Source organism: Jatropha curcas, chromosome 5, assembly GCF_041381405.1.
Source record: "Jatropha curcas cultivar XTBG-Jc1 chromosome 5, XTBG_Jcur_1.0, whole genome shotgun sequence".
NCBI classification, from domain to species: Eukaryota; Viridiplantae; Streptophyta; class Magnoliopsida; order Malpighiales; family Euphorbiaceae; genus Jatropha; species Jatropha curcas.
The window spans coordinates 339577-477945 of NC_143155.1; the positions used below are offsets into that span (position 1 = coordinate 339577).

The window sequence follows — 138369 nt, forward strand, 5'->3', positions numbered from 1 at the left end:
TTATTTTTGGAGAGGGCAAGGCCTCCACACCCACATCCCACATCAAGTGTTAAAAATGCATTAATCAAATATCTTTATCAAACACATGGTGTGCAATGCAATGTGTATTACTATTAATAATATTATGGGTCATTGTCTTCAAAATTGGATTAGGCCAAACCATAAAATGAAATTTTTTCACGTGAAGAGTTGGTGAGGTTAAGCTATACTCCCATGTCTTCTTCATTTACCACATCCCTTTCCCATACCCGCCCAATTGCTTCTACCTCTTACGTGCAAATACTCAAAGACACTTGCAATTAAATAAAGATTGTGTTTGAGATTTTTAATTATCAACGGCCCCACTCGAATTATTTTATGCGCCTTCGATTTCAAAATATAAGTTATTTTTTGAATGATTATTTTATTTGAAATTATAAGTCGTTTCAAGTATTGCAAAAAATAATAAATGATGTTCTTTTAATTCTATTTTTATTTTCATTAGATACAATAATCATCTTCACATGTTATTATTGGTTTTGAGATAAAGAGTAATTTTATCAAATTGCCCTTGGTTTTAGTATAATTTAGGAGAACTAATTGTTTTCATAATCAACTTGCAAAAAATCTTAAATGACTTATATTTTACTCTCTCTATAATTTGAGGGAGTAATTTGATGAAAATCAATATGTATTATCAAATTAGTCCCTCTGTCTCAAAATATAAATTATTTTTGAATGATTATTTGTTCAAAAATATAAGTCGTTTTGAGTATTTTAAAGAGTAATAAATTATTTTCAATATTACACTTATTTACATTAGATACAATAAATATTTTTTCAAGTAACTAGTAGTTTTGATATAAAGATAATTTAATTAATTTACCATTGGATTTGTTATAATCTAGGAAAATTAATTGTTTCCTTAATCATTGTACAAAAACCTTAAACGACTTATATTTTGAAACAGATGGTAATTAATTAATTAATTAAAATTTGAAAATAAAATTAGATAAGAGTTAAGAGGTATGGTAGCTATTACTTTATTTATTGATACATACATTTATATGTATTTCATATAATATCTTTTAGAATAGTTATTTTTTAAAATTATTTGATAATCTTAAGAAATTAAGGGAGCGACGCTTAATCTTTTTCAAATTTATTATTTTATGCATTAAGACCTTTGAAATTATTACAATAAATTTCCATGAGTGTTGATTTTGATTCAAGAAGGCGGATATGCTTTTGAAATGACAACTGTGAAGGACTCTTAGATGGGCTTTCTTATTTTCAGTCATAGATGGGCTCAGCTCTTAGATGGGCTTTCTTATTTTGAGTCATAGATGGGCTGAGCCTACAGAGTGGAATTACAAAAGCCTATAAAGTTTTGAGTATTTAATATATTAGGCCATACAATGGGTAATTAATTCTTTTTTTTATTACATAATTTAATGGTCAAATTTTAAATATTAAAATTTATTGGCTACAAATAATTATTAATATTAGTTTCATAGTCTTATTCTGCTAATTAATTAGTTACAAGCTGGACTTACTTATCACAAAGGCGACCAAATATTGTTTGTGCAGTCAATCGTGGTAAGCAAATGAACCCTCTGAACTAAAGAAAATTTAAAAAATGGTCCTTATACTTTTATTTTTTTTTCCAATTGACCCTATTAGAATATTTATTTGTCCTCATTAAATTATTTTTTTGACTCTACTGAACTAATTGCTGGCTACGATGTGGTTAGGGTTTGCAGTATTTGAAGTCTATACATAAGAAGGCCTCATGCTCATTCTCTAAAAATCATAATGTGGTTTCTTATCAAATACTGCAATTAGTTTGTTCTCTAGAAATTGTTATTTCATATGCGAACACTAACAAAAACATTTATGCGTGGCGCAACATTGAATACTATGTTAATAAAATAGATCGGGTGTAATTCATTTTCCAAAAGCTAGCTCAAGAGAGGCAGATTGCTCAAATCTTATATTTTGACTAAAGGTTTTATCTTAAATCAATACGGATAATATTATCGAAAATCAATACGGATATGAATTTCCGGGTCAACCCAGAGGTAAAATTTCAAACTTCATGTGAAAAATGGAATTATAAAATGTAATATTTATAAATTATGTATTGAAAATTTAAATAAGCATTTGGCAGCAATTAAATACTAATAATGTAATAAGCAATTAAATTCAGGGCTTGAAGTTCTCCAAAATTTTATCACCTTAATAAATTATTTTTTAATTCTTAAATTAATTCAAATTTCTTACAAAATTATTTGCATATGTACAAACTTGGCCTAAATTGTCTTTTTAACACATAATTTGCCAAATTTTATCCATAGGAGGTAGGAGAAGTGCCCAAAACGACATTCCTCTTAGCTAATTTCCAATTTTCTTTATTATTTGGAATTTAATTATTAATTATTAGGCAAATTAATGATTATTAATTAAATGTGCAAGTTCTATAACGAACCCACTAATCTCTCCATCTCTTTTTTCTACTTTGTCTGAGAGAAGAAGCTCAGGAGTTACACTCATCTCTTATTCTCATCCGTTGGATTAAAATAAGATCAATGGCCATTAGGCCAGGTGGCACATTACAAGGCTTAGCATAAGCTTTTATGTCCATCTTCTATTGTGGAGTTTTCTTACAAAGAACAAGCGAAAAAAAAAAAAAAGCACAAATCAAGCTTATTTCAACGCACAAACTTCGTTCTGTCTTCTTGTTCTAAGCTAGTGATTGAGCTCCTTTCATGGAAGGAGTAGGAGGAGGTGGTTTTAGCATAGGAAATTTACAAAAAAACCCTTTTATATATCGACCAACTCCACCATTAACAGCAGTAGATAGGTTTTTATGGGACAGGAATCATTTCTCACAGCAAAAGAGTGAAAAAGAGGTTAAAAACAAAGAAACAGTTATTTCAACAAATGTGTTTTATGATTTTTCTTCATCGAGTGGTGCAATTACTGGGGTTTTGCCATGGCCAAGTTTTCAAGATATAAGCTTTGTGGATGGACTCTTTATTGAAGGAGACAGTCATAATCTTGATTGGGTATATGAGGGAAACCCTAACGTGGGTTTTGAAGAAGAAGAAATGATTTTAGAGAAGAGCTCCAAAGGGTATACAGGAAAGAAACTCAAGAAAAGATCTAGTCCAAGTTTGATCAAAGGACAGTGGACAGAAGAAGAAGACAGGTGATATACATATATACATATATATATATTTATATACACACACATATATGTCTGTGGAAAATTATTAACACATTTTTATTCTGTTTTTTTTTAATACTTGAACATTTTAGAATTTTGTTTTTGGTGATGAAGGAAATTGATTAGGCTTGTGGAGCAATTTGGAGTGAAAAAATGGGCTTTAATAGCTGCAGAGCTGGATGGTAGGGCTGGAAAGCAGTGTCGAGAGAGATGGCACAACCATTTGCGTCCAAATATCAAGGTTTAATTCTTCTACATCTCCTTTCATTATCTCTTTTTTTTTTTTTTTTTTTTTTTTTTTTTTTTAAATTAGGGTTTGTCAATTTACTCTTTCTTTTACTGGTTCAGGTTCTGATTCATTTCTATGATATAATTTCCATGGATTTGTTTCATAAGAAATCAAACAGTTTGATTAATACAACCTAAAACTATTCTAATCTTAATCCAATTCTCAATATTGAAGTGGGGGTTTGATGGATTTTCCTGTAACTGAAAGTCAAGATATGATTTTTAGATATTACCATAAGTGAAAGAAAATTTCTTTTTTGGTTCATCCCCTTAGATTTCTTTTTTCCTAGATGGTAAAACTTTCCATGTTATACATAAAAAAACAAGAATCTAGGGTTTTCAGTTTTTGATTCCATGATATTTTTTCACATGCAAGTAAGTCGGTGAATTACTAATCTTTTTAAACCCTTATTTTATATATTAATTACCTTTTTTTTAATTCAAAAGGTTATTTACAGAAATCCAAATAAATTTCTTTAATTTTTTTACTGGAAATATTTCTTTAATCTTCATTGAAATAGGAATCATAGAATATCTGTTCAGACTCGTGTTATTTGCTTCTTGTTCTTCATTGAGTGTCCTTTTTCATGTGATATTGTAATCTTTTTCTTCTGAAGCATCATAATTGACATAAAAAGTTCATAACTTTAATCACTTCGTAAATAACTTCTCTTTGTCTTTTCACTAACAATCCCTTTCTTCATATATATATATATATATATATATATATATATATATATATATATATATATATAATATATACACAATTTTCTTTTTTCTTCCATTTCCAGAAAGAAAGCTGGAGTGAAGAAGAGGAGAGAATTTTAGTTGAAGCTCATTCAAAGGTTGGGAATCGATGGGCTGAAATTGCAAAACTAATTCCTGGAAGAACAGAAAATTCTATAAAGAATCATTGGAATGCTACTATAAGAAAGAAGGATGCAAAGAGAAAGAACAAGCAAAAAGAAACTGAAATTGGAAAGTCTCATTCTTCAATACTTCAAGATTACATTATAAGCAAGAACCTAAAAAACCCTTCAGATACTACAATTACACCTTCTCATAGCACAATAACTACCAATAATACTCCTTCAAGCTCCACCTCATCACCTGATCAAGATCCACCATTCCAATTCACTAATTACTTTCTTCCTGAATTATCTGAACCCACTATGGATGATTCTCCACCGTTGGTTACTCAATCATATGATGATGAACTTCTTTTCTTGCAAAATTTCTTCTCCGACAATCCCATTGAAAAATCTGCAATCAAGAATCCAATAGAGATGGAAAATTCAGTTGGCATTGGAAATGAAAATGATCAATTTAACTTCCTTGTTTCGAGTTCGAGTTTGACTTCCCCAAAAAGACCTAAGAATACTCATCTCTATTCAGACCTCTACGTCTCTTATCTACTGAATGGAGGAATGGAATCTTATTCGTCTTCCGTCGACTATGGATATGATGACAGTAACAGCATGATGAACATGGAGTCGGTAATGGATAATATTTATCCAAATGGAAAGAAAGAGATGGATTTGATAGAAATGGTTTCTTCTTCCCATTTCTGTAATGGTAATAGCAAATAGTTGTAGTTTTAATGGTATAATGAGCTTTTTCTTGCAGCATATTTTGGTAAAAAGAAAAAAAAAAAAAAGAAAAGGAGACTTTAGCTGATTGTAGTTCCATTTACAGAGATCAAGTGATAGAAAAAAAAAAACTGTTAGGAGAATGAGCGTTTCTTGATTTTTAAAGATTGATTGTAGTGGCAGTTGATTAAGGTTTGATGAGAGTATTATAATGGTTTGTGGACAAGTGGTGGAAATGGGATTTTTTTTTTTTTTTTTAATTTTCTGTTGTAGGGTTGCTGAACTATGCAATCATTTTCATGACTCTTGTTTTGTTTCAGTTTCTGTCTTTTTCTTTCACTTTTCTTAACAACTTTTCTAATTCTTTGACGGTTCTTTTTGTTGGTAATGAGAATTTATGGAAAGAGAAAAGAGTGACCCCATCCATACATGTCCAGACAAATTTTTTTTTTTTTTTTTTTTTTTTATTTAGCAAATGTACACCATGGACACTATGTCTGAAATTTCCTTTAACAGCTTCAAGATTCAAATCTATCCCAATAGCAAATTTCACTGCCTGCTTTTATTTGTCTTTTTCTAATAAATTTTTTACTAAGTTGCTCCATTTATTTATAAATTCTGACCTGAATTAATTCTACGTTTTCAAATACTTGCGGTCTCTGGAAAAATATTATATTTTCAAATATTTATTTGCATTTAATAAATAACAAATTATTTTTTATATTTTTATTTTTCTATTTGACTAATAGTTTATTACTTTAATTCCTCAATAATTTATTATAATTTAGATAAATTAAGAGTAATTAATATAATCGATTCATTAAATAATTTTCTCCAAATGCGGTATTAATATACTCGTAAGTTGAAATTGCAACTGTTGACTCAATACATAATTTAATCCCTAAATTTTCACAAAAAGAATTTATGGCTTCTTATACTTTGAAAATAACCCTATACTCTCTTAAATTTCAATTTTTAATCTTGTGGTGGCTCTTAAATTTCATTTTTTTAGACTAATTTGAAAAATAAATGAATTACAGGGGCCACAAGGTTAAATTTTGAAATTCTAGGGATTAAGCCACAAAATTGTTTAAAAGTTTTAAATCATGCATTTGGCCCACAACTATCTGTGAGCTAGCATTGGACTTAGCAAATAGCAATCAAAATGATTATAAACATCTAACTCAATATATTTATTTAAAAAAATATAAAAGAAAAATTCTCAACCATAGCATGATATTTTTCCTCTAAAATAAAATAAAATTGTAACATCTAAAGTCACTTTCATGCATTTAAGACAGAACTGTTCTGATCATACTTTTCCTCAAACAAAACCTTTTTCAGAAAAAATATATGTATATATTCTATGTAATGAATTTAAACAATATTTATTATCCTATGCACCTGAAACAATAAAAACCCATACAAACCTTTCAAACACAACAATCAACTCTTCAAATACAGATCCAAAACAGCAACATTAATTTGAGAACAGATTAGTTCCCAAAATCCCTTCAAAAATCTTAAAAATGCCCTATAATTAATGATAATTTTTTTGTTTATAAAGTATATATACCCTTTGCACCTTCCTTCAAAGCTTCTTCTTGTAGGCTGAAGATGGAAGAGGATTGAATTTCACAAATGAGCATGTTGAAGCTATTTTTACCACTTTTGGGTTTAGTATTTTCCTTTTTATGAATCTTATTTGTAGAGTTTGATTCTGATATCAGGACATTTTGGCCCTGGCAAAGAATATTCCAGCAAATAGACCTGGAAGAAGCACATTGCAAATGAGATTAAAATGATAAAAATATTCTTGAAAATAAATATAATACTCTGGCAAGTATCGATTTGATTACCGAACAGTATACTGAACAAATTTGGTATACTGAGTGGAACTTTGAATAATACTAGACCAGCAATGGAGATAGGAATCTTGTTCAATGAACCCACCAGACTGTTGAACAGGAAACAATTTCAAATAATTAACTTTCATGTTCTTTATCCTTCTTAGCATTACCCAAAAAGGGAAAAAAAAAGTTACTATCTTGATGATTTTTGACAGTGAATTGATGGCTAGAGGCCTTTTTAACCTTATGAAGCTATTACTCTCATAAAAAAATACCAACTTTTAAGATCATGTAGCTTCAGGGGCTCTAAGCAAGAAAAGAGCTTATTATATATATTTAACAGCAGAGCAAAAACAATTACCTGTAAGTTGTTGGGCCAGTTTGACGTAAAAACCACATAGAGGTGAAGCTAATAGCAAGTCCGAGTATTCCACTTGCTGTTGCAACTACCCAGAACATTGGTAATTTTATCACATCTCTGCAAGTTAATACCAAATGTAACAAAGGTTGGAAACTATGGCTGACAAGGAGAGAGCATAAAATTCCCAAAAAATTCTGGTTACATTCCAACATTTTCTTACACATTAATTACGTACTCCCATTCACCGAACAGAAGTATCAAGAAGACAGCAAAAGGTAGAGATAACAAATTATTTAGCAACACCATTGAAATTTCATTAAGAGATCCACTTCTTGTTGACTGTTTTGCTTTGTCCATTACTCGCCTGAGAGTGAGCTGTGAAAAGCACAAGTGTTGTATATTGTTCAGAACTTATAACAGTAGACAGAGAACTGCAGCAAGAATAATTATTCTCTCAATTCAAGCTGAAAATTATAGATATTCAAAGCCATTTCAAGGGAGTGTTACTGAAAGTTTCAGGAAAAAATGAAAAAGGTTGAAACACATTAAAGAATTAAATCTCATACCGAGTAACTTGCTGTTAGAATGCAATTCATGATTTGCCATGCATAACCCATTGAATCAAATGAGAGATCTGTTATGCCACCACTAATAGCAGAGATTATCTGCAAAGCAGAAAGATAGACAGTTCTGAGCTCACTGAACTTGAAAACTGAAAGTGCATAAATTAGCAAATGAAAACAAAGAAACATGAATCTGTAGGCCAAAAAGAAAAAAACAGTATCATATTCCCATGAAAATTTGTAACAGTAGCACTTTTAAGCTATTTCCATGACATTCGATAATAATTTTCCATTCAAGAAATAGTGAATTTTTAAATATTGAGACTGTCAAGGAAGTAAAACATGAATGCACTCCAATTTGAGAATCCAGGTTCTAACATCTGATATTGCCTAGAACTGGATTATGTCTATATGCCATAAGACGAAATTCTATCCTGTAGATACAACGATGATAAGCAATCTAAATGGGATTTTAAAAGAAGTGCAGTTTCTTCATCATATTATGCAAAATATCTCTGCCATTCATTCTGAAATTGACAATTATAATTGTTTTGTTCACATATTAAACATTATAGTTTAGCATCAAAAAAGTGAAGGAGTGTTGTATACCATCAAAAACATGGCAGCCCATAATTTCTGATTCTGATGTTTCCGGAAAATATATAACTCCCCAATTGCTGTCAAAATATTTGTCACATTCTTCAGAATGGTCACCATTGCAATATTTATGTATTTCAAACTGAAAAGAAAAATGCATCAGAATTAACTGCATACAGTTTTAGATGTCATGCATCTAGCAATGATAACCATGCATGGGTTTTCTTTTCAGTTTTCACCAATATTTCATTCAGAATTAGTATTAACTGCTCTTCACTATGGTTCTTAAACACATAAAGCTTCAGATTCTGACATACCTAAACATGCCTGAAACAAGCATGCCAACAAAGATTGCATTGACAGGGAGCCAGACCCTTACGAGTTTCCAATTAAGCTTTTCCAATGAAACTGCTCCACAAAAACCCAACATAGCAACAACCAGACAGCATATCAAATTCTGCAGCCAAACGAAGCAATCATATCTCATGACAATTGACTACATTCAAATCATGTGCAAGAAAAAAGAAGATTAACCAACAACTAATAAACATTGTTGCCAAGTAATACTCAACAATTTTAAATACATAGTTGCTATCTTTTGGGTTGAAAATCAATTAGATAAGACATGCAAGAAGGAGATGTGTGAAAGTCAATCAATTATTCTGAAAGTCATAAATAGATGTGTGACAATTAACATACTTGGTATAACATAAGTGATATTCCTGCATTGAAATTATAGGTTGATAAAACAACTTTATTCAACAAAATCATGCTGCAGGAAGAAATGCAATAAGCTGTTCCAGATAAAAGAGGTCCATATTTTCTTCCTGATCCATGTTCGCGTTTCTCATCCGCATCAAAAGGAGCACCAACACTGTCACCATATACTACCTGATTACCTCTGAATAACCTGCTAGAAGAAAATATGCCCAACATCGAACAATCAGCAAAAATACATCAAATTGGCAAATGCATAAGTAAAACACATAAAAAAGGCATTCTTCTTCAAATCTTCAATTAGATAATGGGTCTGAGATGCTTGGATTACAATATTGATTGACTGTGCTTTACTAAATGACCAACAAGCAAATTGTCATGCAAAATATTAAAACTGGGATTTTTGCGAATTCATAGATTATAGTAGAAATTATTGTATAGAATTTATTTACTCCCAATATATATGTAACGAAAGAATAGCCCGCGTGAAAAAAAAAAAATTGATTCACTCTTACCTGTCGCTTAAGCCTCTGCGTTCTGCATTTGATGCAAAATTGCCAATCGACCTGTCTCCTTTACCAATAACATTCAGAATCTTGTGTATCCCATTAGTCTTTTCATTCAGAGAGCTGGATTCTAATTCCTCAGTATCACGGGAAATAACCACTTCCAACTTAAGACCAGACATTCCACAGCCCTGAGAATGGGAAAAAAATTCAAAAGATTTTAAACAATTAGATACTTTCAAACTACAATAGAAAACAATACAATGAAAGTAAAACACAGGAACATGAAACTGATAAATTAACCAAAGCCAAGAAATTTTTATTGAAAGATTGAAATTCAGCCAAGAAATTTTTATTGAAAGATTGAAATTCATACCAATAGGAAGTCCAAAAGCTTTGCTTGATATACTGATCTTAGTAATGTTGAAACTTTATATTTGAATAGCAAACAGTTATACCCAGAAACTTAAATAATCTGCCAATAAACTAGCTGGCGCAAGAAGGTGAAAAAAATCATGCTAAAGACGTGAACTTGAGGGAGCTTTTTAAAGAACACGCAAAGAGAAGCGAATCAAAACAAAATCAAAACCGTGATTGAAGATATACTAATAGAAAATGACAACAGAAAAAGAAGGGACTTTATAATGGGAGGAAAGGTACAGAGCGAAATTCCAGGTGATTGAGAACACCGTCCAGAGAGATTGAATAATACTAGTAGTGAGGAAACAGTTTTCGAGGTTTCGAAAGTCAAATCCATTAATGGAGCTAACAGAGATTTTAGATTTTTTTATTGTTTTGAAGCAGAGACGGTGAAGAACAGCAAAGTTAGATATCAGAATTCAAGACTTAGGAAGGCATTGCTTTCTTTTGAATTGCGCGGAATATGTGGGTAGCTTCTTGGCACGGAAATGGAGGTGGGTCAGTTTCATGGGTCGGGTTTGTTGATGGATCTGTTGGTTGTTGAATAGCGGTTCTGGCCCAATATTTCTGGAGAATGGGATTTACAAGTTTTGTTTTGATGACTTTTAACCCTTGGGCTTGGCTTCCCACAGCCTGCTTGGTTGGGTTGTGGCTTCCAATCTTAATTATTTGTAACTTGCACAAGTTTGCTTTTGAAAAATATATTTTCCGTGTTTTGCTTCTGCATGTATTGAATAATCACTTTTAGCATTTTACGAAAGATTATTAAAACTAACAGCTAATAACTACAGAAATAGTTAATTTTGTCAAATGAATTCTTAATATATGAGCCTATTCACAAATCAAGCTAATTTAATAGACAAATATAAGAAAAATGAGGTATTGCTGATAATTCAGTAAAAAAAAGGAAATTTAAATGATATAAAAACTTTTTAAATTAAATTTTTTCTTTGTCTTGGTTTATACCTACAGAGTGTAGGAAGGTAATTTCCTTGTCTATATTGAATTACGCATCATTACACTTATTAACATATCTTTATTGTGTATCGATATAATTTATGATAGGTTTATTTTTTTAATTCACGGGTTGTTATTATCAATTTATTATTATTGTAATATAGTAGAATATAGATATCATGTTGATGATTCCAAGTAATATGACAATTTTTTTTAACGACTAAGAGATGTTCGGGCCATAAAGCATAAATGTTTTTTACCTTTCTAGTAGATGTGTTTTCGGAAAATTAAACTTATATTCTCACCGTTATAGAAATTGAAGTCGTTTATCATCTTAGCGACACTTTGTAGATAGTATTCATATTTTTCAAAAATAAATTTTTAATTGATCCATATAATCTGAAATGAATTCACACTTCACCAGACAAAACAATCAAACAACTCTCTAAAACCACACTTTCTTGCTCTTTTATTTACACACTTCATGAAAACATATTTATATGTCCAAATGCAAATTCAAACATATAATAGCTGTGCTGTTGACTATGCAAAACACAAAAATTGAAAGTGATTTACATAATATTTCCACTAATTATAACTAAGTTAACAGACAGCTCTTCATCTAGTTAAGATTTGGACCAAACACAGAATTATCATATATGGGACCCACCTAATTATTTGGGGCATTTGGGTTGGAGTTCTGACCTTTTTTTGGACAGAGATCATGTGAAACATCAACAACACACTTCACTAATATCATCACAACCCTAAGATAAAAAATAAAAAAAAAAAGTTAAATCATAATTAAAAGAAAAATAAAATAAAAAATATTCCAAACATGCAATTACATGATGATAATCATCACCATCCATCACCATGATCACACAGTATACACAATCACAAAGCAAGGAAGCACAGCCCTTGGATTAAACACCACAAGCTCTTCTTCATCCAACCTGGTATGGACCCCACTGCCACCTCTACCCAATAAAGAATCAAACCCTCCATCCTCCTTATTCACTTCCTCCTCCTCCTCCAACTCACTCCCGACCCGACCCGCTATGACCCGGCAAACTAGCATAGCCCGTTTCACATTCATAAACTTGAACTCTTCTTCAATGTCCTCAGGAATTGCCACGTGTGCTCTTAAACTAGTAGACAGTGTAGAGATTCCATCCATCTTGGGTGAAAAACCACACTTAATTATACCACAAACACTACAATATTGTTGGTTGCAAACGCTAGAATTACCATTAACTCCTAAATCACACATAAAAGTTGAACAGTAAAATCTCAGAAGCTCATTACCATCAGCTATGCATCTCTCATCTCTTCTTTTAACGGAACCGTTTCTTGCAGCTTTAGCTTTCACAAGCTCTCTGTACTCTTCAAATCTTGATAGTATTTTTGGACTGTTATGGATCTTTAAAATCCTAAGAATCTCTGGATTCTTCTCTTTACAAGACCAGCCCGTTTTGAATATAATATAGACTATATTCTTACCCGAATCACCATCTTGGAGCTCCGATACAGCATGTTTGATCGCTAGATGTTGCTCAAGAAGATTAGGTGTTGGAAAGATTTCGCCGCAAGCAGTGCAAGGAAAGATATCATTCCTTAAAGGAAAGAACTGATCATTAGTAGTTGAAATATCGGATTCTTGACAAGAACCTGCCGGTACTGGCATTTTTCGCGGCGGAGGAATATCAGAGGTTTGATCTTCTGCTGGAGCGACCATAGAGACTATAGATTGTTGAGATGATCTTGCTGATGTAAGGGTTGGAACTGGAGATTGAACATTTGAACTGTTTTTGCAGGCTTTGGAAGTAAAAATGCGTTTTAGGTATGACAAAGAAGAAGAAAGAGCTCGGTGTGGCTTTAAGCGAAACGAAGAAGAAGAAGAGGAAGGAGAAAGAGGAGAGATTTTACGTTTCTTGGTGGGCTGGTTATCTTTAGAGGTGAAAATAAAGCAACCAAGATGAACAAGAAGAAGAAAGATGGAGAAGAACTTGTTGAAGACAGATACTATGCCTTTAGCCATTGGTCTTGGGAGAGCTTGATTGAGGTCTGGTTAATTAGGCATTGCTCGAGACAGAGAGAGAGAGAGAATGATGGAAGAAGAAAGGAAAGGAAAAGAATGTAAAGAAAGCTGACGCAGATTGGGGGCATAGAAGAATAAAGCTATAAGAGTAGGTGGAACGCAACTTCATAGAATATATTAGCTTGTTACTCTCTATTGTATTCTCCTTCTTGCTTAATTTCTCCTCCTTGAGGTTTTAAATTGGTAAGTTAAAAAAAAAAAAGTTTTTCTAATACATATGTTTGTATAATTCGACCGTAGACATAGTATTCAACTAAATTTCTTTTAATAATGATAACCGTAGACTTTTAAACCCTGAGTTTAGAGATAATATTTATATCGAAATACGATATAGATAGCATTCAAGTAAATTTCTTTTATAAGTGCAACTTTAGACTTTTAAATCCTTATTTCAGAGATAACGATTTGCATGAAACTACAATTCATCTCAGCGTCTCTTGAATGAAATTTAAAGGTAAATGAAAATTTGTTAATTACTACAGTTTTTCTAGTGTAGTATGTCTTTCAATTTTATTCAGAATTTCCTAAATAATATTTGAAGGAGATTTTACCTCATTAAGTGTTGTGGGCATGACATTGGCTAAGTCTTATATTGCAGATGAAATGCACCTTTCCTATGTACCCCTTTAGCTCTTCATTGTACTAACATATATGTTGTTATTAAATTAAAATTTAATGCTAATAGAAGAGTTAGGTGTGATACCAAATGATAAAATTTATAAAACTCAAAAAAAAATTTCTAATGCTCCATACTATCAAAAATATTTAATATTAAATAGTACCATAAATGTTTAACAACAATGTAGCACCATCAAAATAATAATTTTCTTCTGTAAACAGATTTAACCTGATTTGTCTTTTTACCTATACGAAAAGTCCGTTAAAACGAACTATAACCGGAAGTATCTGTTTATGATTCTTATCGTAAACCCTTCTCCTGATTTGTTTTCACTTTGTTTCTTTTTATTAGGCTGCTTTAACAAAAATAATTTTAAGGAAAATGGGAATATTGATGTCTAAAGAAGTAGCAAAAGGTATCTAAATCTACTTGATTGCCAATTTCAGCATCTTTTTTAACTACAGTATTTTGATAGGAAGTTGATAATAATATCTCCATTCATCAGCAATTACAAATCTTCATTACATTGCATCATATTTATTTATTTAATTAATTATTTAGATTTGAGAGGGAAAATTAGAGAAGTTTAAATTTTTTATTTAGATTTGACATGGAATGATGAAGCTAATTAAGATTTTGATCTCTTAATCAATTGCATTAGCAGAAATGAGGTGTTTTTGAAAATTTAGAAACATATTTAATAAATGTGGAAATTTTGTTTCTAATGTATCATGGATATAAATAAGAAACCATTTGGGTTTCATTGGAAATTTCTTGCTACGTCCGATGCATCGGTAGCCTCATCAAGCCAATTGAATTGGATTGCACATTAAGACATAATCTATCGGTACAATCTAATAATAGATTAAGGTTCGAATCTCTTTTCTAATATATAAAAAAAAATCTTAATTCAGATTAATTAATTATATTCTTTATTCCCTTGACAAAACATGAACGCGACTATCAATCTCCACACATGCAGGGCTCCTAGTTATGCAGCCAAACATTTATTTTTGACAATAATACATTTCCATGAGAAAATTTAAATTCTAGTGATCCATTTTGCAAGATACATAATTTCTTCTTTGAACTTATAAATATATAGTTATAATTGGGTATGTAATGCCACTTCTGTTGCCATTCTCTCAAGGAGAATCCAATGCCTAAACTATGTATACTTCTGCCAATTGAGCTTTTTCACTGGTAATTTTGGGTTCTCTGAACACATGTGCACATGATTTTTCTGTTGTCTGCTTGAGCTGAATAAGCTTTAGTTGGACTTGTTTTTACATGGCAGTGAAAAATCTCATGTCTTTGCATTTATTGAACAAATTTTATGACTTAATAATATGCTTTTTCTAGTACTAAATCACTAAATGTCGTGGTCATTTTAGGACATTTTGCAGGTTTAATGTTTTTCCAGTTGCCTTTAGGACATTTTAGGACGTTAAAGGTCTCAAATTCGAGTTTGAGTTATCTCGAATATAAGAGTTTTTACCCGGATAAATTTGGTCCGGGATTGCCGTTTTATTTACCTTATAAAGGCTGTAAAAATGATAATGAGTTGTTATTACATTTTTGAGGTTGTTTTGTCTTGTTTTCTTTAACAAGGCGACATATACAATTATATTTTCAGTGGGCCACATGATCCTACGTGGGTACTGTCCTGCTTTTTCAGTGGGCCAATATAATCTTCTATTTGGTTGATAAATATTCTGCATATATCTCCTTGTCCCCCTTCCATTAAATGCCTCTCCTCTAAGAATCACCACTCTTTCTCTTTAAATAAATATTTAATTACTCAAATTATTATAATGCTTACATTGTTAATTAATTATTAATTTCTTTATCTTCATTTTTCCTGATTTTGTTTAATAATAATACAATTAATTTTTTTTTAAAAAAGTTATTTTTTAAAACCAACAAAATCACCCATGTCAAAGTTATAAAATTGGTAACAAATACAAATACTTTCTGCTTCTATTATTCAATAATTGAATGGTTTGTCTTCTTAAAGTAAAAGAAAAGGAATTGAATTATTGGATATTCATGTGATTATAATCTTCTTTTTGAAATAAAATTTCAAATAACTAACTTATCGGTCATTAAATTTTAAATTTTAGAATATAAACCCATTTTTATGCAGAATTGATTTTATAATAATTAAATTAAAAAGAAAAAGGAATTAATATATGGTTTGATGTGATATGGAACCAACATTAACATCCTTTTAAGAAATGAATTAATATTATGTCACGTAAATCTATCATTACATTTCCCTTATACTATGACCCAATTGGTCAATACCACATGTTATGTTATGTTAAGACCTTGTTTGGTTCAAAACTGCCAATTTCCTTAGAAGTGTATACTTTGCAGAAAATACGTTTCCAAAAAAATTATTTACTAGTATATAAATTTGAATATATTTAGTAATTTTTCTGTGAAGTAAATTGTTCTCAAATTACAAATTACAATGAAGCTAAATCATGAGAAAAAGCCTAAAGTTTGACGCTTTTGGCAAATTTAGATAATACTTTTAATTTTGTCGATTACTACTTAGATTTATTTTTTCTTGTTAATTATGGCCTTCGAGCATAGTCCTTCATTTTGTTGCTTCCTTGCCATTAATTGGCCCACAACATGATAGCTCATATTCTCGTGGTCATTCTTTAGCCGTTCATCATTACTTTTAAAATTTCTAAGTTAGAAGATTGTGTTGGGGAGGTTATCTATTTTTTATCTCATTGCAGGTTTGAAAGAATTTGGTACGATTTTATAATTAACAGACTCTTGATGGATCCTTAGCGAGCAACTTGCAATGTCAGACATCAAAGTCCAACAAATAGGTTTCTTTGCTCATGGAGTTGCATGACTCGACCACTTCCAATCGGATTATGGACCAAGGCTATAGTTGAAAATAAAAAATAAGTACAACATATTGATTGACAAAATCAAGAGTATTCACCAAATTTGAAAAAACTCAAAAATTTAAGCTTTTTTAATGATTAATCCTTATAATAATGTTCATAATATAAATTTGAGTGTATTTAGACAATAGAATAAATTGGTAAAATTCATTTCACTTAATTAAAGAAGTGCAAGTTCGTTAACTATATATAAGGAACTTACTTCTCTTACGAGAGGAAAGTTGGATTATCTATTTCTCGAAAAACAAAATTAATAATGCAAACTAAACACAAATATTTTATACACTTACGGAAAAATGTAACTTCCTTAGTCTATTTATCCTCGACCAAACACCACCTAAGTTTGTTGCTATAATATAAATAGCACACAGAAAAAAAAAGAAAAAGGAAAATTGATTTTGACTATGCTGTTGACTCTGAAAGAGTGAAAGAAGAAGCTGTGGGTTCCCATTCGCTTCTTCTTTACTTCTTCTACCTTTTCCCTTTCCAATAATCTATATATCTACTTTTAACTTCTTTTTCCTTTTTTTTTTTTTTCCTACCTCCACAATGACAATAAATAAATAAGTAAATAAAAAAGCTGCCGACATTTTTTTTTCTATTAATTAGGAATGCTATATATTATATTTGAAATAAACCTCCATAAAATTGTTTAAAATTGAAAATTATCTGAATTTTAACTCGAAATATTATTATTTGGATTTATATTCGGAAAAAAAAAATTGAATTTAAAATCTATCCACCGAATCAGTGTTAACTTATAATCTTCATATACGATAGATAAACATTTAATCAATCAATAAATTATTAAAAAAACACACGGTTAAACTTTAAATTTCTCTTTTTTTTTTGAAGGAAAAAAAAATTAAAACAGAAGGATGCAATAATAAATTTATCAAAATAATATATTATGAAAATAGGATTAATAATGCATATAAGGCACCAACCTGTCTTTAAATTTAATATAAACTAGTGGAAAAGTGGGAACCACTTAGATAGAATTGATAAGCACATGCTTAATTTTCCTTAATTTGGGCATGCATTAACCCATAGACTTGACATTAACATCATAAGCATTAGCTTCTTCAAAATGTTTTTTTTTTTTCTTTTGTCAAATAATATTTGACCACTTGTCCCAATAGCAAGAAGACACTTGGACATCTAGTCTTTCAATCCCATGAGTCACCGATAAGGGTTTAAATGACACGCAAAAAAAAAAAAAAAAAAAAAAAAAAAAAAAAAAAAAGAGATAAAAGTTAAAACTTTACTTATTAGGGTTTTAACTTTCTTTTTTCATTAAATCACTTTTAATACGATTTAAAACCATCTATTAAAATTTAGCAGTTAAAAACTATCCTGAATCGAGTCAATACAATTAAATTAATTACTATATATTGGCTCGATTCAAATTGAAGTTTGTTATAATCAGGAAGTGTAATCTATCACAGAGAGTAGAGTATAAAGGTTTTAGGTTTTTGAACCTTCTAGTTTCATTTTGGTTTGGTTTGATCAGCATTTTAAGAGTTCAATTACCATTTGGTTTGAATAGTAATAACTGAACAGTTTTCAATTCTGTTCAATCATTTATATAGCCAACTGAATTGGTATTTATGCCTAAAATAAATAATTTGATTTGAAATAACTAAATTAATCCAAACCAATCTGTTTCAGTTCGGTACTAAATTGATTTTTTCGCTTTGTGATTCAGAATTAGTCATTACAAAATCTATTTAGCCAGATTGAACCAAACTAAGTTAGTCCGATTAGACTGAATGCTTACCCATACTCCAGCAAAGTGCATTTTTCGAGATTGTATTCTCACTGTTGCAGGAGTTGAAGCTGTTTACCATTTTAACTAATATTTTGTTGGTAATTAAAACTAAAATTTGGTTCTATTAATACCTGATTAATGTTAAATGTTTTATAAATTAAGTGAGTCATTTATCCAACGGGTATTTTAGCTTTACAAAAGGTGGCCTAAATGATGATGATGATGAAGAAGAAGCAGAAATTAGAAAATTTTGTTCCTTGTCCTTTACCAGATGGAACAGCTGGGCCATAAGGTGAAGTGGCTCTGACAGTAGTTCCATTATTTATTGAAAATGACCTATAATGGGAGACCCATCGTTGGGCCTTCATGTTGTGCAAGTATTAATGTTCTTTGACCCACATGGCTTCCTTACTCTTCAATTCTTTTGTTTTTAACGTGTGGCTCTTTCAATTGGAGGAATTTTAATGTTAGATAAAAGTAACATTAACAAGAATCTAAAAAGAGTTTTCATTGATTGGCTTGAACAAGGTCCTACCTACTTATGCATGTTTTGGCTGTCATAACAAGGTGAAATATAATATAATAGTGTTAATCCGGTGTGATTTGATTGATCTTCTTACGTGAGAGGTCTTTAGTTTGAGTTTTCTTCACTACAAAAGTTATCGCCAATTTGATTAATGTCGTTTAAAAGAGAGGGCAACCACTGCTGAGTAGTCCATAACGTTATTTCAATTTATTGAGTCTCCGAGTGTATAAAAAAATAATGATAATGTGCTTTTCTTCCTTTTTGTTGGCTGCTTCTATTGATGTTCCTATATGGATAGTTCTTTGTTGTATGTCACCTGCAAAATGTTTGGTAGTAGGATTATGAAATTGGGATTCTCAAGGTTTTTTTTTTTTTTTTTTTTTTTTCTGAGTTGCAAGGATTAGGGTTGCAAGTTTCAATTTTCCTATTCTTTATGTGTTTGATTGAAACAATTTCTGTATGTCAATCGAAAGTGTGACAGAAGAACACATCACTGTATTTAAGCCATCACACACTTAAAATACAAAGAGAATAACTGAGAAATTACAATTGTATCCCCTTAAAAAGTTATGCAAGGAGTTGATTTAGGATTAAACTTTAAAATTTATGGTTGGATTCGAGTTTAAAAAATGTTAAATCTAAATTTAGTGTTGAATATGTAGTGATACTTAAATATTAATATTGATGTTATTAATTTTATAAACAATATACAATTATAACTAATTACATATTATGTTGTCTGAATAGATACTATCTATGATCTATTCTATAATGTAATATTTTTAGTATACTGAATATAAATAAATTTTTAAATAAAACAATGAAAAATAAAAATCTTAGTCACAGCCAACTTGGGCCTGGACCCAAAACTTTTTTTTATTTTACTGATTGGAACTTCAGTTTAGGCCCACATTCAACGTCTCTACGGTTAGCCAACTCTACAAAATTAATCAAAATGGGCCCAGAGTTCAATTCTGCAATAGCCCAAAAAATAATCACAGAGCAGTATTTTTTCATTTGTTTGGAAAGAAAATTATTATTCGGTTTTCAGTTAATCAACCCGCCAGTTTCTGTTTCTCTCCCTTACCTCGCTCATCCAATCATCTTCAATGACACGACGCCACGTGTCAAAACTGTTGCCAATCCCCATAAATATCCCTCCACTTCTCTCCAAAAACCTCCTATTCAACATTCAAATATCTGTCTCGCAGCTCTCGTTCCAGTAATACGGAGATGTGGTGAACAGAATAGTCTTTACTTCGTTTCCTCTTGCCACCATGAACGCTAGAGCTCTTCTCTACTCCTTTTCTCCCCATTTTCGGCCTCTGCCCGATATTTCGCTCTCCAAGAAAAGTTTCGGCCTTTCGCGCAGAGAACCGTTTAATTTTCGGGTTCGGTTTCAATCTGATGAACGGTGCGCTGTTTTCCGCATTTATGTACGGAATTCTAACCGGAGCGAGTTCGGGAAAGTATATGCAGAAGTTAAGTCAGAGCCTTGCGATGTATCGGAGTCGGTGCCGGAATCGGTGAAGTTCAAGGATAGTTTGAGTAGTGGTGATTTGGAGTTGGAAAGTTCCGTACCATGGTGGGAAGAGTTCCCGAAACGATGGGTTATAGTGATTTTGTGTTTCTCGGCTTTTCTTCTCTGCAATATGGATAGAGTATGTCTTCGTTACTCGCTTAAATACGAGCTTATTCACTTCTTTAGCTATATAATTAATTGAATAATGTACTGTTTTCTGTGTAGTCTTTGAAGTAGAATTCTGTAATTAATTGGTGATCTTATTTCATCTATTTGGTTATCTATTTTCAGAGGCTTGTGTCTACTCTAGAGACACTTGTAAATGCAACAATTAAGCGTTATATTTCTGTATTTATGATATCAGTACACTGCTCATTAGCTCAAAGTTCAAGAAATCAATGTATAACTTTTTTCTTATTGTTTGTAATTGTGGGCTTGGCCATTAATTTTCTCTTTTAATTATGGTTCAATTATCAATTGGAGAAAGTACTAAATTTTGGATTGGCTATGCCATAATTTTCACAATGCCAGATGTTAATGAGATTGTAGTCTTGACTTGGCAGTAAATTTGAGCAGATTCTGTTTGGCAGGTAAATATGAGCATTGCAATACTCCCCATGTCCGCAGAATACAATTGGAATCCAGCCACAGTCGGTTTGATTCAATCTTCATTTTTCTGGGGATACCTACTTACCCAGGTAATGGAGTTTTCTCTTCATTAACTTGTATATTTTTTTGGTTGCAAAGTTTATCTACTATCATTTCCTTGGAGTCAAGGTCTTAGTGTTAAACTATTTGTTTTCACTGCAACCAAAGGTGTTTCTAAATCTGGGTTCCGTGGACATGATCTGTATTTTTTCAACTAATTAGTTCTCAGTGACAGATTGCTGGGGGAATATGGGCAGACACAGTGGGTGGGAAGTTGGTTTTGGGATTTGGCGTAGTTTGGTGGTCCATTGCTACAGCTCTGACTCCTGTTGCTGCTAAACTTGGGTTGCCTTTTCTCCTTGTCGTCCGCGCTTTCATGGGGATTGGTGAGGTAAGTCCTTTGGCAACTTCTTAGTTTTTCATGTGCTTCCCGTACAGGATCATGAATATGGTTTTTTCTTGTAGTTCTTTGTTGTTTCTCATAATATGTAACTATAAAATGTGCTTTATGGTGAATTGTCTCATAGGGTGCCTATTTATTTAGTGTGGTTCTGTTCCAGGGTGTTGCTATGCCTGCCATGAATAATATTCTGTCCAAATGGGTTCCCGTATCTGAGAGAAGTAGATCTTTAGCACTCGTCTACAGCGGCATGTACCTCGGATCAGTTACTGGCCTGGCTTTCTCACCATTCTTGATTCATCAATTTGGATGGCCCTCAGTCTTTTACTCCTTTGGATCTCTAGGGACAGTTTGGTTTACTGTATGGCTAAATAAGGTAAGTTTCACTGGTCCTAGAATGATATGGCTTCTCATTTGACAATTGACAATTGCAAGATTTGGAAATGAAAGAGAAATACCATTTCAAACAAAGGTTTAGATATTTGAGGAGTTTGTGATCATGAACGTGAGTTTCTTTTAACTATGAAATTGTCTACCCACAAGAACAGCATTGAAAAACTATGTTTCCTTTCATCAATTTGCTTTCCTTTTTTCTTTTCGAATCGTCATTTTCTTGCCTTTTCTTTTAACAGGCATACAGTTCACCTCTTGATGATCCTAAGCTCCAGCCAAAAGAAAAGCAGCTTATTGTTGCAAACAGTGTTTCTAAAGAACCTGTTAAATCAATACCCTGGGGATTAATCTTGTCAAAACCACCTGTATGGGCCCTAATAGTGTCTCACTTCTGTCACAATTGGGGTACATTTATTCTTCTAACATGGATGCCAACATATTACAACCAAGTAAGTCTTCCTTTCCATCATAATATATGCTTCAATGTTGTGAGAGTATGTCCTCTAGCAAATGTACACTTGCTTTTTCAGTCTAACTTATTCATATGACCTTGTCCATTAGGATAGTAATGTCTTGGTTGCTGATGTTTTCTGTCAATAATTTAGTTTTAGCTGCATAAATGAAAGAGTCAATAAAGAAACCTTTGGCCATGTGATATTCTTCATGGTCTGTGTAGCTATGATACTGCAGGAGCATCAAAAGAAAACAAATAATCTTTCTGTGAGGCAAAGACCTCGTATTTGTGTGTGTTTTTGGGGTATCTGATGGCTGGGTGCGAATTGTCAATGTGAAGTCATTCATTTGCTTCTTGAGAGCGAGCCAGTTGTATGCCATGCATTTAGTAGGGAATGAATTAGTTTTACATTTTTTTATTTTCCTTTTAAATAAACTATCTTGTCCTTATCATGGCACTATTGCTCGTAAAGCTACTGTTTTCTGCTTGCCAATTTTGTTGGCAATTTTTAATCAGTGTGTTCATGTTTGAGTTGCTGTTATTATCGACAACTTGTAAAAGAGAAGTCACAGCTTACAACTATAGTACTTACAGAGGAAACTTTTCTTGAAAACTGTGGATCTTATTATTTTTCCTTGTCTTGCCATATAGGTCCTGAAGTTCAATCTTACAGAATCTGGGCTTTTCTGTGTTTTGCCTTGGCTTACAATGGCATTTTCAGCAAATCTTGGAGGGTGGATTGCTGATACACTGGTGAGCAAAGGTTTTTCTGTAACAACAGTTCGGAAGGTATTGCTCAGTTTCTTATATTGCAACTTATTACCTACTAATAGTCGTGCTAAATCCGGTGATTCCCTCTCTCACTCTCCTCTCTGTGTATTCTGCTTCTTACATGGCTTGAAGAACAAATGCATTTGGTGAGATCTCGCCATTCAACTCGTATGCTTTAATAGAACATGCCCTGTATTCTCTTGGCAGATCATGCAAACAATTGGATTTCTTGGCCCGGCCTTTTTCTTAACTCAATTGAGCCATATTGATTCTCCTGCTATGGCTGTACTCTGCATGGCGTGCAGTCAGGTTTGCCCTGTACACTAAAGCATTAAATTTAAAGGAAAAAGAAGTTTAATAAATAGTTATTGCATAAAATGCAAGGTTAATATTCCAAAACTAAACTTCTGATTTTTTATATTTTGTTACCTTTTGAGTTTCTCATATTATTGTGTCTCTAGTATTATTTTGTAATTTAGCAGGCAACACGCGACTTGAGATAAGATTTAATTTATCCCAACTCTGAGAAATCTTATATCCTGAAATTTGTTTTTGTAAATCTTCTTTTTCTTATTTTATGCACAAATGACATCTCTTTTTTTTTTTTTTTTTTTTTAAACAATATATCACTCTATGTAAACCTTATTAGTATTTTTCTTGGCAGGGAACTGATGCATTCTCCCAGTCTGGTTTATATTCAAATCATCAAGATATTGCTCCTAGATATTCTGTAAGTATTGATTCTTCTAGTACTTATATGTGGTTTAATTGTAACCCAACCATTTGGTGTTGGAGAGGGATATATTGTAGGTTGTGGGAGAGGTTTTACTTCTCATATTATATAGTATATCAATCGCCTACCATTGGGTTTCTACCAAATGGTTCATGAATTTTAGCACATCCTAATTGCCAGTAATGCGTCACAGTTCTGTCATTGGTCCTCCACTTAGAGAACTAATGGGTGTTATTGCATAACAGGGAGTTCTGCTAGGTCTATCCAATACTGCTGGTGTGCTAGCAGGCGTCTTTGGAACAGCAGCTACAGGTTACATCTTGCAACATGGTAAGACCTTATTCTATCGTGTGTTAGCTGTTACTAAGAGACACATCACGCTTCCTCTAAGTTAACCAAATATTCCTAGCTCATTCTCGCCATTAATCTAGTCTATTTCTACTTGTGCTCAAATGGAAGGCATGAGTCGCGTGTAAAACTTTGTTTTTGCATGGTCGAGAGAGCCTAGTAACATTATAGATGGTAGAGTTAAATTTGTTTGTCAATCAAGGATATGCCTTTCTTCTTAGTGGTTACGTTTTGTTTTCTACCACCTACTAATTCCCAAATAAGAAAACATTCTTGGACTAGATATTGTCCTTATTTCAACAGAATGGGTAAGAAAAGGTCCTCATACCCTGCTTATACTTTTGGTTCATTGGTGAATCATTGCCTTCATTTTCAAGCTTTCTTGAAACTTTTGAGATAATAAAACTACGTTGGCTGATTTTATTGTGGTGAGAATCACCACCTTCTTTATTGACATTTGGGAACATAAAAGTTTTACTTCAGCTGATTCTTTATTCTCCACCTTCACACATTTGCAGGTTCTTGGGATGATGTTTTCAAGGTTTCAGTTAGTCTCTATTTGGTTGGAACTGTTGTTTGGAACCTTTTCTCGACTGGTGAGAAAATAGTGGACTAAAATGAAAATTAAAATGAGTCGGGCCCAGTCTTCCCCTTCACGAGTCAGAACACGAGTTTCACACGATTGATTGGAGAGAAAATTAAAAAGACAAGAAATGAACAAAGATATACTTGAGGGATAACCGTTCCATAATGCTTTAGGACTCAGGCAAATTTTCTGAATGCCATTGAAGAGCTCAAATTTGGAAATTCTGCAACCGCCAGCGGCTGTTGTGCATAAATGAAACAGTAGAACAGGGATTCATTTGTAAAGTGTCTCCACACAGCTTGTAAATGTTATAATCAATTCTAACAAAGCAATCTTATGATGTTTTATGTTACTTGATCCTTGTTGTAACTCAATTATTTCAAGGCCTAATACATAAATTTAACCTTAAATTTTAGCCGATTATCCTTATGACCCCTTAAACTTTACAAGTTTGAATCATGACTACTTTCACATTTCAGTAATAAATATAAATGAAACGTGAAAGTGCAGAGTCATTATGTTTCTCATAGAAAGTTTAGGAGCCAAAAGAATAATCGTTGAAAGTATATGATCAAATTTATGCATTAGGCTCTTATTTCAAGCATCCAATCGAATAAATCTTCCATTGGCTGTTTTTCTGAGGATTAATGTTAACAAGAGTGTAATGTGTATTTTATTGAAACAATTATACGAAAACCCACATCATGTTGACATGGAATGTAGAACATTACAAGACAATCACTTTTTAGTATGCCCCCAAAACAAACAACAAATGTAAACATGAAAATCAAAACAAATTATATATATATAAAACTTATATGCCCTTCAGCAGAAAGCAATGAAAGGGAAGAAAATGTATGACTAAATCACTATATTACCCCTTATATATTCAGTGAAGCCTCCATATTAATGCACAGTTGAGAGAAAGACAGCACCCCACACCTATGCAAGCATACGAGGATGCAAGAACACACGAAGCCCATTCTTCATGAACAATGTAAGAGACATCTTCTGCTGGACACGGTGACCGGGAACCAGAGATAACCTGTAACGCAACAGTATTGCAGAAGCTACAGACTTCATTTGCAGGTAAGCCAAGTCCTTCCCTAAACAAGTTCTGGGTCCTGCATTGAAGGAGACAAACTTGTAACCATCTTTAGGAGGTTCAAATTTGTTTCCTTCTGCTGATAGCCATCTCTCTGGATTGAACTCCAGGCAATCCTCACCCCATATGCTCTTCATTCTCCCTACAGAATATATAGAATAGGTAACAGTTGAACCAGCCGGAACAAATGTACCGTCCGGTAGAATATCATCTGATACAACATATTTGAAGTCTTGAGGCACTGAAGGGTATAGCCGGAGGGTTTCAGCTAATGCCGCTTTGAGGTAGATTAATTTATCTGCTTCATCGAAGTTTAAAGGCTCTTCAAGCCATTTTTGATGATCATTTCCTCGAGTTTCTTCAAGTATAGCTGATATTTCTTGAACGATCTTGGCTTCAACTTCAGGATGGTTCATGACTAGCCAGAAAAACCAGCTAAGAGCAACTGATGAGGTGTCGCGGCCGGCAAGAACGAAGTTTAGAGCAATTCTTTGGAGAACTGAGATTGGAAAATGATTACCATCGACGTCTCTTTTCTTCATGAATCTTGATAATAAGTCATCTGATGGATTTTCTTTACGTACTGCTATGGCTTCGTCCATATATTTTTCTACAACTTTAAGGCTCTTTTTTAGTCTCTTCTCAGCTCCAATTCCTAAAATCTTCTCAATTCTCCATAAGAAACCAGGATAAAGAAGCCGTTGAAGCGTAGCTTCTGTAGCAGTATCAAAGGCGACAGCGAAAGGGTTTTCAGGCAATTCTGGAGAGAGTGTTTGAGGATCTTTACCAAAGGTGAGTCCACATATATTATCGAAAGTTAACCGGAGTAACAAGTCTTGCAAGTCTACTACAATCTTTTCATTAGCAGCTTTATCCAAAATGCTCCATAACCGAGACTTGATTGTCCGGTTAACCCATCGAGCCATTGCTTGCCTTAAAGTCCTCGTAGTGAACTCTAAAGCTGCAGTTTTACGTTGTATAAGCCAAGTATCTCCATCACTATTAAAAATCCCTTGCCCAAGAAGATCATGAAATGCAGTTTGCCAATGAGGACCCTTGGGATAGTTATCGAATCGTGTTCGAAGAATATGTTCCAAGTTCTTGGGATGGCAAGTGACAGTATAAAATCCTTGCCGGTGAGCAAAGAAAGGGAGAGCTATAGTACACGTTTGATAAGTCGACGCACCTCCGGTAGACCGGAGATTACTAGCAATCCAATCATGGATTTGTCTTCTGTTCTTGAAAAGAAAAGGCAAGCTTCCTACTATAGGCCATACTTTAGGACCGGTAAGTTTACGAGCAAGAAGATGGAACCAAAAGAGATAAGCAAATGTAACAGTTGCTAAGGTAAAGAAGAAAGGTGAGATCTCCATTTGATGGTTATGGTGTTAAGATTTAGACAGTGAAAGAGACGACATGGAAGAGTTATATATAAAGAATGGTATTAAAAGAAATTTTTTAGGAGAAAGTTGTTGAGAAATTTAGAACAATTGGGTTGATGTTGGTTTGATAGACACTGTGGCTGAAAGAATATGCAAGAAAACCATAAACCGATTGCTACTGGTTTCTATTAGAGTCGCCTGAGTAGTTGCATCGCAAAATACTTGTAGTAATGAGCTTTGAAGGGTTGGTGTGTTCTTTGCCCATTTATTTGCTAAGCAAGTTTCTCTCTTCTACTGTAGATTGCCACATGTGGAATTGTATGATATTTTATGCTTTTTTATTATTATTTGGTCCATCAAATATAAGAAAAATAACTTTTTTTTGTTTATATTGATTTATTGTTATTTAATTTATTTTTGGATGGATAACTTATTTTATAACCTAATTAAGGTTTTGTTAGTGTAATAATTTTTACTACATATATTTGCTTTATGTTCATATAATATTGAAAATTAAATAGAAAGGGTTAAAAAATATATCAATTAGAAAGTTGCTAATAATAAAATTCAACAAGAACAATTAAAAATACATTAATTAGAAAACAGTTTGTTTATTAGTATTCATATGTTAAAGTTAAGAAATAAGAATAATTATGGCACTGTAAGTCAATTTAATTATTAAAAAAATATTTAATAACTATTTTAAATATAAATTATACTAATATTCTTTTTGATTAGTTGATATATATCTTCAATTAATAAATTTATATATATTATTATAGATAATATATATTAAATAAAATATATGAGCTATTGTGAATTATAATTTTTCAAGTTATATCTAAGTATGTGATTTGTAGTTTGTAAGATTTTATTTTTGTTTATTATTAATTATGTAATTCATTTCCATAAATGAAAATTTATTATCTTATTACATTGAAAAGAAAATCATAATTTAATCCCAAAGATATATCACTTGATAGTGAAGAAACAGACAAAGATACATTTTATCAAAACGGTGTTGCGTTTCTTGGAAGCAAAAAAAAAAAAAAAAAAGGATTTATTATACGAAACCGTTTCTTCCACACACATAGACATCCAGATTCATATTTATTGTTAAATTAAGACATTGATTAAATTTATTATAAATTAAAAAGTTGATTCTATATATAATTTCAATTCAATTGTTAATTATAATTTATTATATAATACAAAAGGATAAAATTTGTCTAAACTCGGTTTATTCCTAACGTAAATTGTTTGAAAATTATTGTTTTATTTTTTTTGGTAGGATTTTAGTAATTTATATTACATTAAAAATAAAAAATTAAACTTGCATAAAATCATAAATCAAATCAAACCGAAAAATTTCAATAATTAACAAAATAACTAAGATTGTCAAGGTTGGATGTTGAGTATCGCAAACTAATCTAACAAGAAAAAGACTTACGTACACTCGATGTAGGACCTATACACCAAATTAATTACAGTTCAAACGATGATATTTCTGACCATTTGAAAAGAAAATGATAAATATTATCTAATTAACACGTGGAGACCGATATTTATATTTCTTTTTCCTCAAAATATTCCCCTAACTGTTATAAACGGTCAGTTGACAAAGGTCATTTTGAAAACAATAATTTTTTTACTAAAATACCCCTCCAAACTAGTTATCTAAAGTTTTTGGAAAGTATATTTATTCTAAAAAATTTCTCATTTTTAGTAAAATACCTCTTCAAAGGGGTATTTTACATAAATCATGTACCTTATTCAATAGATATGATAATAACCTAAGTTCTTCCAACATATGCATTTGAAACCTCATTAATGTACAATTTCTCAATTTTCTATTGAGCAAATTCATCTTGATCATACTATATAATACAATATTCACATATTAAACCAACCCATATATATATTATTCAAAAAAAAAGGAAAGCTCCTCTTGTTTTCTTCCTAGGCTACTGTGTTTATGTCTGCGGTGAGTTAGATAAAGTTAGAGTAAAATGAACTTAATGCCAGCAGTCCAAAGGAAGCAAGAATGGTCCAAATTGAAAGAGAGTGGTTAGAGTGGGTTTAACTACATTGAGAAAATGTTTTTTTTTTCAATTTTTTTTTTCCCAAAAGCTAGACGTGTAATATATATATATCTGTCTGTCTGAGACCATAGATATAATAGAAGGTAAAGCATTTGACTCTACCCTTCATTGGTACTAAGAAAAAATGTAACTTTGAGAGAAAGAAAGACAGAAAGAAAGAACCTAAAAGTTTCCTTTTACCCTTTCGTAGGGGAAATTAATACCAAACCTTAGAATTTTAGCTTTCTAATTCAATCTCGGTTACCAAGCTTTTGTTTCAAATAATTCTAAATATAGACATATCTATAGCAACAATGTCTCCCATGTACAAGTCACAAAATCTTTTTTATAAATTTTTTATTATCTTATTTCAATTTTTATTTGACTATAAGTTTTATATATATTGGCAAGGAATTATGTATAATTTTATTTGTATATTCATTTGGAATGTCACATTGAAAACAAATATTCAAATGTTAATTTCATGTTGAGTTCGAGTCCTTTCGAACACAAGTATTTTCACCAATTTGATGAGTTCAGTGGATGGCTATTCATATTGTGTAGCTCGCATTGTTATTTTAGTCAATGGAACCTCCCAATGAATAAGAAAAAAGAAATTCAAATACAATGCAAAATGTTGTTATATTATATTTAAATGCAAAATAAAACCTCAATCAACAAATTATTATTATTCAAAAAGTACATTAACTATTTTTCTACCTAAGTACCATTGTTTTTATTTTTCAATACACTTTTTTTTTCTCTCTGTTTGCAATTTTTTTTAGCATTAGAGATGAACATTTCTCTTTTTATCACTAAATTAGAGTAAAATTTAAAAAATATTTATCCGAATATCATTCTTGATTCAAACGCGGAAACCCGTAAAAAATAAAAGAGTAATACTTGATTATGCAAATAACTAGCTATTACTAAAACCTAGTACTTTTCTTTGTATCAAATGATTAAATTAGTTTATGGCAAATTAAAATATTAAAAAATAAAAATTTTTAAAAATAAAAAAATATTTTCTTAAACTTTCTCTTTATTTTTAACAGCTATTGGGTATTCATTCTGATATTTATTTGTTTTGGTAGATCCTGAATCTTTGGTTAATCTTTTGAGGTTATTATTGTCAATTTCATGATGATTTTATTTGCGTTATTTTGTTATTTGAATAGTACTGCAGACAGAGATCCGAATGTCCTTTTCTCTTTATTTTTAACAGCTATTGGGTATTCATTCTCATGTCTATTTGTTTTGGTAGACCCTAAATCTTTGATTAATCTTTTGAGGTTATTATTGTCAATTTCATGATAATTTTATTTTGCATTATTTTGTTATTTGAATAATACTACATACAGAGATGCGAATATCCTTTTTAATAGATGAAAGAATTTTGAAAATTTTCATATTGAACCTATAGACCATAAAGTAAAACCGGTTTTATCTTCACCAAGTAAAACGTACATGCTCTTGGTGGGATAAGTCTAGCGGTCTATCAATCCGATTGAATCTCTCAAATCAAGTTAATATTTTTTATTTTTTATATAAGTAGTTTATAATTAGATTATTTATTTAAAAATATAAAAACTTGCTAATTGATATCAGCATTTCGTATTAGTATTATGTTTCTTTTTAATGAAATTTTCACGTTTCTTTTAAAATAAATACTAAATTATTAAAAATTTGTGCAAATGGCTATTACTACATAACAGATTTGGGCCTTTGAGGCCTTTCATTTTCATTAATTACCCAATCTCGTAACCCTGAGATTGAATTCCAATGATTCCAAACTATTAATTTGGGCTCAAGCCCTTAAAAGACCCACTTGCAATCAAATTGTCATCAAAAGCTCAGAGGTTATCGCCATGCCACGTGTCAAATCCACACCCTTATTTTCCTTTGGATTTTTTTCTTATTTTCAACCTCTAAAAAGAAAAAAAAAAATAAAAAAAACATTAAAAAAATAACACAAGAACAACAATCAAGATAAGCCACTTGTGGAGGCCTCGTGTCACAAATACTTCCTCCATCTCTCACTTCCAATCCAACGGCTAATAATTCAGTCCACCAATAGCCAATAAAAAAGAAAAAAGAAAATAAATTACCATAACCATCTTCTTCTCATAGCAAGAAAAGAAACAGAGCAAAAACTACAACTAGATAAGACACTAATGGCTTCTCTTCCAATTGTCTTTGCTCCTCCTAAAGTTAGAGTGTACGCAGCCACAGCAACAAAAGAAGCAGGAGGCAGCAAAGAAGAGAAGAGTTTTCTTGATTGGGTTCTTGGAAATTTAGCAAAGGAAGATCAGTTTTATGAGACTGATCCAATTCTCAAGAAAGTAGAGGAGAAGAATAGTAGTGGCACCACCTCCGGCCGCGGCCGGAACTCTGTGTCTATTCCTCAGAAGAAGAAGAATGGTGGCAATGGTGTGTTTGGTGGACTGTTTGCCAAGAAAGAATGAATCAAGATTTGTTATATATTTATATGTAATTTATATTTTCTTCTCAATCTCTCATTTGGATCTTTTAATGATTCTTGAACTCTAATTTAAGATGTATGTGGTTTCTTGCTGTTGCACATTAAATTACTTTCTTTTCTTTTTTTTTTTTTTTAAATTTAATTTCTTTCATCTCCTTATATGAACTATATGAATTTTGATTTAATGGAAGAACAATATTAGCTATTAAGTGAACTTTTTTGTCTTTGCAATAATGCACCATAGGGCCATAGGCATTGGAGAAATTTCTAGATAAACTAGGTCAATAATATAATTAACATATATATTATTTATAGAATAGTTAATTTATAATTGATTATCTTAAAATTAATTGTTAAATCTTGATTTATTACGTTGATCGTATTTTTTTCTTAGATGGGTTATTCAGGGAATCTTGATTTTCTCACCCTTCAGCTTCTCATAATTTAGTAATATAATCCTTCTTGTTGCATGATGAAAATGGAGTTTTATACCCAATGATGTAATTTGCTTGGGCTATGCTTCCCTTTTTATTAGGGTCAGCAAATTTATAAAAAAATTGAAAATTAAATTAAATTCAATTGAATTATTTTCCATTATTTGATTTTCAATTTCAGTTTTTGAAAACCTATTGATAAAAAAAACTTATTTTCTGAGCAAAATCAAATTGTATGATCGAAGCAATATGTATCGAACCGAACCAACCAATTTGGTTGGATTTCAAAGAAAAACTATTTTTCAATTTTTATAGTTTCGCTTCCGTAATCCTACTTTTTATAAATAAAAAAAAATTTTAAAGTTTTATAAATGTCAAGTGAGTTAATTTTTTATAAAAAGTTAATTTAACTTGTAAGAGCCGGTCCATCAAACAATATAAAAATTAAGGTTTAACTTAAAAAGCTACCGAACACCGCCCAAGTCTTGGAAATCAGTATGTTAGATCCATTCCATAGGATAGATTATTATTTAGTTGCTACAATTTGGTAAAAATTTATAAATCAAGATTTTCTTTTTAGAAATTAATTAAATAATTGATTTATTTTATTATTATTATTCATCGAAAAACTCCTTTTATTAAGATTTTGTTATTTTTTAGTTAGTTAGAAAAAAAAAATCAGATAAATCACTTTTTATTTCAGTGTTGCGCTTGAAAGAAAAGAAAAAAAAAAAAAAAATCAAATCTTATTCTAATAACCTAAACATATGTTTAACTTATATTTCTTATGAGTTTAATTTATGAATTAAGATTGATAATTTTTTAAAATAAACTAAATTAAGAGTTTGATTTGGTTATATGTATAAGAAAATTTAGAACTTCGTTAGTACAAAATCTAATGGAGACATTAACGGAGGATTGAAGAATATGTTATACAACAAGAAGTTATAAATTGTACTAAACTATAATGAAATTGACTTATTTTTGTTGAGAACATTGCGGATGTTAAGCTCGAGCTCAGCTTGGTAAAAAAATATGTTCATGCTCGATCACCATTTGAACTCAAAATATTAAGCTCATACGTAGCTGAATGCTCATTTTATAGTTTGACAAATATAAGAAAGAGAAAGGCTCGTAATTGGTTAAACTTATCAAACGAGTTTGAACAAACTTTTTTTAAAATCATAATTATTGGTGGTTTAAAATCGTGGGATTATTATAATTATACTATTTTGAATTCCATAAGGTATATACAGATTGAAGGATTTCAGAAATTGGAAGGAAAACTACTGAGTTTATTCATGGCGATGGTACTTGTATTTTTTTTATCACAAACCTAATTATCACAAGCGGTGTGAGTTACCAACACCTCCGTCTCCATTGGTCCATCTTACCCTGCGCTTTGCTACTTTGACGTGAATTGTTTGAAGAAGATAAAGCTGTGCCTTTTTATTGAAACTCAGCTCTCGAAGCTTATTATGACCAAACCCATCCTTTAATGGTGTTTTCTTTTCTTTCATGAAGGTTGGCTTGGCTTGTATTGATCCTGTACAGACTCTTGTTTTCTGGAGAATTTGGTTGAACAGAGTTAACCACTATAACATTTAATGTCACAGAATTTGTAAAATATGTGAAGCTACCAGATTTAAACTTTATAAAGAAAGAGAGAGAAATTCAGATGTTTAAATAGCATTTCCAGTGGCAGAATTTGACCTTGCAAAAGAAGAAGATGCGTTGATGAACTCAATGCAATCTTCTATGGCTTCGCTTTTGTGACTATCAGAGGAAGCCATAGTTACAGATGGCCTTTGTCTTCTCGATGAAGAAACTCGAGGAGAAGGTCGCCTGCATGAACATAAAGCTCTTACCACATTACTGCCGATACGCTTGAGAAACTTGAGAGGTGACAGTTCTGATCTTTCTATTAGCCTGAATCCACTGCATCTGACAAGCCTCTTCTTTCCAGCAACTCTATTACTAATACAGTTTCGATTCCAGAAGAAGGCTTTCTTGCTCATACCTGATTTTTGATTCACTTGATCACTCGTTCTTGACATGACTATAGTTCGTGTCTCTGATGGAATTTGCACTCACTCGTGCACTAGATAGACAGAGAGAGATTAAGAGCACAAGAGGTAGAAAATCTTGATGTATATAAAAGAAGAAAACACCAGCACAGTTCAACAATTGAAAAAGACATTTGTTATGTCAATATAAAGTAAAATGTGAAAGGAGCCTAATAACAAAATCAAATACTTGAGGTTTAGGTTTCTTGTAAGTTCTTTTCAAGAGGGCATTAATAACTGCAATTAACTGTAGCTTGCACGGGACACGAGCAACAGTGAATTGTTCTAAAATGCAAAGTCATCAGTTTCCTATACAGAAAAGTTTATTCAGTTTCTGCTTGTTCATTTCTTTGTGGAGAGTGACAACATTTCATATTCTAAATGAACATACAATAATGGAGATTTGATTTTCTTCACAAAAACACACACATAATGACATATACAAGAAGATGCTCCTGCAAGACTACAAATGAAACATAGAGATCTAAGCTACTATAGTATTATTTAGTGGGGACAAACAATAACAAAATTTAGGTCTAAACAAAGAAAGCACCTATATACCATGCACACGAGGGCATTATTCAACATCAACAAAATCACATGGTTGCATCTAACAGGAAGATTTGACAGGAAGTAGGCTCCCTTGAAAACCTTGCCTTGAGGCTCTATTTGGTGCGCAAGAATTATTCCAAAAAAGTGCAATCAACAAAGATCAATTCATCATATCTTTTTCAGATTGAAAGGATTTATATAAATGGAATTCTATCAATTCGATCATGCCAAACGAGAGAATTAGCAAACTATCATAGATTTTAATTAAATTCTTGCAAATTTTGGGTACCAAACAGTAGGTTAGAGGAAACTAGGAGAGTTGAAAAGAAAAAGTTTTGCCCCTCATCAGTTTTTCTTGCTTTTCAGGCTTCAAACCTCATACATGGTCTTGAGAGGGAGAAAAGTTAAAGGTGATGAATATTTTAGGGATTCCTTCAGTTTTTCAAAAGGAGGATACAGCAGGGTATCCTTGGAAAAATCTGCCAGGGTGGCTCATCCAATCAGCATATAATAATTAAGAAAACTTTTTGACATGTCAACACCTTTAATTCACATAACTTTTCCTTTTTTTTTTTTTTTTTTGAAAGAAATAACTTTTCCTTATTTAAGATTCAATTCTTAGTTCTCATACACCAACATACAAAATAGAAGTCTAAGGTAGGTAAGAAGAATATTAAAAAGTAGTAATAGGAGGTAGAGACCAAAAAAATAAAGGGTCTCAGTTCCCTAAGCAGCACCTTCACGACAAGAGAACGAAACAAGAATAGTGTAAAGATATAGAAAAAAGGAAATCATTTACTTTAACTTGATAAGATGGTGCAAGATTATTGTATAGATCATCAAAACAACATATGAAGATTAGAAAGCATGCTATTCTTATTGATACATGACATTTTGCAGTAACAACAAAAATATTTACCTCAATACAATTTTCATTTCTGAAGAAAAATACATAGCCAACATAAAATTAAAATTGCAATTATGCCCCCACGACTTATTCTTAATTTTGCTTCAATTGGTACACACAGCCAAGAGAGAGAGAGACACACACAGAGAGATACAGAGAGAGATTAAAGGGGGAAAAAAACTGTACAAAAAACTCGTATATATGATGTTTCCAGTAACATCTCTACCTACCCTGGCACTTCCATTATAAACCAACTTTTCACACGTGCATTCAGGTGATTATTAACTCTCCTCATCTGTCATAAATAACCAGGTTAGTTATGTGGTTTAACTTCATTGTCGTTTATTTGTCTAATTGGAAGTGCTTTCATTTCCTTATGTAACATACTTCACTACCACGCTCTTTCCTTCCCTGCCTAATTATAAATGTATATTTAGTTAAACAAAGTAGAAAGGAAGCAACTAAAAATGCAGAGAGGGGAGCTTGACCCTCTCTTCAAGCAGGCCATATCACCACTAGCTCTTGTTTGGCAAAGATGAAGAAGTACAATCCATGCGTCCTATGATTGGAAGATGGAAAGGCCCAAAGATCACTTTTTTATGGAAAATTTTAGACTAATATTTGAGCAGTAAATTACTGCAGTGAGAGTACCAACACAAATACACTTACTAAAATGCAATTTTAATATACCACACACCAAAAAAAAAAAAAAAAAAAAAATTCACCCAACGCGATTGATTTAGGTGGAGTTTACAAAAATGCGAAAAATATACCAGAATATGAGCCAAGTACAATGTTCACGTGCAATTCAGGACTACAAAATGTGATCAACCAAAAACCAGCAAAGTTTTCAAAGTGACAGAATTCTGCTGTTGCTATCAGAATATGTATTTTTGGTCAACCATCTTCTCTGAACTCCAACCAGACTAACTACTAGAAATAAAAATCATGACATAGCAACATTTCAAAATCACTGCTCAAAATGGAGTCAAATCAGCTATAAGTGCTTCATTAAATGGCAGATATCAAGAATTTCATGCTCGTAATTAAGGGCATGTAACCTTGAAGATGCAGCATTGTTTCCTAAGACTGAAAGATGAGAAGGGCCTCCTATCAATGAGAAAACAAGAATAAATTGTGTTTAAAGACCACTATTGGAGGAAAATTTTAGATTAAAATGATTATGAGCAATAAGTTATCATACCGTTTTATTAATTTGCTTCTAAATCGAGTGCAAAGTTCAAGAACTAGACACAAACTAAATAAACGACTCTAATAAATGGACAAACAATTTTTAAAAAACATTGTAAAAGAAAATAAAGCAACTATTAATTCCTTCTGCATTTAAAGTGTAATTACAGGAAAAAGATTGACATATACAAAGGCAAATTCTATCACCACTCAAAACCTAAAGCAAAGAGAGATCACTCTTTCTTGTTCATGACAAGCAAAATTTCCCCACCCTGCCTAATAATATAATCCAAGAATCCCCTAAAATCATCAGCATCCTGAAAAGCCATAGGCTCACTAAGATCACTATCCAAATTATACCAAACCCCACCAATCTTTCTCAAAGCAACCCAATGCCTACTCTTCCAAAACCCAGCATACCTTCTAACTTGAACATTTAGAATTATACCAAACAAGTCATTATCGTTATCAAGCTCAATTGAAGAAGCCCCATTTCGCCTGTCATGCCAAACAACAGTCTTACCTCTCTCCTCAAGGGCAGCAATTAAGACATTAATGTCATAGTTCCCTGTGAAAGAATTGTGGTGAGGCTTGAAGACTATAGAAAAGGGTGTCCAACTCTGCTTGCTTGGATCATCCAAAACGAGTTTCTCAGCAATCGCATTTAAGCTTGCTCTAGTAAACGCCTCCGTCAGCTGAATCAAGTAAACGGGTAGTCATAAAATTAATAAATGTTGTTGGGTTTTGTGATTAATAAGAATAGACTCAGCAGAATATTAAAATTTAAAAGAGAGAAAGGGATACATACCTGGAACAGATTGTTGAGGGCATGTAAGAGGCAAAATTGCAATCTTTGCTTCTCGTGATAAATTTGAGGCTTTTGGGTCTCCATCTACAGCAAAATCTTTTCAATTGAAGATTGAATCTCGAATTCTTAAAGAAAGGAGGACTCAATTCGAGTGAAATTTTCTGGGAGATTTTTGATTTCTTGTTTTGTGTGAAGAACTCAACTGTTTACCAGGTGAATTGGATTGTAATAGTTGTTGAAACCTGGCGCGTATTTTACCACGGTTTTGATAATTTGATGTAATCTTTTTTATTTTAAAAAATAAAGACCATTATAAAAAAAGTTTATTTTTAAGAAAATTGTAAACTGCTCTAAAATTTAGAGGGCAAAATGAGGATTATTTCTTATTTTTGTTTTGACGCTAAACAAACAGTTTCATTACTTAAAACGCCGCGTTTCAGCTCTGCACTAAACTACTTCCCCAACAATGGATAGAAAAATGACGAGTGGATAACGAAAACATCATCTCTGTTCTTTCCCTCGCGCTCTCTCACTAAATCTTTCCATGGCAGCCCCTTTGAGAGCACCACCACCAACCTCTCTTTCCTTCTTCTCTTCCTCTCTGTTTCAAATTCCTAAACTAACTTCTCTCTCCAAGCCAAACAATTCCTTCAATTCTCAATTTAAACGCCTCTCCATCTCTTGCCAAACGGCAACCATTCCAATCCTCTCCTTCACTGGTGAAAAAATCGGCGAAACCTTCTTAGATCTCAAGTCCGCTCCTCCAGAAACCGCACGAGCCGTCGTTCACCGTGCTATCATCACTGACCAGCAGAACAAACGTCGAGGCACCGCCTCCACCCTCACTCGTGGAGAAGTTAGAGGTGGTGGTAGAAAACCTTACCCACAAAAGAAAACTGGCCGTGCTCGCCGTGGTTCCAACCGAACACCTCTCCGACCCGGTGGAGGAGTCATTTTTGGTCCAAAGCCCAAAGATTGGTCTATAAGGATTAACAAAAAGGAGAAAAGATTGGCAATTTCTACAGCATTGTCGAGCGCGACGGAGAGTATGATTTGTGTCGAAGAATTTGGGGAAAATTTTGAGAAACCAAAGACAAAGGAGTTCATTGCGGCTATGAAACGGTGGGGATTGGACCCAAAAGAGAAAGTTATGTTTTTGATGATGGACGTTAATGATAATCTTGGGTTATCGAGTAGGAATATTGGGACTTTGAGAATGTTGACTCCACGGACTTTGAATTTGTTTGATATTTTGAATTCTGATAAGTTGGTTTTAACGCCAGATGCTGTTGATTTCTTGAACGGAAGGTATGGAGTGGATGTGGAGATAGAGAGCGGAGATGATGAGGAAGAAGAGGGAGAATCAGAAGAAGAAGGAGGTGAAGGTTAGTTGTTTCTTTTTACTTCCTTAGTTTGAATATTATTAATTGTTCTTTAGCTAGAATAGATTACATGAGAATATATGTGTGTATCAGTTATTGGAGTGGCCAAGTTAGTAGTTACTGATGCTTGCTATAATTAAGGATGAATGGGTACATTGTAAGTTCTAATTGACTTATCTTGAAAATTAGCATAATATATATAGGAGTTTTGTTACCTTCATGTCTATGATGATTCAATTGCGTTTTTTAACAAAACCTAGATGTTGAGGATGTGCATAGATTCACACCATAAATGGGAACACCCTTATGCATTGGCATTAGAGCTGTAAATGAGACAAGCTGCTCATGAGCTACTTGAGACTTAGCTCCAATAAAAGCTCCTTCGAGCTCGTTCAATAAGCTTATCGAGCCGAGCTCAAGCTCAAATGAGCTCGGCTTGTTTACAGCCCTAATTGGCTTATATGAATATAATATCGTGGTTGGAGATCAAACAAAGTACATCTGTGATCATTTGTTAAGTTCCTATGGTGTGATTCATGGTAATAGTAGCAATGTAAGTACTATTTGTTAAGTATCCCTATTTATGTGGCTTTCATCTAAATAAATGCAAATGGTCATAGAAGTATTATTGGGTATTTTCAGTTCTCTATCTGTACAAGAATTACTTTGGTATTTAAATGTTAATACCAAAAGTTGGTTGGCTATTACTTAGAGTATTTTGAGTTTGACATATTTCTTTATTATTTATACTGTTTTTCCTCATTGGTTTTGTTCATCGTAGTATGTTAATGGTAGTTGTGGTTGTAGCAAGATGCTGAATTTGTTTTTTCCCTCCTTTCCTTTTTCTCTTAGGCTTTGGTTTCTTGGTGTTGCCCTTATGCTGATATTGTTCTTTCAATCTATGATTTGTAACTCAGGAATCGAAGCTGGTGAGGATTCTACTGTGACAGAGTGATGTGTAGAGTTTTGTAGCTGCCTTGACCTAGGGTTCATGCCAACCCATATATAAAAATTTGGAGAGGAACCATCTTGTACCTGAACAATCAATTGAATTATTTGCAGGCTGCAACTGAATCATATTGCGTTGACAGTTTTTTGCTATATTTTCCATTTATTGTTTTTTGTATCAATTTACACATTCTCCTTGTTAAAAATGCATCTAGGTATATCATTTGTCTTGTTATTCTTCTAGATTACTTCTCAGTCTAACTATTCTTTTATATTCTACAGTTGGTATTTGATTGAGTTTCTTGAATGGAGCAAGGTAAGTATAAAAGATTATATTAAACAAATAAAGGAACGTGAGATAAAATTACGCAATTGTTATTCAGAAACAGTTGGGTTGGAGGAGCGGAGTTTGCAAAACTGATACTGATAGATGATGCCTTCATCGTTATGGTGATATTGATACAGAGTTTTGAAAGAATTTCGAAGAAAGACTGAATATTCAGTAAACCATGGATGACGGTGATGTGCGTTTCAGCACTCTGTTGCCGCAAAATCAGCTTTCGTTCTTCATTCTTGGCAATTTGGATTTGTTTAAACTATCGACTAAACCTCATAAAGGGTAGGGAGAACAACTTCCATATTAGTCATCAAGCTGTTTTAATAATTTTTAATTGGAGCAAAGGTAATATTAGTTGTTTTAATAATTTTTAATTAGAGCAAAGGGAGGGAAGCAAGAGATATGATTGTTAAAACAGCTAATGTTACCGAACAGACACTTGTGACTAATAAAGAACTAAATTTTACTTGTCATTTGATGACCTTAAAGAGAATCAGATGGAACATTTTTAAATCCATAGGAAGACAGTTTTGAAGGCTGATTATTCATATTTTTTCTAAAACAAAACCTATACTTATTCTGGTCAAGTAAAATGCCAGGCAAGATACCGATTAGACTTTTTTTATGCGATCTATATATATATATATATATATATGCATTAAGATTAAACCCTCTTGATGGTATTATGTTGATCTTTTTTCTAATTAGTAAACCTTGATTACACAAAATTATTCGTTGAACTTAAGTCATTCTAAGAAAAGTTCCAAAATTTGTAATTCCTTTGTTTGGTGCTTGACATGGATAAATTAAGCAACTTACCTTGTAAAATTATTGATTAAACTCAGGTGTACCTTACCGTTAATTCTTCAAAATATCTCCAACCTCCCCATCCAACGCAACGGAGTTTATCTAAATTCCTCCACTTAAATTTGCAACTAGTTTGCTAAACACGAAATGTTGCGTGCCCAACCTCGTTTTGTCTCAGAATGTCCTCCCCACCAACAGTTGAAGCAAGAGCCAAGCTAAATACTTTGCTAGAAGTAGTCAAATAGAAGATATTGAGTTGGAAGACACCGAGCATAATATTAATATACTAATTTCTTTAATAATTCTTCTCAATAAACATAATTAAGACGAAAAATGGACCTATGCAAATGAAATTACATGTCCCTTCCAAGTGTAAAATATTATTACTGATAAAAAATTAAGATAATATTACAAATTCACAATAAATTTATTGGGAAAATATATATTACAATTTTCCTTCCTCCGAACAAAAGGGGAAAAAAAGAAAAACTAAAAAGGGGGAAGTACTTCTTTTCTTTATTTCCTTTCTTCCCCTTACTTTGTTTCCTTGACACAGTGCAAGAAGCAAGGCAAAGTTATAAATGTAAAGAATTCTATTATTGGGCCAACAGGGAATAGAAAGATTGCTGAGAAATGAAAAATCTACAATGTCGATCACTATGTACATCACTTAATGCGTATCTTTCAGCACTAGGTTATTCACGAACTACTTGAAAATAATAATAATAATAATAAGCCATGAAGAGGCCTTTTTCAGAAGTATTTATACCACTTTAATGCAAGAATCACTGAGATTATGTAAGCATAGACATTTTTTTTTCCCCGCTAAAAGTGCTTTTTTATTACATTAGAGTACGTTCCATTCCGGCAAACTAGACATAGCATGAGTGTCAAACTTTTCTCCTTTCACATAAGCCATGTCATGCTTTTTGAAATGGTAATTAATTGTCTTAAGACATTCACTTTTATAACTACTTGTTATTAAATGTGATCCACCATTTTATTTAATAGACTATCTAACTAGTTTGAATGATGTCCTTACAGAGTAAATAAAATTCAGAAAATGGTTGATCAAGAATTAGCAAATTTTCTGTGCTTTTTAGAGAAGTGCAAACCATGATTATATTGAAGCCACTGAAGCGATAAAGCCCGGGCACGATGGGGAATCTGCATACACGGATCAGCTAGTCCAAGCCATAGGAAGCTATCTCCCTGTGCAAGAACACAAAAGAGGGAAAAGAAAATGCACACTCCCTACGCAGGCATTATCCTGTTCAGGTTCAAAGGGACTTTCTCAGCCTGAACTGCTCCATCCTTTAGCCAAATGGCCAGTACTAAAGCAGACACAGGCACCCCTGGTGCGTTTCCTTCGTCAAAACAATAGCCAAAAAAGAGAAAAGAACCAAGGAACTATAGGTATAAAATAGAAAATGTAGCAATTGCATTGCTGTTTTCTTATTACTGCAACACACAAGACGCAAACACAGATAAAACGTCTCCAGGTCTTAACAAACTAAACTACTAAACCATCAACTTACCTATATCTTGAAAGAAAAGATTCATGTTCCTTTCTTCACAATGCAGCAAATTGCTGGAGTTCTGAGGATCTTCAACCATATCTTTGTACTCATACACCCCTGCAAGAAAATTCCACAATAGGCATTTCAACATGACTTTTGAATAAATAAAAAACAATTACCTGATAAGCTGCAGTAAACAAATCAGAAACTAACAAGGTTAAATCTGTTGGCTAAGCATTTTCATAAGAAAAACAATATGATAATGACACGCTATTTTTCAACATTTAGGATATCTTTACTTCATAATAGGACTGTGGTTGTATTTCTGATAATCAGCATTCCTGGCCCACTAGCCAGCAAATACTCAGATAAGAATTATATTTCCTTTGGTTGGAAGGCACGATGCAGTTGTAAGTGGCAATTATAAATATCGGTGGAAAAGAATAGTATCTTTTTTTAATATAAGTAGTTCAGATTCACAGATTGTATGAGATGTTTTAGATTTTTATGAATTTAGCATTTACCTCTCGGTGGATTTAGTATAACTAACTGGCAGGTAAATTTCTCCACCAACTTCACCATGTTGTTCTCCACTAATGGTTTTCTTTGCAGCCAGGAACTCGGCACTCATGGCATCCATTCCATGCTGCACAGCTTCCTCTGCATTACCATAACCATGCTCCTCCGCATACTTTCTTACATCTTCTGTTATCTTCATAGAGCAGAATTTTGGCCCACACATAGAACAAAAGTGTGCTACTTTTGCTCCTTCTGATGGCAAGGTTTCGTCATGGAATGACATCGCAGTCATGGGGTCCAAGGATAAAGCAAATTGGTCCATCCATCTAAACTCAAATCTGGCCTTGCTTAAAGCATCATCCCAGGCTTGAGCATGAGGATGACCCTTGGCTAAATCAGCTGCGTGTGCAGCTATTTTGTATGCAATAACTCCAGCCTTCACATCATCCCTGTTTGGTAAACCAAGATGTTCCTTTGGTGTGACATAACACAGAAGTGCAGTGCCAAGAGCCCCAATATTGGCAGCACCAATGGCAGAGGTAATGTGATCATAGCCAGGAGCAACATCAGTTGTCAGGGGCCCAAGAGTATAGAAAGGTGCTTCATTGCACCACTCTAGCTGTTTTTGCATGTTCTCAGGAATTTTGTGCATTGGAATATGGCCAGGACCTTCATTCATCACCTGAAAAAGCACATCATACTTTCAGTCACCTATGAAAAAAAGCAGTTCTTTGCAATCGAGCATAACTGCAATAATAAATAGTAAACAACCTATTAAGTCATAATGAACAACTGTAACTTTCCAAATATATTTTTCTGTTATATTTATGAAACATCACTTATTCGGTTGGTCCAGGAATTTGTTTTACTGATATCAGCAAATTAACAGCATTTGCATTCAAACAAGAGCTTTAAGCTAGATTTAGAACATTTTATCATAAAGAGCAATCTATCTATGGAAGGAATCATGTAAAACCACAAGATTTTATTCTTCAAATTTGCCCCACTTGATATAAACTCAACACAAGAAATTATAAGATTACCTGCACATCCTTTTCCCACGCTCTACGGGTCAGTTCCCCTTGGGTCAAGAGCTCTGCAAACTGAGCAGTATCATTGGCATCATATATGGACCCAGGCCTCAGTCCATCACCAATTGAGAGGGCCACATCGTATTGATTACAGATATCAAGTATGTCATCCCAGTGTTCATAGGCAAAATTCTCCTTGTGATAGGCTAGGCACCATTTTGCATGAATTGATCCCCCGCGAGAAACAATTCCTGTCATGCGCTTTGCAGTTAAAGGGATATATCGCAGCAAAACACCAGCATGGATTGTGAAATAATCTACACCCTGCTCTGCTTGTTCAATCAATGTGTCTCTGAAGACTTCCCAGCTAAGATTTTCAGCAATTCCATTAACTTTTTCAAGTGCTTGATAGATGGGCACAGTTCCTACTGGTACAGCAGAGTTTCTTAAGATCCATTCACGGGTCTCATGAATGTGGCGACCTGTCGAAAGGTCCATAACAGTGTCAGCACCCCACATGGTTGCCCATTGAACCTTATAAACTTCCTCCTCAATAGAGCTTACAACAGCAGAATTTCCAATATTTGCATTAACTTTAACCAAAAAGTTTCTTCCAACTATCATTGGCTCTAACTCTAGGTGCTTCTTGTTGGAAGGGATTATTGCCCGTCCACGAGCAACCTCTGACCTCACAAACTCTGGGTCAAGCTTCTCACGTGCAGCACAATAAAGCATCTCCTCAGTGATTATTCCCTGCTTCGCATAATACATTTGTGTGTATCTTGGTGCCCCTAGCTTCTCCCGCCTGTCAACCCAGTCTTTACGCAGTTTAGGAAGTCCTGTTTAAACAAATATAATTTATAATAGTGTTACTAAATAATAAAATCACTTAAATAATAAAATCACTCTAAGCCAGAAGTAAAAAAAAAAAGGCCTAGAACAACTAGGATGAGAAGACATTGAATAGAACTGGTACAGTGTTAACTAGGAAAATTTGCACAAAGCATTTAAATTTCCTCCCAAATTCCACAGGAAAAAAGAACAAACTACATTGCAGAGACTTCCTACCAGTCTTTTCCCCTTTTGAAGCAAACAAGAGGGAAAAAGAAAGTAACAACAAAGTATGTTACAATTTTAGTAGGGCAAATTACTCAAACACACGGGCCTGTACCATCATGAGCTCATAGGTCCCAATTAAAAGAAATTTGCATATTCAGTGTTTGGGGTTTGTTAATGTCCGAAATCCCAAGACAATGGTCATTGTTTGTAAAATTAGCAAGCTTGTACTATATTTTATTCCCAAGTTTTTAACTTATTCAAGAGTTAATTCCTATAATTTCATATATTTTAATCCTTGAGCTATCATATTATAAAACTCTCTAGTGCCTCTAAATTGTACATGTTTCACTGAAATTAGTTAAGGAACTAAAAGTGCTAATTTTGAAATGACAGGGACTACTAATTAATAACAAACATGCCCACTTCAGTAAATATGAAGCCAGGCCATGCAATTACTAATGAGTATAAGTAAATTAGAAAATCACAAATTGACAGAAAAAGGATGTATGGATCAATCTAAACACTATTGACTAATAAGAACTGTATGTTCAAAATACATAATTATCATTAACTAACTACATTCAGAAAAGTAAATCGTGTAAAAAAAGGGTGAGCTCTATACCAATACGTGGACTGATATTTTGAGGACCACTAGTATCATAATTATCAAAACTAGGTTCACCCCCAGACAAGTGCACTCTTCTGAAAGGAACTTTAAGCACATGACCAGATTCTTCGTGAACAACTTCCCTGAAAAATTAATCATATCATAATTATCAAAAACACATAAAAAAACATAAATCAAACGGATATTAAAGAGATAAGAATCCAAAGAGTAACCTAAATTCTTTGGTGCTCTTAGGGAAACACTGTTCAAAAGAAGGAAGAGGAAGGAAATCAGGAGAAGAAGGATCAACAGTATGTTTCCTCTGTTGCTGCGTGATTTTATCAGAATTTGTCGTCGGAGGATCAAATGTTAAGGTAGCTCTGGTCAAGTAGCGAGAAGATAAGTCCTTGTTAAGTCCACGGCCAGCCACGACTACATCAAACGCCGGCAAGAAGGAGGTAGTCGGGAACTTAATCGGAGAAGAAACATTGCCGTTTTTGCAAACGGCAGAGGTCAAAGCCGTAGCTTGAAGCGACGCCATGAATCAAAAAGTTGTTGAATACGAATTTGTTGTAATTTGGCAAATGAATTAGGAAAGAGTTATAGATTTGAGAAGATAACGCAGCTCGAGAAGGTGAGAGTGATGAGTCAGTTCACGGGGCTTTTGGCTTTATAGGGCAACTCTCACTCGAAAACTGGAGAAAACTTTCTAAAAAGTGAAACTTGACGTGGCTAGTGGGATCACATGTACACGTGTATCTCTGGAGAGTGGAGAGGTTTGTCCAGCTTACGTCGTGTGTGGCGGCTAACTATCACAGTTTTATTTTATTTTTTCCCTGTAACTGTAAGGAAAGAAAACGACTTTCCTTCTTGAAAGGATGAATTATCTTTCAAACGTTAACAAACTTAGGTTAGTTTGCTTTGAAAAATAACTAAATTTGGAAAATATTTTATGAATTTTTTATATTTGTATACTCAAAAAAATTAATCAAAAAAAATATATTTTTCCTTCAAAAAGAATTAAATTATTTTAAAAAGATAATTCGTATTTTAAAAAAGTTAATTATTTTTCAATCACTAGCAAAATTATATTAACTTTATATTATTTACCAATTGGTTTCCTATAGTTGATCTCATCTGTCACAACTACTCAGTGATGATCACTACTGTTATCAGTCTCCACTTCCATTAGCATTCATTACTGGTTTACTAGCAACCAGCATAATTCATCATTTTTATGCATTTTTTAATATTTAATAATAGTTTTTAAAATATAAAATTTCTTATAATTCTAAATAATTCTATAATTTTAATTAATTTTCAACATTGTTATCAAACAATAAATGTTTGTTTGGAAAATATTTACCGAAAAATAAATTATTTTCTAAAAACAAGTGAAATTTTATAATTAAAAAAAAATAGATAAATACATATATAATCACCAGGGATCACAGACAATATCATCAGATAAATATCACAATTTTATATATTTTTTATATTTAGCAATAAATATTTGAAAAATAAATTATTTAGAGAACACCTAAGAAGAAATATTTTTCTTAAAAAAACATATCCTTTCAAAAACAAATAGACTCAAAACATTATACTTATATTTTAAACATCAAAACATTAGATGAAATGAAATCAATTTAAATGTAATTTACATATTTTGTTATATTAACTCAATAACTCTAATTCAGCAAAAAGTATAAAAAAGTATGTATGCATGAAGTCAACCCATTCTCCCATACAAAGTGTAAATTAACTGTCAAAACACTAAAAATTACTTAAAAAATTATTGTCGAACACAGCTAGAATGTAAATTAGCTATCAAAACATTAAAAACTACTTAAAAAATTATTACCGAACATATCTAGAATGTAACTTGATAACGTCTCCTTGATCTTGTAGAAATTTTACATGGCAAAGCTACAAAAGTTTATTCTGTTTGATTATTTTGAAATTTTAAAAGATAACAAAAAAAAAAAAGGAAGATAATTTTCATAATTTTTTTACCACATATTGGACTTGTTATTCTCTAACTCCTCTAGGTTTACAAAGTCCAATTGGTTGGGAAGCGTATCTAAGCAGAATCCAGAAACTGCCTGCCTGTTTCACCATTCATACCATATCATTACATTACCAGTGCTTCTTTAGATATGGTCCTTACAATATGTATTCAGTACAGGTCAAGCATTTCTTGTAATTTTCCACAGCAAGAGACAGACATGTTACCATCATTTTCAGAAAGCAACACTGATATTTTAGTCTACTAATAAAAATATCAATGTCAAAATCACCAAACCACTGTTACCCCAAATCCATACTGATTAGCTTGTAGGAAGACATCACACAGACAGGATGAACTTAAAATATGAATTAAAATTGCATCTTGCAAAGGGGAAAAATGGCGTAATGCATAAATTTGACCTTTAACTTTGGCTGATTATCCTTGTGACCCCTTGAAGTTTACGACAATTATGACCCTATACTTTCACATTTTAATAATAACTATGTCCTTTGTCAAAATGAAAATATCTTTCGAGGGAGTTCACATTAGCGAGCGGCATAGTTATTATTGAAATGTGAAAATACAGGATCGGGACGGTTTCTTCACAAAGTTCAGGGGGCTACAAGATAATCGCTGAAAATACATGGTCAAATTTATGCATTAGGTCAGGGAAAAATTATAATCAGCAATAGACATACATGTATAGGCATTATGTTACCCAGTCCTAAAGCAAGAACACATAGAAACCAACCTCGTTGGAATCTCAGGGCAAGACTGCAAAGACAATCAAGCACTGACTATCAGTTCAATGATTCCCATCTGCGCATAAATGACGATTGTACACCACTCCAACAATTTGATCCAAGAATCTAAAGCATGTAGATAGATGTACAATGTAATATTCCTGTGACAATATGCACAATGTTTGTTTGCACAACACCTTTTGGAAACCAATATTATCTAAAATACTATATATTTCACTTAAATAATCATGTATACAGCTGAATAAACAGTTACAAATGCCAACAATGGAAAACTGTACCGACTCTATCGCCAATATAGAACAACTTCACAGACCAACCTGTAGGAATCAAAGGTAATGTTGAGATGGCAACAGACCTGATAAGGCTTTGGAAGAAGTAAAATCATCAGCTCTTTCCCCCTGACTTTTTGTAGTTTTAGGCTGTTAATATCAAAATGAGCAAAAATTTACCTCAGTGAAATTTACAATTTTATAAGGTGAGGCTACGCCAACCACAACGTTGTGTGGGCATGAAGAGCTACAGGCTAATTCCGCATTTTGCTCAACATCGGCACACTGAATGTGCAAACATTGCTATCAAAAGCCAGCCTGCATTGGGAGAAGGGACTCTTGCTTGCCTTTAACAAAGATTGAAAGCTCTTTTGGAGCAACCACCAATTTTAACCACTCCTGCAATTCCTCACCTTCTACTTTCTCATTCTCTGAACCAATAAATAAATAGTGTTAAAGCAGGGCACAAATTGACAAGGACAATAAAACTTAAATCAATTCAATATAAGAACTTAATATGGGGATATATTTTCATCAACCTCTTCGAGCTCATTTGCTTATGGAGCAGAGATAAGGACACATGAATAGCAAAGACCTAGCATCTAACTCTAATAATCACAACCATTCTATCTTATATGACACAAGAAGCAAAAGCAATACACCATACAAGTCAAGCAGTGAGCAAATTTTAAAATATCTCCTTTTAATGGCATTGGCACAACTAACTTCTTGAAAGAAATCATCGATTAATGAATAAGTTGGAGTTTATTGATACAATACTGTAAAAAAATCAACACCAATACCTAAAAGCAATATATTACCTTCCAGATGGGCACCAAGCCCTTCCAAGACAGTAGGATTAGCACGAATAACTGAAAGTGCTACCTCCAGGGAAGATTGCAACAATGCTTTCACCTCTCTTTGAACAAGATCAACAAGATGGCCCTGTTATATCAGCTGTGTCAGTCTTTGAGTAGACCATTGTAGGAAGAACTAAATGAACTTTCGAAAAAACAAAGAACCTGATCCCTTCCCCATGGAGCAGCTCCATAGTCATCCATCCCACCTCCAGAAAGTGTTGCTAGAGATATGGGTCCTATTGTCTGATTAAGACCATATTCTGCTACTGCCTTGTATGCCATGTCAGTAGCTCGTCTTATATCATCCAGTGCACCTGTTGATACACGACCAGAATATGCAACTTCTTCTGCTGCACGTCCTCCAAGAAGAGTAACCAAGCGACCACGTAATTCATCAATGAAGAGCAAATATCTGTCCTCATTTGTTGGAGGTGTATAAGTAAAGCCCAATGCTCCTCCTGATCTTGGTAATATGCTCAACTTCTGATGACATAAATATGGGTTATTATTATTGTATATCCATGCTATGCAACTATATAAATGGCAAAGTTTATATGTCACAAATTCTAAGGCCACACAAAATTCCGTACAGCATGTCTAAAACATCATTTTATCATTCTCATTATTCATAATATCAAACCAGTTTTAAACATCCTTGTTTTTTTCTTTGTGAAAAAAGGCAGTTAATCAGATTGTTGAAATTCGATATGTTCGCATATGCCAGACATACTGTGCAATTGCAACTTAATGCATTTGCATCCCTCAAGCTTCTGCATATATGCATCTCACTATGTGGCCATACATGCTACACTTATTAAATTTACTATAATTTTATTTGGGCCTCAACTCATTCCCCCTTGAGCACAAATGATATAAATGCAGACTTCATTTGGCATATTATACCTTGAATGGAAATAACTTCACCATTTCCTGAATTTAATTGAAGGCACTAACAGAAATAGGAACTAAGAAAAATAAAATAAAATTGCTCCCATGATTTTATTTTTACCTCAACTCGTGGTTGTCCAGGAAGGAGATTAGCAACAGCAGTGCCTACAACTGCATGACCAGCCTCATGACGTGCAACCACAGCTTTCTCACTTCCTTGTAACTTGGCAGTCTTTTTCTCTATGCCCTACGATATGATAAACAATAATTTGGTTAAGTTCAACATTTAACTGAAATCTCACTAAGGAGGAAGGTGGGGATTTTTTTTTTTTTAATTTCTAAATAGGAAGAATAACTATGTCTCCCATATACAAGACAATCTAGCCTGCATATCCATGCTGCATATCAAAATTGGTAGAAAGAAGCCAACAATCTTTGAATGTGAAGTGAGGCAATTTCCTACCTCCCTCAAACTCTCCCACTCCCTAGAAGAGAAGGAAATGTAGTAGACATCTTATGCCTAATTTCATTGAGGTTGGGACAAAAAGAGCAATCAATTAAAAGCCCATTAATAGAAAGAGATATGCATTAAAATGAGAGTGTGTCATATTCAACAAACATAAGGAAGGTCAGTGGCAAACAACGTAATTGCTTAGAATAAATTTTATATTCAAGACAAACAAGCAACAAGGAACCAACAACATGGATTGAATGGATCATCACATCAAGAGCTAACATCCATATTGATGAAGATAATGCACATGCTTAAAAACAAGCCTAAATAACATATCATTCCAGAATCAAGCCTTAAATTAAATATGTAAGTTTGAGGGCCATTTGTGAGAATTAATAGTCCTGGTTGATAAGTATCAGCCAATGCTTCAAAAAAAAAAAAAAAGTACAGATAAAAAAGAAGGAACAAAATCGTATGAAAAAGAAAAATCAATGGATACATTAAAGCAGGATAAAGCCAATTCTCATCTCCATGCCATACAGAGAAAATGAGAGAGGGAGAGATAAAGAGAGAGAGTTACAGCTATTGATCGCTCGACTGCATGAATGAAATCGACTTTCTCCACTACTATTTTGTTTTTCCTCCCTGCCAATAAAGCAGCTTCATTTACCAGATTTGCAAGATCAGCGCTGCAAAATAAAACAAATGGAAAAAGTCATATCAGAAATGTCAGCAGGAAACAGAGATAGAAAATCAATTAATCAGGGGGAAAATTACCCAGTAAAACCAGTGGTCATAGATGCAATGTCACTAAGGTCAACATTGTCTGCAAGAGGAAGTTCTTTCTTGGAAACATGCACTTTTAAAATGGCTTCTCTCCCACTCCTATCAGGCGTTTCCACCTAAAGACCATGTGAAACAAGCTTCTGAGACATTATTAAGTGAAACTTGCTTATATAGCCAATCTTGAACTTTCTAAAATGTGAATAAGCCATGTACTGACCATAACAACACGATCAAATCTTCCTGGTCGGCGAAGTGCAGGATCTAAGACATCTGATCTATTTGTTGCACCAAGAACAATCACAGCAGAATTGCTATCAAACCCATCCATTTCCTGCAATACATTTAATAACAGCTTAACTTCATATTGACAGAGCTATTGTAAATCAAAATGAAAAGGCAAAAGAACAAGGGAGTTTACAGTGAGCAATTGATTCAAAGTTTGCTCCCGTTCATCATTGCTAACAATGCGAAATTTTCCATCACGGCTCTTGGCCACAGCATCTATCTGCACGAACAAAATATGGCTGATATTGAGAATGCCTAGCTCTGGACATTGCAACCGAACTTAGGAACCATTCCTGTAATCTTACCATCTTACCTCATCAATAAATATTATTGATGGTGCCTCCTTCTTTGCCCGGGCAAATAGATCTCTTACACGGGAGGCACCCATGCCAACATACAACTCTACAAATTCACTTGCAGAACAACTAATAAATGGCACTTCAGCTTCTCCAGCAACAGCCTTTGCAAGAAGAGTCTTACCAGTCCCAGGAAGACCCACCTGTATGATAGACAAAAATGTTATATCCAACATTTCTCCATATCTATCCTCCAGAATCTAGTAAACAATTATATAATCTAACAGAATCAACACTCATCAGAAAACAAGCAGTTAAATTGGAACCGAGTAACAAGAACATGAAGTATGCAGGTCAACATCCTGTGGCACAGTACATACACTGTAATTATATATGAATCTAGCATAAAGAAAATATAAATGTATTTAGCACAAAAAAGATGGAGATTGCCGGCTACGAACATGGATATGGCAGTTGTGGAACTGTTGACAGCAGAAATTAATGAATTTCAGAAAAAAAAGGCTCTCGACAATACAATTGTAGCTAAGTTTTGAATGCTTACCAAGAGAACACCTCGAGGAGGCCGAGCACCAAGCCTTATATACCTGTCTGGATTCCTAAGAAATTCCTGGGCAGAGAAAGATAATTTCCTAATTAGTAAACAAAGACCATTTCTTAATTAGTGGAAAGAGGTTGAGAGATCCCATGAGAAACCATGATTCAGTAGGAGCAACACAAATGGCTAAGACTACCATACCACAATCTCTTCCAGCTCTTCTTTAGCCTCATCTACTCCAGCAACATCAGCAAAAGTAATTGTTTCTCCTTGCTCAGACACTTTTGCACCTCTAGAGCCCCCAGACTTGCGGTTCCTAATTTGACCAGCCGTATGCTGCACAACAGACATGTATCAAGTCAGTACATTACTTAATAGCATAAGCTTCAAGGTGAAGCAAAAAGTAGAATAGTTTGCACCTGAGAAAAGCTAACAGGGAAACGGTGAAGAAGCCCTGCAAGCACAGCCACATAGAACAAAGCTATCTGCACATAAAATGAAATCATAAATCCATAACATCATAAAACTCTGGATTACACAACTTATAACTTCAAAAAAGTAACCTATTTAATCCTTCCAACTGATTATCAACTGAGACATAAACATGTACATTCAGTTTATTACGCCATTTAGAATGTGTGTATCGAACCCCAAACCAAGAGTTAAGATAATAAATGAGCATACATGTTTAGCATACACATGAGAGAGACTTCAGTAGGAGATAAAGTCAAAGCCCTGAAACTACACATTGGCAGATCATGCCAACAGCACGCGAGTAGAACACTCCAGTTAAGATATGATTTGAAACTATAGGATCATTCAAACGATAGACTAGTACCTCCTAGGCAATCAAAGTAGCCAAAGCTGAGATTCAGTATGCACTAAATCATTGTTCTTTATCACCTTGGTAGTCTATCTAATAATGTAACTGAACATTCAATTACTATATGAAACCCATGCTTGATTAAACAATGCAAACTACCAGCTTCCCATAATATTAAAGAAGCACAAAAGTAAATAAAGATAATGAATTTACACTAATTACTGCCACTTCAGCTTCTTGAAATCATAAAACCGAACAAAACTCACCAAAGCGGAGTTGAAGAATCCACCAGACCTCTTATCAGGCGATCCAAACTCAACCTGATTATCAAGCATTTTCTCATAAGGAGTCTTAATATCAGTAGGCCTAGTAGTTGTATAAACAATCCTCTTAGTAGTAGGCGCAACACTCCTCAACAAGGACTCCGAATCCTGAAACTTACTATTAACTACTTCACTGTTACTACTCTCCTGATAACTGTTAACCACTTCATTTTTCAATTTGAACATAATATGTACACCATCAACCTCCACTTTCTGCACTTGATTACTATTAATCTTGCTCAAAAACTCACTATACGGCACACTAATAAAAGTCGTCGGTTGTCTTGGCTCCGACCCGGGTAAAGGTATACCAGGCCGGAGCAACCGCATAACAAACATAACAATCCCTAATTGCAAAAGCAAAACACCAATCTCTTGCGCTTGAATCAACGGTTGCCATTTCCAGCTTTGTTTCTTTGACCACCACCATTGACTTTTCCCTTTCCTCTGTTTAGGCCCTGAATTTGGCGGATTGTTACTCACTTTTTGCCCTTCGCTTTCGCTTCTGTTCTCGCTTGGACTGGCCGTTGAATCACTATCTTGACAATTAGCTAAAATTCTATACTCTCTTATCTTCTGGTTCCAAAGACTCGATCCTTTATTATTGCCTAGGGTTTTGGGGAGAACTACTGGAGAAAACGACGCCGGATTCGGAACAAAACGATGAGAATTGTGGTGGAGAAAAACCCTAGACTTGCAGCGCAAGAAGGAGAAACCATTAGAACAGTGAAATTTTGTATGCGTTATCGGCCTTAGAGTTTCAATCATCGATGACATGATTTTCTCGTCGTTACATAACCAGAATAGAAAAAGAAAATGAAAAACTGTTTTTATTTATAGGTTATTCTTTGTATTAAGTGATTTTTAGAGTTCAGACAATGGAGGAGAAGAAGATGATTACCAGTCAACGTGAGCCGTTGGATTTGAAAGAAAACCGGGATGGTATGATTAACCATCGGTTTTCCATTTTGGGATTTGTATTGGATAATTTCTCTCTCTTGTCATCGTTATCAGATGTCGCTTGGTTAGTGAATGAGGGATCATTGTGTGCGTTAAGGTGCATCTTGGAATATGTGTTCTGAGGTTTTAAAGGTGACACGTGTCATAAGATTGTCAGGTTCAGGGGTGATTTCAATCGGTGGCTTGGCGCGACAATCGCCACACATACGCTTGGATTTTATTGGGCTCAGTTTGTGGTTTGAAGCGATTAAAAAATAAGCCCATTTTTGTCCATATTCGGGTTGTAGCTGCTGGGCTGTAATTATCTAGTTTTGTAATTTTGTCCAAATCTATGCTCTCTCTTTTTACCTTCTAAATTTACATTGACTTTTACTTTGAAGTCCCAAAAAATAACCGAAGGAGCATAGAGTCTAACGATTAATTTAAAAACGTTATCTGTTTAACAATTTAACAATTTTATTTTTATTTTTTTATTACTTACGCGAAGTGTTCAGACTTATATCCGTTTTAACGATCCACAATGAATCTGATTAACTCTGCTTGCTCTCGAAAAGAGAAAGGCCGGCCAAGAACTTGATTTTTACTTTCAAAACTTGCTACTTGGCAAGACTAATTTAATAATTCTTCTGAGTTACTTCACATATATTCTAAAAGATTTTCACTTGCTTCAGTCACTTGGATTTCTGTAAAGCAAGAGATGGTAATATGCAAGAATGGAATGACATAAGAACATGGATAGGATAGAGACAACTGCAATATGCAGGCCTCGCTATGCAAAATTCCTCTTCAGATGCTATAAATTTTCCCCAAGTAATGCATAAAACATCATTTAACCAGTTAAATTTGAATTTAATAAATAGAAATTAAATTAGAGACACAAAATTTCAGTCACCGTATTGTGTCTTTAAAGTCTACTATATATATCCAATCAACTTAAAAATAAATAATAAAAAATTAAAAACTCTCATTCATTCTTCCGATATATTACAATATCAAAAATCTTTATCATTCTCATATTTTGATTCCTTAAAGATTTACTAAATACATAAATCTAATACCTCAAATAATAAAATATATATTACACATCCACGTGCATCGCGGGAGTCTGCTTATTAAATTTTAAGAATTAATTATAATTGTTAACCTTAACTTAATTTCATTAATTATTTGGAATATATTACAAGGTTTTGGGGCGTTGCATAATATATACAAGAGGGAAAAAAATATTATTAACCTCTTGTCTTAGTTCTTGGCTTCGCCCCCTCTTTCTATATATATATATATTTTTTTTTTCTAATACTAATAAATAGTATAAGATATTAGTCCATATAAAAAAATAATAATATAACTTAAAAAATTCATTATTTTTCTAATAATTGAATGATTAAATAAATTGAAATTAAATACTTAACAACATTTCAATTAAGAAGCAAAAGGATCATCTTTGCTAATTAAATGCTATGGTTTTCATGCATAACTTTATAATTTAAAAATGTAAGTTATGAAAGCCGGCGGTCGCCAGTGGTGATAGCCGATGGTGGTAGCCGTTGGTGACGATGGTAAATGGTAACTGGTGGTAATGACTATGATAATTAATAAATTAAAAAAAATATTATTTATAAGATTTATCAATGTCCGAAAAACGAAAAGTTATTTTCCTTAAAAAAATAACTTAAATTTTCCTTTCACCAGGAATATATTTTTCATTGGCTTATTTTTTTGAACGCCCCAACCAACGGAAAATTGTGAAAAATATTTTCCTGCAAGTTATTTTATAGAAACAAACAGAGCCTAAATCATCATTAAATTAACATTATTCAAATAAACTTCTAAATTTTAAATTTTAATAAAAATCTCTTATCATAAAATAATTTACTTTAAACCTTCGAGTGGTGAGATAGAATAGTAGATATCCTTTCTTTCTTAACTAGAGATCTCGAGTTCGAGTCCTGGTATGGAGTCCCTTTGTGCGCCTATGCGACGCAAATTCGGATTAGTCGGACCCGAATCCGGTTATTTAAATTAATTTTTGAAACTTTAGGTCTTAATAAAAATCTCTTATTACTAAAAAAAATTTCACAAATCAAATACTCTGCAGCAATAACAACTGCCAAGAAGATATATACCTGTTTTCTATTTTATCCGATATCTATAAAAATAGCAAGTGCAATTCCTAAATAGAAGGATCTCACATAGCTCCCAACCAAACAAAAAAATTTTCTAAAAATGAAACTCCATTTCCAATTCTATTGACAACAAATCACAGATTTTTGCTGGACTTCTTTTCTGGGTAAAACTGCCCTCTCTTGTCATCTTCTTCTGTGCACATTTCAGTTGCTGTCTCAAAATCATGTTATAACCCACAATTTTTTTTTTCCCCTCTTGTTCTGGCCATTTTTAAAATTTGATTCTCAGCCACTTTTTAACAAGAATGCTTGAAAAATTAAATGCCAATATGTGAAGAAATTTAAATATTTTCTTGTTCTTTATAGATTGTTGCAGACAAATTTAAAATTAAAAATGGGTGTTGAGGTAAAGAACATTCAAGCTTTTATATGGAGAGTTCTTAAACTTTCTATAAACATTTGCATTATATTTGTACAAAAGCATCCATTTGTTTCAAGTTTATTTCTGTTCTTGTTTTCTCTGTATTTTTTTCTTCCTAAAATTTTCATTTTCTTTATTTACTCTTCTCCATTGATTGCCTGCACTGCTCTTTTTATCCGATTTCAACGTTCAAAAATCCAAAATGATCTCAAGAAGGATCGTGCAATGTCATCTGTTATATCTGAACCTAAAGCTTCTGATCTTATAGTCAATAAAGATGATAAATCTTGTATGCGTAGAAATGTTAAGGAACAGAAGAAAGAATTGGAAGCAACAGAAACAATTATGCAAGAAAAGAAAATTGTTTCTTCAACAACAAATCCTAATGAAGGAATCAAAGAGGAGAAAAAGGCTTCTTCTTCCTGTAGTGTTTCGCGAAATGTGTCAATTGGTGAAAATATTGCAGAATTTAATAAAGGGTCAAATTCTGATTTTATTTCCTTAAATGGGTTAGAAGAGCAAGCAGCAAAATTTGATGGTGGTGTTGGTGGTGAGACGGAGTTGGAAAACTCAGTAAGTTCCGACGATGAAGAAGGAGAGACAAAAGAAGCTGGAAATAAAGCTGTGGAATGGAATGAAGATGATCAAAAGAATTTAATGGATCTGGGAATTTCTGAATTAGAAAGAAACAAAAGATTGGAAAGTTTAATTGCAAGAAGAAAAGTAAGAAAGTTATTCAAAATGCAAACTGAAAAGATACTAATTAGTTCAGATTTTTATGCTTCAATTCCAGTTGCTCCTGTTTTTGTCTCAAGAGGAAACCCTTTTGATGTTCCTGATAATCCTGATGAGCAAGGTCCTGGTTCAGCACCTTCTGTTTTGTTACCCACTCGAAACCCATTTGACCTTCCATATGATCAATTTGAAGAAAAGCCCGATCTCTCAGCAGATAGTTTCCAACAAGAATTCATGGCACCTCTTCAAAAGGATTTGATCTTCTGCAGGCATGAGAGCTTTAGTTTAGGACCTTCTTTTCCGCTGGATCCCACTAATTTTACAGCAAACAACAGATTTAGAAGGCAGCAGCAGCCAGGTGAAGACGATATATTTTCCTTTTCTTTTTGTTCCCATCACAAATTAATGAACATTTTGCAGGTAAAGGAGGAAAGGACTTGCTAGTGGATAATTTACTCTCTGAAAAAGGCTCTCAAGGCGGAGAAGAAGGTACTTTGCAACGTAATTTAAGTGTCACTGATCTTGTGGCAGAAGGTGAATCTTCAAGCAAAGGTACAACTACAAACCAACCTGAAGAGAAAGATGGAGAAGCTGAAACTAGTAGAATAGAAATGAAAGATGAAAATATAGATAATGCTAAAGAAGTGACTGTAAGTTTAGGGATAGAAAGCAATACTGAACTGGGTACAAATGAAAAAAATGAATCAGGCTCATCTTCTGATAGCGATCAGGTCATAAGACCAAGAAAACCTGAATCTTTAACAATCCCACCTCCTGTATTATTTAGATTTCCTGAAGTGTTGATCCACACTCCTTCACCCAATTCGACTCCTTGTCCGATTCCTAAAGCAAGAAGTACACATGAACAAAACTCTTATGCTGCTAGCCCTGCTACAATTGACAGGTCACGAATAGAGAATCATTTACTTTACACTAACAATGGACCTTGGCATACTCCTACTAATTCCATAGCTTCCGATATGCAAGTTGAGGTATCAGAAATTGGTTCACCTCCAGTTACAGGAGATGGATCAGCTTCATCTAATGATGGAGGGTCTTTGACTTACGACGGGGATGTAGAGAAGGAAATTACTTCTGGAAGTGATGAAATGTGGGGTAACTCACCTTATGCACCAAAAGTAAATGAGGATATTAAAATTGCATCAACTTCAAGAACTGCATTAGCTCAGGAGGGTCAAAATCATACAATTGTTTCTGATAATAAGATCTCCAATCCTGTAGAAAATGAAGGTCAAGAAACTCTACCAGAAAATTTGATGGAAAGAACTAACAAACCTCATGAAGGAGATTTGCAGCAGCCAAAGGTAAATGTGTTATAGCAGCAAATTTATAATTACTTTGTTATGCTTAACTTTTATCTATTTGCAGATATAGTGAATACAAAAATGCCTGGATCCTTCCTGGATAGTGAAAATTAATTCATTCTCTATTGGGTTTAACAATGTTAACTTTCGGATGTCAAGCAGGAACCAAAATCTGAAGAGGAAGTGAGCATGAGTTATAATGGGGATGTTGCTGTAAATGAAATTGATGAACTGGGAAGCGCGAAATCAGTCGAAGAAAAATCAGAATCTAGCCAGAATACTGAAAGGAAGTCATTGAATATTCTTGATCAGTCAGTAGAGGAAGCTAACATTCATGATGACCCAGTAGTTAAGCTAGATGAAAACAGGAAAGCAATTGAAGACATAGATGCTAGAATTGAAAAATATATTGAACAAGAAGTCTTAGTAGACCTGTCGAAACGAGCTGAGGAAAGTACTTCAGAATATAAGAACAGTGAAGAAGGGAAAGAAAACTCAAGAGAAGTTGAAGTTTCTACATCAGGAACACAACTGGAATTGACAGTTGAAGAACAAGTTTTTACTAATTCAAGTTCTCCTTCATCTCCTACGTCTATTTTACCAGCCAGGAATCCTTTAGAAAAAACATTTTCAGATCTCAGTGGAATATTAGAAGCAACAGAATTTGATATGGAGGAGACAATAGTGAGAAATAAATTGTTGGATGGAGTGAGAAATAAGTTGTTGGATGAACAAGAACTAGAAAATCTACCTCCACTCCCACCTCGTCAAAATGCACAGCACTTAACAGATCAACCATCTATTAGTAGCAAGTCTGAAAAATCTGAGGTCAGTAGAGTTCACACGTGTAAGAGATTAGAAATTCTCATTCAGATAAGATAACCGAACTTGTTTTTTTCTCATTCTATTAACAGGAAACTTCAAATAAAACAGAAGAAATATTCATTAGAAATGAACCCATGCAGCTTAATGATGGAGAACCCAAAATGGAGGATCTAAAATCTGCAAAAACCATAAATGGTGAATTGCAGACATCAATCAATAATGAAGAGGTATTACTATATATTTCGGTCTGTTTCCATTAGAAAAAGGAGAGGTAAAAGTTTACTGTTTTACTTTTGCTCTAATATTATATATGCATGCAAAGCAACTGTTTTGTATTGACATTTGACAGGAAAACGAACTCTTTTGCAGAAATCTACATCCATTAACAATGCAGTAGCCGATGAAATGACCATTAAAGAGAACTTTGAGCTTGTTATAGATGGTGAAAGTGAGTCTCAAAGATTAGACAAAAATACAGATACTAATGAACAAACTTCAAGATCCATCGAAGATACTGAGGCAGAATCAAGAAACTTGCAGGTAGAAGAAGAAAGTAAAAGTTCAAATAACATAGCAGATCACACAATCATTGATGATGAGATTAAGGCTCCCATATCAGAAGCAAGTGACGGAAAAACTGAGGCGCAATGAGAAGCAATGGAAAGCATTTTTGGATTTTCATTTTTTTTAAGAACAAAAAGAAAAGGCAGATGCGTCAAGCTGACTGAAGAGAAAGTTAAAAATCAAATTTTTTCTTAACATGCCAAATTAATAGAGCTTTGTATATTTACTTAGAAATAAAAAGTTCTTATAGGTTTTAGTGAGTTTTACCATCACTAAAATTGAAACTTTGATAAACTATTTGTCTCATTGTTTCTATATATGGGTTATCATATCAAAATTTTGACATAGTACTGATCTTTTCTTTTTTTTTCCTGGCCCTCTAATCTTTCCATGACAAAATGTTATCTTCCCTATGATCCATGGAAATGACTTCACCTGAACCTACAAGTCCAATGTTAATCTTCTTTTGGTTGTAGTACGTAAATGTTTTTGAAACTCGCAGTAAGCTTTCAGACAATCAGAGTTTGTGTTTTTACCCTTATAGAAATTATAAACATCGAGGTTGTTTATCAACCCACTAATACTTTATTAGTCTATATACTTCATTACCCTTATTATTATTATTATTATTATTATTTTGCTTTGTCGTGATTCCATTTGACGAGGCAAATTATCCGACCTAATCATTGACCCAGTAGTAATAATATGCCACGTCAGCTAGATAACTAATGAATTGTGATAAGGTTAACTGAGTTTTACTGTTAGATTTGCTAAGGATTAAGATTTTATCATTATCATTTTGAGGATAAAATTTTTTATCTAATTAGTAATTACTCCTGGAGTAATAATATCGTTAAATTAAATTTTATTTAGTTTTTTAATATATTCTTAAATTAATTTTTAAATGATCTATATAATTTTTTAATTTAATTAAATGGTTCATACTAGATTATTTTTAAAACTAAATAAAATTTAATTTTTTAATGTAAAAATCAAGCCAATTAAAATTATGGAATTGACTAATATTGATGTTATTATTTATTAATATTAAGTGCACATTAAATAAGGATAGAATAAAAAAATAAAAAAATTTATCTTATAATAATGAATTTTATCAATAATCATTATTATTATGAGAGATTAGTTCCATCCGTATAAATGAGTGGATGAATAATAATAATAATAATAATAATAATAAGATAGTTTCTGGCTGGATATATTATAACGTGTTTAGCTCAAAAAAAAAAAAAAATTAACCCTTCGTTTTTGTAGAAAAAGGTTCTTTATTGTATATATTTATTTAAATTAATTTTTTTTTTAATATTAAACAATGGACTACTAGATACGTTAATCATTGTTTCTATTAGTTCAGACCACCAATTAAGTGCTGACCTCCCGATTTAAAACACCATATAGAATGCATCGAACTCGAGTAGTGGTGAGAGAAATGGATATAAAGTAATATTTTACTAATATATATCCATTTTTCTTAAAAAAAATTATACATAATTTGAGATATTTTAGGGATCATTAGGATTTTGAATATCAAGAAGATATACTATTTAGATAATGTAAATTGTTCAAAAAGAAAAAAGACAAAAGATAAATATTCAATTAAATTCCCATTAGTTGCCACATGATTCTTTGACTATATGTATCTCTTCTAATTTAAGCAAGTGTTGTTGGACTTGCAGAAAAAAGAGAAGCCAGAGACAGCAGCTAAAAGTCACTAAACCAAACAAAAGATGCAAGAAATGAACTGAGGTGTGACAGAATTTATTTGATCCGAAGTCTTTCTTTATAAAAAAACCAAGAATTCCACCATGGGCGGCAGCGTAATCACGGCAGAAGCCGGTGGTGGTCCTCAGGGCTTCCCCGGCAAGCTCACCAGGCACGTCTTTGTTTGTACAATAATTGCAGCTTGTGGCGGTCTCATGTTTGGATATGATATTGGCATTTCTGGTAATATTGTCGTGTATATAAACTCTGTAACGATCTTTCTTTAATTTTGTTTTCTTTTAATGTTATATCTTTGAATCTTGAGACACAAAAGATACAATCTTTTTTTTATATATATGGGTATTATTGTTACTAGGAGGAGTAACATCAATGGATGATTTCTTGAAGAAATTCTTCCCTACTGTTTATATCAAGAAACATCAAGCAAAGGCAGATAATTACTGCAAATACAGTAATCAATATCTTCAACTTTTCAATTCTTCTATATATATTTCAGCTATTGTGTCTAGTTTTTTTGCTTCAATTGTTAACAAGAAATGTGGTAGAAAACCCACTATCCAAATTGCCTCTGTTTTATATCTTATTGGTGCTGTACTGAATGCTTTTGCTCAAAATCTTGCAATGTTGATTGCTGGAAGGATGTTTATTGGTGCTGGAGTTGGATTTGGGAACCAGGTGAATAAAATAAACAACGTTTCTTTATGTAATTGATGTTATGTTAGAAAATGTTTTTGTTACCTATTATATTAAGTGTTTGAGAAAATGGCAATGCAGGCAGTTCCATTGTTTATATCAGAAATAGCTCCTACAAGATATAGGGGTGGTCTTAACATCTGTTTTCAGTTGTTCGTCACATTTGGAATTTTGATTGCAAATATTATCAATTATGGTACTTCAAAGTTGCATCCATATGGTTGGAGGCTATCTTTGGGTGGTGCTGCTGGGCCTAGTTTAATTCTTTTTGTTGGCTCAATGATAATTGTAGAGACTCCAACAAGTCTTATAGAAAGAGGGAAGATGGAAAAAGGGTTGTCTACACTTAAGAAGATTAGAGGTGTTGATGATGTTGAAAAAGAGTTTGCTGAAATTTCAAATGCTGTTGAATTTGCTAAACAAATTAAACACCCTTTTAGGAATCTCATGAGTCGGTATAATAGGCCTCAGCTTATTTGTGGTTCACTTACGCAATTCTTCCAGCAAGTCACAGGCGTCACTGCAGTCATGTTTTATGCGCCTGTGCTCTTTCTGACTATGGGGTTCGGAGATGATGCATCGTTGTTAGCTGCTGTTGTGGCTAATACTGTCAAACCATTAGGTACTGTGGTTGCTATGTTTATTGTGGATAGATTTGGAAGAAGGGTATTGCTTGCACAAGCTGCTATTCAGATGCTCATTTCTCAGGTAAGCTAGCAATGTTGGACGTTCTATAAAATTAACCTGAATAGGTTATGAAGAATGTTTGCCATGACAGTGACACACTGACATGCTGATTCTGTTATTTTTCTATGGCTATTAGACTTTTGTCTCATGTCTTTAAACGAGCTGAGCTTGAATCGAGCTCAAGCTTTTATCAGCATTCACAAACCAAACTGAACAACTGAAAGCTCGAATCGACTTTACTCGTTTATTCGTTTACAGCCCTAGTCTCAACCAACTGACTTGCCTACAATATGGCTGCGAAGCCATTAATTATTAAGAATTTTACTAATGGCCAATTCTGACTATCAAATCAGATTTCTGTCCCTAGTTATTGTTTAGCATTACTAACTCCAATCATGGTTTTTTATCCCTTACAGTGTGCGATCGGGGGAATTCTAGCAGAGCACTTGAAATCTACAAATGTTGTGCCAAGACATTATTGTTTAATAGTGATTGTATTGATTTGTATATTCTTGGCTGGTTTTGCTTGGTCATGGGGTCCCCTTGGCTGGTTAATTCCTAGTGAATCCTTTCCGGTGGAGACTCGAAGTTCTGCTTTGTTCATTACTGTTAGTATGAACATGTTCTGCACATTACTCATAGCACAATCATTCCTAACCATGCTGTGCCATATGCGAGCTGGGATATTCTTCTTCTTCGCCTTCTGGCTCGGTGTGATGGCCCTTTTTACAGTTTTTCTACTGCCTGAGACAAAAGGAGTCCCAATTGATGAAATGATCGATAGGGTATGGAAGAAACATTGGTTTTGGAAGAGATACTACAATGACTATGATGGTGGTGGTAGCAAGGGACAGGAAAAACTCTAAGATAAAAGGGTTAATTGTATGATTAGTGTCCGAACTTTTTGATTTTTGCTATATTGGTGTTTGAACTGAAAAATTTTCTGATCAATTGTCTAATGTTCAAAAAACTTTTCAAACAGATTTTTTTTTTTTTGCATGTGGCAGGCTGAACTTGACATTTGGATCAAAACGGGATCCACCATTTGCCACATCAGTATATGATCTGCCATTTCATAAAATCAACCGGTCACATGTACTCAACGTACCATTTAATCTTAAAAAGACATTATTGCCCTCGTATGATCGACTTAACATATTTACTTCTCTTTCCAAACAAAACATAGCCTAAAATTAATTTTCTTTCCAAACAAATTGCAGAAATTTCCTAAACATTCAGATAATCTTTGACTAATTTTCAAGATTCACTATCCAACCAAAATTCAAATCATCAAGAAATTATGTCAGATTTGAAATTCCCTATATATACAAGATGTTTAAAGCCCAAAAACAAAATAATCGATCCCAATGTTCATCTCTCAATTTTAATATGAACAAAATCCATAAAAGAAAATAGGGCTGTTAAATTGATAATTTCTCATCCCGATCCAAATCCCAAGCAAGATCTGTTGTGTTGTTGGCTTGGCCCTGCTTCCTTTATTTTTGATTTTTTTTCTTTGGAGCCATATTGATCGATAGTTGTGGGAGAAGATGTGACGTGTATACATTTAGTTACTTTTATGATTGGGAATGGTGTTTTATGGAGGTAAATGGCTAAATTGATGAATAAAGCGTGAGGGTTTGGTGATGTGAAAGAGATATGAGGTTCTTATTTTGATCGGAAAGGGCGAGGATAGAGAGAGAGGTTAAATTAATTGTTAATAAGGGCAAAAGAGTATTTTTATTTAGTATTAAACGACATGTGAAATGCACGTGACATGATGATTTGGAAGTCTACATTACACATGATCTATTGATGTGTTAAAAGGTGTGTCTCATATTGCGCCAGCCGTGAAATCTGGCACGTCACGTGTGCCAAAAGACATATGATTGGTAAAATCTTTTACCATTAGACAATTGATTACAAAATTTTTCCATTCAAACACCAAAATAGTAAAAATTGAAAAGTTTAAACACCAATGATGTAATTAGCCCTAAGAGAATACAATTGAATAAAAATTTATTGTTGTCATTCTTTAATTGTGTCTTTTCTCTCTCTCTCTCTTTTTTTTTTTTTTTTCATTTTCTGTCTAATTGTTAGAAAATAATCAAATTGTAAATGGCTTACAGTTTCTGCTTGAAAGGATACGTGCAATTGATTTCCAATTATATTCTTCTTCCTATTTCTCTTTATGTCCTTGTTTGGCATGAGATAACTTGAATTTATATAACTTAATTTAGTTATGTTAAATTTCATAAAATTAAATTCATAAGTGTGAAAAAAATATTTTCGTTTATAAATACCAAACAAGACCTATTAAGTGTGATATTGCAAATTTGCAAATCTTGCTCGTATGGGAATGGGAAGTAATATTGAAACTCTATTAAGTTTGATATTGTAATCTAAAAAGAGTGATTCACAGCGGAAAGAGTGACTCGAATAATAAGACATCCACACACTTGAGTGTTCAAGTCTCATGCTAAGAAATGCAATTTGCAAGGGGTTAGTTCATTATTTTTCATACGAAGATGGAGAGTATACCCTTTATTCTCTCCAACCATTTCTTAAAATGTGCTGACTGATAGAGGGGGCCAAGCTAGGATCTTCACCTTAGTGGAGGCATTGTAAATTGATATTGATATAGATATAGTTATGTCGGACGCTAACAATACATAAATTGTGCTGGCTACATACAGTTAGGCTAAATATATTTTTCAAGTATATATATATATATATATATGTTTGTTTAAAATTATTTAAATTTACTTACGGGTTTTGGTTCAATTGATAATATAGACTGAACATGTGTGTAAAGCTCTCGGGTTCGATCTCTACTAAACACACCTGTAGGAAGGGAAGAAATACCTCAACTATGACTAAATTTTAAGTCGGATTAGGTGATTCTTGCTATCCTTGGTATCAAAGTCTGAACATAGGTGGTTTGTAAAAAACAATTATTTAAATTTTCTTTTCTAACTTTTTGGAGAAAAACAAGTTTTACAAAACTATAAATTTGTTATTTTCGAAATTTAGTTTTCACTTTATATTTCCTTTTTTAGAATATATCTCCTTTATTCTAGAATTTATTTTATTTTTATTATAGAGTTTATCTTATTATCTTCTCTATGTCTATATAAATCTAACATAATTTATTTATTTAAATTACTGGAATATTAATTTCATCGGTATTGAAAATTCTCTACTCTTTTTACATTATTTTCTCTATTATATCAATTTAATATGATTTATTTATTTAAATCACTCATACTATTTATCTAAATTTAATGTAACTTTTTTATTTAAACCATTTACACAGTATTAATGCACTTTGAAATTTAAAATTTGAAGTATAATATTATTATTTTGATATTAAATTAGGAACTTTTTTATTATAATTAATTAAATTATCAATTATCAATAACTAATAAAAATAATAAATTTAATATACATGATATATTTTTTTTTTTTGATCATCAATGTACATGATAAATTTGATATATTGAAAATTGTAAATAGATTATATTTATATATATGTATATGATAAATTAGAGTAATTTTTCATATTATGAATGAAGAGAAAAAGCAAAATAATTGTAGGTAAAAAAATAATTTCAAATAACATAAAATAAAAAAACAAAGATAAAAAATAAACACCAAAAACTATAACAAACAGGCCTAAGATTTTTTTTTTTTTTAAATTGAAACTGTTTTTACCCAAAAAGCAAGAAAGATTTGTTGATAAGCTATTGAACAGAAGGTGATATGTAATACAATGGATAAGACCTGCCTACTACAATATCCGAGTATAACGAAATTATCCAAACTAAAAGGGTAAGTTCCAAAGAATTTGGGATCGCCTGAGAAGAGAGATTTCAGTAGGCTATCAAGATATTGATAATATCTGAAATTTGGGATTTTTTAATTGTACCTCCAAGCTGGCTCTAACTATATATATATATATAAATACGTGTATAATCCGAAGACAAACTCCGATCAAAGTAAAAGCTGCAACCATGCCTGGAATCATGGTAGAATCCGGCGGTGGCAAAGACCTTCCGGCTAAGCTCACCGGACAGGTTGTTATTTGCAGCATCATTGCAGCATTTGGTGGTCTCATGTTTGGCTATGATATTGGCATTTCTGGTATTATGACCATTATTTTTTGTTTACTATATCATTTCAAATCTTGATTATAGCATTTGGGATTTAATAGATTATGAATTTTCTTGATGTTAATGGTGATAGGAGGAGTAACTTCCATGGATGATTTCTTGGAGAAGTTCTTTCCAACAGTTTATATCAAGAAACACAAAGCAAGAGAAGACAACTATTGCAAATACGATAACCAATATCTTCAGCTATTTACTTCTTCACTTTACCTAGCTGCCATTTTATCCAGCTTTTTAGCTTCTTTTGTTTGCAAGATATGGGGCCGGAAACCCACCATTCAGATTGCTTCAGTCTTCTTTCTCATCGGAGCTATCTTGAATGCCGTTGCTCAAAAACTCGGTATGTTGATTGCCGGAAGGCTTTTTCTCGGTGCTGGAGTTGGGTTTGGTAATCAGGTATAAGAAAATTCAAAGAATATATATACATTTGTACAAGCATTTTCTTCCTTTCAATAATTTCTTAACATACGAAAACTAATCCATGCAGGCAGTGCCATTGTTCATATCAGAAATTGCACCAGCAAAATATAGGGGAGGCCTTAATATATGTTTTCAATTGCTAATCACAGTAGGAATTTTGATAGCAAATGTCATTAACTATTTTACCTCAAAGTTGCATCCACACGGTTGGAGAGTTTCTCTAGGTGGAGCTGCAGTTCCTGCTATAATTCTCTTTATTGGCTCTCTTGCTATATCAGAAACCCCAACAAGCTTAATCGAGCGAGGAAAGAATGAAAAGGGTATAAGTGTTCTAAAAAAGATTAGAGGTGTTGATAATGTTGATGAAGAATACATAGAAATTTTAAATGCTATTGTGTTAGCTAGACAAGTTAAAAACCCATTTAGAAATCTCATGAATCGGTCTAATAGAGGACAACTTGTCTGTGGAACAATTCTTCAGATCTTTCAGCAGTTTACAGGCATCAATGTGGTGATGTTTTATGCACCAGTTTTGTTTCAGACTATGGGGTTTGGAGGTGACGCTTCTCTTTTATCAGCTGTAGTTACTGACTCTATCAATGTGGTGTGCACATTGGTTGCAGTTTTTGGTGTTGATAAATTTGGAAGAAAATTTTTGCTGCTGGAAGCTGTTCTTCAAATGCTCGTTGCCCAGGTAAACCAACCAACTCTCAGTATATTGTGTTAATAGCGCTGCAAATGAGCCGAGGCTAGGCTCGACAAAAAAAGTTCAGTATTAATGTGATTTTGTTTCTTGCAGACTGTAATGGGAGTGACTCTAGATATGCATTTGAAATCTACAAACATAATGCCAAAGCATTCTGCTGTTCTTGTTCTGGTGATGGTATGTATATTTGTGTCTGGTTTTGCATGGTCATGGGGTCCTTTAGGATGGCTAATACCAAGTGAAATCTTCCCCTTGGAAACAAGAAGTGCTGGTTTCTTCTTCGCTGTCAGTATGAACATGTTCTGCACATTTCTAATTGCTCAAGCTTTCCTCACTATGCTCTGCCATATGCGATCTGGGATCTTCTTCTTCTTTGTTGCTTGGATAATTGTGATGGGTCTTTTTGCCATTTTCTTTCTTCCTGAAACAAAAGGAGTTCCAATTGATGAAATGAATGAAAGAGTATGGAAGAAACATTGGTACTGGAGAAGGTATTTTAAGGATTCTGATCAAAAGAGAATCCTAGAAAAACCATAAGGTTGTGTTTATAATATCTTGTTCTCTCTTTTTGTAGGGTAAGAATAATTGTTTTCAATTGATTTCCATTTTAGTAGTCTTGTAGGTTCAATTTTAGTGTATTATTATTATTATTATTATTATTGTTAATTATTGAGTTAAATTTCTTATTAATGCATGTGTATTTGGCGTGCTACTCATATGGAACATATTTATTTATAATTAATAATTAGAACATTTGTGCCAAAATTAAGAAAATATTAGAAAATAATACTATTTATTCATAAAAAAATCTCTTCATTAGAAAATATTGACAACCGAAAAATTATGGCACGTGACTTGATCTCTCAAATAAATAAGATGAATAAGCAAAATTTTATTTTAGTGGAAAAGTGAAGTTTTGCTGTTTTCCCCTTTTTCTCATTTTGATTTCTGAGATGGAAAGTTTTGTTTCTTAGCTGCACGTCAATTTAACAATACTTCTACTGGGCCTGTGGGCCATGACTATACCCATCATTTTCCGGCCCGCTATTAAAAACAGAAAATGGCACCTGTATTTAATTGGCCACTACCTATGCCCCGCGATTTCCGCCGTTCTAGTAGATATCATTTGTTGTAATAATTATCTGTAGTTGTTGTAACAATTATCGGTTGTTTTGGTTAGATATTAACTGTTGTGAATTGTTTATATAATGATTTAAAATAAAAATATTCCGTAAGAATAAATATTTAATTCGTTATTTAATATAAAAAGATAAAAAAAAAAAGAACATACACAAGTGATGTGCATAAATTTAATAAAAAATTTATAAAAACACTTAAGGTTAATAAGAAGACATTTCGTGAAATATTGCCTCATACTCTAAATATTATGATAGATGTGACATTACTGAATACAATAATTAATTAAAATTTTAACCTAATCAAAATACTAAACGCTATTTCTATGTGATAAATGAGTGCCTTGACCGTAAAATTAAAAATAATTATATTAAACCTCCGTTTCTTTATTTCTTTTAATTCTTGTTGTTTAGAAGAATAGCTAGGAATATTTTGTAAGAAAAATAATTTTTTAAAAAAAAATAATATTTCACACGGATTCATATGTTATGGTAAAAATTTCACTCATTTTTATTAAATTAACTAAATATCATAAATTAATTAACAAATTTTAATCCTTTCTTAAATATTTTACTTTGGGAAGGAAAAAAAAAATATGGAAGGAAAATAAAAAGGAAAAATATAAAACAATCTTTCCTCTTACTGTTTGGATATCTCGTAGGGAAATAAGAAAGGAAAATGATTTTATAAATCGTAAAATTATGAATTGAATCCTTAATAAAAAAATTCAATAAATAGAATAAAATTATAATTTTAATCATTTTACTCCATCGTTTCTTTCAAATTGAAGAGAAAATGAAACGTGAGTCCTATGATCTATTTTTTTTCTCTATATTTTCCTTCTTCCCATATTTTATCATTTCCAAACAAGTGAAAAAAGGAAAATTGGTACTATTTTCCTTCTCAATTTTCTTTCCTCTCTTATTTTCTACCAATTCAAACATAATATGAGGGAGGACATAATTGTCAATTTTTAATAATAGCATTTCATTTTTTATACAATTTTATCCTTTTTAAATAAAAAAATAAATTTATTTTTTTCTCGCATTATCCAAACCCGTAGTAAAAATAATAATAATAACAATTTTTTATTATTTTCTTCTCTCTTTCTCAAACAAAAGAAATTTATTTATTTATTTGGCACGTGCTCAACTATACTGTACCAATTATTGATTCTAACATCACCAGTTGTGGGTACCAACTACCAAGCACATGTCATTCTGGTAAAAATTCAAAATTTTCTTCATACAGTTTGATTAGTCTTCTTGCCGGAATCCAGTCGAAGCAGAGGCCAGCAAGTTCAAGAGTATGGATTCTCCTTGCATTTACAAAGACCCAAATGCACCAGTAGAAGCTCGTGTCAAAGACCTCCTTTCAAGAATGACTTTGAAAGAGAAGGTTGCCCAGATGACTCAAATAGAGCGCCGCTTTGCCTCTCCTTACTACCTCAAAGACCTCGCCGTTGGTACCTTTCGTTTAACTCTCTCGAGTTCTCGAATTTTTGTTTTTTAACCATTTCTTCATATATTTGATGGACTATTGTTTGGTAGGGAGTGTTCTTAATGTTGGAGGAAGTGGACCCTTTGAGAATGCTTTGTCGTCTGATTGGGCGGATATGGTTGATGGGTTTCAGAAGCTGGCACTTGATTCCCGGTTAGGTATACCAATTATATATGGGATCGATGCTGTCCATGGTAACAATGGTGTCTATGGTACCACTATATTTCCTCATAATGTTGGCCTTGGAGCTACTAGGTCAGTTTTTTATGCATTGTTTTGATTAATTTAGAATGGCAGCATTCTCATACATTTTTCTGTTAAGTTTAAAGAATTCCATATAAAATTTGACACATAAATTTTGGTTTTTGAACTCTAATTGTCAAAATGTGGTATAGGGATTCAGATTTGGTAAGAAGGATTGGTGTTGCAACAGCTCTTGAAGTTAGGGCAAGTGGAATTCATTATACTTTTGCTCCTTGTGTGGCTGTAAGTTGTTGCCTAATTGTTGGTTATCCTTTTAAGTTTTGTAGTTTTGGCGGTTCTAGCATTGGCAAAAGTGTTTAAGCCATCTCGAACACAAATAATGGTATGCTGCTTTACTAAATTATTAACTCAGTCTCAGAGAAAACAATTAGAAATTAAAAAAAAGGAAAATATGGAAAAAACAAAAGCAACTGAATGATGTTTGACAAGTGGCAAAATTACAATAGCTTCTTGCACTCTATTATCTGAAGTTATAGTTGTAATTTTTCAAGCTGTGTTTTGGAGAAAACAACAACAGCAAAAAAAAAAAAAAAAAAAAAAAAAAAAAAAAAAAAAAAAAAAAAAAAAAAAAAGAAAAAAAATCTATTCAATGTGGTACCACAAGGTTTGTGTATGATTGTAAATTTTATAAGTCATTTGCTGTTTATCTTGGGTAGATGCAATGATCAGAAAGCTTCATCATAATAATCTGAACAATTTTGGTTGTATATGTTGACTTGATATAATCTCAGCTTGTAGGACATGGTAAAATGTTATATTAAACCAGATATTGAATTCACAATACAATATTTAAACACGATCCAGAAGGATTGCTTGAGTCATAAACTTCACAACGTGACAAATAATGTTAGCATACAATAATTTAAAGATCCAAAAGGATTATTTGAGTCATGAGCTTCACAACAGTGACAAATAATGTTAACATAGATTTTTTTTCCTAATTTTTCTGGCGAATATTGACAAATAATCCTACATTCTTCATTTTCCTTCTTGCTTGAAATTATGATTTTCTGTATAATTTATCTTCAATGGTTGCTTCCAGGTATGCAGAGATCCCCGATGGGGAAGGTGTTATGAGAGTTATAGCGAAGACACCAGTGTAGTTAGAAGGATGACCTCTATTGTTTCAGGTTTGCAGGGACAGCCACCTGAAGGACACCCAAATGGCTATCCTTTTGTGGCAGGAAGGTAAAGAAATTACCATCAAATATGATTCTATCCTTGTTGATCACAAAGGCAACCCCAGAAGGCCAGAACTATAACGCATTTTTGATTGTTCTCACTGGTTATTTGATTCCAGAAACAATGTTATTGCCTGTGCTAAGCATTTTGTTGGCGATGGGGGAACTGACAGAGGCATAAATGAGGGGAATACTATACTTCCATATGAAGCTTTAGAAAGGATCCACATGGCACCCTATCTGGACTGTATTACACAGGGCGTTTCCACTATTATGGCATCCTATTCAAGTTGGAATGGAAGTAGGCTGCATGCTGACCGTTTTCTTTTGACAGAAGTTTTAAAAAATAAGTTAGGTTTTCAGGTAAACCTTGATGTTTAACCTGCAACACCTTGTACTTCTGTTTGTCAAGATCTAGTATTATCATTGAGCATTTAACTAAAACAATGATCTGCAAATTCAGTTTCTTATTGGTTTCTTTACTAATCTCCAATTTTTTCTTCCTGATAGTCGGTGAAATGCAAATTCTCATGACATTAAATTGATTCTTGATAATGTCTTCAATATCTTTTTGTTCTCTAAAGAGGATAGGAATTCTGAAATATGCACTCATCCTATACTTTCAAGTTTTTGTTGGTTTATGGAGTTGAAACTGATGGACATCTTGATATGTTTTGAGACAATCTGTTATGGCAGGGAATTGTGATTTCTGACTGGGAAGGACTGGATCGACTTTGCCAACCTCAAGGCTCAAACTATCGTTACTGCATCTCTTCTGCTGTTAATGCTGGAATTGACATGGTAGATACTAAACCTTAATTACAATGTCTAAATGTCACTTTCTCTTGTTTTATGCCTTCATTTTCTGCAGGTCATGGTGGGCCGTAAACATGAACAATTTGTGGATGATCTGATGTTTCTGGTGGAATCAGGGGAGATACCACTGGCCAGAATTGATGATGCTGTTGAACGAATACTGAGAGTAAAGTTTGTTGCTGGTCTTTTTGAATATCCCTTTGCTGATAGATCTTTACTTGATATAGTAGGTTGCAAGGTAAACTTTCTTCAAGTCATAACATTGTCTGTTTCCCCCATTCACTTGCTTTGGCAATTGCATCAATAGAAAATATGTACTTCATCCACTTCTCATCAGCATTTACTAGTTATGTCACATATTCTATCTTCTGTTGAATTTTGAGTCAAAGTAGATCTTAGATACCTGAAAGTTGCTAATATGTTGAAATCAATGACTTATAACACCTCCAGATAGTGAATCACGTCTCAGTTTCTGTTTGAAAATATCAGGCGTGACAAGAAAATGTAAAGGGACAGGGACAAGTGTCAAAATTTGGTACTTCTGGATGTGACTTAGGGAGCTTCAAAATGAATAAAAAATGGAAATAAAGCATGTTTCCTGGGGGGACAACACAGCAGTAATGGATTGGTATTTTCTTCTGGATGTCAAGTTTGGATCCTTCTGATATTGGGAGAGGGAGGAATATCAGAATGGGAAGAGCTACCCCACTTTGCATGTTCATCCTATGTATCAAAAACAGAGGGGGGGGGGGGAAAGCAAGGCATAGTTACTTCAATTTTTAATTTTATATTACACCATCTGTGTCAGATAAGGATATTTGGAATACGAGTAACACAAGTTGAATCAGTGGGAAGATCAACGGAATTTTGAAAAGCAGGCGAACCCAACCCATAGACAGATACCTGCATTAGATACCCATACTGGAGCTCAAGTAAGTAGGAATAAGGAGATCCTGATCTGAGAACTAGGGACAGTTCTATCTTCTCTCTCTCTCTTTTGCCACAATTTACAATATCATTTGAAGGACACGTGCCATTTTTCATTTGATTTTAATTCAAATGTCATTTTTAGTTGCACTTTACCCAATTGGTTGGTTGCTGGACATTCCTTTTGAACTTGGTGACCTTTTGACAGATGCATAGAGAATTAGCACGCGAAGCAGTTCGGAAGTCATTGGTTCTCCTGAAAAATGGGAAGGACCCAAAGAAAACTTTTCTTCCATTAGACAAAAATGCTAAAAAGATTCTTGTTACTGGAACACATGCTGATGATCTTGGATATCAGTGCGGTGGCTGGACTATAACTTGGGATGGATTAAGCGGCAGGATTACTATTGGTATGGAGTTTTCTCAATTGCTAATTAATAAATATAACTGATGTTGGTGTTTGTGTATGTGTGCAAGCTTTCTTATTCTCATTGATGATGTTCCTTGGTAGGAGTTTCTCTCATTGGGTTGGTATTATTTTCATTTTCCTCTATGCCAACACTGCCTTTCTCCTTTTGCTTCCTGCTGAATTGCATTGATAAATTGCATATATAGATTCTACGCACACTTGTTGATGTGCCTTGGTCCCAAATGCTGAGTGCATGATTGCAATTTGCATGTTTTCATCTCCAATGTCTTTCCATATTGTAATATTTTTAGAGGTTTACTTTGTTAACTAGTAAAATGTAATTCCATTGCTAGCATTTCCCCTTTCTCCTTGTTAAGGATTAGTTATAAATAGAGTTCTATTAGGAGTTAGATTCCTAATTAGTTTATGATTTGTATTCCTAAATAGCTAGCGTAGGAATTCCTTATATATAGACCTTTGTAATCGATTGATGAGATACAAGAAATACAATTACAATATGTTCTCTCAACATGGTATCAGAGCCTTCCATTAAAAAAAAAAAAAAAAAAAAAAAATTCCCCGAAACTTCCCTTACGAGAAGCCACTGCCACCTTAGGAAGCCTTTCTAGGGTTAGTATTTTGCCTCACCGCTCACCCCAGGATATTCTCCAGCCGCCGATCAGCGACTCCCCAGAATCCGGTCGCTGGATTCCAAGCGAATGGCCGCCACCTCTTTCTTCCTGCTCTGGTTCACGCGCTGGCGCATGTCCAATGGTCTTTTTCACTCCGGTTCCTCTCTCCGACGTTGGCTTGAAGAGAGATGTGCAACCTAGTGAGTTGCATCGTCATTCTTGGGCTTATTCAATAGGTTTGTTTGTTGCGATTTTGTTGCAGCTGTGTCGAGCAGTCCTCTGCTACTGTTGTTGCTTTAATTTGCTGAGGAAACATATTTTTCCTTTGCTTTGACAATTGGTTTAGGTAATTTTCGGTGATTTTCTAGGGATTCCTTTTTGCATTAGGGTTTAGTACTGCACCTGCAGTTACGGGTATTCTGCTTTTGAACCTTCTCCTTTGTATAGAGCAGTGCAACCCCAATGAGTTGCATCGTGTTCTTGGCCTTAGTGCCTTTAGTGGTGCGCTCCGTTTGCCAGAGTTTCCTTTGCTGCGTTTCTGACTATTTGCGCTACTGGGCTTCTTTGAGGCATTGATTATGGAAGCTTAAAACAGCCCTGTGAGTTGTTTTCTGGTTCAGTGAGATTTGTTTCGACAACCTAAGTGTGTTGTCTTAATTCTGCTGTTATTATTTGGTTTGGGATTCTATATTGCTATAATGAAGTGGGTACAGTTACTGAGTATGGTATTGTGCTTTGCTGAAAGTGTAGGTTGTAACAAGTTGAGAGCATGATTAACATCTATGCTCCAATTTGAGGGGGAGTGTTAAGGATTAGTTATAAATAGAGTTCTATTAGGAGTTAGATTCCTAATTAGTTTATGATTTGTATTCCTAAATTCCTAGCATAGGAATTCCTTATATATAGACCTTTGTAATCGATTGATGAGATACAAGAAATACAATTACAATATGTTCTCTCAACACTCCTTATGTGTATGTGCATCTGAGAATGGTGTGTAATTGTACATGCCTTTTCTGACTTTTTGTTGTCTGAATAATTGGGTAAAATGTAGAATTCTGATCTGAACCTTTCTTGAAAAGAAATAGAGAAAATGGCATATGCAAGTATTCATATTAGGCGTGTTTGCATGAAAAGCATTGCTTACACTATCTCTTGATCTTTTTCTGGAGCATTTTCTTTGGGTCTAACATTCATATTAGACGTGTTTGCATGAAAAGCATTTTTTACAATCTCTTTTGATCTTATTTTGGAGCATTTTCTTTGGGTCTAATGGCTGATTACACAAATAGAGGACAGCCTTTCCTCTTCTTAAATCCCCCAATTATAGGTCTAGATCTCAGTTTGCTACATTCACCAGATTGAGATTTCTTCATCTGAGTTTGTCGGCATCCATCTGATTTTGGGACTCTGTAGCTATAAGCCAAAGCTGACATTTTTCTCATTTATGTTCTTTGCTACCTTATCTGTGAATAAATGTGAGCATCTCACTTTGAGTTCATATGCATTTTAGGGACAACAATCTTGGATGCCATTAAAAGGGCAGTGGGAGAGACAGCAGAAGTTGTATATGAGAAATATCCATCACCAGAAACCTTAGCATGCCAAGATTTTTCGTATGCCATTGTAGCTGTTGGTGAAGGTCCATATGCAGAATTCACTGGTGACAATTCAGAGCTTGTGATCCCCTTCGATGGAACTGATGTGATTAGTTCAGTTGCAGATAGAATCCCCACCCTGGCAATTCTGATATCCGGAAGACCTCTAGTTCTAGAGGCATGGCTCTTAGAAAAGATAGATGCTTTTGTTGCTGCTTGGTTGCCTGGAACTGAAGGGTCAGGAATTACAGATGTTATATTTGGAGATTATGAATTTAAGGGCCGATTGCCAGTGACATGGTTTAAGAAGGTTGAACAGCTACCTATGAATAGTAGAGATAATTCATATGATCCTTTATTTCCCTTTGGTTTTGGTTTGACATACAATGGAGAGAAATCTTTGGACTAATTCATCTGAAGATCAAGGCTGGCCCTAGGTCCAAGTTTCCTGAATAAATTATGGATGCAAGTGGATTTTCCATGAATAAGTGCCTGCCTTGATACTTGTGTTTTCGTGTGTCATACTCCAAAAGTATGTATTTATTTCACTGTGATCCACATCTGTTGGTGATATTCGTATCAACTGTGTATTAGAGGCGGTACTTCTTCCATTTCCAAGTTGTTTCATGGTTAGTTGAAAAGGGATAATCATCATGGTAGTTGGGTAAGGATTATCAAGGTGGCAAAAATCAGTTGTGCTTGTGAGATGTGCGTGTAGATGCAAAGGATCACATCAGTACAGAAGGTTTACATCTATCAATAAAAAAGTTCAGAAGACAGAGAATTGTAGTATCAGATTCCAACCAGTATTATTGATCATGGTATGCCCCTTTTATTATACCATTTACTCAAAGATGCCCCAATTTGTGGTAGTGTAATCTATTTCTTTCTACTCAAAGGCGTATAAAATTTTTATGATTGTACTATTTTTGTTGTTGAGATTAATGTATGCTTTCACATTGTTCTTTTTCTTCTTTAATGTGTAAAGTAATTACTCCCAGATCTCTGTGGACCAGTGAAGCTGCGTAGCGAATCAAAATTTCTCAAGTAGGCAACCTCACTGAACTTTTTCCTTCGGCAACAAATTATGGTTTCACTTATATATAAAAGTACTACACCATTTTGCTGAAATAATTCTGAGAGAAGAATCAGAATATAGTTCAGAAACTAGGGAGGCAGAGGATAACCGAAAGTGTGAAGACTTTGATTTGTAACTAGTTAAGGTGCTGATGGAAATAGGAATAAAGGGTACTAGGCGCTTTCCTGTACAAATTGCAGAAAGGCCTTTCCTTTTAAGAAAGGTGGTGGTTTGCTTTGTCATTTCCTGTGGAAAAGCTTGTTGAAATGACCCTATTGCTCAAAAAAAAATAAAAGAGGGGAAAAATTGAGGATGACAACCTATTGAACATGTTTGTCCTTCATAGTATAAAATAATAAAATATATAAAAGATTAATATAAAAATATATTAAACTTCTAAATAAATTTTAATTGACGGATAAATAGAGATTCCTACCATTTTTGTCCATTTATAATTATCTCTCTATCGATATAAACATTTTCAATTAAACCTATTGGGCATGATTACACAATTTATTCACTACTCAACTCAATTTGTGAGAGTTTAACGATCCTGTACTCTTTTGCTTAAGGGAAGGAATGGATATACCAAATGCTAATAACTGGGCATGGTTAGTTGAATTTTTATGATAGTTGCTTCCTTGAAGTCGAAACAATAGAGCCGATAGAACCAAAATAGGAAAACAGTAATGAGAAAGCATCAATTCACCAGAACTTTTTAACTTTGTTTTTACCATTTGTCTGTTTTGGTTTGATTCTATCCCTTAATACGTTATAGCAAGTTCACTTTGCATATGATAATTAAGGTTGTGTTCGGCAATAACTTTTTAAGTAATTTTTAGTATTTTGTCCGGTCAAAACTCTAAACGCTATTTTTTTCATAATATTCAGTAACATAGCGTTTGAACTAGTTTTTAGAGATTTAGGTAGCGTTTTATAAAGTTTACCGTGTAAGGTTTACGAAAAACTATTCAAACAGCTAATAGATAAACGCTATTAAAACAACTAACAACTATCAAAACAGCTAGTTTTGTTGAACAAAACTTAATATTTGCATATATTGTTTGTTTGGTATTTCACTTATGATGTGTAAAGAAAAGAAAAAGTTTATTTTATTCTCTTGGATTCAATTTTATAGATTAAATATAACTAAATCAAATTCTATCATGTCCGTGAGATACTAGATCATTTATTCCAAACCGGAAAATTAGTATCGATTGGAATGTCAATAAACTTTGCAGTATAATTTTGTAATTCTACAAGAATAATAGGTAATTAATTCATAAAAAAAAATATAGGCTAAGTTGTGTTGAGTTGATGTCATTAGTAGTTCATTGATCATCATTACTTATTTTTTCTCTATAAGATGAAAAATCATTAACTAGAAGTTATGATTGATTAAAGAAGATTAATTGTGATCAAGTGAGTGAGCTTTGGAGAGTGAAAATAAGTGCTTTCATTGAACTTCATAATGGTAAATAATCATAACAACTTTGTCTTATTAGAGACAAACTATTAGTTCAACATTGCAATTAATTAGGAAGAAGATACTTTTTTCTTTCTTTCTTTTTGGAAGACTGGAGAAAACTTAATGGTCAATGAAAAATTTCCAGGACAAAAGAGAATCTCTATGCCCATTTGGAGATTTTAAAAAAAATAATAATAAAAAATAAAAAATAAAAACTTGGTGGAAATGGAATGATTAAGAAAAGGCAAATGGTACTCTTTTCACCTAGTGAAAAGCAAAAATAGTTTGTCCCCTAGGATCGCCTCATAAATGAAGCTTCTCAAATAGATAATAATGAATCTTTTAATGATGTTTTAATATAAGTTAGTAGAAACCGTACAATGAGAATCACAATACAATGTTGCTTTTCATGGACTTAAGACATTCTTATACGAGTGTAGTAATCTTGCCACCAAGGATTGACAATCAAGTGGAGTTAGAGCAAAGAAAACCCACAAATCAAAATTAATTTATTAAATAATGACATGGGTAATCTAGCCTGAATCCTTATTTGTACTATATTATGTTAATTTAATCAATAATTTATACTCCTAAAAGGGGTCTTCTTCTTTCTAGGAGGATCTCTTGAGAAAGATCCAATAATGAGAAAAGATCAATTAGAGAAAAAACTAAAAAGAAAAAGAAAAAGGGGGATTGAAGAATGTGATGCTTTAATTTAGTGGAGTGTAGAGTCAGCCTCTACCTTGATTTGAAGGTCAATACTAGTCAACTAGGGCATTTTAGGTGCACATAAACTTGATTAGTGAGTCTGTCTGCAATGGCTTATTAGAAAATAAATAGCCATTAGGAGCAGAAGTTGGTTCCATCATATATATGGACCAAGCTGACTAACGAGTTACTCCAAGCTCGGCTCAATAGAAGCTTGTTCAAGCTCATATTTTAGAAGTCATTTAGTAAATGAGCCAAGCCTAAAACTAAGTAAAGCTGGACTCTTTTAGTAATGAGATTAGCCAGAACTTAGCTCATTTGCAGCCCTACTAACCATTAATACATAATTTTCTTTCTTACTCCTGCAATTCTGCAGTTTGGACCAAAACTGAGGTTGATCAACTGTCAAACTGAAGGGGAAAAAGAAAAAAAAAAAAAAAATTAGAAGTTAAGTGGTTAAATTTAACAGATTGTATTATTACTAATAATATGCTCATAAAATTCATAACCTATTTATGCATCAAAAACTACATGTAGAAAAAAGTATAAACATATTAGCTTTCAACTTATAATGAAGATGCTTATCGCGCCGGATTCCTTTATTTCATATTCTCCACTTGAACTTAGAATTCCATAAGTTTGCTTATTGGTCCTTACAGTTCTGTTTCTGCATTCTTCTAATCTTATCTTGGAGGTAGGAACCATCTTTAAGGTATCAGATAATGGAGCAGGCAGGATGGCAACTGTAAAGCCTAGTCTCACTTCAGAATCATGTTCTAAACTCTTTTAGAACAACAATATTCATTGAACATACGTTCGCCCATTCTCATTTGGATAGACTTCACCAATCCCTACATTGAACAAATGATTTTTCAACAAAAAGCACAAAGCATAACCCAGATTGGAGAATCTTCCCTCTCAGTTTAATAATTCACAAATGAAATGCCAAAGCAAACAGAATCTTTTATCCTCCAAGTTCAAGTACCACATATGGACTAAACTTGAGTTCTTGATGACATATACACAAAATACCCAGAAAAAAGAGATAAAGAAAGGGTTAAAGTGGGAAAGAGGAGCCGCTTAGACAAAGCTATACCAGTGAACTAAATAAATTGCAGTCTCATCCATGAGGGTAATGTTGTGCAGATTGCATTTGAAAAGCTATACTTTGAGGATGTCCAATGTAAGGCTCATGAACTGCACCTCTATGCATATTATGAGCTTGCATTTTAAGTCCATATGAGTTAATCCCGTAAGGCAAAGAAGACATAAACATATTTCCATGCGTAGAATTGAAAGCCATTGTTGCTGCTCCACTATTAGATTGATTCCACTGAAAATGTGTTCTAGGCATGGCAACAGAATTTGTCTGCTGTGAAAGCACCATAGACTGATCAGGTGAAGGTGCTCGTTTATTGTCCGGAGAAGGAGTTCTAATCTCATTTAGGTTAACTGTTGTTATATCATGAATGCTAGCTCTTCTCTTATCTTTGCCTCCTGAAAGCTGCCTGATAAAATACTTCTGTGCATGACTAGCTACCTGGGTTGGTGTTCTAGTTACTACAAAATTTCTTGATATGTTTCTCCAGTCTCCTTTGCCATATTTTTTCAAACCCATCAGAAACAGCCTGCAGACATTTGAATTGTCATGATTTGCAGTTTATGAACTTATAATTATGATTAAGGTAGAGAAACAATTAGAATTTAATACAGAGTTATATTAGCTGCCAAAAACATGTCTATAGTACAAAGCTCCGTAAATAAATCAACAGGAGAAATAATTCAAAAGAATCTTAGTACATCTTTGTTCTCTTCCAAATTAGATTCTAGCATGGATTATATTGTCTCTCTCTACCCAAAACCAGTTACAAGTACTAAAACTACAGTGTTCACCCTCCTTAAAATCAAGAAATGAAAAATCAAGATTCCAAAAGAAAAGGATTTGCTTCTTTCTCAGCTGATAATTTTTTCCATTCTAAAACATAAAATTCAATTAAAACAAGAAAAGATTAATCAGAGAAACCTGAACAGCAATAGCAAAAAATATATATGTTATGTATAGAAAAACTTACTTATGCTCCTCCTCTGTCCATGGAACTCCTTTCTTTCTCTCCTGATCAGCCGGTCGACCGGAAGAAGATCTCTTTCCACCGAGAGCGTAAGATTGTTTGTAACCATCATAGGTGTTATTATTAACCCAATCCAATGTGAAAGGAGTGGTACTATATCCAGGAATTGGAATTAAACCTGCCTCTATATTACTAATATCAACTTCTAATTCTTTATACTGCTTCATCACATCTCCTACAGTTTTCCCAGGAAGCATAGCAGCAACTCTGTGCCATCTATCAGGAGTATCCTTATCATAAACTGCCAGGGCATTTTCAAAAATCTTGTTCTCTGCTGGAGTCCATTTGGTGCTTTTGCTCTCTTCCATAACCCAATTTGGATATGATGTAGGTGAAAGAACTTCCATTTCCCACTTCATTGGATCAAATTAATTAAGAGACAAAAAATATTATAACATACTGGAGAATTTGAAAAGAATCAGAAATTCCCTTGTGAAAAAAAAAATTGGGTAAGAGTGAAACAGAGAAAGAGGAAAACAGAACCTAAATAGGAAATGCAGAGAGGTGGAGATTTCACAAAAAAAATATCAGTGTTAAATCAGGAAGCATTAGAGAGGAATCAGAATAGCTTTTTATTGTGGTATAATCATACTCTTGAGGAATCTAGAAAGGGACCGACTTTTTCCAAACACCAAAGAAAATATTAGTAAGACTAAACTAAAATAGTCTTACAATATTCGAAGATGGAACCCTAGAACCACTACTGAGATCTATACCCATTTAAACTTCCATGGGAAGCAAAACTAGGAAACTTAGCAAAAAGAGTAAAAACCCAGAAACAAACTGAACAGAACCAGCACAGAATTTGAAAAGATGAAAGCTTTAATGGTGAAAAGTGAAAATTAACACCAAAGCTTCAATCTTTGAAATATACCTGTACGAGAGTAGGAAGGAAAGAAAAGAAGCCAAAGCTTTAAAAAGAAAAGGTGGAAATGGAAAACCCAGGTGGAAAAACAACTTAGAAACAGTGATTCTCTGAAGAGTTAAGAGAAGTGAAAAAAGCAGCGAAAAGATCTGTCTGCTTTGCTTTCTTCCTTTTCCTTGAGGTTAGAGCAACAAAGAAAAGAGAAGAAATAAAAAGAAAAAAATATAAGCACTATAGTGAAATGAGAAAGGGAGAGAACGCTACAATAATATCAAGCTCAAAAGCAAGGTACCCAGCTCCAAGGAATGAATCTAAGCTTTTTAGCATTTGCTAAAATCTCGAAGAGAGAGAGACTGAAGGTGGTGGGCTGTGATTGGAGGATATGGGGTCTATGGATACTGCAAGAATGGAAAAAGTTCCCTCTTATTATAATTGTCACTCTCTCTGTTTCTCTAATTTTTATTAATATTTAAAGAAGAAAAAAAAATACTCTAATAAAATTTAGTTATGAATTTGGCTTTGTTCATTCAAAATGAAAGAAGCTCACCTGTTCTGAACTACTGATCTGGACCGTCTGATAGAACAACCGAGATGAAGATCAACCACTCTTGATCTAAGTGATTTATATGTTTTCTCTTCTTCTTTTTTTTTTTTTTTTTTTTTCTTGTCTGATTATGGTTCAACTTTCAATAGGTCTTTTCAAAAAAAAAAAAAATATATATATATATATATATATATTTGAATTTTCAACGGGTAGCCGCCAAAGGAACGGTTCAGATCAAGAAATAGTAAAATCAGAGCAAAGAAGGTGTGGGGCCCACACACGGTTACAACACTTCTTATTGGGCAGTCTCCTACATAATTGAACAGGTTATGATCTCTAGGAACCGTGTCCTTGAAACCAGCCTGATTTGAGTACGTGGCATGATATCATTGGTCAAGACAAAACTTCCTAAGATTGTCCAACAAGCACAGCTACGCCTACTATAGCATCATGTAGCCATTCATTTGGACCGTTCATATATGGCATTAGGCAACACCACCTTGTATGTGGGGCTTTATGTGCACATTGCACCATGTTCAATGTATGAAGCTAGACTCAATATCTGAAAGTGCGAAAATATAAATTTAATCTCTAAAGATCGCACTTTATTAAAAAAAGGTAAAAATTTTTATGTTATATAGTTCCAAGGAAGGAAGTAAACCTACCAATTATACTATAAAAGCTAGATAGGAATCAAAATGGTTACAAGCACTTTAAAACCCCCCGCCCCCTCTCCCTCGATTTACTGAATTTTAATCATTAAGTTAAAGATATTTAAGTGTTATTAGGATTATCTATTAGTTGTTTTATTATTATTCCAGTAGATATATATTTATCAATAGCAAATAGTACTTGTGAGGTTTGATTATCATGGCTTAGATCATGGGTTTGATCCTCCGAAATCTTCTTGAGCCAGCCCCTTTACCTCTTAAGACGAGCGATGATTAATAAGTTTAAATACCGTTAAAACGAAACTAGGCCTGGATATCCTGTGTACATATAAAAAAAAAAAAAAAAAAAAAAAAAAAAGATATGTTCATATCATCACATTAAGGTTTGTTTAGATGCTTATGAATGTGCTTCGAGCTAGTTTATGAACTCTCAAAAGTTTGTCCATTGCTTGTAATGTTAATACACAAGCTAATGTTGAACAGTTGGTGCTTTAAGGGCTTAATGTTTGGAGAAACTTCAGATTTGGGTTATTACCGGGACTATCCTCTGTAGTGGATTGAAACAAAAGAAAAATAAAATTTTTACATATATTTTTAAGGACTAGCTATGGAAACGGATTTAAGGATGGAAACACCTAATGTTATCGATGATGACATAAAAATTTTATTAAAATATGCAGAACAAGCAATATCCACTCAGTCTTTTTACTCCTTGACTTTGTGCAGAGATTGAAAAAATGATGATAGTGGCAAGGATATTAGATGGATAGAAGAGATAGGGGGATATGTTTTAGTAAAGCTCTAAGTCGATCTTCTCACTTGTGTGATGAGTGAGAAGTTTCGAATTCGAACCCTCTCAACTATATGTGTTTTCAGAAATTTAGTGAGTTTGTGAGAGGGCTTACTCCAATCCTGATGTTTCAATCTCACGGGATTGGGAAGACCCTTAGTTGCCAAACTTAGAAAATCCAAAGGTGGCCACTAGCATTAAAATAGGGATCAAACTGTGAGTTATTCGGTTAAGAGTGCCTATAAAGTTAGTTTCTAGTTTTAACTCTCAAAGTTTTGATGGAATTAAACTTTTTTTGAAATAGTTTTGGCTTTTGAAAGGGTACCAAGAACTTGGTTTGGCGTATGGTGTAAGATCTTTGCTTGAGCACCATGTCCAATCAACTAAATGATAAGAACACTCATTTAGATTTAAACTTAAAAAAATATATATTTAATATGGCTGCGGCAGCCGCAAGAGGTTGTGATGTCGCCGCAAAAGGTGGTGTAACCATCACACGTATCTAGCACAATATACTTGACTAATAAATGGGAAGTTTTACCCCTTCTTTCACTATAAATAAGACCGCTTGACCCTGAATTGCACACACCCCAGAATCTCTTGACTGAGTTGTCATCAAGAGCGGTAGCCACAAGAGACTGGGCAACTGCCATAGGCCACCTACAACCACTGCAAAAAGTGGTGTGCCGCCGCACATGTCTGGCGGACTGACACTTACCACAACCTGATTTGCTCCAAATTTTCACTTCCTAGATTGGAAGTTTTGCCTCTTTTCACTATAAAGAGGCAACTAGGCCCACATTTGCAAGCATCCGAAGAATTTCTTTGTTTAATTGTCACAAGATTTTCTGAGATGTTTGCAAACGAGGCCGAATGGCCTATTTTAGTGAAATAGAGGCAAAATTTCTCATTTTTACAAAAGTAATGTTCTTTGTTGATTAATTTTAACAAAAGTAAAGTTGAGGGGCTCAATATCGATAAATAAAAATTAATAGACTCGATGAGCAAAATTGCGACAAATTTAGAAACAAAATTGAGAAAAAAATAATAAAGAAAAATTTTCTCTTTTTTAGAAACAAGGAAAAAAAATTGGAAAAAAAATTTTCTTATTACAATGTCGCTTCGAGCGTATAATGTATAATCTCTTTAAATTTATGAGAAATTAATACACATGTGGTGTAAAATGCGACTATTCATTATTAAATTATTGAAATATCCTATCCTTTTGTATTCACCGTTATTTCTTTTTCACGAATGTTGTAAATATATCGAAAGGCAATAAAGCACTGATACTATATGAAACCCATACAAATGGCTTTACAAATTTTATTATCTTCAATTAAATAATAAACTTTTATTAATAGACCAAATTAATCATTATTAAGCTAAAATAAAAAATGTATTATTAATCATATAAAAATAGGTATAAAATTGTAAATTGCATATATATATATATATATATATATATATAAAATTCTGTACTTGTTTTTGTACTATAAACTGAATCCTGCCAGAGAAAGAAAAGCAATGGTAGTTCAACCAATGAGCTGGATCCACGTAACAAGTAAAAATGACCAAAGTATGGGATCAATTATAGCCAATAAGAGACCATTCGGTACTCTTTTTTTGCCACCTCTAAGCCTTGGTTGGCCAGCCACCACCACCTCTAACATCTCCTCAAGCTTTTTCACACAATGTTGGTTAGTGGAATTGAGTAGGAGAATATTGCTTTTCCCACTCTCTATTTAAGCGAGTGCTAATCACGACCCAATTCGTAAAAAGCCAAGTAAACTTTTATTGTTCAAAAATCACGTCAAACTAGCAATCTCCTTTTCTTACTTACCAAGCTTCTTCGTTGCTTGCTTGTGTTACCATCTTGTTTGGCAACAATATTTTAAATAGTATTAAACATTATTTTTTACGATCTTTAATAATATAAAATTTAATTAAATTTTTAAAAATTAATATAATATTTTATAAAAAGTTAACTCATGTAACATTTAATTTTGTAATGTTTTATGAAAAGTTATTCAAACAGTTAATAGCTAAACACTATTAAAATAAATAACAACTATCAAAATAGTTAAATTTATCGACAGACCCTACATGTTTCTTTAATACAATATAATAAAAAAATATAATATAATTAAATGTTAAAAGCAAAGAATTCTAATCAATAAACTTAAATACAATAGGATTAATAAATAATGATTCATTATTTTGAGTATTTTATATGTCATGTAACTATAGGTATTAGGAACAACATGCTAATATATATTCATTCATATATTTTACATAAAAAATTTTATAACACTCTCAAATTTTTATCTTAATTTTTTGAACATTTTAATCTAAAAATATACAAATATTAAATTCTTAACTTATAAAATTATTATATTAAATACTAATTATTAAAATTAAATTAATTAAATATTTATGGTGTCTGCTTAGTCATTTTAATGCTTGACAAGATGGAGCGTGAGAAGTACGCGCTCAGCCTACATAGTTGGTAATAAACCCATTCCTCCTTTGGCTGCCTTGGTAAGCCTCTCAACCAATACAACAAAGCGGTCCCCTTCTGATGTGACCAACTGTTCCACTGCTTTTGTCCTTGTCCCTCTCGCGTCCCCACTTCGCTTCGCACCCTTCTATGTGAAAATCTATCTACCCATCTAAAAATTATCAAAAAAATAAAAAAATAAAAAATAAAAAAACTACTATTAAGAAAATTAGTTCTTACATTTTCATAACGGTAAAATATAATTAAGTCTTTAAATTATATTCAATATGACACTTAGTCCCTTTATGTTTGAGAATAACTATAGCATCTCTAATTTACATTTTTGTCTTGTTATTGTATTTTTCTATCCAAATTTTATCATTAATCAGACATGCTATAATAATTAACACTTACTAAAATAACTAATTTTGCATATAAGACTTTAAGTAAATCAATGAATCTAAATTCCAAAAATAGATACCAACGAGTAAATAATAATTCTTCCAAGATCATATACATGATAATAATGTACATCACTAAATCAAAATACAAACTAAGCTTCCCGACAACACAACTCCTCATTCACTATCAGAAACAGACCTTTAAAATCAGTCCAAATTTTAATTTCTTGACTTTCTTTGCCCCTAATGGATGACCCAAATCATGCAACTAACAAGGACATTTTAGGTAAGAAAATGTAAAATTAGCTAGAAGTGGACCTAAACAGAGGCCCAGGACAGGACAAACAGAGAAGGATTAATTGATGAAATTGCTTTATTTATGGCATGGGCTATTATTATTTTGGTACCCACTTCCTTAAATCTTTGTTCCCTCTTATTTCGAGTAACCGACATGTCGCATTTAACTTTCCTTCGTAATTATTACATATACGACTGTACTTACTGCTACTGTCATTCATAGTTTTCGACCACACTGACACTATTTTTCTATCCACTTTTTACATCTACACAATATCGGTAATACTTCGAGGCTAGAAATGTTTTTTTCATGGAGATTCTAAGTCTATCTATTATTCAATTTTGAATCATACCCTTACTTAATTTAGCATTCAGTATGTTTGTTTGAACCGTGATGTTATAATATATGGTACCGAGCACTCTCGATTTGAAATAAGTGAGTTTGGGTTGGATTAAATTTGAATTTGAAATTTTAAAATTCATCGAACTTCGAATCTAGCAAATTCAAACTCAAGTTTGATTTCGACTTAGATCATTTATATTTTTAGTGTAGGCTCAAATTTGACTTAGCTTATTTATACTCCTAGTTATCACTGCAGTTCACTAAATATAGTTTAAAGCATACGCTGCAGATTGATAACTGCTAAAGAAAAAAAAAAAAAAAAACACTTTTTTTTGGTTTATGCCACATGTGTTCTAAATCCATTGGATTAAATTTAATTTTGCTCACGTTGTATCAGATTCAACGGAGAAGCACCTCAAACAGAGATTTTTTCTATCGACAATGATCGAACATTCGATTATTTAAGGGACTTGAATCCTTTCAACTCACACCAACTCTGTTAGTTAAATAAAAAAATATTTAATAATACTATAAAAATTTTTATTTTAATACAAGCAACTAAAAACAAAGAAATTTCAATAGTATAATTTTTATTAAATTCTAAAAAAAATTATAAAATTAATTGATATATAAATTTTACATGTTAATAGAAAAATCATATGCTAAAACAATAAAAAAAATTAAGAATTAATTATAAATTTCACCAACTAACTAAAAAAATTCTGAACATCTTATTCAATTGAGGGAGAGGAGTGAATGCAATCAACTATATGAAATGGACCACAAAAGATAAAAATTAAAAAAAAAAAAGATTATTAAAATGAATTGAGGACCACAAAATGATTGAATTTGTAATTTATTTTTATGTGAAGGAAGGAAAAATATTTAGTGTTTTGAAGAAACCAAGACGGGCTTTTTTGCAATATATTAAAAAAAAAAAAAAAAAAAAAAGCCAAAAGCCCAAGTTGTGTAAAAGATAACTTTATGCACATGTAACATGTTGTACTGTTGACTGGTTAGGTTAGGCCACCATCATCTTCTTTGTTTTGGGGTACCTCGAATTTCGCACCCCCCCATTCAATGGGACAACGTGTCCATTAATACCCTGCCCTTCGAAAGGTCACGTTCTTGCCCCCACTCTCTTCATTTTTTCCTTATTGCTTCTAAAATGTTTGCCATTTCTATAAATTACTCTATTTCCATGCAATTCTGTACTCCCCTGTTATAAAATATAAATAATATTCGTACTAAAATGTAAACCATAAACCGATTTGAGTATTTTAAAGAATAATAAATAATATTTTACCAAAAAATTAATTTTTATACCGAATACATTTAAATTATATTTGTTGAAAAATAATTTCATAGAAAGTGTATCTTTTCAGAAATCATATGTTTTGAAAAATAAGACATTTTAACCCAAATGAAGCATTTAGGAAGGAGTTAGATGTTTCTTCTATTCTTTTCTTTGATGCGTTGGACCATTTTGGACTTAAACCAAAAACCTCGCCTGTGAAGTAAATCATCGCAGGGAAGCACATTACAATACTTGTTTGCTTATAGCAACTAACTTAGACTAATGATAGGTTGGCTCTTGATTTTTCGGTTAGAGGATATGATTCTTGTGAATTTAATAATGAGATGTCTAATGAGTTATGATTTAGCATATAATGGGTCATTTGTGTTAATTAGGTATAGTCTAATTAATCTCTTTATTCTTTTTGAGGTAAAAATGGAAAGTCTGAATCATATAAAGAATGACTTAAATGGTAAGACTATAAGACACGCTTAAATTTAATAGACAATTCCTGCAAGATCAATAGTTCGATATGTAGAAAAACATTTATATAAAAATAGAAATTCAAACTTTAAAATGAAATTAGTCATATACTTGAAGGGTACGCGAATATCGCAAGAAAACAAATTTTTTAAAAAGAAAAAAGTCATATGTTGAACTTTTTCTATTTCACAAATTTTCATAATAACAAAAATAAAAGGGTTATGTCCTAGAGTTTTAACTGACATAACATAAGAATGAGTTTATTAGTCATTATTATTTAAAAATTATATTGAACCAAATTAAACGTAAATGCACATAGCTTAATACAATTTTGAAATTTAATGGTCGATAAATTCATTCTTGTATAATGTGAAACTAATAAAATATTTACGATACGCAATTTACAATTTTACTTTAATCCATTTAATCTCGAATGAATTAAAAAATTATTTTAAAATAAAAAATATAATTAGATTAGAGAAAGACATATTTCACGTGTGTTGGTTGGGAATCTACACGATTGGGATGAAATTGCAGTCATCGATATAGATGGAAATAGCTTAATAGGGAAAGTTCCTTAAATCAAAAAAAGTTGCAAAATCTATATTGAAAATTGTTGCTTTTGTCATATATTCTCCATATATTCACATTGTTTGGGGGACGGCATACACAATAAGGGGAACATAAGGAAGAAGAAATATATATATATATATATATATTTATTTATTTAAAATTATTATTTGTTTAGCAATAAAGATAAAAATAAAAATAAAATAATACCAACTAGGCTTCCCCTTTCAAATAAAATTGTAGGACGTGCGTCTTCAATCAAAAGATACCATTAAATAATTTCATAAACTAATGCTTTATAGTTGTTTTGCACAATATTGTCTCATTACAATTATTATTATTATTATTTAAAATTTTCTGCTAATTAAGACAAAAATTGCTGCCCAAAAAATTTGTTTGTCATAGAAATATTTGTTTCCTAGAATAATTTATGGAATAGTATATATATATATATATTCTCCTATCACATTTTGAATTTTTAATTTTCAAAATTTGAAATATAATTAAATAAAAAATAGATTGCATTTATTTAGTGTAATGCTAATTTGGCATTTTGCAATTTGAATTGTAATTTTTGTACTATTTTTAAAAAAGTATATAGACATTTAATTAATTTATATTCTCTCTGTTCTACTTTAATAGTTACAAATGAGCATTTTACTTTATTTTATTTTAAGTGCTTATTTAGAATTTTGAAAATATATTAATTATTTTACCCATATTTATTAGGTAGTTTGTAGCAAACTTAAATGAGGAGCTTTTAATTTTAAGAATGACAGTTTAGACATTTTAACATATATTTTTAGAAAATTAATGTATTTCAATAATTTATTAATTCTTGTGAAAGACTAAATGTTGCTTTTAAAGTGGACCGAAGGGAATATTGGATGATGAAATATGTTTTTATACAAAATCAAGTGTACGGAAATAAATTGCATTTTATAAGAAAATATTAACAATTTGTTTACAATTTTTGGACTTTTATATATATATATATATATATATATATATATATATATATATATATATATATATATATATATATATATATATATATATATATATAATGAGTTCATTGATGCCTGTTGATTTATTTCAACCGTTTAAATAATTATATTCGTTATATTCTAATAATTAAGTTTTAATGATCACATATTGGAAAATAAATTTTGAAGATTAAAGTCTCTTTAAAGTCAAAGTTTGATTTAATCTTTAATTGTTTAATTTTATTTTGAGGTTTATTATTATTTTCTTTTACTAATTTATTAATTTTTCAATTATAAGGTTTAATCAATAGAATAAATAACAAATTCATTAATTATTATTACTTTTTTTTTCTTCTAACAAATTCATTAATCAATAGAATAAAATGATTATCATTTTAACCGATATTTTTAAAGTTTTTCTTTAATAATTTGTTGTGTATAATAATAATAATAATAATAATAATAAATATAATAAAATTAAATAATGGATGTAGGGTTGAAAGGTACCTAGCAACTGACCCTTTACAGAGAGGTAGGGGCAACGATTAGGGCAAGTGTTGTTTGGAATCAATTGGGACTGTGTCTATAGTCTATAGGTACATAAACAAATTTATAATGTTCCAAATCCAATAATGTTATTTGTTATTAAAAATAATAAAAAATAATAGAATATTAAAAGGACTTGGCGGTAGCACTACCATCAATTTCTTTCCATAAAAGGAAAGATTCCTTCTATATATTCTCCTTCCTATTAAAGGTAAAAAAGGTCACACACACCGCTGTCATTCTGACCTTAGGCTGCGTTTGCATCTGCTTCCACTCACGTGCTTCCCGCGTGCACAACATATATATATATATATATATATATATATATTTAAAAAAAGGTTAGTATTTTATTTCTATATAATCAAAATTAATCCCTCCGTCCTTACTTTATTAGAAATGTACTATTTCATTTATAATATTTGACTCTGTCAACTATGTATTCTTTCTGTTACTTTTTGAGCTTTTTGCTATTAAATGTCCTGTGAAAAGATGAAATACATTTAATGAAAAATTATATATATATAAAAAAAGAAATAGAAGGACCATTTCATTCACAATAGCATATATTAAGGGTAAATTTATTTATTGCACGGTATTTTATTTCTTGATTAAATAAGTCTAAAGTAAAATGTCAATTGATATTTTTTTTTAAAATAAATTTCAAAAAACTAATAAGGTGTTGGTTGAAGTGGTTAGTAACCTCAATCTACGTAAAGATGAAAAAACAAATTAAATCCTTAAGAAGCCGATGAAAATACAAATTAGATCCTCAGAAAACGGTCAAAAACTTGCATTTACGCTTTGCGGCGCGAGGATGTAAAGAGAAAAATTTCAAAAATTGATATTTACTGCAATAATTTTTTTTGAATAACAATTAGTTTACATTTTCTGAAAAGCCTTATATCATAGGTAAATATTTGAAGAGTAAAGAAATTATAAAGCCCACAATACAAAAGCCCACATATAAGCCCAACAAATTCCAAATTACACTCAATGAGTCGATTCAAGTTTGGTTATTCTCAACTTAGGATGTGCAATTTTAAGTTAAGAGTCCATTTTAGTTGAGGACTGAATTAGAAAAGCGATATTTTACTTTTTCACATTTTAGTTATATTTTTGAATTTTATGTAATGACATTAATATCCTTTAATAAGAAGGAGTAATATTGATTATAGAGTATTCTGAAAAAAAAAAAAAAAGAATATAGTAAAGTTAAATTCTTTATATTTCCTATTTAATGAAAGTATCTACATATTTTATATTTAAAAAGAAATTTTGCATTAAAAAATGTATCATGAGCTAACTATTTTTTTAGATTTTACTTAAAAATATTTTCAATCATTTCACTTAATATTCCATTTTGCATTATATATTTATATGTATATAGATGAATAAATAGATTTATATATGTTGAATGGTGACTTAAGCAAACATTAATTATGCACTTTCTAGTGAATTAGGTTCAATATTTTTAAAAGGAAAATAAATTAATACTCCATCTGTCTCAAAATATAAGTCGTTTTAAGTTTGTTAGTTTATTCTATAATACAACTCGTGTTGTGTACTTCAAGAAGTAATAAAAGATGTTTTCCCAATGTTGCCCTTGTTTACACTAAACACAATAAATACTTCACAATCAACTATTGATTTTTGAGATAGAGGATAATTTGGTCAAATTACCCTTGAGTTTGTTATAATCTAGGAGAATTAATTGTTTCCTTAATCCTTGTGCAAAAACATTAAAGGACTTATATTTTGAGACAGAGGGAGTAACTTATAGATTGTCTCTAATCCAATTTAATTAATTATATGTAGTTAACAAATTTAAATTATTTAATAATATTAAGGACATTTTAAGTAAAAGCGTGACTAGGTGATGTTTCATTGGGGGTAAGTTGATTAGTGAAGTTAAAATTTCCGGAAAGTGCATAAAATGCTTATATTTGATTTGCATTATTAATTCTACTTCCTAGGAAGTAAATTATCCAACTTCCTTTACACAAAATAAGTAAGTTCCTTAGATATGGGTAGGAAAGTTGCACTTCCCTAATTAAGCGCAATGCATTTACCAATTTATTATATTATTTAAATTCACTCAAATTTATATTATGGATATTATTGTAATTTTTATTTATTTAGTTTAAGATCTAGATTAAAGTAGTTGTAGAAAACTTTTTAGTTCATTTTTTAATTTAATTAATAATTACTGCCGTAAAATTAACTCCTATAAAATATTTTTACATTTTCATATTTTATTTGATGGAATATTTTATATTTTAATAATAATTGCATAAAATTATATTTTTATAATTCATGGGTAGATAAATGTTATATTAAATTTGAAACAAATAATTATTTTTGAACATATATCAATTCTGAACTCTTTTGTGAATACTTCAACTTTTTACCTCGAAAATGTTTGCTCTACCAATTAAATAATAAAGTAAAGGATAAAAGTTTGTAAATATTTTGAAAATTTTGATTATCAGTTTATGCTTTACATGTATAATAATTACAGTCATCCCTGAAATATACTAGACTTTGAAAATTAATTAATGCAGCAAACAATAATGAATAGTGAAAAAGAAAAAAGAAAAAAGAAAAAAGAAAAACATATCCAGGTTTGTTTTATTTCTACTCTTGGCGACTTCAATTTCAGCTTTGCTCAAAAGAACTCTTCTTCTTCTTATTATTATAATGGAAGATTAACCTTTAACAGTCTTTGCTCTCTTCTGTGGAAAGAAAAATCTGTATATCCACCTCTTGAAATTCTCTTAACACTTGGGTAGATCAGGAGGAGGAGGTAGAAGACATTCATTAGGGCCTTTTCCATTGTCTACGACGAATGCCATCTTAAGTCCCCATGTTGTGTGAACTTCTAAATGACAATGCATGAACCACACACCTATAACCAAAAAAAAAAAAAAAAAAAAAAATAATATATATATATTTTTAATTTTCTAACCATCTTCACAGTATCTTTTTAGATATAAGATTAATCTCGTTTCAGGGTTCGTAACTAACCCTCAAAAGTATTTTTTCTATAGATTGAATTCAAGCGTGTCTTACCACTTGAACCGCTCTTTATAAATCACAAAAATTAATTAATATAAAAAGTAAAATCTAACATTTTATTTATATAATGGAACAATCTATACCTGGATTATCAGCTCTGAATCTTATAGCAGTCCATCCTCCAGAAGGAACTCCAACTGTATTCCTTTCAACAGGATCAACAAGATTGAACTTCTTTGGATCTTTCTTGGGATTAAAGTTACCAACTCCTCTTCCAACTTCAAAGAAATTAAATCCATGCAAATGAATCGGGTGATTCTCAGGAGCAATCATTCCAGTATCTTGTAAAACAATCTGCACAGTAGAATTATAAGCAAGTCTATAAAGTCTTGTCCCATTATTCGTCTGAACATTACTCGGTTGTGTCCCCGTATAGTTAAACTGCACCGGCGGGTTGCCGGGAAAATCATCGGTAAAAACTCCACTGATGTTAAAAAAATGGGCTTGAAGAAGAGAAATCGTTGGCATAACAAAAGTTACATTGTTAATATCCGCCACAACTCTATTACCAGTAGCGCAAGTTGCACACGGGTTAACACCGAGCCCAATGGTGAAGAAAAGGAAATGATCGATTTTTAATGGGACATTAGCTGGGTATTTTTTAGAGTTTAGGCTACGTAAAGAATTAGCAAAAGTTGCTGCTATAGGAGTGGCATTTTGCGGTGGCGGAACGGTGAGGATTGTGGCGGCAGAAGAAAGAGCGCCGGAGTAGTGTAAGGTGGCGCTGGCAGTTACGTTGTCTACTGCGATTGGGGCGTCCATGAAAGGGGAGGCTGCGACTAGGTATTTGCCTGAAGTACGGTCTGCGGTTAAAAGAACGTTAGTGGTTTGGCCTGGGGCTATTACTATTGTGTCTGTTTTGAAGGGTTTAACATAAGTGGCATCAACTTCTACTACTGTGAGTTTATGGCAGGCGATCTTGAAAAAAAGCTCTTCATTAAGTGCGGCGTTGATGATTCGAAGCATGTAGGTTTTTCCTGATTCTACTGGTAGGTTGAAACCTCCTGCAATTCAAGAAAATTAAAGGTTAAGATTTAAGAGCAGGTATTATATATATATATATATATATATATATATATATATATATGTATGCAAGTATGGAAGAGATTTCAAATTGGGGTTAGTGAATAAACAGTTCAACCATGGAGGTGTCCATTTCATAATGCTTTAAATTGGTACGGTTTGAACTCATAACGATTATAAATGAAGTTAAGATTTTCAATTTGACTTTCTATTTTTAAGAATTTAAGTTGCAGAAAAGAAATGCTTGAAACTTGGGGTGCACATATGGTGGATTGATTCAAACCTAATCGAACCAAGGCTGAAAATATAAAACCAAAATTTTCTGATTGGAATCGAATTGATTTTGACATTTGAACCGAATCAGTTGATTTTTGTTATCTCAATTCGATTTTAAGCTAACCGATGATTTCTATGAGATTGACTTGAACCAAACAACAAATTCAGTTCAAACTGACTAACCCGACAAACCGAACCTCCCTTAAATAGTTGACTGAACTGAATTGAAATGAATAAGTTCGGTTTGGACGGTGGTTTTACTTTCCCCTACTTGAAACTAAGTATTTCAATAATTATTTTTCTTTTTGAAGTATTGGAGAGGATTCCAAGTTCCAACCCTGAGTTTTGGCCCGAAGATATTTTACCTTGTGAAGGGCAAGCAGGGACAGGTCCTGGATGGCCATTGATGGTGTGAGCATCTGAAACATTTGGTGCTCCTCCAGATTTCATAGCTTCATTGACCACAGCTTCAACATCTGATTTCCACCATTCACCTACAACACCAAAAACTTAAATCATTTACAAAATAAACAATCATATATATATATTTCTTGTAATTTTAAATTTGAGTAATTAGTTAATTAAGCTCACCTAGTACAATGACCTCTTCTTTATGGGGTGTAGGGAATGGATAAGGAACACCACGCTTGGGCAATATAACAATAGCACCGTGAACGGTGGCCCTCAGCCAGAGGATATGAGCATGCCACAAAAGAGTACCTCTCTGGCCAGTCACGGTGAAATTGTACAAATAATTTTGCCCTGGCTGGATAGGGCATTGGGTTATGTATGCTGGGCCATCTGCCCAACCAGTCCTCAATTGTCTAATTCCATGCCTAAAATTACAAGTAACAATCATATATCAATACTTATCACGCAATTAATCCACCAAAAATTAAATCTTTTGTAATTAAGAGAATATGTAAATTCCAATTAGGGTTTGTTTCAAAGTTTGGCTTTGAGCTTAACCTAATTGAATATTCCATTCATCGCATAATCCGTTTTCTAGTTTGATTTGCACATGAATTAAAAAAATTTAGTTAATATGATTAAACTATAATTTTTGCTATTTTTTCTAATATACCCTTATGTTAGTATCCATGAAATTTAAGTAATCCGTATTATATTATTTTTGAAATTAATCAAACATTTGACTTAATGGAGTTTTATTGGAAGAATGAAGGTTGATATGTTAATTTTATTTATATCAAGATTTAATTAATGACAATCTAGTAGTTTGATCATTATATTTGTTGACAAAAAAATATATTAAATAAGGATAAAATAATAAATTTCAAATATTATTCATTTTTAAAAAAGAAAAACGGGACAATAATTTGAGACGGCTGAAAAAAGAAAAAAGAACAAAAATTATCGGACGAAGTAGGTATTATAACTATTTTTAGTTCAAACAATATTTTCAAAATTCCCCTTTCAAAAAAAAAAAAAAAAAAAAAATTTCAAAATTCATTAAATCATAGTCAATATTTTTAGCTGTTAGTTGCCACTAATTATTACCCACCAAAAATTAATATATATATATATATTTATATATATATATATATATATATACACTCACCAATGGATGCTAACATTGTACTTGACATGGTTGACCACCTTGACAAGCACAGTGTCATCTTCTCTTGCGACTATGGTGGGACCAGGGAACTTGCCATTCACCGTGACAATTGGCTTAGACGAACACAATCTAGTGGCCTTCTTCATCACCACCTGCAGAAAAGGTATATTCACTAGTTACCCAACATAATTTGGATCAAGGCTTTCTTCCACAATAAATGTTTAAATAACTTTTAACATTTTGTGAAAAATTATTTAAACGGCAAACAGCTAAACGTCATAAAAAACAGTTAATAACTACTAAAACAGCTAATTTTGTCGAATAAACTCTAAGTAATGTACATAATTAGAGAAAGGGTAGGATTGTACTAATTTTAATGACTATGTTATACTAATTAAGGATGTTGTTCAGTCACTTCAATTAAAAGCTTTTCTTGATAAACATGATATGACATGAAGTCAAGAAAACAAAACTGTTAGTAATAAAGACAAGGAAAAGTATGCAAGAATATGCAATTTTTGCTTAGTTATGTAAGAAAATGACTAAGATGAAAAGACTACCAACCAAGAACATATATAGTAAATAGGTAATTAGCTGTTAATTGTCATCATTTACAGCTACAACTTTCTTGTATTAGTAGCTTATTTACATATAGTCACTTAAGCAAGTAATGCTATTGTGTATTATATCCTTCTTACTAGTTAATATATATTATGGAAAATTTTACTTTTTAAATCATTATTTACCCGGAAAATTTTAATACGAAAGGGAGAATGCTGCTAAACTGTAAAAACTTCAAATTTGATCATACGTTGCGAGATAAATATTTTTTTTTTTCTTCACTACGTGCATTAATCATTAAATTTTGAAAATAACTAGCTTTCTGTACCCATGAACACTTTCAATATAGTTGAATAAATAACTAAGTACTCACATTGAACTTGTAGTGTCGAACCAAGCAGTCGACCGATGCCGGAAACATAATAAGGCAAGCCATAGCCACCAGAATTAGGGTTCTAAGTCTAATGCTTGGTGCCGTACTCCTCATCATCCTCACCTTCTTCTTCTTCACCCTCTTCTTCTTCTTTTCTTTCTAGTTAATACGTACACAACTAACCTATTCTTTGTGTTTTGCTTATTTGGTGCACTGACAAATTGCAGACAAAATGCAACCTTATAAAGGCATAGGTTTAGTTTTATATTGCTGCCATGTCGTTTTACGCAATTAGGTAGAAATAAAAGAATGTAATACTGGAAGGAACATTGTTCCTCCTATTTCTATATAATAAGCATATATAAATGGAAGACCAGAAACTGACCAGAACATTTCAAGTAGGGTTTCTTATGGATTACACAAAGTAGTTATTCACACATTGGCTAAAGACAGTTTTTGAAGCTAAGCTAATTGATGTTGTTGGTGCCATTTTTCAATTGACTAGGTGGTGAGCCATCGGTTTGGTCCAACCGTATTGGGTAAAGTACACCCGATCTAATCTAACATATCACCAATATGAAAAGTTGCTTCTGGTTTTGTCTCTTTTAACTTTGTATTCTAGTCAAACAAGTGACATTGGCAACAACCATTGCATATAGCTAGGTTGCCATATGTATATAGCCCACTTGTTTTCATTCCCTAACTTAGATGGCAAGTGATTTTATTTGAATAATTCTATTTCAGGGAAATAATTTTTATATGGACGTGTTTTTTTTTTCTTTTTTTTTCAAGGAAAAATGAGATATAAACTCCGTACTTGAAAATAAACATAATGGTATGTAGCTCCAGGAAGTGAGTGAACTCTTATATTTGCTTGTCTTCTAACCCATATAACACCAAAGATTGTTTTTTTTATCGTCGGTCGAATATTTTATCTTGGTTAGCTCATGATTTAGTGGGTATTGAACACACATGAGTTATTTCTAATTAGTGTTTTTTTTTCTTCTGTTAATGCATAAAAAAATGTATGTGTTGACTTGGAAATATGCTAACATCTCAAGGAAAAGAAAGTTCAACTCAAGAAAATATGCTAATTAAGTTTTGAGAATGATGGTAAAAAATGCATACGATATTTAAGATCTAATCCATAAAATTACACTTGAATTTTAAGATTTTATTTCTCTGTCACTCTAAAATTTTTGAGAGATTCATCATATACCGTTGAAGTTACAATTTTTATTAAAAATAAACACTTTTAATAATATATCGGATCTCTCGAAAATTTTAAGATATTATAAGCTAAAACCCTAAAAGGTGAAAATTAAGTTGGAATATTTACCATATGAGTATGAAAATATTAAATATAAATGTGATGGCCATCATTTTTAAAGTAAAAGTTTCCAACAAGGGATAGTTATAGTATTTGCTGCCGTCTTGTAGGTTAGTTAGTACCTTTCTTGCAGATTTATATATGTTTTTCCAATTGAGTGGTATAAATCCAACTGCTATCATTTGAATCTAGAAATCATAAGGATCATAACACTTCAACTTATAAATTTTGATAATATTAGACATTTTTAGACATTAATATCAATAAATTTTAGGATTTTTGGCTTTTGTTTGCAAAATATTAACTGGATATATAGTTAACATGACTTTTAGAACAATAATTTTAATAAATTTTAACTTTTAATGAGTGTTTAATTGATCTAATTTTGCAAGCTGAAGTGTTCAATAGAATAAATTTAAAAATTGAAGCGTTTAATAAGTATAATTTTATAAATTGAAGTGTTTGATGAATTAAAGTAAAAGTTCACGGTGCCAATAAAATTAAAGCAATAAAATTCCAGATTGAATTTATGTATTCCGCTTTTCATCATCGAACTTCTTTTTTAGGTATTATGTTTGGGAATTACAAAATGCATTCAAGCATTACTTTTCTACTATTGATTCTAGTAAAATTTTAATTTGAATATTAATCATGCAAATTTCAAAATTTTTTATAGGGGTAAATGGAGTAATTAAGGACCTTTCACATTTGTTTATAAGGGTAAATGGAGCTTTGGTGGGTAGATGATAGATACTTGGGGAAAATCCTTAAATTTAGTTGAGAAATTGTTGTCATGGATTTGGAAATCTTTTGTTTTGAAAGGTAAAGATTTTTAACAGCTCATCTAACCTTTCACTCTCACTAGCTAATTCCACTTGGCGGCTGGCTAACAAATCAAGTGGGTTTAAGTCATCCTGTCTGCCAATCACTGTTACTTTATCACTATTGCTTATTCTTCTAGAAATTGTTTTTTATGATATATTTCTTTTTTTTTTTTTTTTAAAAAGAATATACATGTATATAAACTTTTTACAAATTATTCCTGTTGCATTTCATTTTTCTGTTATCCTATCGCTGATTTTCAAAATATCAATGTATTTTCAAAATTTTCTTTTTTTCTAAACATTTTTAAATTAATAATTGACACCAAATAGGAGTTGCGTTTTCTATTTTAAATTATGGTTGGCAACAATTAATTTTTTTTGTAATTATTATTTATTTTTCAATTTATATCAATCAACCCATTGGGCTAAATCTAATCCTGTTTACACCGTCCGGTCAATAAAAGAAAGCTCTATTTACAAGAATTTTAACACTCAACTTCTTACTTGAAAAACTCGAGTCATTTTCACTCAAATTAAACCTATTATATTTTTGTAAGTATTTTGATTCACAATTCATTTTGTATATAATATTTTATTTGTAACTTTTAAATTAATAGTTTAAATTTTTTTTAAGTTATTTGAGAGGTTGTATATTTCTTATTAACTAGCCGGTGATTTAGCAAATGAAACGACAAACGTTAACGACAGTCCGATTATCCCCAGTTTAGTCCTCCTGTCATTACAAAGAAAACGACTGTCTTTGTTGTGAATGAATTAGGATATATGAAAGCAACACAAGAAGGCTAATGTGACTGTTCTTTGCTCGTTTGACAAAATGTAGATTACCATCTTCAACAAACTAGTACTCGGTTATAAATTATATAATTTTCATTAATTCATGCACTTAGACACTTGATTATGAATTTAATACTTAACCATAAAAACAATTACACAAATGGTTCAGTTGTTCACAATAACAGTAAACAGTAAAATTCACATATCCATTCATTAAGAAACAAAAACAGACAATTAATATATATGAAGCAGAATGCAAAGGTGAATCTATCATTTTATATCGGTAAACATGAGAGTGTTTATCTTATCAATACCAATATCAGAAATGGGCTCAATGGGTTGCTCGTCTACATTGGTCGAACGAACAGAATTTACAGGTTCTCTGCTGAATTCATCTGCAAAATACAACGGATGATCATATAACAATTGACGGTATTACGGGTGTGAAATACTATGGTAAAAGTGCTTGCATATATCACTACGGTTACTGAATAAGTGGAAACTGTTAGATTATTTATTGTAGTTTACTAAATTTTATTAAAATCAACCTCCAAGGGGACTCTTCTAGGACTACTAACCAGAAACTTCGAGTTTAAGCTCCGGGTATAGAGTTCATTTAAATACTTCCTAGGAAGTGCTTTGCCTACCATTAGTTGGACCAGTAGACTTTGGACACTGGATGGTTAAAACCAAAAAAAAAAAAAAAAAAAATTATTAAAATCAAGGAACATACACAACAAACAAGCCACAACTTACCATAAATTGTACTTATAGAAGTTGCAGGAGGAGTCGAGAAGAAGTTGAGGCCAATGTAAAACATAAGTGTTAGGACTACGGTAACCATCGCATAAGTTGGGATGGCCAGTGCCCAATACCTGAAAATTGCCAGAAATACAATTAAGAGTATTTTAGACGATGAAATAAGTTGACACTCAGAGACTTTCAGCTATTTAATTGTATTATTTAGTCAAGCAAGCAACGTGTTTTTGGTAGAGCAAAGAAATTTTAAAATTAACTAAAGCGAAAAAAGAAATAAGATAGTGTGCATAGTACAGACCTATTGGGATAATAAAAGATCCCAATCGAGTGTAAACAAGGTTCAGGAACATATGCCCATATCAAGAAAATAACTGCACAGGCAAAACAAAAGAAATCAATATGAAATTAGCAGAGCTACATGCTCGAGTAGAATTCTTAGAGAGAAAATACCACTAACCATTTATAGCTCAAATTGCACACAATATTACAGCATTAAGGATGGCAAAGCATAATAATTTTCATACCAGGACAAAATATGTAAAAATATTTTTAACATATTACTGAATTAATTTAGTGTAACAGATTTATAAATCTCATGAAATCCAGATGGACAGGAGCAGGATAAGGCATTCTGCAAAAACCATTCCTTGGTAATGGAAGAGCAATGCAGATATTCAAGAAAGCTCTAATATTTATAGGATTTTAGACAGCATAAACTTCAACATAATGAAGTTTTATAAGAAATGAACCTGTAGCGACAATAGTTGTAATAGACCCAACAAAACCATACACTTCCGAAGTTTTTAGTCCATGCTCTCCAGACACTCCAAAGCCTGAAGGCTTGTCATCAGGGTCTTGAAAGGATACAGTTCCCCTCTTCCTTTTTGAAAAACTAAGGACTCTTCTAGGACTACTAACAGAATAGTGATCTTCCATGACTCGCTCTTCAAATCAATCTGGCATTTCCATGCACTCAGGGAGTCTAACAAAAAGTTCACTTAATTAGTATCTAACAATGTTGAACAACATCATGAAAATAAAAAGGGTCTCAATGAAGCTTCTACGGGGTAATTCAGTAATCCTCTATACCATCACATTGTTATAAAACTGGGTTAAAAAATCATGAAATTCTGATTCAAGTAATATTTAAGCAAAAATCTGGAGAATATGACAAAAATAAGGGGTAAAAAAAGAAATTAGCTACCAAGCCAAATAAGAATTGTTATTAACATGAACAAAAATTTAATACCAATCTATGGCACTGCCTGTGCTTCAAAAGAAAAACGCACAATGAAAACAGAAATAGCCATTGAAAACATCAGTGGCATGCTATTCTCATCCTCAATTTCATACTTTTTACTTTGAAACAAGTCAACTTACAATGAGAAGATTAAGTTACAATATATATTCAAAAGGTGAAACATACACATACCTCGTACACAATTTACAGTGTTAATCTTACCATTCTAAGACCAATTGGAGCTTTATTTGATACACACTAGTCAAGGAATTCAAAAGTTATACGACCTTTACATAAGGATCCCAGCAGCCATCTGCAATATAATGGGACCTAATTCTTGAAACTTAGATAAATCCCTAGTATCATATATATATATATATATATATATATATATATATATATATATATACCAGGTCACATTTTGGCCAGGCCAATTATAGTAATGGCAACCATTAAGCAGCAATATTGAAGTGATCATATAACAGAATCAACTAACGGCATTCTGTCCAATGCATAAATTCACAAGATGCTCAAGAACCAAAAAGACAAACTGAACAATTAATTCATTTTTTTCATATTTTTACATTTTCTCAGCAACAATAGATAATAAAATCCTTCGTTTAATATTGAAAAAACTTAATTTTCTCTCACAAACATTTCATCAAACGAGTGGTGCACGTGCACCAAAAGAAAACACATAATACACTGAGACCAGTAAGCTCAGAAGTGTGTTTAATAAATTCTTCTTTGTTTTTGTTACAAACAGGAGGGAAAAAAAAAAAAGGCTAACCTCGGGATTTATCTCTCCTGATTCCGGGGTTAGTTTTCTGTGAGACGAGGATCGGAGGAAAGAAAATTGACCAAATGAATGGAGAAGCCGAGAGAACTTTGTTGCGGCTGAAACGCTTTAAAAGGTCGTCGTTTCGATTGGCCAACTTAGTTCGTGGGCTTAGATTGTAAATCACGGGCCAAACCTTGTCGGGCCTTTATAACAAGTGGATCACTGGTTCAGGCGTTTCTTGATTTGCCTTCAATTTTCTGATATAACATTAGGCGGAAAAGAAAACTGAAAATCTAGAGTGTAAGGATGATTTAGGTGAATTGCTTATGGACTACAGGATGATTTATTGATTTATTTCAATCAAGTGCTCTCAGCATAAAATTGTTTGAGAAATTGCCAATGAGAACGTTCATCATTCTAGTATATTTCTCAGCATAAAATTTCCTTACTGCAAAACCAGCTAACCTATACGAGTATATTTCATTGGGAAGCAATTGCATTCAATAAAATCATGCTTCACCTCTTTACTTTAGTCCATGGGTTTTGGAAAAAAATTACTGAGAAATTATTTACTATTGTTATAACTTTCATCCCAGTGAAGGAAAAAAAAAAAAAAAAAATCTTGCCTTGACTATCCTCTAAATAGCTACTCTCCCATTGGGCAAACAGCACATTGGGTACACGCCACACTTTTTCACCCGCAAGCCTTTGCCACGAGTGAGCAGAACAGCCTTTAGCTGAGTCCAACTACCCATCTTCCTTGTCGTACTGAATGAACATGACGGTATATAATGCAACCACAAATGATCTGACACAACCTTGCTACTTCTATTTATAAAAAATCCAGTATCAGGAATCACCTTGTAGTTGTTATGCACCAAATAAAGTTCAAATCCGCATTGCATTTCCATGGCTGTACCATTATCAGAGTCATAGTCGTCGACTTCAAAAACAGCCCAAAAAGCTAAACCCCTCAAACTTTCCTTGTACCAATCTCCAGGCAGATTGATACTCTTTGAAGGGTGACTCTGCTCGTGCTCAGACCACACTGGAATCCCACCTCCAGGAATAATAACAGTAAATTCAGTGAATGATACCTGCATCATACAAATCAAGAAAATTTATTTGTGAGCAAGAAAGAGAATGTTCTATGAAAATCAATCAAGAACATGAACAAGGGAAATAAATAGAGTAACAGACCTTGCGAACATGATGTTTCAGCAGCTCAAGTGCTACCTTTATTGCAGAAGCCTCACATTTTTCCCCATAAACATAACCCAAGTTGGAACAATTCATAAAATTGAAATAGCTCTTGCACGATCCCTTCAGTCTTGGCGCTACATTGACTAGTTCTGGGCAATTTTGTGCTTCTACACAATGTGTCTTGGGCGGAAGAGATGGCACTGAGACAAGATTGATACATTCTGCCAAACAAATAACTTGTAGATTCTTAAGTTTGGCAAAAGTTTGAGAGGGTAATGTGTAAAAGTAGTTTCCACTCAGATTTAATTCCTTCAAAGACTCTAACAGGCCAAATTCTTTAGGGATTGATACTTCTGTCAAATTGCAGTAGCTGAGATCAAGACTTGTTAAACAGGATAAACTGCCATAAAAATATGGTGACAAATTCTCTCTATTTTCTTCTGGCAGACTCTGTTCTGTGTTTACAAATGGAAAATTCTCACATTCACGAAATGAAAGTACTTTAAGCTTCGTAAAAGAGCAGATAGGGAGTGGTGGATTTTTTATTGTCACTTTATCTAGATAAAGTTCTTCCAAGTTCTCCAGGCATTGTAGCTCCTTTAGCAATGTGTAATGATTGGGGCATCCTGAAAAATAAGTACTCTTCAGATGCTTTAAATGTCCAATGCTTGTTGGAAGATCCCAAAGATATTTACAATTCTTGGCACTCAGAAGAACAAGACCCGTAAGCTTTTCAATAGATGAAGGTAGTGCTTGTATAGCAGTGTCATCTAGAAAAAGCTCTGACAAGATTTCCATATTATCCTTAATCTCAGGAAATTTATTAAGCAGTGAGCATCCAGAGAGTATGAGAATCTCCAGAGATATTGTGCGAAGTTCACTTGGAAAGGACTGAAGAAGTGAGCAGTCTTTCAGATTTAATAATCTGAGGCTTTTGAGAGAACCCAGAGACGGATGAACCTGTATTAAACTTTTGCACCCTTCGAGAATAAGTATCTCAAGCTTTTGGACCCCATAAAAATCTGGTGTCATAGTGAGTTTCTGACAGTGACTGAGTTTGATGAACCTCAAATTGTCGAAACACTGTCAAATAAAAAAGAAAATCAAACTACTTGGCCGTGAATCTCACATCATATAGACCAGAATGAAAATACTTGACAACAATACCTTGCTTTCTGTTGGAAGCTTTGTTATGCTGCTGTATGACATATTGAGTTCAACAAGGTTCACTGGATAAAATTTTGATGGCAAATCTTGGGGACATCCATGCCAATACAAGCACCGCAAGTCGTTAGACAATTTTGAAAAATCTCCATAAAGAATTGCACGAGACTTTTTGGGTGGCCTTATAGCATATGTTCTTGAATTTTGGGTTAGGTATTCAAAACCCCCAGAATGGTCAACATAGCAGATCTTAAGCACTCTAAGGCGCTTCATCCTCCAGAAGACTTCGGTATCAATAACTAAATTGTCTACTTTAGACAAATCCAGGATCATACCCTCAATATTGTCTGTCGCCTGCAACACATATAGGGAAGAGATAGTCTTAGAAAATCATTTAAGCATGTAAAATTGCAAGTTGCAAATAAAAGAACCAACTTTCATGGGAATGATTTCTCACCGCATTTTCTTTCAACACTTGATACACATCTTCGTGATCCCACAATCTGCTGCGATCACCGGGCTTTCTTGGAGACTCTTGACGAACAATATCCCGTCCCATTTTTTGCAGTAAACCATTCATCCATATCTTATTATCTAAAATGGTAATCAGACATTTATCAACGAGAGCCTTCAGACCACCATCTGCATGGAATCCACAGCCTTCTAAGACTTTCACCACATAAGATTTATCCTCCCCGTTAAAAAAACATGCAATATCAAGAAATGTATATTTTTGCGGATCATCAAGCCCATCATAACTGATCCTCAGCACTTGTTGGATCTTTATATTCGGATATTTTTTAAGTTTCTGCAATTCACTTTGCCATTCATTTTCATTCTTGGGAACTAAAAAGGAACCAAGAACCTTCAGAGCTAAAGGAACACCTTCAGCATACTTCACTATAAGGCGCGAGAGCTCCATGAATTTAATGAATTTATCTACAGGATAGCTATTCTGGACAGCATATTGAGTGAACAAAGAAAGTGATTCATTATGGTTTAGACCTTTAGGCTCATAAATTTCATCCACTCTATTTGCTAGTAAGTTGCGATCTGTAGTTGTTATAATAATCCTACTACCAGGACCAAACCAGTCATGGTCCGCTGCTAAGGCTTCCATCTCTTCGCCATTATCCACACCATCAAGAACAATAAGGACACGCATATATTGTAACCTTTCCCTTATTGCATCCAAATTTCCACCCAGGTTTCTTATTGTCTGGATATCTTCCTTTAATAGTTTAGAAAGAAGCTGTTCCTGTAAATGTTGAAGACCGAATGTTTCTGCCACTTTTCCAACTCTTTCAAGAAAGCAATAATTTTTGAATTGGCAATATATACTGTCATAAACAGCTTTAGCTATGGTTGTTTTACCAATTCCTCCCATTCCCCATATTCCAACTATGCGAACATCATCCAACCCCAGATGTAATTTTGATTTCATTTCCTCTATTCTGGAATCCATTCCAACTAGGCCTTTAGCTCTTTTGGGGAACGTACGACTCAGTTTTTTCAAGATATAGATTGCAATTTCATCAATAAGAGTAGGAATATCCCTGCAGAATTGGAAACGGATGGAATGAAAAGGTCAAACAAAAACATAAATAAAAAGACTGATTGAAAGATAAACGACTGACAAAATGCAATTTAAGGTGCTCAGAAATGAAGAAGATTATAAGCAGAGTGTTCAGAGTCCAACTACAAAATGAACATGAAAAAAGTACTAAGAAAAGGATTACCTATCTCTCGCATCCCATCCAGATTTGTTGCCTGCTTTTATAAGAGCTAATTTCCAACCCTCCACCTTCTCAGCATATTTAGATTTTGACTTGGCAAATTTTTTTCCAAACTCACCAGTCTGCTTGCGCACATCAGATGGATCCACATTGTAGAATATTGGCAAAACTGTACATTTCATTGTATATTTCTGTGCATCTGTCTCTGAATCTGGGATACGTTCAGTGATCTTCACGAGTTCATCCAAGCAAAAAGAGGAAGAACCATAATTCTTAGAAAGAACTACGACACAAAATCTTGACTCCTGAATCGCTTTAAGGAGTGCGGGAGTGATTATTTTCCCTTTGTCAAGACTCCTATCATCTTTGTAGGTTCTAATCCCTTTTTCAGTCAAAGCGTTATACAAATTGCTAACAAACTCGTGCCTGACTTCACCTCTGAAACTCAAGAAAACGTCATATTCCCAAGAACTGGAAGCAACAGTAACTTTTGCAGCAGCCGGAGCAGTCACATGAGCTTTATGTGTAGTTTTCACGGTAGCAGAATCAGAGGTTATGGCCGCCGGAGTTGCAGAATGTGCAGTCATAGTTTCCACACTTACAGAAGAAAAAGAAGATGGTGCAGTCATAGTCTCAGCTCCAGGATCCACGGTAGAATAGCCCGCAGCTCCACCGGTGCTGAGGTTAGAACCCATAGGAGAGTACAAGAAAAGGAATAACTGGACGAATGTGAACTCAAAATTTTTAACATAACCATGTTCGATGAAGCAATTTATAGATAATTAAGGGAATCGAGAAAATTTGACTTAGACAATTCACATGCAGAAGACTGAACAAATCAACTAACATTTTAATAAACAGCCGAGGAATTTTTATTAATGCTAATATTGTTCGTACAAGTAACAACAGTGTGCTCTTTCGGATTTTGTCGGGAAGTGCCATGTAACTTCGTTTTCAACCTTCAGTTAATCATTAAAGCCATGCCTCAATTGGATCCTCACACGACACTGCCGGAGCCACGGGGGCCTGTGCGCCACCGCCCCCCTGACTTCGATAAAACTTTCTAGTGCGCCTTCAGTCAAATCATCACGTTTGAAGTCCTGAGATCAAAATCCAAAGGCTGCAGTTTTTTGGTTTTTTTTTTTATTTTATTTTTTAGTTTATTTATTTATATAGTTTTAGCTAGTTATTTTTAATTAGTTTTTATATATAAGAAAAGTTTTAGTTAATTTTTATATAAATTCAATTAACTTAAATATATATATATATATATATAAAAGCATCTAAAGTTCCACAATTTCAATAAATTATGTTTTGTTTCTATTGGATGACTTATATCATTAATTTTAATTTTACATTCTTTTTTAAATTTAGCTTTGAATTTGATTTCATTATATGAATAAATAAAATTCACATAAATATTAAAATATATAATAGGATTGTAAATTTATATTTCAATTGTTTATTATTTGCTATTGAATTAAAATATAACAACTTAAAAAAATTTTAGAATTATAAATTTATTGAATAAACACATATGATATTTTATATAGTCAAAAAGATAGATTTAATATTACAGTCCATGATTCTATTTTAATAATTTTTAAAAAATAATATAAAATTGAATTGATTAAAATTTAAAATTACAATAAAATATATTTAAAATTTTAAATACAAATATTTATTTTCATTGTAATTTCTAAATTGTAAATTTGAGATATTATTTCTTTTCTATTGAAATGATTATGTATGCTAAAAGAATTTCTATTATTTTGTTGTTATCTATACTATTTTCATTAAAAAAATTTTGACCACATTTAATATATTTGTTTATGTAATTATATTTTTAGCTACTTTTTTAAATAAATTTATTTTTTATTCACCTTATGAAGAAAAAAATATTTTCATCTCCTATAAAAAAATTCTTAGAATAAACAAGCAATGTTGTTGTTTATGGCAAAAGTAAATAAAAAAAAAACTCTAAATTAATCAACCAAAGATGAAAAAAAAAAAAAAAAAAAGATAATCTGCTGGGATAATACAGGATCCAAAAAATCAGGTATGAACCCATGTGACAGATTGTATGTTTTTTTGCATGATCCAAAAAATCAGAATGTGACATCCTGACCCGGCAAAGTGATCCTATGATGGTAGGCTAGCTAGGGTAGTGGAATGCAGGACACAGAAATAAATCGAATCATATATCGAAAAAGGGAAACTAATCATTAGAGGTGCCTTTTGGTGGAATGGCTGGAGAGTTGGAAGAACTCCAGGATTAAGCATGCTCGCTTAACAGAAATCTCAGGATGGGTCCACCCTAGCAACTTTAAGGAATATTTTATTTTTTATAAAATACACTAAATTTATGAACAAGACTTGCCTAAACCGGTATGAGTCCACCCCTACACCAAACCAATTAATGAAGAGATTTTTTTTAAAAATGATTTATAGTTATCCTTTTCTTACCTAATGAATAGTTAGAGATACTTTCATTTCAATTAAAAAATTAAGTTTAATTGATTTAATTGATGGGTGAGTATGTACACTGGTATAGGTAAATCTTTCTCTTTCACATTTGTTATGAAAAATACAATTGCATGTAAATCTACAATTCAATAATAATAAATTATAAATAATACTATTAAATTATTAAAATTTAAGTATTGCTCCCTCAGTCGCATAATTAAATTATTTACTTTTTCACCCACAAGCCTTGGCCACGAATGAAAAGAACAACCTTCGGCTTACTCGAACTGTCCAGCTTTCTTCTCAGTTTGAATGTATAGGCTTAGTATTTCTATTGATAACAAATTCAATATCAGAATACATCTTATAGTTGTGCATCAAATAAATTTCAAGGTCGTACTGCATTTTTATGGTTGGATTGTTATCGAATATTTCCTTGATTAATAAAGAAAGAAATCTCTAGCCAATCAAATATGATTTGATTGGTCTTTTCACTGATGTGAGGAATGAGAAGTTTCAAGTTCGAGTTTTGTACGACCATAAGAGTTTTCAAAAAAGAAAAGAAGAATAAGGAACATAAGGAGTAATCAATTTATCACAATATCATGGTATTATACCATGGCTTTTGTCGTCTCTCCCTCTCTCTCTCTTGTAGATACTTCTCTTGAATTTTAAAATTGTATTTACAAAGTTTAAATATTGTTGACTTTGTGCAGCTCTCTCACCTTCTCTTCTTATCTCAAAACTTAAAATCTAAAAACTCTCTTTTCTTCTTTCACAGGCGGCCACCGGTGAGCTCTCACCGGTGGTCACCTCCTTCCTTTTTTTTTTTTTTGGCAAATAATCCTCAGATTTGTTTCTAAATCTGAGTTATTATCGCCTAAATATTGGGATTTATTATTGCCCGTATTTTGAGATTTTGTTCTCAAATTTAGTTCTGAGTTATTGGTATCACAATTATAGTGATTTTGTCTAGCGTTTTTTTATTATTTAGATAGTTATGTAAAAAAAGTGCAGATTCTCTCTCCAGTAGAAAAAAGAAATTTGAAAGTAATCATATCAGATTTATAGAAAGACGATAGAGTCGAACAGTGGTTATAAATAGCCACCAAGTGGATCAAGCGATCGCCTATGACAAAAATATTATACTTTGTCAACTCAATCAGATACTTCAAATTAAGATTGTGTTTTTTTTATTCTTTGTATAAGTTGTTTATTATTAGACTTCCTATACAAAAATATAAAAATATATTGATCTGTATCCCATATCTGTATATAGTTTCTAATTACTGAAACTTCTAGTTTGATTTTTCTAAAAAAAAAAAAAAAATTGTATTTACATATTTTCTTGGTAGTTAATTTTCTAAAGTGGGTCTTACCATAATTATTAAATCCAATCCGACTCGGCGGGTCAACCCAAAGAACAGGTGAACTAACCTTAAATTGGGCCGGTTTTACTGAAGGAAGAGAACTTAATTGAACCAATTGACTTGTGGTTGAACCAATCGATCTACACAGGCCAATTGATCCAGACTGATTTTTTAACATTTTTAATTATTTTAAATTATAATTATTTAATTTACATATATTAAATTTTTATGGCCCACTTAGACATGGCCACGGTTCCGGAACCGGTGGTTCCGGTTCCAGAAAAGCTGGAACCGAAATCGAACCGAAATGGTCCGGTTCCGGTTCCGGTTCCGAACCGTCCGGTTTCGGTTCCGGTTCCGGTTCCGATCCGATTACAAAACCGACGGTTCCGATTGGTTTTCCGGCGAATCGCATAATTTTAAATTTTAAATTTTGGATACCGGTTTAAAAAAAAATTTTATATGAACATAAAAAATTAAAAAATACAGTTAAAAAATTATAAAATATGAAGACCGGTTAAAAAAAAAATTATTTGAACATAAAAAATTAAAAAATACACCTAAAAAATTTTAAATTTTGAAGATCGGTTTAAAAAAAATTATTTGAACATAAAAAATTAAAAAATACACCTAAAAAATTAAAAAATACTTCAATTAAATTTATTTTTTTAAAGACTTGAATTGTTGAGTGTTGAACATAATGATTTTTTTAAAAAAAATTTTGAACTGAATTTTTTTTTTTTAAGTTTGAACAAAATTAAAAAAAAAAAAAATGGGCTTGAACTTAATTTTTTTTTGTTTAAAAAAAAAATTAAGTTGCCTACGTATCCTCTTGGGGTTTAGAGAGAGTAAGTAGAGAGTGTAGTATATTGTAGAGAGAGTAAGTAGAGAGTATGGTATATTGTAGAGAGAGTAAGTAGAGAGAGTTGAGATTTTTTTTGTAATGAATTTGTAAATAAAATGAGGTATTTATAATAAATCCAAAAATTCATTTTTCCAAAAATACCCTTAAAACTAGCCGTTATATAGCCGTTTATGGCTGTTGGGAGGGGTAATTAAGACATTTCACAACAAAAAAAAAAAAAATCAAAAATCTGACAGTTACAACGGCTAGAACCACCGGTTCGAACCGGCGGTTCTAACCGGCCGGAGAACTGGTGGTTCCAGTCCGGTTCCGACCGGTTCTCTGGAACCGCCGGTTCTGGTTCCTCATTTGCAGGAACCGGAACCGAACCGGATTTTTCCGGTTTCGGTTCCGGTTCGTCCCGGTTCCGGTTCTTACCGGTTCCGGTTACGATTCCGGGCCGGTTCGAACCGACGGTTCCGGTTCCCGGAACCGTAATTTGGCCATGCCTAGGCCCACTAATTGAAATTTTAATCCACCGGTTAAAATAATTCATCCTCCATGTGCCCAGTTGTTTAACACTGGGTCCGACAATTACTTTGCTACTATTGGTTCGCCATTTCTTTTAAACATCCCACATGAAATCACATTTTCACTTATAATAACTCTATATATACACACATTTATAGATCAGGATTCCAAGTTAAAAAAAAAAAAAAAAAAAAAAATTTATGAGGAATTCTCTTTTGCATAGAGATTGGCTTGTGGAACGACACAAAACCATTTTAACCTGCATATACATGTAAATTCCATTGCAAAGCAATTGCATCTAACTAAATCATGGTTCACATGTTTATTGTAGTGCATCGTTTCTAGGCAAAATTTAACCGAGAAAATTATTTGCCTTATTGTGACTTTCATTCGAATGGGTATAAAAAAAAAAAAAAATCGCATAGAAACTATCCCATCAAACTAAGGGTGGCCAAATTCCGGTTTTCGAAACTAGAATCATCGGTTTTGAACCGGTGAAAATCGGAACCGAAACCGAAACCAGTCCAAACCAGTTCGGTTCTACTTCCACCAGTTTAGAACGGTGAACCGGTGGCTCCCAAAATCAATTGGAACCGACGACTCCAGTTCCGATCGGAATCGGCCGGAGAATCGATTAAAAAACCAGCTGGAACCATCGATTTTAGAACCATTGAGAAACCAAAATTGGAACCAAAACCGGAACCGTTAATTTTCGGTTCGGTTCCGGAAGTCTAAATCAGACAAACACACATCGGGAAATAGGCCACAGTTTTCACCCTCAAGCCTTTGCACGAGTGAGCAGAAACAGCCTTTAGCCTAGTCCAACTACCCATCTTCCTTGTCATATTGAATGAATATGACGGTATATATATAATGCAACCACAAATGATTCGACTCGAACTTGGAACTTTTATTTATAAAAACCCAGTATCAGGAATCACCTTATAGTTGTTATGCACCAAATAAAGTTCAAATCCGCATTGCATTTCCATGGTTGGATAATTATCAGAGTCATAGTCGTCGACTTCGAAAACAGCCCAAAAAGCAAATACCCCTCAAACTTTCCTTGTACCAAACGTTTGAACACTGGCATATATTGTTGACACATTGCTCTTGCTTTCCGTCCTTTTATAAAAAAAGGTTTGCAATCTGTCTTCGTAGAGACTTCTAAGAAAGCCAAAGTGGAAGGTACAGAAAATAAAAGGGTAAGTCCAAAACATCAAAATTTAGTTATTGATATTAGATCGGATAATATAAATACATATGTATCAACTTCAATTTGCAACTTGAAATACCCAATTTTCTTGAAGTGAGGGAAAGGGGGCCAATGTTCCGCTTAATAAATATTTTTAATGGAATGTTTTACTCTCAATCTCTCTTGGTTTGTAACAACAATGATATGTTTTGTACTAAGTTGGACTGGGTTCGACTGTCGCCAATGCACTTCATCAACTTTTATTATTTCGGTTTTCTTTTTTCCATTTATATTTTTATAGTTGATATACAATATGCCATTAACTTTAATAGCTTTTCATTTTTCTCTTTATTTATATTTTTTTGTTTTAATAGTTTTTTTATTTTCTTTTTTAGTAGATTAGACAACCACTCACAACAACAGCGGTCTTTCTTTCTGATACTGCTGCGAATTCTGCAACAACAGCTGCGATGGCCTCTTATTCTGTAGCATCTTCTTCAAAAGCTGCTGAGGCTGGAACTTCCGTTTCTGCGACTGCAGATGTGGCTGCCGCTTCCCGAGTTTGGAGATACGATGTTTTCTTGAGTTTTAGAGGTGAGGATGTTCGGAATAGCTTTGTAAGCCATCTGTACAAGGCTTTGACAGAAAAAGGAATTAAAACCTGCAAAGATGATGTGAAACTTGACAAAGGAGAAACGATCGCTCCATCACTCCTTCAAGCAATTGAGGATTCAAGGTTTTGTGTAGTGGTTTTTTCTAAGAACTATGCTGATTCCACTTTTTGCTTGGATGAACTTGGGAAGATTATTGAACGTATACCAGATCCTAAGAAAGATACAAAGACTGATGTACTGACAAATTCAAAAACAAATGCCAGAGATGCAGTTTTGCCAATTTTTTACGACGTTGACCCATCGGAGGTGCGCAAGCAAACCGGTGTGTTTGGAGAAGGATTTGCTAAATCAAAACTGAAATTTCCTGAGAAGGTTGAGCGTTGGACATTAGCTCTTACAAAGGCTGGTAACATATCTGGATGGGATGCACGAAACAGGTAATCCATTTTATGATTTTTATTTTCGTGATTTTGATTATCTAACAAACAAATTATGCTACAAATTATATGGTTTCTGTTTATGTCTTCTTTAATTTCTGAGCTTGTTTAGAACTGCATAATCCTCTTTTGAGCTTCTTTAATTGCTGCTTGTAGTCTTCTTCTGTTGTTTCTCTTGTATCGACTCTTTTGATTTTTCGCCCTTTCAACTATGGCAGAGAGGAAGCGATTCTTGTTGATGAAATTGCCATCTGTATTTTGGGAAAACTGAGTCATACAAGCACCAATAGTACTAAAGGCCTAGTTGGAATGGATTTCCGTGTAAGGGAAATGGAATCGAAATTACATATGGGGTTGGACAATGTTCTAATGGTTGGAATATGGGGCATGGGAGGAATCGGTAAAACAACCATAGCTAAAGCTGTTTATGACCGTATCTATGGTGAATTTGAATGTTGTTGCTTTCTTCAAGGTGTTACAGAAGTTGCAAGTAAACCTGGATTAGGTCTTTCACATTTACAGGAGCAACTTCTTTCTAAACTACTGAAGGAAGGAATTCAAAAAATAAGAACTCTAGGTGACAATTTTGATGTAATAAAGAACAGGTTCCAATACATGCGTGTTCTTATTGTTCTTGATGATGTGGATGATATAAAACAGTTGAGAGCCTTAGCTCGAGAGCATGAATGGTTCGGTCCTGGTAGTAGAATTATCATAACAACTAGAGATAAACATTTGCTTGTGGCGCATGGAGTGGATCAAATATACGAGGCCACAGTTTTAAATGATAATGAATCTCTCAGGCTATTTACTCAACATGCCTTCAAAAATCGCTATTCAACTGATGAACTCATCAAAATTTTCAAGCTCTCACACAATGTGGTCAAGTATGCTCAGAATGTTCCTTTAGCTCTGGAGGTTCTTGGTTGCCACTTAGCTGGCAAGAATGAACTTGAATGGCTAGACGAATTGCACCAACTTGAAATGTGTCCTCCAAAAGGAATTAATGATGTGCTTAAAATAAGTTTTGATAGACTTGATAATCGTTTCCAAAGGGATATGTTTCTTGATATTGCATGTTTCTTTAAGGGGGAGGACAAAGATTATGTTGTCAAAGTATTTGAAGGCTGCGGGTTCTTCCCACATGCTAATCTAAGAGTTCTCATTGATAAATCTCTCATCTCCATTTTAGATAATAAACTTTGGATGCATGATTTAGTACAACAAATGGGATGGGAAATTGTTCGTCAACCTGAAACTGATCCAGGCAAATGGACCAGATTGTGGGATCATAATGATGTCCTCACTTCGTTTGCAAACAATACAGTAAGAAATAACTGCATTGAACTTTTTTTTTTTTTTCTTTTACTTGCTTTACAGTAGATCATACGATGTCCAATTCTCCCCCACCCCACTAAAGCTGTAGCATATCTATATGTCTTGTCTGTGCTCTTGGTTACAGGTGGCGGAAGTTGTGGGCATAATCCTAGATTTGTCTAAAATAGAGAACTTGCACATTAACACTGAAGTCTTCGAGAGGATGACCAAACTTAGATTGCTTAAGGTTTGCTATGCTCACAAATCTGGAGGCTTTGAATACCTTATCCAAAAACAGCACTGTGCTAACATCAGTCTCTCCAAAGGCACAAATGAAGTAAGAATACCTTTAGACTCAAATGTGACTCTTTCTAGGGACTTTCTTACTTTATCGAATGATTTGCGATGCCTCTATTGGCATGGATATCCCATTGAAACTTTGCCACCTCATTTTTATCCACAAAACCTTGTTGAACTTAACATGTCATACAGCAACATGACAGAGTTTTGGACGAAGAGGAAGGTATATTTATTAGTTCACTATTTTAGTTCTCGTCTATATGATATTAAATTCACGGCTAAATGATTTGAATTTTTATTTTGACAGAAATTTGATAAATTGAAGTTCATCAAACTAAGTCATTCCCAGAAACTCATTAGGACACCGGATTTCACAGGGATGCCAAACCTTGAGATAATAATTCTTCAAGGCTGCACAGAATTAACTGAGGTTCACTCCTCTCTGAGTTCTCTTAGAAGCCTCAAATTATTAAATCTGAAAGACTGCTCAAATCTTCAAAATTTTCCTAGTGAAATTCATACTTCTTCTCTTGAGATCCTCATACTGTCTGGATGCTCAAAGCTTCAGACATTTCCTGTGATCAAGGGTGATATGGACCGCTTGTCAGAGCTTTATCTAGATGACACTGCTATACAAGCACTACCTCCATCTATTGAAAAGCTTACGGGCCTTGTTCTTTTGAGTGCCAGGAATTGTGCACATCTAAAACACCTTCCTTGCAACTTTGGTAATGGTTTAAAGCATCTGAGAACTATTTACTTTTCTGGCTGCTCTCATCTTAAGCAATTGCTAGAGAAGTTGGAGAAGTTGGAAAGTTTGGAAGAACTTGATGTAGGTGGAACGACAATAACACATCCACCGCTCTCCATATGCTCTTTGGTGAAGCTTAAAGTGCTGTCCTTCCACAGATGTGAAGGATTTCCATTTGTAAACATCAGAGGAACCATGCAGGAAGAATTAGACAGGAACAATATCAGAAAATGTTTTTTTAGAAGTTTATCCTATTTAACAAGTCTAGATTTAAGCTACTGCAATTTGGATGATGTGTCAATCCCTACGGAATTGGGAATGTTATACTCTTTGAAGAAATTAAATCTGAGCGGAAACAACTTTTCCAGGTTACCTCCTGAAACCATTGCCAATTATCTCGAAGTTATTTGTTTGGCAGACTGCAATGGTCTTTCCTCGTTGCCACCTCTCCCATGCAACATATATTGGATAGAAGCACCGAACTGCCCTGAACTAGTTAGTGTACACGTACCAAAGCTGAATAACTTGTGCATGATGGGTTTCAATTTTATTAATTGCTTCAGATTGGGTAATGGCAATGCAACAACTATAGCAGTTGAGCTACTGAGACAACTTATTCGTAAGGTCTCTCCATCTCTCAAGACCTTTATTATTTTTTTTTTCAGGTTAATAAGCTCCTAACTCTTGCCTTTCATAGTATTGGATCTCTGTCTAACACACAATCATGATTTTTCATGATACAGGTACCATCTCATTTTTTTGCTGAATTTACTATTATTGTTCCTGGAAATCGAATTCCAGTATGGTCCGATTTCGAGTCCAGGGGTTCTTCAGTGCGAATAAGTGTGCCTGGGGATTTCTACTGGAACTATTTCAGGGGGTTTGCTTTTTGGGCCGTTCTTGAAGTCAATTATGACCATGACTCTCTAGCAATCTCCAACAACGATCCAACCATGCAAATGCAATTCTGCCTTGAATTTTATTTGATGCACAAAAACAAGAAGTTGATTTCCGATACTGGCATTGTTCTCAATAGAAGTTACGAGATTAAAGGGGATCATGTGTGGTTGCGTTTTATCCCATCTTGTACACTCAAGTTGATAAGGGGCTCCTCAACTCAGCTCAAAGCTGTTATTCTCACTCATGGCAATGTCTTGCGGGTGAAAAATTGCGGCCTATTCCCGATGTTTGATGACTGCAAGCCTGCGAAGATGCTTATAGAAGGAAGATCACAGAAGGACGAACTTAATCATCAAAGAAATTCTGGACTTCATCGTAGACAATTTCTTCGAAGATCACGCAACTACGAACTTAATCGTAAAAGATGGTTGAGACTTTATCGTAACAGATTTCTTCCAAGATCACGCAACTACGAACTTAATCATAAAAGACGTTTTGGACTTTATCGTAACAGATTCGTTCCAAGATTTGATTTGAATACATTGGAAACCGGATTTGATTTGGATGCATTGGAAACCGGGCCAGACGCATTTCTTCAAAGATTTGATATGGATACCCGGCCTGACGTGCGGAAAAGGATAAAAATCGGGTTGGATAGTAAAAACGAGTAAAATCGCCAAAACTGGGTTTTTGATTTCTCAGCTTTAAAAGCAGCAATCTCCTCTCCAGCAAGAACCGGTAATGCCTTTTTCGGCTCCTCTGGCTCTAGAGCCGGTGCCTCTGATTTTTGTTTCTCGGTAAGATGCTTTTCCACGCTTAGAGATACACAAATTTATTCTCAAATGAAATGAGCACCGTTATTTTGCCGGTTTATAATTTATAATTTATAAATAATTTATATTTTTAATATATAAATTATATTTAGTATATATTATAAGATTCATCTTCTCCGTGAATTGTTTTATTAAAATTTTATGCTATATAGAAATTATAATATCGTTAATTTATTTAAAATAATTATAAATTTCAATTAGTCTAGCAAAGTTTTAGTTAGAGTTTATTATACAAACAATATTTTTTTTTATCCTAGATAATTCTTTATAAAATATAAAGTTCTAAAATTCAAATAATTCAATGTAGATAATATACAACAAAATAATAGATAGATAAAAAAAATTTAAATAATTTAATGTGGATAATTCTATGTTAAATTAAAAATATAAATAAAGAATACAGAATCTCAGAAGATAAAGTTAGATAAACAAAATTAACTATTCACTAAATTAAGGAGGATAAAAAATCAGTTAAATTAAATCTAAACTTACAATTAATTTTTATTATATTGTTCATATATCTATTCCTTAGTGCGTAACCTTACCATATTTTGAAGCATTTTTCCTCAAATTGCAATTAGAATAGTTGAAAAATCTGAGATTTCTTATTGAAGCTGTCATAGTAAAAGTTACGGATGGAGAGTCATCACTATTTTATATCCCAATAACTCGATCCTAATAAAAATGTTATCTGACATCAATTAATAAATAGAGAGTGTTAGAGTAATTGTGATAGATCGGGATAAGAAAAAAAAAATAATGAAAAATTGATTTAAGATATGAATATCTTTATAGTCCAAATAAAATTAAAAAATGAACAATAAAAATATAAAAAAAAATACATGCAAGAGCAATACAAAAACGATACTTGCTCGGATCTAAGCTTCGTGTTTTTTCCAATCTTCTTCATTTAACAATGATATTAATGAAAAATCAAATAAAAAGACAAATGAACCAAGAGAGAATTATAAAAGAAATGGAAGAGAAGGAAAAAAATTATATAGTAAAAAAAAAGTTAAATATATATATTCCAAATAAAATTTAAAAAAAAGGAAAAATATATGGAAGAGCTAATGTTATCTTTGACGAAGAAAAAATTATTTTGTTGTTCATAATCTGAAAAACAAAAATAGCAAAATTTAATATAAATATAAAGAAATATGAATTATTAAAAAAAAAAGATAAACAAAGAAACTAAAAAAAAAAAAGTAAAAAACAATCGTTGAATCAAAAGATAGAGAACCATAGAATTATATAAATATTTAGCTACAATTTACAAATTTTTAAAAAATAGAAAATATTTTTAGATTTTTAGATGAGATTGTTAGAAGATAATTAAACTAGTTAAAAGAGATTTAGAATTTGATTTTTTTAAATAAATTATTAGTGATAATAATGGAAATAATATTATTTTTAGTTGACAAATACCTATAGTTTTTTTTTTTTGTTAAAAATGAATTAAAAGTCTAGAAAATTTGAAAAAAACGAAAAAGAGGAATTCTGAAATCAAAAGATGCCAAGTCAGCATTTACATAAAATTTTATGCTTCAATGGAAATTACTTTTGCCTAGATCGGGTCCATAGCTATGCTTATGGACCAAATAGTAAGGATTTTTTAAAAAATATTTCAATTTTATCTCTTTTTTCAAGTGTGTGGTCAGAAATACCTTTGTTTTAATAAAAAATATTATTCTTATTAGTTTGGTCCATGAGTAGGCCATACACCCGTAAAATTAACCCAATTTCAATACAATAAATTTTATTTGAACAGCAAGAAAAAAAAAAATTATTACTCAAGTTCCAAATATATGGATGGATAATTTTTCTTAAATTTCTATTTTCTATTATTAAACAATCTATAAAATAGCTAATTGGAAGATAATCATTTATACAATAAAAAAAAAAAAGTTAATTGATATGCTTAAGGTGTAAATTAAAAAAGAAAGAGACCAATTAATTAAAAAAAAAAATTAACAGAGAGATAGAAGACGAAGTTTAAGTAGACAAAAGAAAAATTATGAAGAAAAAGATGAATATGGTCTGACATTTGCTGGAAATCAGAAACATAAATATAAAAATTAAATAGCTAGCTAAAAGAAATATTTAATTGGGATTTTATATATTTTAAAATGATAAATTTTGTTATGATTATTTTTTGAAATTATAAAAATTTCGCATTAGACGGTATGAAATAAAAATTTTATGTTGTTGAGTTTTAATCATAAAATCAGAGAATGAAAGAGAACAAAAATAAATAACACGGTCAATTTTTTTTCTTTTATTCTAGGGTGAGCCCACGCCTACACTAGGTATAGTGGACCTCCGCCGCGGCCTAAAAGCAACTAAATTGCATTAAGGTAAGATCATTGCCTGTACACGTGTTTCTATTTTGTTATAATACCAAATAGGTCCAATATATTAAAAAATGCACAAACGCATCCTTACATCTAAAATTACTCAAATTTTCGTCAAATGGCAAATAAAATGACCATACTAACCTTTATAATATACAAAATTTTCTTTACAATTAATTACTTCTATTCCTCCATCTCTTTCCTTGAATCCTTCACAGAAACAGAAAACGGTCATCTCTCTCTTTAATGCCGTGATCTGCACTTTCTGAACTCTCTCATTTTCACAAATCTGAACCATAAATTAAGCATGGAGCAATCTATGTGAGAGCAAGGCCTTCAAAAATGAAATTACGAACAAATAAATGAATTTAAGCATAGGCTAATTTCCTTTCCCTTTCTCATGGTAGAGATGCCATTATTGCTATTTCATTATTTTTTTTTCCTTTTCCTATCACCGGCTCATGTACGGCTAGCAGCGACCTCCTCCCTTTGCCTCACCGCCGTTCTCTCTCTCCATTTCTTTTCCGATTGGAGCAATGACAGGGTGTGAGCTGCCTTCGTTTTCCGAATGGAGTGGCTCCACCTCAGTCTCCTTCAATATTTTATTTCAATTTTCTGGCGAGACCACGGACCGACCGGTTAGACTCTTCGACCGCTCCCTCCTCCTCTCTTGTCGAACGAAGCAGGCCATAGGTCCAAGAGTTGAGCTAACGGGATGGAAAAGAGACATTTTCGCTGATAACGTGATTCTCCGGCCAACCTTGATTGGTTGCTCGCCGGAAACTAAGAGGCGGCTGAGGAGACACTGGACCAAAGCTTGCGATCTCATACCACGTTACCCAAGAGAAAAGGAAAGTCTTTTTTGTGGTTTTGTTTCAATTAGCTAATTCTAGAAGGTTTTTAGTTTGGGTTAGTAATTTTTTATGGTTTCGGTTGAAACGGTCCAATTAGCTAATTCTATAAGGGTAGAATTGTCTTTTTGTTTGTTTTCTTTGACCTTAATTTATGAGGTAGACTAATTTTGGACAGAGGGAGGTAGTTGTGCTACAGATAATTAATTTAGGGAGATGTGTTAGTTTTAAAATATTATATAAATATGATTATAATTTAGAGAGGTATTTTTTTTTTCTCCTTTATCCTTTTAACCTATGGCACATTATGTTTTTTTTTTTTTCTTTTGCATTTTTTTTTTCTTCTTCTTCTTTATGGCGGGCATGAAATCTGCCTCCGGCGTCAGGATGGGCATAAGAGTTGTTGTTGATAGCTTCACCGGATTTGATTCCATTGCTGTTTCTGTGTTTTGTTTCTGTTCTTCTTCTTCTTATTATTATCTCGATTTAAATTCTATTTTCATTTTTGTTCTTCTTCTTCTTTTCTTATTATCTAGATTTGATTTCAACTACCATATAATTGTCACAATTATGAATATTTTTGGACCAAATTTTAAGCACATACCTTCAAATCAGTTTGTATATTCAATAATGTCATTCCTAAAGTACTTATCAGCAGTCATAAAACTTATTTGATAAAGAAAGAAAACCCTAATTGAAATAACCTGATGAATACATAAAGTAAGATTAAATAATACTTCTTCTGTCTTATATTTTCTATCCTGATTTCTTTTCTCATTTATTCTAAATTAATATTCTATATTCTTTTTTAGAAGAAGATAATTTTTAAATTTTTTATTTTATTCCTATTTCAAAAACTATTGTCTCAAATGCATTTTTAATACCGTGAAAGTCAAACCAGAACATTGTACGACCTAAGGAGTACTTAATTTATTATAATTATATCCAATATAGATATTTAATTTTATCGATCAAGAATCTCAAGTAAAAAAAAAGTACGAGGAATTCTTCGAGGTGTCAAAATGGGTTATAATATGCGAATACAATTTGTCTAACATGTGAAATAAATGAGTGAGGGTTGAGGTTAAACGAGTTCGTGTCATAAATGGTGACCCATTTATGACACGAATATAAACGTATCGCTTCACGGGTTGACATATGGGTTAGGCGAGTGATCCGTTTACTTTAGGGTAAAGAGAAAATTTTAATGTCAAATATAAATACACAACTAAAATCCTATTTAAAATTTATTGTTATATTAATTTATTGTTACTTTAGTTACGAATCTGGGAATAAAATTTATTTTTAAATATGATTTGAGTTAAAAATGTTAAAACTTAAAAATATTATGAGCAGGTTAAGTGAGTCATATACAGGCTAATACGACCTACGCAACTTGTTTATAATATTAGGCGGGTTATACGGGTCATATACGGGTTAATACAATTCACTTAACCTGCTTATGATATTAGGTGAATTACATGTATAGTATTCATATCACCTGCTTAATTTTCATGTTGTGTTTGTATTGAGAAATTTAACACAATTATTAAACAAATTATGTTTATATTAACCCTAACAGTGTTGCGTGTTAAGCAAATTCATGTTGAATTTCTAGTCTATTTCTAATGAATTAAAAAATAAGAAAAATAAAAATTAATTAAACAAAATATCTTAATTAACAAAATCTACGAGCATATTGATAAAATTATGTATCTTAATATTAATAAACATATTAATAAAACTTATCTAATTATTATTTTTTTCACATTAAGCTATGAGCGATCACATAAGACACTCGAGTGAACTGCTTCAATTTCTGGTTGAATTTCTTCTGGCTAGGTGTCATCTCTATTGCTAAATATATCACGATAAGATATGTTGCCTTATTAGCGATATGATGATATTTTAGTCTATCCTAATAACAGTTCGTAAAAAGCTCTGTAAGTCCAACTGATGGGATCAGCAGTGTATTAGGAGTTCTACCAGCTATTAGTTCCTGATTAGAATCCTATCCAAATATTTTCAATCTAGCTGTTGGGCCCAATTAGCTATCCGCTGCATCAAAAAGTTAAAACAAACGCCCTCTAAATAACGACTTTCCCATTGGACAAACAGCACATTGGGAATAGGCCACATTTTTTCACCCGCAAGCCTTTGCCACGAGTGTGCAGAACAGCCTTTAGCTGCGTCCAACTACCCATCTTCCTTGTCGTAGTGAATGAACATGACGGTATATAATGCAACCACAAATGATCTGACTCAACCTTGCTACTTCTATTTATAAAAAATCCAGTATCAGGAATCACCTTGTAGTTGTTATGCACCAAATAAAGTTCAAATCCGCATTGCATTTCCATGGCTGTATCATTATCAGAGTCATAATCATCGACTTCAAAAACAGCCCAAAAAGCTAAACCCCTCAAACTTTCCTTGTACCAATCTCCAGGCAGATTGATACTCTTTGAAGGGTGACTCTGCTCGTGCTCAGACCACACTGGAATCCCACCTCCAGGAATAATAACAGTAAATTCAGTGAATGATACCTGCATCATACAAAACAAGAAAATTTATTTTTGAGAAAGAAAGAGAACGTTCTATGAAAATCAATCAAGAACATGAACAAGGGAAATAAATAGAGTAACAGACCTTGCGAACATGATGTTTCAGCAGCTCAAGCGCTACCTTTATTGCAGAAGCCTCACATTTTTCCCCATAAACATAACCCAAGTTGGAACAATTCATAAAATTGAAATAGTTCTTGCACGATCCCTTCATTCTTGGTGCTACATTGACTAGTTCTGGGCAATTTTGTGCTTCTACACAATGTGTCTTGGGCGGAAGAGATGGCACTGAGACAAGATTGATACATTCTGCCAAACAAATAACTTGTAGATTCTTAAGTTTGGCAAAAGTTTGAGAGGGTAATGTGTAAAAGTAGTTTCCACTCAGGTTTAATTCCTTCAAAGACTCTAACAGGCCAAATTCTTTAGGGATTGATACTTCTGTCAAATTGCAGTAGCTGAGATCAAGACTCGTTAAACAGGATAAACTTCCATAAAAATATCGTGACAAATTCTCTCTAGTTTCTTCCAGCAGATTCTGTTCTGGGTTTACAAATGGAAAATTCTCACACTCACGAAAGGAAAGTACTTTAAGCTTTGTAAAAGAGCATATAGAGAGTGGTGGCTTTGTCATTGTCACTTTATCTAGATAAAGTTCTTCCAAGTTCTCCAGCCATTCTAGCTCCTTCAGCAATGTGTAATGATTGGGGCATCCTGAAAAATAAATAGTCTTCAGATGCATTAAATGGCCAATGCTTGTTGGAAGATCCCAAAGATATTTACAATTCTTGGCACTCAAAAGAACAAGACCCGTAAGCTTTTCAATAGATGAAGGTAGTGCTTGTATAGCAGTGTCATCTAGATAAAGCTCCGACAAGAATTCCATATTAGCCTTAATCTCAGGAAATTTCTTAAGCAGTGAGCATCCAGAGAGTATGAGAATCTCAAGAGACATTGTACGAAGTTCACTTGGAAAGGATTGAAGAAGTGAGCAGTCTTTCAGATTTAATAATCTGAGGTTTTTGAGAGAACCCAGAGACGGATGAGCCTGTATTAAACTTTTGCACCCTTCGAGAATAAGTACCTCAAGCTTTTGGACCCCATAAAAATCTGGTGTCATAGTGAGTTTCTGACACTGACTGAGTTTGATGAACCTCAAATTGTCGAAACACTGTCAAATAAAAAAGAAAATCAAACTACTTGGCTGTGAATCTCACATCATATGGACCAAAATGAAAATACTTGACAACAATACCTTCCTTTCTGTTGGAAGCTTCGTTATGCTGCTGTATGACATATTGAGTTCAACAAGGTTCACTGGATAAAATTTTGATGGCAAATTTTGGGGGCATCCATGCCAGTACAAGCACCGTAAGTCATTAGACAATTTTGAAAACTCTCCATAAAGAATTGCACGAGACTTTTTGGGTTGCCTTGTAGCATATTTTCTTGAATTTTGGGTAAGGTATTCAAAACCCCCAGAATGGTCAACATAGCAGATCTTAAGCACTCTAAGGTGCTTCATCCTCCAGAAGACTCCGGTATCAATAACTAAATTGCCTACCTTAGACAAATCCAGGATCATACCCTCAATATTGTCTGTCGCCTGCAACATATATAGGGAAGAGATAGTCTTAGAAAATCATTTAAGCATGTAAAATTGCAAGTTGCAAGTAAAAGAATTAACTTTCATGGGAATGATTTCTCACCGCATTTTCTTCCAACACTCGGTACACATCTCCGTGATCCCACAATCTGCTGCGTTCACCGGGCTTTGTTGGAGACTCTTGACGAACAATATCCCGCCCAATTTTTTGCAGTAAACCATTCATCCATATCTTATTATCTAAAATGGTAATCAGACATTTATCAACGAGAGCCTTCAGACTACCATCTGCATGGAATCCACAGCCTTCTAATACTTTCACCACATAAGATTTATCCTCCCCGTTAAAAAAACATGCAATATCAAGAAATGTATATTTTTGCGGATCATCAAGCCCATCATAACCGATCCTCAGCACTTGTTGGATCTTTATATTCGGATATTTTACAAGTTTCTGCAATTCACTTTGCCATTCATTTTCATTCTTGGGACCAAAAAAGGAACCAAGAACCTTCAGAGCTAAAGGAACACCTTCAGCATACTTCACTGTACGGCGTGAGAGCTTCATGAATTTAATGAATTTATCTACAGGATATCTATTCTGGACGGCATATTGAGTGAACAAAGAAAGTGATTCATTATGGTTTAGACATTTAGGCTTATAAATTTCATCCACTCCACGTGCAAGTAGTAAGTTGCGATCTGTAGTTGTTATAATAATCCTACTACCAGGACCAAACCAGTCATGATCCGCTGCTAAGGCTTCCAACTCTTCGCCATTATACACACCATCAAGAACAATAAGAACACGCATATATTGTAACCTTTCCCTTATTGCATCAAAATTGCTACCCAGGTTTCTTATTGTCTGGATATCTTCCTTTAATAGTTTAGAAAGAAGCTGTTCTTGTAAATGTTGAAGACCGAATGTTTCTGCTACTTTTCCAACTCTTTCAAGAAAGCAATAATTTTTGAATTGGCAATATATACTGTCATAAACAGCTTTAGCTATGGTTGTTTTACCAATTCCTCCCATTCCCCATATTCCAACTATGCGAACATCATCCAACCCCAGACGTAATTTTGATTTCATTTCCTCTATTCTGGAATCCATTCCAACTAGGCCTTTAGCTCTTTTGGGGGACGTACGACTCAGTTTTTTCAGGATATAGATTACAATTTCATCAATAAGAGTAGGAATATCCCTGCAGAATTGGAAACGGATGAAATGAAAAGGTCAAACAAAAACATAAATAAAAAGACTGACAAAATGCAATTTAAGGTGCCCAGAAATGAAGAAGATTATAAGCAGAGTGTTCACAGTCCAACTACAAAATGAACATCAACAAAGCTATTATAAAATGGAATGTATTACCTATCTCTCGCATCCCATCCAGATTTGTTGCCTGCCTTTAGAAGAGCTAATGTCCACCCCTCAACCTTCTCAGGATATTTAGATATTGACTTGGCAAAATTTTTTCCAAACCTACCAGTCTGCTTTCGCACATCTGATGGATCCACATTGTAGAATATTGGCAAAACTGTATCTCTCATTGTATATTTCTGTTCTTCCGTCTCTGAATCTGGGATACGTTCAGTGATCTTCATGAGTTCATCCAAGCAAAAAGAGGAAGAACCATACTTCTTAGAAAGAACTACGACACAAAATCTCGACTCCTGAATCGCTTTAAGGAGTGCAGGAGTGATTATTTTCCCTTTGTCAAGACTCCTATCATCTTTGTAGGTTCTAATTCCTTTTTCAGTCAAAGCGTTATACAAATTGCTAACAAACTCGTGCCTGACTTCACCTCTGAAACTCAAGAAAACGTCATATTCCCAAGAACTGGAAGCAACAGCAACTTTTGCAGCATCCGGAGCAGTCACATGAGCTTTATGTGTAGTTTTCACGGTAGCAGAATCAGAGGTTATGGCCGCCGGAGTTGCAGAATGTGCAGTCATAGTTTCCACACTTACAGAAGAAAAAGAAGACGGTGCAGTCATAGTCTCAGCTCCAGGATCCACGGTAGAATAGCCCGCAGCTCCACCGGTGCTGAGGTTAGAACCCATAGGAGAGTACAAGAAAAGGAATAACTGGACGAATGGGAACTGAAAATGTTCAAAATTTTTAACATAACCGCGTTCGATGAAGCAATTTATAGATAATTAAGGGAATCGAGAAAATTTGACTTGGACAATTCACATGCAGAATACTGAACAAGTCAACTAACATTTTAACAAACAGCTGAGGAATTTTTATTAATGCTAATATTGTTCGTACAAGTAACAACAGGATGCTCTTTCGGATTTTGTCGGGAAGTGCCATGTAACTTCGTTTTCAACCTTCAGTTAATCATTAAAGCCATGCCTCAATCGGATCCTCACACGACACTGCCGGAGCCACGGGGGCCTGTGGGCCACCGCCCCCCTGACTTCGATAAAACTTTCTAGGGCGCCTTCAGTCACATCATCACGTTTGAAGTCCTGAGATCAAAAAGCCAGAGGCTGCAGTTTTTTGGTTTTTTTTTTTTAATTTTATTTTTTAGTTTAGTTATTTATATAGTTTTAGCTAGTTATTTTTAATTAGTTTTTATATATAAGAAAAGTTTTAGTTAATTTTTATATAAATTCAATTAACTTAAATATATATATAAAGGCATCTAAAGTTTCACAATTTTAATAAATTATGTTTTGTTTCTATTGGATGACTTATATCATTAATTTTAATTTTACATTCTTTTTTAAATTTAGCTTTGAATTTTGAATTTGATTCCATTATATGAATACATAAAATTCACATAAATATTAAAATATATAATAGTATTATAAATTTATATTTCAATTGCTTATTATTTGCTATTTAATTAAAATATAACAACTTAAACAAACTTTAGAATTATAAATTCATTGAATAAACACATATGATATTTTATTTATTCAAAAAGATAGATTTAATATTTCAGTCCATGATTCTATTTTAATAATTTTTAGAAAATAATATAAAATTGAATTGATTAAATTTTAAAATTACAATAAAATATATTTAAAATTTTAAATACAAATATTTATTTTCATTGTAATTTCTAATGTGTAAATTTGAGGATATTATTTCTTTTATATTGAAATCATTATGTATGCTAAAAAAATTTCTATTATTTTGTTGTTATCTATACTATTTTCATTAAAAAAATTTTGACCACATCGAATATATTTGTTTAAGTAATTATATTTTTAGTTACTTTTTTAAATAAATTTATTTTTTATTCACCTTATGAAGAAAAAAAATATTTTCATCCCCTATAAAAAAATTCTTGCTCCGTCACTGCTCACATGCTCTTTTTCTCCTGGGTAGTGGTTAAACCAGCAAGGTCTTTTTTTTTTTTGAGAATAGGTTAAACAAGCAATGTTGTTGTTTGCGGCAGAAGGAAATAAAAAAAAAAATCTAAATTAATCAACCAAAGATGAAAAAAAAAAAATAATAATATGCTGGGATAATACAGGATCCAAAAAATCAGGATATATAGTATGAACCCATGTGACAGATTGTATGTTTTTTGTATGATCCAAAAAATCAGAACCCCAAATTATGAGTTTTTGTAATTTTATCCATTTTGCAATTCAATTCCAATTAACAGTTTTCCTGCAATTATATTGTGTAAATCATTAAATATACCCAAAACTTTGCTTCTTTTAATAATTACACCCTAAATGCTTCTCGCCCTCCAATTGTAACTTTTTGTCACAATAGTACTCTAATTGATATTGGTCAAAATCAATGAATAAAATATATTAAATGTGGGTCTCGTAGCTTATACTTGAGTTAACTTAATCTAACGAGTAAGTTGGATAAATTATAAATACCCTAAACTTTGGTGTTTGTGACAATTGCACCTCAAAATGACTTTAATTCTTAGATACTCCAATTTTAACTTTTTATTACAATTGCACCTCGAATTCAAATTATGAAAATATACTGTCATAATTGCGCCTTGAATTCAAAATTAGAAATCACATTTAATTACAATTTCACTTTAAATTCAAATTTTATCTTATTTTAATAGAGCAAACCCTAAATTACCAGAAAAAAAAGTAATCTATAAGAGATGAATTCTGAAAAAGCAAATTATGACAAATATACTACCATAATTAAATTCTAAATTCAAAATTTCATCTCATTTTGATATTTAAATCCTAGATTACTCAAGTAAATATGGTGTACTACAAAAACAATCTTAAACCTCCAAACATCCAAATACAAATTATGACAAGTTTATTAAATAAAAAATAGAAACTGCGAGTATTTTGCTTTATTCTGAACCAATTGCGGACTATTTTGCTTTATTATGAACTTATCTCCTTTTAATTATTTCTTCTCTAGTAATCTACGGTCGTCCTATTAAAATAAGATAAATTTTGAATTTAGAGTGGAATTGTAATTAAATGTGACTTCTAATTTGAATTCAAGGTGCAATTATGACAGCGTATTTGCCATAATTTGAATTTGAGGTGCAGTTATGATAAAAAGTTAAAATTGGAGTATCTAAAAATTAAAGTCGTTTTGGGGTGCAATTATTATAAACGCCAAAATTTAAGGTATTTATAATTTAGCCAACTTATTCTTTGATTTAAGTTAACTCAAGTATGAGTCATGGAATCTATATTTAATATATTTTATTCATTGATTTGACTAATTTCAAATTAGGGAATAATTATGATAAAAAATTACAATTGAAGTGTCTAGGGGATTAAATTGAATTTAGGGTGTAACTATTAAAAGACGTAAAGTTTAGAGTATATTTAATTGTTTACCCCATTTATATCATGATCAGTCAGCACCATAATGATTCCATTCCTACAACCAAAAGCCAAATATTTATCTCAAATGAGAATGTTTCAGATCATGCTCTTGTTAATAAATACAATATTTTCATTTTTTTTATGAGCAAAAATTTCTTTTATTATTAAAATCCAAAAAAAAATTAATATAGCCAAGCATTTAAACCCAGGTCATCAGTCCTCCTCAATAAACCCATCCTATCTCAAAGATGCTAAGTGAAAAAACTCGATAAATTATATATCAGCTTGAAGTCTTTTTCGAGATAACTTAGGCAATAAATTAAGTGTCATCAACTATGGATGTGACTGAATCAAGTTAGATTTGCATTCATTAATCTTACAGATAGGAATGATTATTAAGAATTAGCAGAGCGTTGCTCAAACTAATATAGACAAAGTAACATTCAGTCAAAGATTCATTTAATTTTATAATTAATGCTCAAACCCAAGACTGTCATTGTAAAGAAAGCATTTTGCATCGACTATATCAGTCTTTTTACTGAACTAAAAAATTAGTTATATTCAAGAAATTCATAATATTCATAAGAATTCAAATAGTTGATATATGTAACAAATTTTAATTTTAATATTAAATTGATTAGATATAATGAACCATGAGACAGGTCAATGAAAGTGATAAATAAATTCATAGTCATAGATTGTTATAATGAATAAAAATTTAACATGTCCAAGAAATTCAGAATATAAATATTCATTTTTTTACTCTTATAAATATTAATATCTATAAATATAAATAAATATTAGTTCTTTTCATTTTTTTACTCTTATAAAATTTGTATAGATTTTTCTGTGAATATAAATCTATAAATTCTGAAGCATAGAAGCTAACTTTGCATAATATTAGAGTATTATTAATGTTGAATCGACATTATTTCTATTTTTATATTTTAACTGATTTTTTTTACATTAAAATTTTGCCACAAATTATTTACTTTCTACTGCGTATTAAAAGCTATTTGAGTTGAGAAAATTCAAATGCTATTTGCTTTTTAGATAACATGTCAAGTTATACATAAGAGAATTTTTTTTAAAATTGTATTAAGCTTGCAAGAAGCATTTTGGGTATAGAAAATATATTTACTATACACGTTAGTTCAAGTTCAATTTTGACATGTTTTTAATATTTATAAATTATCTAAAATTCTACTTTTACATCATAAATAGAAATTTTAACGGCAACAATAACACATCTTTCACGAATTATATTATACTGATCCAAAGTAAAAAATAGTATTATCCATACTTTAAATTTCAAATTTAAATTTTTATAATTTTAGCTATTAAATTATTTCATTTTAGTCGCATAATTTTATTATAAGTGATTAATAATAAAATATTTATTAATTTTAATCAAATTTTATATTATTATCCGTGCAATGCATGAGTGAATGACTAGTTGCCAATAGATCTTGGGCAAATAAAAAAAATATTTAATTAGGATTTTATATATTTTAAAATGATAAATTTTGGTATGATTATTTTTTGAAATTATAAAAATTTTGCATTAGACGGTATGAAATAAAAATTTTATGTTGTTGAAATGAGAATCTAATTTAATTTAAATCATAAAATCAGAGAATGAAAGAGAACAAAAATAAATAACACGATCAATTTTTTTTCTTTTATTATAGGGTGGGCCCATGCCTACACTAGGTATAGTGTACATCCGGGGCCTAAAAACAACTAAAATGCATTGAGGTAAGATCATTGCATGTACACGTATTTCTATTTTGTTTTAAATACCATGTAGGTCCAATATATTAAAAAATGCCAAACGTTTGCCCGGTAGAAGCCATTAGGCATGGCCACGGGTTCAGTTTTAATCGAAATTAAATCGGAATCGAACTGTATTGTAGACGAACCGAAACCGGCGGTTCATAATTTTAAACCGGAACCAGTAGTTCAATTAAGGTTCATGTGAATCTTAAAATATGAACCGGAACCGGCGGTTTTGGTCCGGTTCGAACCGGATGCACAAAAAAATTGTAGCTTAAAATTTTTATTAAAAAATTTATATTACTTGATTTAATTGTAGTTGATTTGATTTATGGTGAAGAGAAGTACAATGGTTCATAAGTTATAAAAAGTGGTGAAAAAAAATACACATTTTTTTACTTAATTTATACAAAAAATGGTACATGAATAGTTGATTTATAAATAAAAAAAAAATACTTTCGATTGTATAAAAAAATAGTGTAACGAATATTTTTTGGTATAATATGTGTTTTTTTATTTATTTTTTGGTAAATAAATTTTATTCATTTTTTAATCATTTATTTATTTATTTACTGTAATTTACTAAATTATCCAAAAATATAGTTGTTATTTTTCTATTATAAGGGACAATTTGGAAAACTAATAAATGAGAAACATGTATAAATATGATGAGTTGATGATTTTTTATTTCACAACCAATTATATCATAACTCTTCTCTTATTCTCAATCAAAATTCTCTCAAATTTCCATATTTCATTATTTTTTCTATTGCTTTATTTTTCTTAATATTGGAATTATCTATTGTTTATTTTTTATTTTCTTACATCTAATTCCAAATTCTTTCTTTAATCTCAATTTTTTCCATTCATAAATTTACTTCATTTGATTTTTTAAATAATTTTCTTAGTATTTGAAAATAATAATTTCCAACTCATTTCATTAATTTTATATTCCATTTATAGTTTTCTATATTAGTGAATTAGCAAAATTTGTAAATTTAATATAATAATAGTTCTAAGTTAGTTAATAGAAGTTTTTCTTTTAAAATTTTATAATAATTTATTTAGTTAATAAAATTTAAACATTTTAAAACTATTATTTATTTATGAATTCGGAATCAAAATTTTATTATTTTTTTAAAAATTTGCGAAATGCCGGAACCGAATCAGAACCGTAATTCGAACCGTTGTTTCGCCGGAACCGTGCCGGAACCGGATGTTTAAAGGTCGATTCCGGTTCAAAATTTTAAACATCTCGAACCGGCGGTTCAGTGAACCGAAACCGGCGTTTCACTGAACTGGCCATGCCTAGAAGCCATGCATTAGTGCTCATATAAAATAAGGAATAATGTTAAATTAATAAGGAATATAAAATATTTTAAAATAATGATCTAATTTTATATGAATTATTTTTTATTAAAGTTATTATAGTGCTACAAACGCGAAACTTTGGGTCCATATCGTGCTTTATTGTTCGCATGATAGAAAGGATGAATACGTTTGCTTATTCAATCGAGGGATATTATAGTATATATCAGATTTTAAACTTTATTTAAAAAAAATATCAGTTTAACTAAACTATTACATTAATGTGAGTTTTATCATTCATTTACCTAATTATCCTTTGAAAAAAAAAAAAAAAAACCTCTTTACATTATAGTCATATTTACACATGCCTCCTTCAATATTTTGAAACTGACTTTAACATTCCTAATTTTCACTTTCACTGCACAAACGCATCTTTCCATCTAAAATTACTCAAATTTCCGTCAAACGGCAAATAAAATGACCATACCAACCTTGATAATGTACAAAATTTTCTTCACAATTAATTACTTCTATTCCTCTATCTCTCTCCTTGAATCCTTTACAGAAAAGAAACGGTCATCTCTCTCTCTTTAATGCCGTGATCTGCACTTTTTGAACTCTCTCATTTTCACAAATCTGAACTATAAATTAAGCATGGAGCAATCTATGTGAGATCAAGACCTTCAAAAATGAAATTACGAACAAATAAATGGAAATAAATGAATTTAAGCATAGGCTAATTTCCTTTCTCTTTTTCATGGTAGAGTAGAGATGCCATTATTGCTATTTCATTAAATTTTTTTTCCTTTTTCGATCACCGGCTCATGTCCGGCTAGCAGTGACATCCTCACCGCCGCCTTTGCCTCACCGCCGCCTTTGCCTCACCGCCGTTCTCTCTTTCTCCATTTCTTTTCCGACTGGCACAATGATAGAGTGT

General features: G+C 32.4%; 20 protein-coding genes across 37 annotated transcripts; 9 read left to right on the forward strand and 11 right to left on the reverse strand.

Annotated features, from left to right (window-relative positions):
* The first annotated feature begins 2689 nt into the window (after positions 1-2689).
* MYB119 (myb domain protein 119) lies at positions 2690-5500 on the forward strand. Its single transcript, XM_012213291.3, has 3 exons — positions 2690-3190; positions 3323-3449; positions 4288-5500. Exons 1-3 carry the CDS (start codon positions 2748-2750, stop codon positions 5083-5085), a joined length of 1368 nt encoding a protein of 455 aa, XP_012068681.1. The 5' UTR covers positions 2690-2747; the 3' UTR covers positions 5086-5500.
* A 903-nt stretch (positions 5501-6403) lies between these two features.
* Positions 6404-10793, reverse strand: LOC105630625 (GDP-mannose transporter GONST2). 6 transcript variants are annotated; one of them, XM_020678208.3, is made up of 10 exons: positions 10056-10793; positions 9689-9870; positions 9156-9369; positions 8774-8913; positions 8469-8598; positions 7863-7961; positions 7532-7671; positions 7297-7413; positions 6945-7042; positions 6404-6855 (listed from the first exon to the last, which is right to left on the reverse strand). In XM_020678208.3, exons 2-10 carry the CDS (start codon positions 9859-9861, stop codon positions 6812-6814), a joined length of 1155 nt encoding a protein of 384 aa, XP_020533867.1. In that variant the 5' UTR covers positions 9862-9870; positions 10056-10793; the 3' UTR covers positions 6404-6811. The 6 variants fall into 6 exon arrangements, with proteins under 6 accessions (XP_020533867.1, XP_020533862.1, XP_012067891.1 ...); XM_020678203.3 differs by having other exon boundaries at positions 7517-7671; positions 10056-10785; XM_012212501.4 differs by having other exon boundaries at positions 7517-7671; positions 9156-9366; positions 10056-10770.
* An 824-nt stretch (positions 10794-11617) lies between these two features.
* On the reverse strand, positions 11618-13303 carry LOC105630636 (zinc finger (C2H2 type) family protein). The gene has a single exon (XM_037638515.2). It carries the CDS (start codon positions 13095-13097, stop codon positions 11937-11939), a length of 1161 nt encoding a protein of 386 aa, XP_037494443.1. The 5' UTR covers positions 13098-13303; the 3' UTR covers positions 11618-11936.
* A 6868-nt stretch (positions 13304-20171) lies between these two features.
* PHT4;1 (phosphate transporter 4;1) lies at positions 20172-25210 on the forward strand. 2 transcript variants are annotated; one of them, XM_012212537.4, is made up of 10 exons: positions 20172-20664; positions 21116-21223; positions 21409-21564; positions 21734-21949; positions 22206-22415; positions 23072-23209; positions 23399-23500; positions 23856-23921; positions 24170-24254; positions 24791-25210. In XM_012212537.4, exons 1-10 carry the CDS (start codon positions 20281-20283, stop codon positions 24886-24888), a joined length of 1563 nt encoding a protein of 520 aa, XP_012067927.1. In that variant the 5' UTR covers positions 20172-20280; the 3' UTR covers positions 24889-25210. The 2 variants fall into 2 exon arrangements, with proteins under 2 accessions (XP_012067927.1, XP_012067950.1); XM_012212560.4 differs by having other exon boundaries at positions 20526-20664; positions 21102-21223.
* A 298-nt stretch (positions 25211-25508) lies between these two features.
* On the reverse strand, positions 25509-27528 carry CYP86A1 (cytochrome P450, family 86, subfamily A, polypeptide 1). The gene has a single exon (XM_012212525.4). It carries the CDS (start codon positions 27334-27336, stop codon positions 25801-25803), a length of 1536 nt encoding a protein of 511 aa, XP_012067915.1. The 5' UTR covers positions 27337-27528; the 3' UTR covers positions 25509-25800.
* A 3925-nt stretch (positions 27529-31453) lies between these two features.
* On the forward strand, positions 31454-32014 carry LOC105630678 (thylakoid soluble phosphoprotein). The gene has a single exon (XM_012212572.4). It carries the CDS (start codon positions 31601-31603, stop codon positions 31889-31891), a length of 291 nt encoding a protein of 96 aa, XP_012067962.1. The 5' UTR covers positions 31454-31600; the 3' UTR covers positions 31892-32014.
* Positions 32015-37171: 5157 nt separating this feature from the next.
* JOSL (JOSEPHIN-like protein) lies at positions 37172-38152 on the reverse strand. The gene is made up of 2 exons (XM_020678060.3): positions 37867-38152; positions 37172-37753 (listed from the first exon to the last, which is right to left on the reverse strand). The coding sequence occupies exons 1-2, from the start codon at positions 37948-37950 to the stop codon at positions 37292-37294; spliced, it is 546 nt and encodes a 181-aa protein (XP_020533719.3). The 5' UTR covers positions 37951-38152; the 3' UTR covers positions 37172-37291.
* A 180-nt stretch (positions 38153-38332) lies between these two features.
* Positions 38333-40439, forward strand: RPL4 (ribosomal protein L4). Its single transcript, XM_012212584.4, has 2 exons — positions 38333-39251; positions 40166-40439. The coding sequence occupies exons 1-2, from the start codon at positions 38411-38413 to the stop codon at positions 40201-40203; spliced, it is 879 nt and encodes a 292-aa protein (XP_012067974.1). The 5' UTR covers positions 38333-38410; the 3' UTR covers positions 40204-40439.
* Positions 40440-41693: 1254 nt separating this feature from the next.
* THIC (thiaminC) lies at positions 41694-46749 on the reverse strand. Of its 3 annotated transcripts, XR_001046693.4 has the most exons (6): positions 46310-46748; positions 46092-46219; positions 44423-45249; positions 43385-44061; positions 42879-42977; positions 41694-42695 (listed from the first exon to the last, which is right to left on the reverse strand). XR_001046693.4 is itself a non-coding variant. In XM_012212610.4 (5 exons), exons 1-5 carry the CDS (start codon positions 46615-46617, stop codon positions 42968-42970), a joined length of 1950 nt encoding a protein of 649 aa, XP_012068000.1. In that variant the 5' UTR covers positions 46618-46748; the 3' UTR covers positions 42760-42967. The 3 variants fall into 3 exon arrangements, 2 of the variants coding, with proteins under 2 accessions (XP_012068000.1, XP_012068014.1); XM_012212610.4 differs by lacking the exon at positions 41694-42695 and having other exon boundaries at positions 42760-42977; XM_012212624.3 differs by lacking the exons at positions 41694-42695; positions 42879-42977 and having other exon boundaries at positions 43381-44061; positions 46310-46749.
* A 2294-nt stretch (positions 46750-49043) lies between these two features.
* LOC105630695 (ATP-dependent zinc metalloprotease FTSH 9, chloroplastic) lies at positions 49044-55319 on the reverse strand. Of its 2 annotated transcripts, XR_002284030.2 has the most exons (14): positions 54335-55319; positions 53665-53730; positions 53447-53581; positions 53252-53317; positions 52707-52892; positions 52527-52613; positions 52326-52439; positions 52100-52224; positions 51903-52011; positions 50990-51115; positions 50143-50463; positions 49942-50065; positions 49301-49551; positions 49044-49168 (listed from the first exon to the last, which is right to left on the reverse strand). XR_002284030.2 is itself a non-coding variant. In XM_012212597.4 (13 exons), exons 1-13 carry the CDS (start codon positions 55166-55168, stop codon positions 49427-49429), a joined length of 2418 nt encoding a protein of 805 aa, XP_012067987.1. In that variant the 5' UTR covers positions 55169-55319; the 3' UTR covers positions 49044-49426. The 2 variants fall into 2 exon arrangements, 1 of the variants encoding a protein (XP_012067987.1); XM_012212597.4 differs by having other exon boundaries at positions 49044-49551.
* Positions 55320-57545: 2226 nt separating this feature from the next.
* LOC105631251 (uncharacterized) lies at positions 57546-61693 on the forward strand. Its single transcript, XM_020677943.3, has 5 exons — positions 57546-58991; positions 59054-59958; positions 60121-60786; positions 60873-61010; positions 61153-61693. The coding sequence occupies exons 1-5, from the start codon at positions 57872-57874 to the stop codon at positions 61432-61434; spliced, it is 3111 nt and encodes a 1036-aa protein (XP_020533602.1). The 5' UTR covers positions 57546-57871; the 3' UTR covers positions 61435-61693.
* Positions 61694-62990: 1297 nt separating this feature from the next.
* LOC105630715 (sugar transport protein 8) lies at positions 62991-65448 on the forward strand. 2 transcript variants are annotated; one of them, XM_012212637.4, is made up of 4 exons: positions 62991-63309; positions 63443-63762; positions 63862-64488; positions 64884-65448. In XM_012212637.4, the coding sequence occupies exons 1-4, from the start codon at positions 63171-63173 to the stop codon at positions 65331-65333; spliced, it is 1536 nt and encodes a 511-aa protein (XP_012068027.1). In that variant the 5' UTR covers positions 62991-63170; the 3' UTR covers positions 65334-65448. The 2 variants fall into 2 exon arrangements, with proteins under 2 accessions (XP_012068027.1, XP_037494447.1); XM_037638519.2 differs by having other exon boundaries at positions 62992-63309; positions 63443-63538; positions 64073-64488.
* A 2988-nt stretch (positions 65449-68436) lies between these two features.
* On the forward strand, positions 68437-70452 carry LOC105631260 (sugar transport protein 8). Its single transcript, XM_012213328.4, has 4 exons — positions 68437-68610; positions 68713-69032; positions 69124-69750; positions 69856-70452. Exons 1-4 carry the CDS (start codon positions 68481-68483, stop codon positions 70297-70299), a joined length of 1521 nt encoding a protein of 506 aa, XP_012068718.1. The 5' UTR covers positions 68437-68480; the 3' UTR covers positions 70300-70452.
* A 1637-nt stretch (positions 70453-72089) lies between these two features.
* On the forward strand, positions 72090-79526 carry LOC105630729 (uncharacterized). 2 transcript variants are annotated; one of them, XR_016320928.1, is made up of 10 exons: positions 72090-72364; positions 72450-72654; positions 72795-72885; positions 73706-73851; positions 73964-74207; positions 74541-74645; positions 74716-74898; positions 75796-75997; positions 78142-79047; positions 79228-79526. XR_016320928.1 is itself a non-coding variant. In XM_089721679.1 (9 exons), the coding sequence occupies exons 1-9, from the start codon at positions 72208-72210 to the stop codon at positions 78633-78635; spliced, it is 1827 nt and encodes a 608-aa protein (XP_089577805.1). In that variant the 5' UTR covers positions 72090-72207; the 3' UTR covers positions 78636-79226. The 2 variants fall into 2 exon arrangements, 1 of the variants encoding a protein (XP_089577805.1); XM_089721679.1 differs by lacking the exon at positions 79228-79526 and having other exon boundaries at positions 78142-79226.
* Positions 79527-81933: 2407 nt separating this feature from the next.
* On the reverse strand, positions 81934-84892 carry LOC105630744 (transcription factor DIVARICATA). 2 transcript variants are annotated; one of them, XM_012212689.4, is made up of 3 exons: positions 83553-84892; positions 82577-83108; positions 81934-82331 (listed from the first exon to the last, which is right to left on the reverse strand). In XM_012212689.4, the coding sequence occupies exons 1-2, from the start codon at positions 83966-83968 to the stop codon at positions 82601-82603; spliced, it is 924 nt and encodes a 307-aa protein (XP_012068079.1). In that variant the 5' UTR covers positions 83969-84892; the 3' UTR covers positions 81934-82331; positions 82577-82600. The 2 variants fall into 2 exon arrangements, with proteins under 2 accessions (XP_012068079.1, XP_012068071.1); XM_012212681.4 differs by having other exon boundaries at positions 81934-83108; positions 83553-84891.
* An 11467-nt stretch (positions 84893-96359) lies between these two features.
* LOC105630757 (laccase-4) lies at positions 96360-101121 on the reverse strand. Its single transcript, XM_012212701.4, has 6 exons — positions 100790-101121; positions 99856-100007; positions 98868-99112; positions 98642-98770; positions 97061-97981; positions 96360-96807 (listed from the first exon to the last, which is right to left on the reverse strand). Exons 1-6 carry the CDS (start codon positions 100904-100906, stop codon positions 96677-96679), a joined length of 1695 nt encoding a protein of 564 aa, XP_012068091.1. The 5' UTR covers positions 100907-101121; the 3' UTR covers positions 96360-96676.
* A 2734-nt stretch (positions 101122-103855) lies between these two features.
* LOC105630765 (phosphatidylinositol N-acetylglucosaminyltransferase subunit P) lies at positions 103856-106691 on the reverse strand. Of its 3 annotated transcripts, none has more exons than XR_016320929.1 (6): positions 106528-106691; positions 105247-105479; positions 104796-104868; positions 104495-104613; positions 104317-104413; positions 103856-104133 (listed from the first exon to the last, which is right to left on the reverse strand). XR_016320929.1 is itself a non-coding variant. In XM_089721694.1 (6 exons), the coding sequence occupies exons 3-6, from the start codon at positions 105431-105433 to the stop codon at positions 104009-104011; spliced, it is 504 nt and encodes a 167-aa protein (XP_089577820.1). In that variant the 5' UTR covers positions 105434-105479; positions 105960-106050; positions 106528-106686; the 3' UTR covers positions 103856-104008. The 3 variants fall into 3 exon arrangements, 2 of the variants coding, with proteins under 2 accessions (XP_089577820.1, XP_012068104.3); XM_089721694.1 differs by lacking the exon at positions 104317-104413 and adding an exon at positions 105960-106050 and having other exon boundaries at positions 106528-106686; XM_012212714.4 differs by lacking the exon at positions 104317-104413 and having other exon boundaries at positions 106528-106687.
* Positions 106692-107059: 368 nt separating this feature from the next.
* Positions 107060-111640, reverse strand: LOC119370409 (TMV resistance protein N-like). Its single transcript, XM_089721688.1, has 5 exons — positions 110625-111640; positions 109343-110441; positions 108889-109239; positions 107719-108804; positions 107060-107615 (listed from the first exon to the last, which is right to left on the reverse strand). The coding sequence occupies exons 1-5, from the start codon at positions 111314-111316 to the stop codon at positions 107157-107159; spliced, it is 3687 nt and encodes a 1228-aa protein (XP_089577814.1). The 5' UTR covers positions 111317-111640; the 3' UTR covers positions 107060-107156.
* Positions 111641-117125: 5485 nt separating this feature from the next.
* On the forward strand, positions 117126-122222 carry LOC105631278 (TMV resistance protein N). 4 transcript variants are annotated; one of them, XM_089721683.1, is made up of 6 exons: positions 117126-117298; positions 117426-118078; positions 118297-119404; positions 119541-119918; positions 120003-121065; positions 121190-121352. In XM_089721683.1, exons 1-6 carry the CDS (start codon positions 117185-117187, stop codon positions 121210-121212), a joined length of 3339 nt encoding a protein of 1112 aa, XP_089577809.1. In that variant the 5' UTR covers positions 117126-117184; the 3' UTR covers positions 121213-121352. The 4 variants fall into 4 exon arrangements, with proteins under 4 accessions (XP_089577809.1, XP_089577808.1, XP_089577806.1 ...); XM_089721682.1 differs by having other exon boundaries at positions 117130-117298; positions 119541-119732; positions 120003-121070; positions 121190-122222; XM_089721680.1 differs by having other exon boundaries at positions 117131-117298; positions 120003-121070; positions 121190-122222.
* Positions 122223-127083: 4861 nt separating this feature from the next.
* On the reverse strand, positions 127084-131757 carry LOC119370400 (TMV resistance protein N). Its single transcript, XM_089721687.1, has 5 exons — positions 130930-131757; positions 129658-130759; positions 129204-129554; positions 128034-129119; positions 127084-127930 (listed from the first exon to the last, which is right to left on the reverse strand). The coding sequence occupies exons 1-5, from the start codon at positions 131619-131621 to the stop codon at positions 127472-127474; spliced, it is 3690 nt and encodes a 1229-aa protein (XP_089577813.1). The 5' UTR covers positions 131622-131757; the 3' UTR covers positions 127084-127471.
* Between the last annotated feature and the right edge of the window lie 6612 nt (positions 131758-138369).

What these genes read in the sequence shown, in the direction of transcription:
- MYB119 (XM_012213291.3), top strand. Translation starts at nt 2,748, where the DNA reads ATGGAAGGAGTAGGAGGAGGTGGTTTTAGCATAGGAAATTTACAAAAA. An exon ending in TGGACAGAAGAAGAAGACAG is followed by an intron (nt 3,191 to 3,322) that starts GTGATATACATA and finishes TTGGTGATGAAG; the next exon opens with GAAATTGATTAGGCTTGTGG. An exon ending in ATTTGCGTCCAAATATCAAG is followed by an intron (nt 3,450 to 4,287) that starts GTTTAATTCTTC and finishes TTCCATTTCCAG; the next exon opens with AAAGAAAGCTGGAGTGAAGA.
- LOC105630625 (XM_020678203.3), bottom strand. Translation starts at nt 9,861, where the DNA reads ATGTCTGGTCTTAAGTTGGAAGTGGTTATTTCCCGTGATACTGAGGAA. An exon ending in CGCAGAGGCTTAAGCGACAG is followed by an intron (nt 9,370 to 9,688) that starts GTAAGAGTGAAT and finishes ATTTTCTTCTAG; the next exon opens with CAGGTTATTCAGAGGTAATC. An exon ending in TTTGTTCAGTATACTGTTCG is followed by an intron (nt 6,856 to 6,944) that starts GTAATCAAATCG and finishes TGCTTCTTCCAG; the next exon opens with GTCTATTTGCTGGAATATTC.
- LOC105630636 (XM_037638515.2), bottom strand. Translation starts at nt 13,097, where the DNA reads ATGGCTAAAGGCATAGTATCTGTCTTCAACAAGTTCTTCTCCATCTTT.
- CYP86A1 (XM_012212525.4), bottom strand. Translation starts at nt 27,336, where the DNA reads ATGGAGATCTCACCTTTCTTCTTTACCTTAGCAACTGTTACATTTGCT.
- LOC105630678 (XM_012212572.4), top strand. Translation starts at nt 31,601, where the DNA reads ATGGCTTCTCTTCCAATTGTCTTTGCTCCTCCTAAAGTTAGAGTGTAC.
- JOSL (XM_020678060.3), bottom strand. Translation starts at nt 37,950, where the DNA reads ATGGAGACCCAAAAGCCTCAAATTTATCACGAGAAGCAAAGATTGCAA. An exon ending in CCCTCAACAATCTGTTCCAG is followed by an intron (nt 37,754 to 37,866) that starts GTATGTATCCCT and finishes TACTTGATTCAG; the next exon opens with CTGACGGAGGCGTTTACTAG.
- RPL4 (XM_012212584.4), top strand. Translation starts at nt 38,411, where the DNA reads ATGGCAGCCCCTTTGAGAGCACCACCACCAACCTCTCTTTCCTTCTTC. An exon ending in AGAAGAAGAAGGAGGTGAAG is followed by an intron (nt 39,252 to 40,165) that starts GTTAGTTGTTTC and finishes TTTGTAACTCAG; the next exon opens with GAATCGAAGCTGGTGAGGAT.
- THIC (XM_012212610.4), bottom strand. Translation starts at nt 46,617, where the DNA reads ATGGCGTCGCTTCAAGCTACGGCTTTGACCTCTGCCGTTTGCAAAAAC. An exon ending in AAGAGCACCAAAGAATTTAG is followed by an intron (nt 46,220 to 46,309) that starts GTTACTCTTTGG and finishes TTAATTTTTCAG; the next exon opens with GGAAGTTGTTCACGAAGAAT. An exon ending in AAATATCAGTCCACGTATTG is followed by an intron (nt 45,250 to 46,091) that starts GTATAGAGCTCA and finishes TTGTTTAAACAG; the next exon opens with GACTTCCTAAACTGCGTAAA.
- LOC105630695 (XM_012212597.4), bottom strand. Translation starts at nt 55,168, where the DNA reads ATGTCATCGATGATTGAAACTCTAAGGCCGATAACGCATACAAAATTT. An exon ending in GATTTGATCGTGTTGTTATG is followed by an intron (nt 52,225 to 52,325) that starts GTCAGTACATGG and finishes CATGGTCTTTAG; the next exon opens with GTGGAAACGCCTGATAGGAG. An exon ending in CAGTCGAGCGATCAATAGCT is followed by an intron (nt 51,116 to 51,902) that starts GTAACTCTCTCT and finishes ATCATATCGTAG; the next exon opens with GGCATAGAGAAAAAGACTGC.
- LOC105631251 (XM_020677943.3), top strand. Translation starts at nt 57,872, where the DNA reads ATGGGTGTTGAGGTAAAGAACATTCAAGCTTTTATATGGAGAGTTCTT. An exon ending in GAGATTTGCAGCAGCCAAAG is followed by an intron (nt 59,959 to 60,120) that starts GTAAATGTGTTA and finishes GATGTCAAGCAG; the next exon opens with GAACCAAAATCTGAAGAGGA. An exon ending in GCAAGTCTGAAAAATCTGAG is followed by an intron (nt 60,787 to 60,872) that starts GTCAGTAGAGTT and finishes TTCTATTAACAG; the next exon opens with GAAACTTCAAATAAAACAGA.
- LOC105630715 (XM_012212637.4), top strand. Translation starts at nt 63,171, where the DNA reads ATGGGCGGCAGCGTAATCACGGCAGAAGCCGGTGGTGGTCCTCAGGGC. An exon ending in GAGTTGGATTTGGGAACCAG is followed by an intron (nt 63,763 to 63,861) that starts GTGAATAAAATA and finishes ATGGCAATGCAG; the next exon opens with GCAGTTCCATTGTTTATATC. An exon ending in TTCAGATGCTCATTTCTCAG is followed by an intron (nt 64,489 to 64,883) that starts GTAAGCTAGCAA and finishes TATCCCTTACAG; the next exon opens with TGTGCGATCGGGGGAATTCT.
- LOC105631260 (XM_012213328.4), top strand. Translation starts at nt 68,481, where the DNA reads ATGCCTGGAATCATGGTAGAATCCGGCGGTGGCAAAGACCTTCCGGCT. An exon ending in CTATGATATTGGCATTTCTG is followed by an intron (nt 68,611 to 68,712) that starts GTATTATGACCA and finishes TAATGGTGATAG; the next exon opens with GAGGAGTAACTTCCATGGAT. An exon ending in GAGTTGGGTTTGGTAATCAG is followed by an intron (nt 69,033 to 69,123) that starts GTATAAGAAAAT and finishes TAATCCATGCAG; the next exon opens with GCAGTGCCATTGTTCATATC.
- LOC105630729 (XM_089721679.1), top strand. Translation starts at nt 72,208, where the DNA reads ATGGATTCTCCTTGCATTTACAAAGACCCAAATGCACCAGTAGAAGCT. An exon ending in CTTTTGCTCCTTGTGTGGCT is followed by an intron (nt 72,886 to 73,705) that starts GTAAGTTGTTGC and finishes GGTTGCTTCCAG; the next exon opens with GTATGCAGAGATCCCCGATG. An exon ending in TTGATATAGTAGGTTGCAAG is followed by an intron (nt 74,899 to 75,795) that starts GTAAACTTTCTT and finishes ACCTTTTGACAG; the next exon opens with ATGCATAGAGAATTAGCACG.
- LOC105630744 (XM_012212689.4), bottom strand. Translation starts at nt 83,968, where the DNA reads ATGAAGTGGGAAATGGAAGTTCTTTCACCTACATCATATCCAAATTGG. An exon ending in TGGACAGAGGAGGAGCATAA is followed by an intron (nt 83,109 to 83,552) that starts GTAAGTTTTTCT and finishes AAATGTCTGCAG; the next exon opens with GCTGTTTCTGATGGGTTTGA.
- LOC105630757 (XM_012212701.4), bottom strand. Translation starts at nt 100,906, where the DNA reads ATGATGAGGAGTACGGCACCAAGCATTAGACTTAGAACCCTAATTCTG. An exon ending in TTCGACACTACAAGTTCAAT is followed by an intron (nt 100,008 to 100,789) that starts GTGAGTACTTAG and finishes CCTTTTCTGCAG; the next exon opens with GTGGTGATGAAGAAGGCCAC. An exon ending in AGAAGAGGTCATTGTACTAG is followed by an intron (nt 98,771 to 98,867) that starts GTGAGCTTAATT and finishes TTGGTGTTGTAG; the next exon opens with GTGAATGGTGGAAATCAGAT.
- LOC105630765 (XM_012212714.4), bottom strand. Translation starts at nt 105,433, where the DNA reads ATGGAAGATCACTATTCTGTTAGTAGTCCTAGAAGAGTCCTTAGTTTT. An exon ending in ATCTTTTATTATCCCAATAG is followed by an intron (nt 104,614 to 104,795) that starts GTCTGTACTATG and finishes GGCAATTTTCAG; the next exon opens with GTATTGGGCACTGGCCATCC. An exon ending in TTCTATAAGTACAATTTATG is followed by an intron (nt 104,134 to 104,494) that starts GTAAGTTGTGGC and finishes TGTATTTTGCAG; the next exon opens with ATGAATTCAGCAGAGAACCT.
- LOC119370409 (XM_089721688.1), bottom strand. Translation starts at nt 111,316, where the DNA reads ATGGGTTCTAACCTCAGCACCGGTGGAGCTGCGGGCTATTCTACCGTG. An exon ending in GGATGGGATGCGAGAGATAG is followed by an intron (nt 110,442 to 110,624) that starts GTAATCCTTTTC and finishes CCAATTCTGCAG; the next exon opens with GGATATTCCTACTCTTATTG. An exon ending in AAGTGTTGAAAGAAAATGCG is followed by an intron (nt 109,240 to 109,342) that starts GTGAGAAATCAT and finishes TATGTGTTGCAG; the next exon opens with GCGACAGACAATATTGAGGG.
- LOC105631278 (XM_089721680.1), top strand. Translation starts at nt 117,185, where the DNA reads ATGGAATGTTTTACTCTCAATCTCTCTTGGTTTGTAACAACAATGATA. An exon ending in CTTCGTTTGCAAACAATACA is followed by an intron (nt 119,405 to 119,540) that starts GTAAGAAATAAC and finishes TCTTGGTTACAG; the next exon opens with GTGGCGGAAGTTGTGGGCAT. An exon ending in TGAGACAACTTATTCGTAAG is followed by an intron (nt 121,071 to 121,189) that starts GTCTCTCCATCT and finishes TTCATGATACAG; the next exon opens with GTACCATCTCATTTTTTTGC.
- LOC119370400 (XM_089721687.1), bottom strand. Translation starts at nt 131,621, where the DNA reads ATGGGTTCTAACCTCAGCACCGGTGGAGCTGCGGGCTATTCTACCGTG. An exon ending in GGATGGGATGCGAGAGATAG is followed by an intron (nt 130,760 to 130,929) that starts GTAATACATTCC and finishes CCAATTCTGCAG; the next exon opens with GGATATTCCTACTCTTATTG. An exon ending in AGCTTCCAACAGAAAGGAAG is followed by an intron (nt 129,120 to 129,203) that starts GTATTGTTGTCA and finishes TTTATTTGACAG; the next exon opens with TGTTTCGACAATTTGAGGTT.